Consider the following 144,179-nt stretch of genomic DNA (forward strand, 5'->3'; position numbering starts at 1 on the left):
GTCTGCCTAAGGGGGCATCTCTACACAGTGACTCATACACTGAGATCAAGGTTTATCTTATAGTCAGCCAGCCTGAAAAGTTAACCCCATCCCTGAAAAAGCCAACAGCATCCAAGACTCAGCTACAACAGGAAAGTGCACATAGCCTACAATAAACATTCCTGGAGCATGGAGCTCATGTAATTTAGAAGATTGTGCTGCTCAGTTCAACAAGACCCTTACATCATAAAGCCATCAAAACAAGTTTGGGAGTCATAGAAGATCTACCTAATACACAGAGACAAGATGGGGAGACAAAGAAATATGCCCAAAATAAAAGAACAAGAGAAATTACCAGAAAAAAAAATTAAATGAAATGGAAGCAACCAAAATATGAGGTGCAGAGTTTAAAACAATGTTTATAAAGATGTTCAAAGATCTGAGGAGAAAGATGGATGATTTCAGTGAGAACTTAAACATAGACATAGTAAGCAATAAAAAGAGATAGAATCCATAAAAAAGAACCAGTCAGAAATATAGACTATAATACCTGAAATGAAGAATACACTAAAAGGAATCAACAGCAGGATAGGTGAAGCAGATAATCAAATCAGTAATTTATAGGACAAGGTAAAAAGAAGCTCTCAAGAAGAGAATCAAAGAAAAAGAGAACTTCTAAAAACTCAGGAAAGTCTAAGGGACTTCTGTGACAACATCAAGCATAACAACATCGGCATTACAAGGGTACCAGAAGGAGAAAAGACTGAACAAGAGATAGAGAACTTGTTAAAAAAAATAATTGCTGAAAAATTCTTTAACTTGGAGAAGGAAATAGTATACAAGTTAAGAACACAGAGAAAGTCTCAAATAAGATGAACCCAAAGAAGCCCACAGTAAGACACATTATAATTAAAATGCTTATGTTTAAAGAAAAAGAGAATATATTAAAATCAGTAAGAGAAAAACAATTAGTTATCTACAAAGGAGTTCCCATAGGCTGTTGTCTGATTTCTCAACAGAAACACTTCAGGCCAGAAGAGATTGACATGAAATATTCAAAGTGATGAAAAGCAAGGAACCACAACCAAGACTAATTTACCCAGAACATTTGTCATTTAAAATTTAAGATGAAATAAAGAGCTTTCCAGACAAAAACAGTTAGAGAAGTTCATTACCTTCAAACCAATATTTCAAGAAATGTTAAAGAACCTGATTTATGAGAAAAAAATCAATAATAAATAAATAAAGAGAGAAACATAGATATAAAAAATAAAATTTTAATAAATTGTCTATCAATGATGACCTTAAATGTTAATGGATTAAATTCTTTAATCAAAAGACATAAGGTAGCTGTATAGGTAAGAAAATGTGACCCATATATGCTGTCTGCAAGAGGCACACCTCAGGACAAAAGATTCTCACAAACTAAAAGTGAAGGGTTGGAAAAAATACTCCATACAAATGCAAATGATAATAAAACTGGTTTAATGATACTTATATAAGACAAAATAGATTTCAAAACAAAGATCACAATAGGAAACAAAGAAGTTCACTACATGATACTAAAGGGATCCATCTAACAAGAGAATATAACCCTTGTAAACATATTTGCACCTAACATAGAAGCAATAAAAATGTAAAGATAATCTTGGTGAACCTTAAGGGAGAGATCAACAGAAATGCAGTTATAGTCGGGGATTTTAACATCCACTGACATGAATGAATAGATTATCCACAAAAAATCAACAAAGCAACAGGATCTTAAACAACACATTGGATCAGATAGATTTAATATATATTTACAGAACATTTTTTCCTAAAGTAGCAAAATATACACTCTTCTCAAGTATGCACGGAACATTTTCAAAGAGACCACACAGGTTAGGACACAAAATAAGTTTTAAAAAATTTCTGAAGATTGAAATTATATCAAGCAGCTTCTCTCATCACAATGGTATAAAGCTAGAAATGAACTACAATAAAAAGCTAAAAAACATTCACACATGAGGGCTTAATAGCATGTTATTAAACAAAGAATAGGTTAACAATGAGATCAAGAAAGAAATTAAAGTTACTCGGAAACAAATGAAAATTAACACACAACAACCCTAAATCTATGAGACATAGCTAAAGCAGTCCTAGAAGAAAGTTCATAGCATTTTGGGTCTACCCAAAGAAGAAAAAAAAAAAAATCTCAAATAAGTAATAACCATACATCTAAAAGAACAAGCAAAAGAACAACAAACAGGCCCTGGCCGGTTGGCTCAGTGGTAGAGCGTCGGCCTAGCGTGCGGAGGACCCGGGTTCGATTCCCGGCCAGGGCACACAGGAGAAGCGTCCATTTGCTTCTCCACCCCTCTGCCGCGCTTTCCTCTCTGTCTCTCTCTTCCCCTCCCGCAGCCAAGGCTCCATTGGAGCAAAATGGCCCGGGCGCTGGGGATGGCTCTGTGGCCTCTGCCTCAGGCACTAGAGTGGCTCTGGTCGCAACATGGCGACGCCCAGGATGGGCAGAGCATCGCCCCCTGGTGGGCGTGCCAGGTGGATCCCGGTCGGGCGCATGCGGGAGTCGTCTGACTGTCTCTCCCTGTTTCCAGCTTCAGAAAAAAAAAAAAAAAAAAAAAGAACAACAAACAATGCCCAAAGTAAGTAGAAGAAAGGCAATAATAAAGTCCAGAGTGGAAATAAATGACAGAGACTGAAAAAATAAAACAAAACCAAAAAAATAAAGAAAAAGCAATATAAAAGATCAATGAAACCTAGAGCTGGTTCTTTGAAATGGTAAATAAGATTGATAAACTTTAACCAAACTTTTTTTTTTAAAAGAAAGAATTCAAATACATGAAATCATAAATGAAAGAGAAGTAACAACTGACACTAGAGAAATACAAATAACTGTGAAAAATATAGAGAACTATATGCAAAAAATTGGACAACCTGGGCAAAGTGGATAAATTCCTAGAAACACAAACTATTCCAAAACTGAATCAGGAAGAATCAGAAAACCTGAATAGACCATTACAACTAATGAATTAAAGCAGTAATCAAAAAACTTTCAGCAAATAAAAAGTCTTATACTGAATGGCTTCACAGCCAAATTTGTCCTAACGTTTAAAGAAAATTAATACCTATCATTCTAACACTATTCCAAATAATTCAATAGAAGGAAAGACTTCTAAGCTCATTTTATGAGGCCAATGTTATCCTAATTCCAAAACTAGATAAAGATACTAAAAAAAAAAAAAAAAAAAAAAAAAAAAAAAAAAAAAAAAAAAAAAAAAAAAAGAAAAGAAAGAAAGAAAACAATAGGCCAATATCTCTGATGAACATAGATGCTAAAATCATCAACAAAATACTGGAAAATTGGATTCAACAATACAAAAAGATCAAACACTGTGATTAAGCAGATTTATTCTGGAATGCAAGGTTTGTACAATATTCACAAATCAATAAAAATGATACATCACATAAAAATAAAGGATAAAAATCACATGATTATAGCAATAGATGCAGAAATAAACATTTATATTATGCAGCACCCATTTATGATAAAAGCTCTCAGCAAAGTGGGAATACAGAAATCATACCTCAACATAATAAAGGCCATATACGACAAACTATAAGTCAACACCATATTCAATGGGTAAAAACTGTTTCCTTTCAGATCAGAAACAAGACAGGGATGTCCACTTTCATGACTCTTATTCAACATAGTATTGGATGTCCTAGCCACAGTAATTGGACAGGAAGAAAAAATAAAAGGCATCTATATTGGAAAGAGGGAAGTAAAACTGTCATTATTTGCTGATGACATGATACTGTATACAGAAAACCCTAAAGACCACCAACACACTACTAGATATAATAAATAAATTCAGAAAAAAGCAGGATACAAACTTAATATTTAGCAATTGATGGCATTTTTATATACCAATAATGAACTATCAAAAAGAGAAATTAAGTAAATAAACCCATTCATTATTGCAACAAAAACCAAAAAATAAGGTAACTAGTTTAATCAAGAATGTAAAAGACCTATACTTGGAAAATTATAGGATACTGAAGAAAGAAATTAAAGAAAATACAAATTAGTGGAAGTTTATACAGTGTTCATGGATTAGGAGAATTAACATCATTAAAATGTCCATACTACCCAAAGCAATCTATGGATTCAATGCAATTCCTATTTAAATACTGATGGCATATTTCACAGATCTAGAACAAATATTCCAAAACTTTATATGGAACCACAAAAGGCAATGTATTGTCTAAGCAATCTTGAGAAAGAAGAACAAAGTTCGAGGTATCACACTACCTGTTATCAGACTATACTACAAGACCATTGATATCAAAACAGCATAGAACTGGCAGTAAGAAGAGGCATATAGATCAACGAAACAGAACAGAGATATAACCCATACTTTTATGGTCAATTAATATTTGACAAAAGAGGCAAAAGTATACAATAGAGTAAAGTCAATGTCTTCAATAAATAGTGTTGGGAAAATTAGATGGGTACATGCAAAAGAGTGAAACTGGACCACCAACCTATGCCATACACAGAATAAACACAAAATGGGTTAAAGACTTCAATGTAAGTCACAAAACCATAAAATTTCTAGAACAAAATATAGGCAGTAAAATCTCACAAGTCTCTTGTAGCAGTATTTTTGCCAATATATCTCCTCAAGCAAGGGGAGCAAAGGAAAACAATAAATGAGACTACATCAAACTAAAGAGCTTTTCCACAGCAAAATAAACCATCAAAAAAATGAAAAGGGAAGCCAATAAATGAGAGAACTTATTTGCCACTGATACATTTGATTAGGTGTTAATCCCCCCAAAATATAAAGAATTTTTGTTTGTTTGTTTGTTTTGTATTTTTCTGAAGTGAGAAGTGGGGAGGCAGAGAGACAGACTCCTGCATGTGCCCTACTGGGATCCACCAGCATGCCTACCAGGGGGTGATGCTCTGCCCATCTGGGCTGTTGCTGCGTTGCAACCAGAGTCGTTCTAGTGCTTGAGGTAGAGGCCATGGAGCCATCTTCAGCACCCAGGGCAACTTTGCTCCAATGAGGCCTTTGCTGCAGGAAGGGAAAAGAGAGACAGAGAGAAAGTAGAGGGGGAAGGGTGGAGAAGCAAATGGGTACTTCTCCTGTGTGCCCTGCCTGGAAATTGAACCCGGGACTTCCACATGCTGGGCCAATGCTCTACTGCTGAGCTAGCCGGCCAAGGGCAAAATATAAAGAATTTAAACAACTCAAAACCAGAAAGATAAAAATCCTAATTTAAAAATGAGCAAAGGATCCAAATAGACTTTTTTATTTGCCATACAGATGGCAAATCGACATATGGAAAGATGCATAATTTCACTAATCATCAGAGAAATGCAAATTAAAATCACAGTGAGATAGCACCTCAAAACTCTCAGAATGGCTATCATCAATAAATCAACAGAGTGCTGGTGAGAATGTGGAGGAAAGGAACCTTCATGTATTATTGGTGGGAATGCAAACTGGTTAAGCTACTGTAGAAAACAGTATGGAGTTTTCTCAAAAATTAAAAATTGGGCCCTGGCCAGTTAGCTCAGTCAGTTAAAGAGTGCCATCCCAAAACGACAACGTTGCAGGTTTGATCTCCAGCCAGAGCACACACAGGAAGCAAACAATGAATGCATGATTAAGTGAAACAACAAATAAATGCTTTCCCTCTCCTTCTACTCTCTCCCTTCCTCTCTCTGTCTCTATCAATAAATAAAAAAATTAAGCCCTGGCCAGATAGCTTGGTTGGGTGGAGCATCATCCCGAAGCACAGGGTTTGCTGGTTCATTTCCCCGGTCAGGATACATACAGGAGCAGCTTGATGTTCCTGGAGTCTTTTTCTCCCTATCTCAAAAAAAAAAAAAAAAAAAAAAATTAAAAATGGAACTTTTGACCCAGCAATCCCACTTTTGGAATATATCCTAAGAATTCCAAAACATCAATTCAAAAGAATAAATTCACCCCTTATTCATAACAATGATATTTACAATAGCCAAATACCTAATCAGTAGATGAGTGGATAAAAAAGTTGTAGTACATGTACTGTAATGGAAAACTAAGTCACTTGTAAAAAAAGAATTTGTTTTTACCTTTTGCAACTGCATGGATGGATTCAGATATTATTATGCTAAGTCAAATAAGCCAGTCAGTAAAACCCAAAAAGCATACTGTCTCACTTATCTGTGGAATCTAGTGAACAAAATAAACTGACAAACAAAATGGAAACAGAGGTTTGGATATATGGAACAGACTGACAGCTGTTAAGAGGAGAGGAAGTTTGGGGGACTGGATGAAAGAAGGTGAAGGGATTAGGAAAAAAAAAAACCAACCCACACATGTAGACACAGACGACAGTATAGTAAAGTAATAACCAGAGGTGGGGGTAGGGGTTAAGGCAGGGGTCGGGAACCTATGGCTCGCGAGCCAGATGTGGCTCTTTTGATGGCTGCATCTGGCTCGCAGACAAATCTTTAATAAAAAAAATAATAATGTTAAAAATATAAAACATTCTCATGTATTACAATCAGTTCATTTTCTACCGCTCATGTTCATGGTTGTGGGTGCCTGGAGCTAATCACAGCTGTCCTCCAGGACAACACCAAATTTTTATTGGATAATGTGTAATGTACATGGGTCGTTGTATGGCTCTCATGAAATTACATTTTAAAATATGTGGCGTTCATGGCTCTCTCAGCCAAAAAGTTTCCTGACCTCTGAGTTAAGGGGAGGTGGGCATTAAGGGGAGGTGGCAAAGGACGGTAAAATTGGAACAGAAACAGACTTTGCTTGGAGTATGGGCACAAGATGCAGTGTTCAGATGATGTTTTATTGAGTTGTACCCTTGAAACTTATATGGTTTTGTAAACCAATGTCACCCTTATAAATAAATAAATAGATAAATAAATAATATAGTTTTAATATCTCTGATATCTTTATAAGGCAAAGAGGCTTTTGGCTTAGACAAGTATAAATTATACAGAAAAGAAGTACCAGAATCAATGAACACTGCCCTAAGATGTAATGTGCCAGACAGACAAAAGCATACAAAATATGTGAAGAATATTCAATATAAGTCTAGGATAATAAAGACTTTGAGGAAAGTTTCATAGCTTGAATAAGTAAATTAATACCACAATGAAAGAAAATTTAGGATAAACAAAAACTTGATGATACTGTACATCTGTATTAATTTCATATGATTTTAGTGCTGACCCTCTCACAGACTCCATATAGTATGCACCCTATATTTACAACCATATAAATTGATGTTAACACATGTTGTGTCTTATCCTAAACCTTCTAAAGTCATCATCCATTGAATAGCACTTACTGATGCCATCTTTTTCCAAAATTGAGATACTCTATTATCTTTTTGTCTTCGGAATTTAACATCTGACATTAAAAAAGTTTTTAAAAAAATAAAATTTAATGGAATATTGAAATTGTGGATGATTTTTGTATATGTTAAGGTAGTTATTTTGTTTTAAATTTCATCAATTTTTTAATGTGAGCAAAACAAAAATTTATTTATTTTTATTTAGCAACTGAATGTGATAGGGTGACATGGATCAATAATAGCACATAGGTTTTAGGCAAACATTTCTCTAGCATTTGAGTCATTGATTGTATTGTGTGCCCATCACCCAAAGTCAAATCATTTTCCATCATAGTATATTGGTCCCTCTTTACTTGCCTCCCCCCCGACCTCCCAAAACTTTATTTTTATGGCATTCCTTGGACAAACATTTTAGCTCACAGACATTATTCATTTGAGCATCTCCATCTTAAACTTGAACAGTGTTGTTGTCAGGGCATTGAAGGAGATACTTACCACATATCATTTCCTATTTCCTTTATAGTTGCCCAGGGTCACTTTCTGGCCACTAGTGGTGGGAGAGAAATCAACAAACAGTGCATCCATCATCTTTTTTTTCCTTCCTGGACTATTAACATTTCCAGCCCTGACAAGAAAGAAGTGTCATTATAAAAAGTATAATTCTCTGTTTCTGCAGAAAACACCACCAAGGTAAGGAAGTGAGCCCTACAGATTAGCTTCCCGTCTCATCTAACAGATACTTAGCGATTTTACATCTTTTATAATTTTTGTAAGAAAAATGTACTTTTCCAGTATAACTAATGTAACAATGATTATATCTCAGCTCAGTAAATAGTTGTGACAAAATAGGATCTCCTGTGTGACCCAATGTAAGAAAACTATATATATATTTTTTCTTTTGGAGAAAACATTAACCAAAAACTATCTTAAAACTCTAGTATTTTAAAAGAACTCACTATAAAGACAAACTAATACATATTGTTTTATTTTAAATTCCAATGTTAAAGAATTTACAGATTTCTAAACAATGTTTTAATTTTTATCAGTTCTTCTATTTCTTTTAATCTCTATTTGTAAAAATATAAATTATTTAATCATCCATATATTTGAAAGTAACCCTAACCTTTTTTCTTTAGGTTAAAACAACTCCAATTAGTTTAACCTATGTACAACTCCAATATTCAAATTACTTTATAATTTTCTTTTATAATCTTTTCTAGTTTTTACATATTATTTATAATACTTAAAGATTAATACTGAATTCATATTCTAGGTAGGGCCCAAAAAGTTTACAAAGAGCTATTTTATTTGGAGAAATATATTTAATTATGGTATCACAGAGGCAGAATTCAAGGGAAACAAAATTTCAATTCTTATAGTACATCAGGATCAAAAATAATTTAAAAATTGCATTATTTAGGCCTGACCTGTGGTGGTGCAGTGGATAAAGCATCAACCTGGAATGCTGAGGTCGCCAGTTTGAAACCCCTGGGCTTACAATAGTCAAGGCATATATGGGAATTAATGCTTCCTGCTCTTTCCCCCTTCTCCCTCTCTTTCTCTCTCTTCTTCTACCATCTGTAAAATGAATAAATCAAAAATATACTTTAGAACATTGCATTCTTTGTTTAACAAACTTTATTGAGCACTTACTATATGTCAAGCACCATTCTGGGCAGAAAGATTAATGAAACTGTTCTCACCCAGAAAAAGCTGAATTTTCTCATGTAAAAATAAGATAAAATCCCCCCCCCAACACACACAAAAATGTGACCCCTGGCTGGTTGGCTTAGTGGATAGAGTGTTGGTCTGGCATGCAGACATCCTGGTTCCATCCCTAGTCAGGACACACATAAGAAGTGATCATCTGTTTCTCTTCCTCTCACTCTCCCCCTTCTCCCTCTTTCCCCCCCTCACCCTCCATTGGTTCCAGTGTTGCCCCAGGCACTGAGGATAGCTAGGTTGATTCCAGCATTGGACCCAGATGGGGGTTGCTGAGTGGATCCTGGTCAGGGCACATGTGAGAGTCTGTCTCTCTATCTCCCCTCCTCTCTTTAATAAAAAAAAAGTGCTAAATAACTACTATTAACTATTATAAATATTCATGGTATAACACAGAATATTTTAGAAATATTTAATCCTTAACCTCATCTCTATTCACAGAGAGGCAATTTAAATTTTGTATCTGAAAAATTATAGCATTTATTTTATAATTTAATGCAGCAATGTGTAGATTATTTCTTTCTAGAGATTTAGGGGATCCCACCAAGCCTTTACCTTTCCTAGGCCAGGGTCTATGAAAACCAAGATTGGATTTGCAGAAAAGAGAAAATGAAATACATGATCCACTGCTAGCTCTCTTTATAAATGTATCGAACAATGTCCATACAACATGGCCCAGATCCCTCTTTGTTTCTTTTTTACAGTGTACCCAGATTAGTGGTCATGGCCTGAAACTAGGGGAATGAGGATTCATCAGGGCAAGAATGCCTAAACCCTGGCTGTCAGGTCTGCACCCTATCCTTAAACACTGATGATAACCACCCATTCCTGCCCAGAAGTTCCTCTCTTGACCTACATGGCAAATATTCATTGTATTATGTAAATGATAGTCACTGCAAAGTATTAAGGGCAACCAGATCACTGCCAATAAGAACAATATATTACAATGATGGAGATAAACAGCAAAAATGTTAACTCAAATATGTGAATAACTACTAGAGGCATGGTCAGGTACCTAGGAATACCTGTATCATGTGGACAGACAGGTGTACAATTAACAACAAGACATGCATAACTGCTAGGATGGAGAAGAGATGAGTACCTGAGAATACCCATGATAGGTGAAGAGCAAGCTAGACAGATACCTATAGGACATGCATAAGTGCGAAGCCAGGCTTGGGGACCATCACCTTTGCTCTCCTAGGTCCTACTCATGAATATAATGGCTTGAGCACTAGAGTTGGTGCTGGTGGATCACTGGAAGGCTGCACTGCACTGAACCAGAACAGCAGAGTTTTATGAAAAGAATCTAGGAAGTGCACTAGAGCTGCCTCTGTCAAATAAGGGAATGGGCCTTTATCTCATAAGTGTGGTGGTATAAAGCAGGTGATGCACCCATTGGAAACTTTGTGAGCGCTATGGATAAACAAGGCAGACCTTCCTGGAACAAGAGTTCTACTTTATTACAAAATTACAGTCAATTTTCTATTAAAGTAAAATACTGATATATGATATATTAGAAGTAAGAATTATTGAAACTTAAAACTCTGTGGGAGTTTCACTCTGGCTAACCCCCTTTGGTCAAGCAAGAGAAGTCCCACCCCACTTTCTCCTCACCTTCTCAGCTCGTATGTGGAAAGTATGGAATCTTGGCCAGTCCCAAAGGCAGTCAGTTCTACTTGAAAGAGAAGGGGCGGCCCTGGCCGGTTGGCTCAGTGGTAGAGCGTCGGCCTGGCGTGCGGAAGTCCCGGGTTCAATTCCCCGCCAGTGCACACAGGAGAGGCACCCATCTGCTTCTCCACCCCTCTCCTTCCTCTCTGTCTCTCTCTTCCCCTCCCGCAGCCCAGCCTCCACTGGAGCAAAAAGATGGCCCCGGGCGCTGGGGATGGCTCCTTGGCCTCTGCCCCAGGTACTAGAGTGGCTCTGGTCGCGACAGAGCGACGTCCCGAAAGGGCAGAGCATCGCCCCCTGGTGGGCGTGCCGGGTGGATCCCGGTCAGGCGCATGCGGGAGTCTGTCTGACTGTCTCCCCGTTTCCAGCTTCAGAAAAATACAAAAAAAAAAAAAAAAAAAAAAAAAGAGAAGGGGCTTTCTCCTTCAGCAGATATAATCACACTTAGACTAAATGATCACTCATAATTACCCACACATATGTAACTACTAAAACTTTACCCAGTAATAAAACTCCCTGATTTATTCCCAACTTGGCTATTTACCCTGAGAAAAAGGGGGTTTAAAATCATCCCTAAGTGGACCTTCCCTAATATTGATGGCCTGAAGTCCTGGGGCACTTCAAAATTAAAGCTGGCTAGAAAAAGAAACAAGTAGTGATTGAAGTAAAACAGTTTTAATCAGCTACTTCAATAAAAGAAAAAAACAATTCAGGTACTATTTGAAAGTCTTGTTAATATTTTGGCTCATAACAGGAACTATATATGTTCTATAGCTGCTCTACTGAGTAATGTGTGTGTGTGTTCTGTTTAAAATGTGGTAGAAAAATTATTATTGGCAGCAAAGAAGGAACTAATATAAATTTGCAAGGCTTAAAGATGAAATAATAGATTTCAAAAGTCCCTTTTATAGAAAAGTCATTAAGAATGGGAAACAAATGTCTCACCAATTATTAATTATAAAATAAATATAGTAATAATATATTTCCATTTGTGTCCTTCAAATCAATGCATTTTGTCCAGGTTTTGTACGCTATTTGTTCTCTTCAAGCCCCGGGTCTATAACACCCTGGAAGAAAACAATGTGAGAACTCTCAAGACCCAAAGCCCCGAGTGCAGTCTGGAAAGTGTTGTCATCTTTGTTTTTTTTGTTTTTTTTTCACTTGTTGTTCTCACTTGTAAGTAACAGTTAAAATGTTTTTATACATCTTGTTGCCTTGAGTCCTTGAACTGCTGATAAAAAGGGATGAAGAATAGAGAGAAGAAAATAAAGGAAGTATCCAAGACAGCAGAGGAGGCAGCAGTCAGAGGAGGGGGGCTCAGCAAGCCGCCTGAGACCTCCATGGATTTCTCACTTTGTCTCCAAAACAAAACAAAATATACAGTTATTCAGTGACTCATCGCTCAAGAAAGCATTGTGCATGTTTCACTACATTAATTTTCTTTTAAAATATTCTAATTTATATGATTATTACACCTCCTCAGAGGGAACTTTGACTTAAACTGTTGATGTTTTAAATTCAGTCTGGTTTATATGTCCCTTATTCATGCCAGCTATAGAAAGATAAATCTGAAATGAAAAAAGAACCTCCAAGTCTCACTCTGTATTTCTTAGGATCTAACATAAAGCCAACACATTTGAGAGTAAGCCTGAAAATCCAGACTGTGCCACTATACCTTAAGTAGTTTTACCTTCTTTTTTTATAGTGAGAGGAGGGGAGATAGAGAGACAGATGTCTTCCTGCATGTGCCCTGACCTGGATCTACCTGGGAACCCACATTGGAGTTGATGCTTGAATCAATTGAGCTATTTTTAGCACCTGAGGCTGCCGTGCTTGCACCTCAGTGCCCAGGCCAATGCTCGAATCAATCAAACCACTGGCTGTGGGAGGAGAAGAGGAAGAGAAGCAAATGATTGCTTCTCTTGTGTGCCCTATCCAGAAATCAAACCTGAGACATCCACATGCTGGGCCAACACTGTCTACTGAGCCAATCACAGGGCCTAGTCTTACTTTTTGCTCTTACTTTTTTTATACCATGGGCTCAATTAAGATTGAAGTCTCAGTTTTAACAGTGAATTTCTTTCTTATAGAGTTAAGTCAGCCTAACATACATCAGTGGAGCCTTGGTTTTGACAAAGTAAATAAACGGCTAAAGGCAATTACTAGTAATGTTCCCTTTGACAAAGATTGATTCTACCACTGTACAAATGATATGATATGATAATTCTGAGAGTGACGTTAGTTTAATGTAAAATATGATTTCATGACTGAGAATTAAAAAGAGATGATTTTTCTTAAATTTCATACTTGTTATTGACCTCTTTTGATGACCAATAAATTCATGGAAGGAATTCTCAGCTCCCCAACCAAGCATCTATCTAGGCTTGGCATTGCCTTCAACACATCATGGTCCTTTTTATTTTGATTGAATGCTCTCAGCTCTACAAACTTCTTGGTACATGCTTGGTTAAGCTTCTTGAGAATCTTTAGAATCTTTTTTTCTTCTTAACTATTCAGGATATCTCTAGTGATGACACAGTTCATGTCATTCTGAAAGTGAAGGAAAATATGTGTTTATTTGGAGATGCTGTAGGAATGCAACAAATGGCAATAATTTAATGATAAAAAAGCGGAAGTTGTTAGGACTAGATGATATTGCAACAGAAAGATTACATTGGCAAAGTCCTGATACACTGCACATAATTGCAGCAGTTCATGCATATTACTTGGAGATCAAGGCAAACACCATTCTACAGTATCACTGACCACTAGAGATCGATAAATGTGCTCTGTCAGATTTTTCTTCAGTGTAAGCCAATGCTCATCAAAGATAGAGCAGTTGCTGATTAAATTACCCACATGCTGCTATCGTTAAATAAAACAAAATTTTTGTCTCAAAAGTTGTCCTGTTAGCCTAAGATTATTTGTAGATTAATTCTCTAACTGTATTTTAATTATGTTCCCATAACCCTGTGCCAAATCTGCTAAACAGTTTTGTCTTGATAGTTCACTTTATGAATCAAAGATAAAGCACAGTGCTTTTCTTTGTCAGCCATAATCTCCTGGGACAGCAGCCTCACTGAGATTTCCTTACAAATTATTAATGCACCCTAAAGAAGCTAGCTGTGCAAAATGTTTAACTCTCAGATATTAGTATTTTTAATTTAATAGTATTTTTCAACCTTATTTGCATATCCAGTTTCATCTGGCTCTTAGTTATTGTGATCACAGGAGCCAATTATAATAACTGAGAAAGCGTGTTATTCAGACCAGACTACAAACCCAGTCAAGAATTCAATGAAATTATGAGAGCTCTTATCACTGGACATCCCCTTTCTTACCACCAAGAGACCTTACCCTGTCGGATGGATTCTAGACCTGCCCTTTTGCTCCCCTTGTAGATGCAAACAGGATCACAAGGGCAGAGACATAAGCAAGGCAGCATAGGAAGACCATGAGAAAACTGCAGGAGGTCAAGGATAAAAACTTTGTTCCCAGGCATATCCTGGGATGCCCAGTTGCAGCCTAAAATTTTTTCAGCAGATTTTTAAACCCCTGACAATATAAGTTTATAATGGAAATCTTGCCAGACTTTTAACTATAGTGACACCACTATAATATTTATAAGTAAATTAAACTTTTTCCAAACACATGTACTCATTACTTGTGTCTCTGCTTTTGCTTCACTTCTGGGGAACCTCACTGTATAAACACAATAGATTGGCTTGCTTATACTTTCAGACTCTAATTGCTATTCATCTCTATCTGTTAGAAAAAAAAGCCAGCCTCAGGGCCAAACCACAAAACCTCTCCCACTGTGCTTCACACAGTGCTCTACAAAATACAAACTGCTTTTCTCACTTTTTAGCTGTTGGAGTTAGTCGGTCTACACATTCTTCAGTTTTATTTTATTTTCATATAATTATTTTTTTAATGATGTACCTGAGGAAGAAGTAACTGGTATGTTGGAGACAACCTATGAATCCACTGGGCTTGACAGATTCTGACTTAGGCAGGTCCTAAGTAAATAAGGGCCTAGACGGTGCACATTGTTGAAAAGCCACTCAGAGTGCTGACAGCTTATCTCTTCCAATGTAAGTAAATTTCCAGGAAAATTGATTTCTTAATAGTGATGAGGAATGACAAGGATTTCCTAACTCTTCTATGCGAACCTCACAAAAATTGATGTCTGGTCACAAAGTGATGCTGAGCTTTTGATCTCTGTGACAGCATATATGGCCTGCAGGTGAGAAGACAGATAAAAGTAAATGCATCTTCCTTTTGGACAGGCATATCGTGGAATCCAGGTCCTTAACATGACTCAGATCACTGGTAAACCACATCTACAAGCTAGAATACAGAGTAGTGCTTCCATGACTCAAAGGCTACAATCAGCTTTGGGACTCAGCCCTCAAAATGTAGATGTGGTTTATTGGTAGTGGCTTCATGACCTAAGATGTTCAACAAGAAATAAATCAAGAATGTGAATTAAAAATGTGTAGACAAAAGCTGTCATTGCTAGATTTCAAGGTCACAAAAACAAGTGAAGACTGTACCATCAAGCTGCATCAGATCCCTCAGCACCCAACGAGCATGATTGGTGGGCAGTTAGGCATGACCACACTGACATTCTGCACCCAAATGTCATGTCTCAAAGTCATATAAAAACCCCCAAAGTTAAAGGCTAATCATGTGGAATGTATACAAATATAGATGAATTCATTCAACAAACATTCTTCTAAAGCAAGGTTTCCAAGAAGATATGTAGCTAACTCAAGTAAAATGGCTCAGTAAATATGCCATTGCTATATAACATGAAAAGCATCAGCAAGCACTGTAGCCTACTGAGCAGCTCACGTTAGTGATGGGAAGGAAGATAGCATCTGTGTGAAGAATCTGCTGCACACAAATTCTGGGTACATTTTGTCCTTAAAGTAAAGCATCAGAGCTTTGGGGATGAGTCTACAAGAAGCAGCCAAAGTCACCCAAAGCACATGAATTTCTCTTCCCACAGCCTATAATAATGCTTGCTGGTCAGTGATCAGTGATTTCAGTGTGCTGACACTGCTGGTGAGCAACATGACCCACAGCTCTGTGATCAAATGAAAGGAAACTTCCTGTAGTAATGAGCATACCACTAATATCACTATCTCATTAATATTTTCATTGTTGACTAAAGGACAGTTACCTGGCTGACATTTCAGTATCTGTCAATTAAGAGATTAATACACAACAAGTGTATATACTCATTATTGCTCACAGACCCATAGGCTCAAGTAATCACTTTATATTGCTGTTTAGTTTTACCTCAAATCTCTGGCATTGTCAGCACAAAAAATTAATTCTGTTATGATATTTGGAACAATTACTGAGACTGGTATATGAGGTTACTTCAAGAAAAAAGTGATACAGTAATGCAATTGGGTGGCTCCTATCCAAAATTGAGTATGAAAGGAAAGCTTATAAATACTTCTAGCCTAAACAAAGATTATGACAAAAGAAACAGATGAAAGGAACATCAATTTCTTTTCTCTTTCTTTGTACTAGGACAAGACAATAGTATAAAAGAAGTGGGAAATCATCCACCTTCCAGGAATAACCCAGACCTCACCAGGTGGAGGTGGCCTGCAGATTTTCAGAGCCATGCTGTAGTGACACAAAGTTGAAACAGAGCTGGATCTATGGCTGTGGGTGTGAATGTTTGTGTGAGCTGGGACTCTACTGTGGTCAGGGAAACTGCATTGCATGAATGAGCCACAACACCTTTCCTGGGACAGAAATGTTACTACAACCCCCATGCTTTCTAATTTAAGCACCATATTTTGCAATTAGTTTATATTTGAGCAGTTGACTTCAGATAACCCTTAAAAACAAAAAGCAAATGCTATAATTTTAAATAACTATTTGGGAATCAATCCCAAAGAATAAGAAACCTAAAATTTTTAAGTATAGGGGAAAAAATCTGAGGAATATTGTTCAAAGTGGTTTTTTTTTTTCTCCTGCAGTTTGTCAGCATTCACTGTGGAAGACATAAGGAGAAAAGTTAAGATTTAAAGTTGCCTACACAAGGAAATAATTGAAAAATTTCACAGTCCCTCTTCTTAAGAGAAAGATGACTTTATATCTGATTAGAACACATTTTCAATAAAATGCACCAGAAAGGATCACTTTGCAAAGGCAAAACTGAAGCTAATATAGTTTTTTCATGTTGAACAAGAAAAAAAAATAATGTAGAGAATGTTATTCCCTTTTCTCTGAAAATGTTTCCATAACCTGGCAGGTGACTAATGAACTGTAGAGGTGCTATTTACAGTGACTCCACCCTGCAAATGAAGGAGACCTCTAAATTAGACAGGAATACCTGTTCCCCAGGGCAGGCACTTACCACCCTGTAGGGGCCAGCTCCATTCAACAATGTCAACCAAAACAGAAGCTCTGAATGAGGTTAATGATAGCAGTGAACTGAAAAAAAAAAAATTCAAATTAAATTCTGTTTCAAATTTGGGTATATTGGATCCAAATATATTAGAAAAAGTCTGTTTGTATTAAAGCTAAGTAAATAATTTAAGCAGTGACCTGACCCCACTCAAGCTTGTGGAAATCTAGCTGAAACAACTGAACTTCTTCGCCTTTCAAGACCACAATAAAATGTGTGTTATCCTAGAACAAAGGTCCCTCAGCCAGAAAGAAATGCTGAGATACCATTTTTGGCCTTTCCTACTGTGCAGTCTTTCCAAATTTTAACTTGGGCCTTGGAAGTATGACTACACGGCTTATGTTAGAAAACAGGTGGCATTTGGTGAGTCACCCCTGGAGAAAGTCACTTTCTTCTTTTGTGGGAAAGAACAGCTTTGAGCTACTAACCTAAAATCTATTTCTGAAGAATAATATTAAGTTTTTTGTGGGAACTACATAATTCTGATCTGGGCAAAGAGGTGCCCACTGAGACACAAAACTTGAGTCTAAACCATAAGTGTGGCCCTGGCCTGTAAACTCAGTGACAGAGCATGGCCGGCATGTGGATGTCCTGGGTTTGATTCTCAGTCAAGGCACAAAGAAGAAGCAACCATCTGCTTCTCCACCCCTCTCCTTTCCCCTTCTCTCTCTCTCTATCTCTCTTCCCTTCCTGTGGCCATGGCTCAATTGGTTTGAGGGTATTGCTCCAGGTGCTGAGATTGGCTCTATGGAGCTTCCACCTCAGGTGTTAAATATAGCTCAGTTGCAAGCATGGCCCCAGATAGGCAGAGCATCAGCCCAAGACAGGGGTTGCTGTGTGGATCCCAGTCAGACTCATTCTGGAGTCTGTCTCTCTATCTCCCCTTCTCTCACTTGGAAAAGAAGAAAAAGTAAAAATAAAATATAAAAATAAACCATACATGTTGTAGGCCCTCCCTTTCCAAATATATCTTGTGATATAAGCATTCACTTCTAGCTTCATTGAGAACCCTCACTGATCCAATTACATGTTTTAATCAGATTTCAGCCTCTGAATGATCTGCTGAAATTGACATAAACGTCACAGAAGATGCATCTCCTTCCTTTAAAGGATGAAAGAAGTATTTTCTGAAAGATGAAAAGGAAATACTTAGAAAAGTGAACTTCTACCCTGCCTCTTTTTAATAATGAGCACTCTCTCAAGCAGGATTATTCCAGCCACAACGTAATAAGGCTTTTAAGTGAGCATGTGACCACATAAAGAAACAACCAGAAAACAATGCTCTTAAACAAATAAACAATTCAGTGCTTGAATTTTATGTTCCTAATCTCTGCCATCATTAATCACATTCAAAGTTTGTCTTTAAGAGCCTGAGTGAAGGAGTGGGAGGTAGAGTAAAAGGAAAAAAAATAAACTCCAAAGTCCAGTTAGATTTGTGAGAAGCATAGAAGAGAACCACCTTCTCTGACAAAAAAGGACTTCAGGAAGCTCTTATAAGTGGGCAATGTGGATGTTATTGAACAGTTACAATGGAAATCAAACTATGAGTTAGAAAACAACTCAGGAGCCTAACACTGAATATTGTTTTAGCATTCAAAAAATAAGCATCATCTAGATTTCAGTAGAAAATTCATAAAGAGGTCTGAAAGTCTTTATCCATACATTTGCCTTTGGCTTAAGAAAAGTAAACAAATAAAATAAAAATCTAGAATCATAAATATGGTTGACCAAGACCATATCATAGGGAGGTATCTGAATATAGTTTCCATGGACATAAGAATGAGAAAAATAAGAGGACACATAGCAAACAGAAGCCACATAATGTCCCCAGTTTCAGCTTCACTTTACTTCTCTTATCACATCAAAATCCAATAGGGAAGAAGCAACATTATAGGGCCATCTCCCACAGCTGGGAATGGAGCAAAAAGTCAACAAAAACCCTTTAGCTTCTTACCTGCTCTTTGTAATTATATCCTTTCTCTTTTCAAAACTTCAAATTCCCTTCAGATCATATATAACTCCATCATTATTTTCACATTTACAAATGAAATGTTCTGTTCCAAAGAAATTTATGTGTGAGGTCACTGGATTGCCCCTAGGGCTATGTTCCATAATGCAGTAATGAGAGACCATCCCTTAGGGAGCAAGGCTAAGCATCATTGTGTTGTGTTTTTTTTTATATCCTGCTATGACACAGGAATGCTCCTGATTTATAGCAATTAGTGAAACAATAGAATGTTCTCCTTTTGCTTTTGCTGTTGTTGTTAGAAAAACCACTGATTGCTTTCTGGCTGAAAACTGTCTTTCTGATTGTCAAGGAGCCCTATCCAAGTGATGAAAGCCAGCTGGGTCACTATATGTTTGATGAGGCAATAAGATCTGCACGCTCAGGGCTATCACAGGCCAAGGGTTCATCACCAACTCCTGGATATTGTAAGCTTAATCACATATATATAATATATATCTGCCAGCTCAAACCCTTCCCAGAATCTGACCCGTTGTTAGACAAGGGGGGAAAATGTAATTTAAGTAATGTCCTATTGCTTAAATATCTCATATAGGCTTCTCTTCTTATCCCTAACAGTCAAAACAACTTTAGAAATTGATTGTATGCTTTTCTAAGAGTACCTTCTTCAAGAAAAAAAAAAAAAGAGCAACTTAAAGTCATTATCCTGATATACCTCACTTCACATTTTATGGTTCAACACATTAGAAGTCTTAAGTGTATATTTTCCTGGGAATATTGGTACGTTGACACAGTAACAAAGAAATAAGCGAAAGTGAACTGAACAATGAGTAGATCAAGGTACATCATTACATAAAAAATCAGTTATGGAAACAGCACTTCTGCTTGGAATAAGAGCAACTCCAATGCATTTACCAGTTTTAATGAAAAAAAAAAGTTATTATATCCTAATGTAATTTTGAATTACTTTGTATAATGTTTCTATATCATTTTTCTTACAGAAAACCACAATGTCAACCTAAGATGTTTATAATGGCCAAGAGCATGAGGCCAGGGAGTTTCAGGACACATCACACATGCACTTATCAAAAGATAACTGTCTACTTCAGAGAACATCGTTATGTGTTTTGATGTTCCTTTGATGTAAATGAAATGTAAACCCAAAGGGCACCAGCTGGTGGGGTATTGTGCAGACACCCAAAGGGTCATCCAGCTTTATACAATCATCTTACTTTGAGTCTTTGGGATGTGAATAAAAGCACATTCTCTGATGTCTTTTCCATAGCAGTTAACAGCCACTAGTTTATAGATAAAGTTATGTGAATACAGATTTGGCAGTGAGATACACTTTCAATTTTGCACATTGAAAGAGTCACTTATAAAATATGGATAAAATTTTAAGATCAAAATTAAGCAAGAAACCAGAGAATGCAAAAGGAAAAGAAAATATAAGCTTACCAAGATATAGTAGGAAGAATAGGATTGAGGTATATTTTTACTGAATGAGTATGTTTTGCTTCTTGGATCATACCACACCCTTTTTCTAAGTGTTTATTGAAAATTTGGCTACAGGTATACATAATACATGATCATTTTGTAGCTTAAGAAGATCTCTCTGAAACTTGCTAAAACTTTCTGGACAATCATTCATATTTTAAATTTGGAATTAATTACAGTAAATATTATTAAAAAAATAAAGACACTAGATAATTGAGTATTTTGGTTACCTCAGTAGAGTTTAAGTTATCATCCATCCACTGAAGTATAGTAAATGTTATGGACTACATAAGGTAAAGTATAATAGTTTATGATATGCTTTTTAATCATACCATAAGTTATTCAGCTCCAAACATAGTTCTCTCCTGTAATTTAAAAAAAAAAAATGTCCTGGCCAGTTGGCTCAGTGGTAGAGCGTCGGCCTGGCATGCAGGAATCCCAGGTTCAATTCCCAGCCAGGGCACACAGGAGAAGTGCCCATCTGCTTCTCCACCCCTTCCCCTCTCCTTCCTCTCTGTCTCTCTCTTCCCCTCCTGCAGCCAAGGCTCCACTGGAGCAAAGTTGGCCCGGGTGCTGAGGATGGCTCTGTGGCCTCTGCCTCAGGTGCTAGAATGGCCCTGGTTGCAACAGAGCGATGCCCCAGATGGCAGAGCATTGCCCTCTGGTGGGCATGCCGGGTGGATCCCGGTCAGGCGCATGCGGGAGTCTGTCTGACTGCCTCCCTGTTTCCAACTTCAGAAAAATGCAAAAAAAACAAAACAAAACAAAACAAACAAACAAACAAAAAAAACACTGTTAGCCTGATTAGATAAAAATGCTCCTGCCACACATTAAATCATATCTTATGAAAATAGAGTTTGTGGAACCATGATATAGACAGATGATAGTGAACCCTGAATCTTCTGTGATTTTCGAGAAAACTATGCTTGTATTTTAAATGTGCATAAGTAAACTTTCTTTAGAGAAAATTTTCCTCTTTATACTATCCAATGATTACCTGCCCTTAAAATAATAAGAGCCCTTCAACCCTTTCTTTTCAGTATCACCATTTCAGTTTATATAAATATTTTTATTCTATTCATTTGTCACTGGTTAAGGGCTTCTTGCTCCCCACCTTCAGGATAGAAATCAAGAGAGAAGATAAACAGATTCAGAAGAGAAGAAGTTTACTAAAAGCAAGAGAAAGGAAAAGGGAGAGGGAGGGAGCTTGATTCATCAAGGGAGCACACACTGACAGAAGGTATGGCTCCACACACTACGGCAGGTGTCTGTTATATAGCACTGGGTTTCTTAGTGCAGGCACAGAGTGGGTTTCTGTATTTTCTATGTTCTTGCCATAGGTTGGTGCAAAGTTTGAAGAGTACCCAAAGGAAAACAATCTTATCTAAAAGAAACCCAAGAAGTAACTGAAAGATATTCTTATTCATTGGGGAGAGGCTTAGCCTGTCTCATATTTTTTTATCATTCACTAATATTTATTGGGTGACTAGGTAGGATCCAAGGATAGATAAGCCAGATGTATTCCTTGCTTTCAGGGTTATTTGGGCTAATTTGGAGATGCAATGCAAGTGACGAGAAGCACTGTGAAAGAAGTTCAAATTATTAAGCAAATAGGTGGGACTTACAGAAAGTCCAGGGTATCAGCGAAGGTGACTGAGCAATATTTGATATATTTCAATACATTACATTTATCCTTAATATTCACAAAGTATTCTATCTGTGGACTCTTTAGTTGGCTCCTGAGTCCTTTTGACACAATGTCAGAAGACTTTGAGAGTTTTCTTGATTTCCTGAATAATAGAATATTCTGGTCTTATATTTCTTCTGCAGACCTAGAATTAGCCAATTCTCTAAGCTCTGGTATCTTTTATTAGGAAATGATATTTAAAGATCACAGTCTGAATCTTAAGGGTTCAAAATTCTTTTTTTTTAAGTAAAGTTTTTTTTTTAGATTTTATTTATTCATTTTTAGAGAAAGAGGAGAGAGAGAGAGCAAGAGAAGGGAGGAGGGAGCAGGAAGCATCAACTCCCATATTTGCTTTGATCAGGCAAGCCCAGGGGTTTGAACCAGCGACCTCAGCATTCCAAGTCGATGCTTTCTACACTGTGCCACCACAGGTCAGGCTCAAAATTCAACATTTTAAAAAATTTACATCTTTCTTTCTTTCTTTCTTTCTTTTTCTTTTTCTTTTTCTTTCTTCTTTCTTCTTTCTTTCTTTCTCTCTTTCTCTCTTTCTCTCTTTCTCTCTTTCTCTCTTTCTCTCTTTCTCTCTTTCTCTCTTTCTCTCTTTCTTTCTTTCTTTCTTTCTTTCTTTCTTTCTTTCTTTCTTTTTCTTTCAAGTGAGAAGAGGGGAGATAGTGAGACAAATCCCCTCATGTGCCCCAGTGAGGATTCACCTGGCACTCTTCGTCCGGGGCCAGTACTCAAATCCACCAAGCTATCCTCAGTGCCCAGGGCCAATGCTAGAACCAATCGAGCCACTGGCTATGAAAGGGAAGAGAGAGAGAAAGAGGAGAGGGAGGGAAGAAAAGCAGATGGTCATTTCTCATGTGTGCACTGACCAGGGGGGTCAAACCTAAGATATCTGCACTCTGATCTGACGCTCTATCCACTGAGCCAACTGGCCAGGGCAAAAAATTATATTTTTATTATAATTGACATACATATTATATTAGTTTCAACATAGTGATTGGCCACTTATATACCTTATGAATTGATCTGGCACCATACATAATTGTTACCATATAATTGGCTATATTTCCTATGCTGTAGTTTATATCCACATGACTATTTATAACTGTTCTAAATCTCTTTCATGTTTTCACCCATCCTCTAACTCCCCTCCATCTGGGGACCATCAATTTGTTCTATGCATCTATGAGTTTGTTTGGTTTGTTTGGGTTTTTTTTTTATATTCCACATATAAGTGAAATTACACAGTATTTGTCTTTCTCTGTCTGACTTGTTTCACTTAGTATACCATCTAGGTTCATCCATGTTGTTGCAAATGATCAGATTTCATTCATATTTGTGACTAATAGTCTGTCCTATATATGTATCACTATGGAAGGATAACTCGGTTGCTTCTCTATCTGGGCTATTGCAAATAATGCTACAATAAACACAGGGGTGCATATATCTTTTCAAATTAGTGTTTTGGATTTCTTTGGATAAATACCTAAAAGTGGAATTGTTGTATGATATGGTAGTTCTGTTTTGTTTTCTGTTTTTTTTCTAAGAAACCTCAATACAGTTTTCCGTAGTCCCTGAACCCATTTACAATGCTACCTAGAGTGCACACAGGGTTTCCTTTTCTTCACGTCCTCACCAGTACTTGTGTGAGGAAAACAGCTGTGGTTAGGCTTGCTTACTGGTTTCCTGGCTGCAAGCACTTTGCACAATTAGTACATGAGCATGTGGCTGAAAGCCATGTGTGTGTCCCAATGAAATGCTATGGGTGCTTTCCCTCAGGGGTGATTCTCCCAAATTGCTCTCCTGCCACAGTGAAGTGGGGTTCCCTGATTCCCTCAGCAGCCACTGTGAGGGACAGTTTTCCTGATCCCTTGCCCTCCACTGCGAAAAGCTGTTTTCTTTTGTTTATTCACTCACCTGTCTCTGTGAGCCTCCAATAAACATAAATGGCCTGATGCATTCCACTCTATAGTTTCTCTACTGTCTGCCAGAATTCAGTGTGAATCTGCCTGGCCTCGGTCAACAAAATTACAACTTGTTTTTTTAATTTGTTGTTAATAGCCATTTTGAAAGGTGTTAAGTGATAACTCATTGGGTTTTAATTTGCATTTCCCTCTTGATTAGTGATATTTAGCATCTTTTCACATGTCTGTTGGCCATTTCTGTATCCTCTTTGGAGATTTGTCTATTCATAGACTCAGCCCAATTTTAATGGGATTGTTTGTTATTTTTATGTTGAGCTATACAGTGATCCTTTGTCTATCATGGTGGTTAAGTTACAGAATCCCCTGTGATAGGCAAAAATCTGCAAAGGAATAACCTTATATTTATTTTATTATTTATATATAATTTAAGGCTTTATAAACCTTCCTCACACTCTTATAAACCTTTCCCACACTGTTATTAATCTTTTCTACAGTTATTTTGCCACAAAAATAATTGAAATAATAAATATGTAAAAATACCTATATACTGCAAAATCCCACGATATAGCGAAAAATCCGCAGTACAAAATTAGATACATACAATTTTAAAATCTGAGATATGGTGAGACTGCGACAAGTGAACTGCTATATGGCGAGGGATGAATGTACAATTTTTTATATATTTTGGGTTTTAACCTATATTGAACATATAATTTGAAAATATTGGTCTTAAAGACTTGTGTTTTGGGGGGAGGGGTGGTGAACACACTGTATGGTGTACAGAGGTATGTTTTAGAGTTGGGCACCTGACACCTGTATAATTATGTTAACTAATGTTACCTGAATAAAATTAATTTTAAAAAGACTAAATACCTTGTCCCGTTCAGTACACTGCCTCCCTCTTTTGTTAATGCTTACTTTTGCAGTGCAAAAACTTTTTAGTTTGTAGTAGTCCCATTTCTCTCTTTTTTCTTTGTTGTCCTTGCTCTTGTATTTAAAAAATATTGCTAGAACCAAAGTCGGAGTTCATTCCCTATGTTTTCTTCAATGAGTTTTAGGATTTCAGGTTTTACATTTAAGTCCTTAATCCATTTTAAGTTTATTTTTGTATATAGTATAAGAAAGTGTTCTAATTTCAATTTCTTGCTTGTATCTTTGCAGATTTCCCAACACCATTTATTAAAAAGTCTATCTTTACCTCACTTTATATTCTTGCCTCTTTTGTCATAGAATAATTAATAATAGAGGCATAGGTTTATTTGTGAGCTCTCTATTCTTCTTCATGATTTGTGTCTGATTTTTGACAGTACAATGCTGCTTTGATCACTATAATCTTATAGTATAGACCCTGGCCGGTTTGCTCAGCGGTAGAGCGTCGGCCTGGCATGCGGGGGACCCGGGTTCGATTCCCGGCCAGGGCACATAGGAGAGGCGCCCATTTGCTCCTCCACCCTCCTCCCTCCTTCCTCTCTGTCTCTCTCTTCCCCTCCCACAGCCAAGGCTCTATTGGAGCAAAGATGGCCCGGGCGCTGGGGATGGCTCCTTGGCCTCTGCCCCAGGTGCTAGAGTGGCTCTGGTCGCGGCAGAGCGATGCTCCGGAGGGGCAGAGCATCGCCCCCTGGTGGGCAGAGCATCGCCCCTAGTGGGCGTGCCAGGTGGATCCCGGTCGGGCGCATGCGGGAGTCTGTCTGATTGTCTCTCCCCGTTTTCAGCTTCAGAAAAATACAAAAAATAAAAATAAAAAGATAAAGGAATAAAAATGTTTAAAAAAAAATCTTATAGTATAATTTCATATTGGGTAGAGTGATACTTCCACCTTTGTTCTTTCTCAAGATTGCTTTGACAAGTTAGGGTCTTTCATGGTTTCATACAAATTTGGGGGTTATTTATTCTAGTTTTGTGAAAAAATGTATGGTATTTTGGTAGAAATTGCATTGTATATAGACTGCTTGGAGCAGTATGGAGAATTGAACAATGGTAATTCTTCCAATCCATCCATTTATTGTATTTTCTTCAGTTCCTCTGAGTCTTTACCTCCTTGTTTAAATTTATTTCTAGGTATTTATTCTTTTTGATGCAATTTTAAATGAAATGTTTTTCTTAAATTTTTTTTCTGATAGCTCATTGTTGACGTATAAGAAAATGTAACTAATTTCTAAGTATTAATTTTGTATCAACCTAATTTACTGAATTGATTTATTAGTTCTAACAGTTTTTTGGTGAATTCTTTAGGATTCTCTCTATGTACTATTGTGTCATCTGTAAATAATGAAAGTTTTACTTTTTCCTTTCCTAATTGGATGCCTTTTATTTCTTTTTCTTATCTCATTGCTTAGGATTTTCACTATTATGTCAAATAAAAAGATATCATGACATCTTTTTCTTATTTCCAATCTTAGGGAAAGACTTTTTTTTTTCCTGTTGAGTATGATGTTAGAGATGAGATTATCATGTATGGCTTTATAATGTTTAGGTATGTTCCCTCTATTCCCATTTTGCAGAGAGTTTTTAATCATAAATGAATATTTGAGTCTGTCAAATGCTTTTTCTGAATGTATTGATATAATCACAAAATTTGGGGTTATTTTTTTAATTTTTTTTAGATTTTATTTATTGATTTTTACAGAAAGAGGTGAAAGAGATGGGGGAGCAGGAAGCATCAACTCCGATTTGTGCCTTAATGAAGCAAGCCCAGGATTTTGAACCAGTGACCTCAGTATTCCAGGGCAACACTTTATCCACTGCACCACCACAGGTCAGGTTATAATCACAAGATTTGTATTCTTCATTTTGTTTATGAGGTATATAACATTAATTTATTTGTGGTCATTAAAATGAAACTTGCATACCAGGCATTAATTCCACTTGATCATGGTGTGTGATCTTTTTAATGTATTGCTGAATTTAATTTGCTAATATTTTGTTGAAGACCCTTGCATCTATGTTCATTATGAATATTAGCATATTATCATTTTTTTTGTAGTTTCTTTGGTATTGGTAGCAGCATAATGCTGGTCTTATGGAATGAATTTGGGAGCTTTTACTCCTGCTCAATTTGGGGGGATAGTTTGAGAAGAATAGGTATTAATTTTTTTTTGAATGATTAATAGAATTTACCTGTGAAGTCATCTTGTCCAGGACTTTTGTTTGTTGGGAGTTTTTGATTACAGGTTAAATTTTGTTACTAGTTATTGGTCTATTCAGGTTTTTTGTTTCTTCCTGATTCAATCTTAGAATATTGTATGTTTCTAGAAATTTCTCCATTTCTTCCAGCTAGATCAATTTCTTGGTGTATAAGTGCTGTTAGTATTCTTTTATAATTCTTTGTATTTTGATGATGTCTGTCAGTTGCCAGTTCTGCTCTTTCTTTTCTAATGTTATTTGTGCCCTCTCTTTTCTTTTTCTTGATGAGTCTGTCTACAGGTTTATTAATTTAGTTTATCTTTCCAAAGAACCATCTGTTGGTTTCAGTGGTCTTTCTTATATTTTTAGATCTCTTTTATTTACTTCTGCTTTGATCTTTATTATTTTCTCTCTTCTAATAACTTTGGGCTTTATTTTTATGTGTATGAAACATATTTAATAAACCTTATTGTTGTATTAATACAACTCTGGACTTTGTTCTACTTCTTTCTAGTCCCTTTTGGTGTAAGGTTAGATTGTTTGCATTTTTTGTTTGTTTGTTTCTTGGGGTAGGCGTGTATTGGTGTGAGTTTTCCTTTAGAACTTCTTTGGTGTGTCTCATAAATTTGAGTAATTGTATTTTTTTAAATTTTTTTACAGGGACAGAGAGAAAGTCAGATAGAGGGATAGATAGGGACAGACAGACAGGAATGTAGAGAGATGAGAAGCATCAATCATCAATTTTTCTTTGCGACCCCGTAGTTGTTCATTGATTGCTTTCTCATATGTGCCATGACCACGGGCCTTCAGCAGACTGAGTAAACCCCTGCTCGAGCCAGTGACCTTGGGTCCATGCTAGTGAGCTTTTTGCTCAAGCCAGATGAGCCCACGCTCAAGCTGGCATCCCGGGGTCTCGAACCTGGGTCCTTCCGCATCCCAGTTCGATGCTCTATCCACTGTGCCACCGCCTGGTCAGGCGAGTAATTGTATTTTTATATTCACATTTTTCAAGCTACCTTTAAATTTCTTTCTTGATCTCATTGTTATTACATTCATTGTTCATGTTGTTTAGCCTCCACATGTTTGTGTTGTTTTGATTCTAGTTTCATACCATTGTGATCAGAGAATATACTAAATATAATTGTAATCTTTTTAAATTTATTGAGACTTTTTTCTGGCTTAACATGTGTTCTATCCTGAAAAATGTTTCATATTTACTTGAAAAGAATATGTATAATGATTTTTTTTGGTAAAATATTCCATTTATATCAAGTAAGTCTATCTGTTCTAATGTGTTGTTTATGGCCATTATTTCCTTGTTGATTTTCTGTTTAGATAATTTATTGCTATCAGTGAGGGGGGTTAAGCCCCCTACTGTTACTACTGTTGCTGTTGGTTTTTCTCTTTCTGTCTGTCAATGTTTGCTTTATATATTTAGAGGCTTTCATGTTGATGTGTAGATGCTCACAGGAGTAATATTCTTTTCTTGAATCAATCCATCATTATGTAACACCCTTGTCTCTTGTTACAGACTTCATTTTAAAGTTTATTTTGTATAAGTATTGCTACCCCAGCTTTATTTTTGTTCTCTTTGCATGAAATGTCTTTTTCTATCCCTTTATATTCAGTATCTGTTTGTCTTTGGATATGAAGTGAAACACAGATGTGTATAGGTTTTGTTTTTTGATCCTTTCAGCCATCCTGTGTCATTTGAATGGAATATTTAGTTCACTTACAATTAAAGTAACTATTCTTAAGTATGTAGTTTTTGTCATTGTATTGTTTTCAGGTTGTTTTTGTTGTTCTTCTCTGTTCCTTTTTTATTATTTTGCTCTTCTCTTGTATATTCATGATTGTAGGTTTGGATTCCTTTCTCTTTATTTCTTATATATTTATTATAAATTTTTAGTTTGTGGTTACCTTGTACTTCATATATACCAACCTGTGTTTATAAGACTATTTTATTTTATTTTTATTTAGAAAATTAGATTTAAAGGGTGATATTGATCAATAAGAGTACATAGGTTTCAGGTAAACATTTTTATAGCATTTGAACTGTTGATTGTGTCGAGTGCCCTTTACCCAAATTCAAATCATTATATATGATCACTTAAGTTTGAACACATTCTAAAATCACTACCATTTTTATGGACTTCCTCTTCAGTTTATGTTTTTACCACTATTTTTTACTTCTTTTGTTAGTAGTGTGTTTGTATGTTACCCTTAATTTATCATTGTATTTACACATGATCTTCCTTATTTTGTCTTTTAAGCTTTGTAATTGATTGATACACTGCTTTTACTAAGTGTTTGCCTCTGTCAATGAGATATTTTTCCTATATCCTTTTTATTTTTATTTGTTTGGTTTTTTTACTTGAAGAAGTAGATAACATTTCTGGGTAGATTAATCCTGTTTGTATATTTTTGCCTTTCAGTGCTTTGAATATTTTATGTCATTCTTTTCTGGCCTGCAAAGTTTCTGCTGAAAAATTAGCTTATAGTCTAATGGGCGATCTCTTCTATATGATGAGCTACTTTTCTTTTGCTTCTTTGAAGAGTCTTCCTTTGTTTTTATCTTTTGGCATTTTAATTATATTTTTTGGTGTGGGTATGTTCAGGTTCATCTTACCTGGGACACTTTGCACTTACTGGACTTATATATCTATTTACCAGGTTAGAAAAGTTTCAGTCATTATTTCCTCAAATAGGTTTTCAATTCTTTTTTTTCTCTCTTCTACTTCTGGGACTCCTATAATGTGAATGTTGGAGTGTTTTATGTTGTTCCTCAGATCTCTTAAATTGCCCTCATTTTAAAATTGTTTTTCTTTTTGCTGCTCTGATGGGGTGTTTTCTGCTACTTTTTCTTTCAGATTCCCTATTTGATTCCCTGCTTCATCTAATTTAATGTTGGTTCCCTCCAATGTAGTGTTCATTTCAGTTATTATTTATTTTATTATGTTTTCTTTTTGTTGATGTTCTCACTGAATTCATTTATTCTTCTTCCAAGTTTATTGAGCATCCTTATAACTAGTATTTTAACTCTGTTAGATTGCTTGCCTCTATTTTATGTAGTTCCTTTTCTGGAGAAATGTTTCTTTGTCTCTTCATTTTGATTGACTCTTTGTGTTTACTTCTATTTATTAGGTAGATCTACTACCTATCCTGGTCTTAAAAGATTGGACTTATATAAAAAGTGTCCTGTGAGACCCAGTGTCTCAGTCTCAGTAGTCACCTGAGCCAAGTGCTCCATCAGTGTCCACTGTGTTGGTTGTGTGTGTGCTCCTGTTGTATTTGAGTCTTGATTCTTGTGGCACATCAGTGGGTGGGAAATACTCTCAGCTTCACTGGCTGTGAAGTCTGGCCATGATGCCATTGGATGAGCTGTTGTGAGGGGCTGACTCCATTGACTAGGAGTTGCTTTACTAGGGCTCTGGTGTCAATTGAGGCTGCCCATTGGGAAGCTCTGATGGGTCTAAAGTTGGCTTCTGGGTATATTCAGACTGTCATGTTTGCTGGTCTTGAGATCCTTCAGTGTGCAACAGTCAAAGATGACACTGTTTCCTCTTGTTTTGAGCTTTTGACCACTTAGAGCTACATTGCAGGCCAGGACTGGCCACCACTTATTCCAAGTTTCATGCTACCTGCTAGAAGTTAAAACTTGAGTTCACTTGGTAGGAGACACAATGCATACTGAGACTAGATGATGCTTGAGTGACGTCTGTGGATCACTGAACCAATCTTCAGTGTGAAGTGAAGGTGGCTACCACTTGTATGAGGCTATGGACCTTAAAACACAGCATGAGGTCAGGTTAGCCACCACTTACATGATATTTGCAGATTTGGGGGGAGAATACACAGCACAAAGCAAGACAGGCTGTTAGTGTGGAGGAGCTGCTGGAGAGTTGGGTTGGGTAAGGTTTCAGAGAGGTACTTGGGTGGGGAGAATGGTTTTAATGTAGAATGACAGATATTGTGAATGCCTGCACTGGCCCAGCTACATGGGAGGAGAGCTCAACAAAGGAACAGTGGTGCCTGCCAGTGTGTCCTTCCCTTGAGAAAGTTCACCCAATCTCTGCCCCTTCAGTCCTCACCCTAATGGTAGTCAACTTAATCCTTTCCCTTCTATCACTAACTCTTTTTGAGATACTGCCACTGTACTTAGGCTTTGAACAAGTGAATTTGTGTACAAGCTCTTTAAAAGTAGCATCTAGATCTCCTGTAGCCTTTTGTCTCTCTTGGGCATAATCCATGCTGGTTTTTACAGCTAAATGTTATGGGGACTACTCTTCTCAGTACAAGTTCCCTAGGCTAGAGAATCTGGTGTGGAGTTGGAACCTGTTGCTATTAAGGGGGAACCTCTGCAGATGATCTATCACTCCCATTTATTAATTGCCACACTACAGATAAGAGTCCTGCCTAGTCTGCCTCTCCAATCCTCTTACCCATCTTAATGTGGCTTCTTCTTTATATAACTACTTATACTAATTCTGTTCAGCTAGTGTTCAAGTGGTTCTCAGTGATAGTTGTCTATAACACAGTTGAAGTTTAGATGTGATCATGGGAGGAGATGAGCTCAGAGATTACCTACCCCTCCATCTTGACTGTTCAAAATTCACTATTTTTAAAATGATAAAAAGAAACTCAAATTTTACATAGAAAATTTAGTTTCCAAAATTATAGTGTTAAATAAAAATGCAGGAGATAAAATGAAATAATAGGAAGAAAATAGATATATCTAAATCCAACCCAAAGTCCACCAGTTTCAAGTGACATAACCTCTCTTATGTTATCTTCTCATGTCTAAAATAGAGATATCATTGTTTCCTTTAGGACTTTGAATGTAAATGAGAAGATGTAGTTAAAGCAGCTAGCATTTCACATGTGACTGCACATACCATATTTCATTTAATTTAATAGGTCATAGATTGCAAGGTACCTGTTGGTTTCCATGGCTATGCATTGCCATTAGACCAAAGGCCAAACCAAAGCCTGTGCTGTCAAGCTTTGTATGACTAGCTCCATAAAACAGCTCCAAGACTTTTCACAGGCTGTTCTCTATGCTGGAAGCACTTTCCACGGTGTTCACTGTTTTGTTATTTAGATTTCATTTTAAATAATTCTAACTGGCAAAGAAAAGAATGATGTCTTTGTTTTGTTCTCTCAGTATATAATATAGGAGCTTTGTATTTTTTAACTGGATTATCAGATCATTTCTCTCTACATTTACCCAACTAGAAGTTCTGCCTAAACTTTCTGTTTGGAACTTGAAGATCAATGAGTCAAACATCATATAATTGCACATTAGGAAGGGCTAATGGTATCAGTATTCTACAGCCCTTTCATAAAACTACTATCAGCGCTGGCTGGTTGGCTCAGCGGTAGAGCATCAGCTCAGCATGTGGAAGTCCTGGCTTTGATTCCCAGTCAGGGCACACAGGAGAAGCGCCCTTCTGCTTCTCCACTCTTCTCCCTCTCCTTTCTCTCTATACCTTTCTTCCCCTCCCACATCAAGGCAACATTGAAGCAAAGTTGACCCAGGTGCTGAGGATGGCTCCATGGCCTCTGCCTCCATGGCCTCTGCCTCAGGTGCTAGAATGGTTCCAGCTGCAATAGAGCAACACCTAAGACAGGCAGAACATCGCCCCCTGATGGGCATGCCAGGTGGATCCTGATAGAGTGCATGCGAGAGTCTGCCTTTTCCCTGCTTCTAACTTTGGAAAGATGCAAAAAAAAATACTACTTATTAGGTGTGGGTTAAGGGGAAAACTACTTAAAATATCTGGTAATCAATTTTTTTCTGCTAAAACTAAGTAAATGTCAGCTCCTATCTCTAAACATAGGTAAATTTCAGCTCCTATCTCATTAAATTGTCCTAAGTATTAAATAGGACAATGTAAGTAAAACATTAGAATATTGCCTGTAGGACTTCTGCTTCCAACCAAGATATTTAGAATAGCAGGGGCCGATTTGCCCTCCTGTCTAAAACAACTGAACAAAAAACCCTACAAAATTTATGAAAGTTGTTCAAAATACTGATATCAGACAACAAAAAATAATAATTCCTAAAAGACAGGAAACAAACCAGAAGAGCCCTGAGATTGCCCAGCTGACTACTTTGGGATGTATTCTGGCCACAGCATAGGAAGGGAAATTCAGGCAGAAGCTGGCAGACACCTCAATTGAGAAGAGCTAGCCAAGATTCTACAGAAGCCAAGAAAGGTAATACTGGCTGCACTGGAAAGGAGACAAAACTCTGGAAGTCTGTAGATAGTCCCTTTCATGTATTCAATTTAGTACTGATCATTGCAGTATAGCCAGAGAAAATAGCAACTGAGAGAAATAGAGGTGAAAGTACCAAGCTTTCACACAATGCTGGTAAATGTGTCTGTTTTCACCAGCATGAGTGGAAATAATTATGACTCACTAGACATTGGATAGAGTACTCAGAATGATTTTAACTCCATAGTGGGAGTAAGCTTAGGTTTTTCAGATGGGGTTTTAACTCCATGGCCCGAGATAGAGTACTGCCTAATCCCATCTACAAAATCTTAAAAACCAGTACATATAAAGATAAAAATGTTTCCAAGCAACTTAACTGGAACAAAGTTCAAAAATATCTATAAGAACTTACAATATCCAATACGCAAAAAGATACACATCATCTGGCACACAGTTAAAAATTACCAGCCACATAAAGAAGTAGGAGAATACAAACGATAATAAGTATCAAATCAATAAACCAAATGCAGCAATTGACACCAATGTTAAAATTAGCAGAAGGCATTAAAGGGTTACTATAACTATATAATATGACTCTTACTGTAACATGTTCAAGAAGTTAAGTAGAGGTATGAAAGACATAAGATCCAAATTAAACTTCCATAATTGAAAAGTGCAATGTCTGAAATGAAAAAATATAGTGGATGGAATTAATGGTGTAATAAACATTGTTGAAAAACACTTAGTAAGATTAAAAATAATCAAAAATAAGCACAGAAATAAAAAAGAATCATAAATAATGAACAAACTATCACTGAGCTATGGGACAACTTCTGAATGTGTGTGCCAAGTGGAAGGGATGGGAATAGAAAAAGATATTTGAAAAGATAACTGAAAAATTTCTAAATTTTATGAAAACTATAAACTTATAGATTAAAGAAGCACAACAAAACTGGTGTTGGGTGAGGGAAGAAGAAGAATAGAGCAAACAAGGACAAAAAGAAAAAAACTTTTTGACATTGACAGCAGTGTGGTGATTGCGGGAGCAGGGGCAGGTGGAGGAAAGTATGGGGGGATAAATGGTGATGAACAAAACAGACTGGGGGGATAAACACACAAGACACTGTACAGAGATGCAGTGTAGAATTGGGCAACTGAAACCTGTATAATTATGTTAACCAATATCACCCTAATAAAATTACATTTAAATAAATAAATAATGAATAAATAATTAAATAAGTACTTAAGTAACTTTGCAAAATTTTACATAATTAGATAAAGCAGAAGACTATTATTTTATCTATCCAAATTATTTATTGAACATTTATTATGCATTTTGGCCCATTGAGGATAGAGTAGTGACAGATTGCTGACCTAAAGTAATGTATATAAAATACAAATGAACAAATAAACAGTGAATACATGGTATATCAGATGATTATAGATACTACAGAGAAAAATGGAACAAAGGCCTGACCAGGTGGTGGCTCAGTGGATAGAGTGTTGGACTGGGACACAGAGGAACCAGGTATGAAACCCCAAGGTCAGCAGCTTGAGCAAGGCTCACCAGTTTGAGCCCAAGGTTGCTGGCTTGAGCAAGGGGTCACTCGCTCTGCTGTAGCTCCCCCTCCCCCCGGTCAAGATACATATGAGAAAGCAATTAATGAACAACTAAGGAACTACAACAAAGAATTGATGCTTCTCATCTCTCTCCCTTCCAGTCTGTTTGTCCCTATCTGTCCCTCTCTCTGTCTCTGTCACAAAAATAAAATAAAAATTAAAAAAATAGAACAAGGCTAGAGGAATAGAGATTGGAGGTAGGCAGGATGGAACAGAGTATGTTATTTTATATTGAGGAAGTTAACGAGACTGTAAAGCCAGTAGCTTCAGCCACCAACATAGCCACCTGGTTGTGCAGGTTTGCATTTAACTTGGACAGATTTTAATGAAACAATGGAGTTATATGGCCAGGAGCACCATCATGGCCATTCACATGCAGGTTCTCGTTGAATGCAGGCAGATGTTAAAGAAATGGTGGAGTCAGAGGATGGTGGCCATTCTGCTTATTGGTGTCTCACCGAGACAGGCATGCCACAAGAGAAGCCAAGAAAAAAGCAGAAAACCTGCTTTTCCCATGCAGGGCAAGGGATCATGGTGGCCTCTGCAATACTAATAGCAGGAACAGAGAGAGTGAGCCCCGGTCTGTCCCCATTTTATAGTGTAGAAATCAAAACCTTTAATCCAATATACAAATACAGTAGTCTTTGATACAAAGTGACTTATCTGAAGCATAAATAGGATTCCTCATAAGAGTGCACCACCCCCTATCATGCAACATCAAGGTTGTGGGGAAAAGCTTAGTTTTAAAACTAAGTCTTAGGCTATAATGACTTTGCCAGCTTATAGCCTGTCTCCCACACCCAAAGCAAGCAAACATATATGTCATATTTAAAAATTTATTTGACCAACAGGAGCCAAGAACTGGTGGGCCATTAGCTTTAATCCTAGCTCGCACCTGGTGGGCGAGAAATACACACAGTGGGAAAACACTTCCCTTTCCATTCAGGGCTCCCAAAGCCACTGACTCATCCAAGTTTTCTAGAATCAAAGGTTTCTATTTCACCAGCCTTATTTCCTTCTATTCCCCATCTCCTTCTCTCTGCACAAACTGCACAAACTGGCTTTCCTTCAGCACTCCGCCATCTGGGCTGCTTCTCCTCTCCTCCAAGTGGCCTTTCTCTGCTCTCCTCCTGCATGGGCTCCTCTGCCCCATTTTATAATGTAGAAATCAAAATCTTTAATCCAATATACAAACAAAGAAGTCTCTGATACAAAGTCACTTATCTGAGGCATAATAGAATTCCTCATGAGAGTGCACCACCCCAAATCATGCAACAGTCAAGGGTGTGTGGAAAAGCTTAGTTTTGAAAAGATCTTAGTATTAAAAGGGTGGGACAGGCTTAGTCTTAAAACCAAGCCTTAGGCTATAATGACCCTGCCTGCTTACAGCCTGTCCTCCACACCCAATGCAAACTATAAGCAAGCAAACATATATATCATATTTACAAATTTATTTGACTAACAGAGACTAATAAGGTTATCACATCAAAGTTAGAGTAAATGTAGCTGGTGGACACTTGATCCTCTAATGCCTGAGCATATCATCTGTTTGTTACATATCTATTATTCCAAAGACAAAGGAACCTGTTGATGACAACATTACCTCAGTCATGGTATAGTCAATACAGAATTTAAAATAATGTAAGTTGTGAATAAGATCAGAAAGAAAATTCTCTTCTAAATATTTAAATTTCTAAATCATGCAATTATTCTACCTGCTTGAATTCAATTATACTACTAAAAATAATATTGTAAATAGAGACCATTCAATGAGAAAAAATATTAAAGACCCATGATATTAGTGGTAATTTAGAAATTTGGAATAGGTTATTAAAAGTCTGATTAGAAACAACTTACATTTGTTCTTTAATTAGACATTATGATGCCAAAAATGTTACTGACATTCTATTGTCCTTAAAAGTAAAATAAAATATAAATATAAACTAGAGCAAGGCATATTATCATTGAATTGCTCAAAACTTGTAATAGAGTCATAAATCAGCCAGAAAAGAAAAGAAAAGAAAAAGATATTATATACAGGACCAAAGATCAGTATGATAGCAGATTTAATAGCCAAAAAAATACCAGTAAGAAACAGTTAAGTAACATGCTTAAAGTGCTGAAATGAAACCCTATCAACATTCTATTCAGAGGAAGGAAGAAGCAGCATTCAAAAATGAAGGCTAAATAGTGACTTTTTAGATACATAATAGCTGAAACAATTCCTCACCAACCAATTTGTACTGAGAAATGATGAAGGAAGTTTTTCAGGCAGTCGATGCTTCAAGAGAGTATCATCATCCTAAATAATTATAAACCTAGTTAAAGAGTTTAATAGAACTGCAAGATGATTCATAAAAGCAAATTTGATATATTAGACTTAATTTTTCTCACTGTTAAGAGAATAAGAAGTCAAAATACAGACTAGGAGAAAATATTTGCAAACACATATCTAATAAAAAATAATGGTATCCAAAATATAGAAATGTTGGGCAGATAAAATATATTATGCTCACTTTGTTAAAGATGGCACTGCCCACGTGGAAGCCATTGCCTAGGTGATATTAATGTGTGTTGGGGGCAGGCTGTGGGCAGGCAGGATCCTTGTAGCCTGGGGCTTGGTTTTAGGATGAAGCCTTTCCCACCCTTTTTGATATGGGGTGGTGCAATCCCATCATGCCTCAGATAAGTGACTTTGTATTAGAGATTTTCCTATTTTGTATATTGGATTAAAGGTTTTGGTTTCTACACTATAAAGTAGGGCAGATAAGGAGCTTGCTCTTGAGATTAGTATTAGAGAGCAGAGTAAGGTCACGTGGAGGAGAGGAGAGGCAGACAAGATGGTGGAGTGCTGAAAGAGAAACCAGTTAATGCAGAGTTTGTATAGAGAGAAGGGGATGGGGAACAAAGGAGAATGTTGGGCGGATAAAATGTATTATGCTCACTTTGTTAAAGATGCCGTTGCCCAGGTGATATTAATGTGTGTTGGGGATTGTTGTAACCTGGGGCTTGGTTTTGGGATTAAGCCTTTCCCACCCTTTTTGATGTGGGGCGGTACAATCCAATCATGCCTCAGAGAAGTGACTTTGTATTAGAGACTTCCCTGTTTTGTATATTGGATTAAGAGTTTGGATTTCTACACTATAAAATGGGGACAAAGTGGGAGCTTGGGCGCTTGGTTCCTGAGGTTAGCATGAGAGAGCAGAGAAAGGAGAGCCAGCAGCAGAAGGAGGCCACGTGGAGTAGGCCAGGAGAAGCAGCCAAGATGGCGGAGTGCTGAGTGAGATGCCAGTTTGTGTAGAGTTTGTATATGGGATAAGGAAGGAGATGGGGAACAGAGGTGAGTAAGTCTGGTGAGCTAGAAACCTTTGATTCTAGGAAACTCGGATAAGTCAGTGGCTTTGTGAGCACTGAATGTGACTGGGTTTTGGAGCCCAGTGTGTATTTTTACTTGCCCGCCGGGTGCGAGCTAGAATTAAAGACTATGGCCCACCAGTTTTTGGCTCCGCTGTTTCTTTACCGACTGTCCGAATCCAGTGCGAACCTGCATAGGCCAGAAGGCTGCTGTGATAGTGGCCCTGGCCTTGACTGCTGGCTTTACAGAGAATAAGTCTGGTGAGCTAGAAACTTTTGATTCTAGGAAACTCGGATAAGTCAGCAGCTTTGTGAGCACCGAATGAGTGGGTTTTGGAGCCCAGTGTGTGTTTTTACTTGCCCGCTAGAATTAAAGATGATAAGTGTTGGGCAGATAAAATGTATTATGCTCACTTTGTTAAAGAGGCCGTTGCCCAGGTGATATTAATGTGTGTTGGGGTGGGCTAAAGGCAGGCAGAATCCTTGTAGCCTGGGGCTTGGTTTTGGGATTAAGCCTTTCCTACCCTTTTTGGTGTAAGGTGGTACAATCCTATCATGCCTCAGAGAAGTGACTTTGTATTAAGAGACTTCCCTATTATGTATATTGGATTAAGGGTTTGGATTTCTATACTATAAAATGGGAACGGAGCGGGAGTTTGGCTCTTGGTTCCTGAGGTTAGCATGAGAGAGCGGAGAGAGTAGAGCCAGCAGCTAAAGGAGGCCACGTGGAGGAGGCCAGGAGAAGCAGCCAAGATGGCGGAGTGCTGAGTGAGATGCCAGTTTGTGTAGAGTTTGTATCTGGGATAAGGAAGGAGATGGGGAACTGAGGAGAATAAGTCTGGTGAGCTAGAAACCTTTGATTCTAGGAAACTCGGATAAGTCAGTGGCTTTGTGAGCACTGAGTGTGACTGGGTTTTGGAGCCCAGTGTATGTTTTTTACTTGCCCGCCGGGTGCAAGGTAGGATTAAAGACTATGGCCCACCAGTTTTTGGCTCCGCTGTTTCTTTACCGACTGTCCGAATCCAATGCGAACCTGCATGGGCCGGGCGGCTGTGATGGTGGCCCTGGCCATGCCTTCTGGCTTTACATTTGGCGTAGTCTGTGGCAGGATTCGATACAGATCGGCAAGGAGCCTTTGAGTGGTGGAGTAGAGGACTGGCTAGTTTTAGGGTTCCCCATGGCTGTCCTTTTGGGGATTGTAGGCTGGCTGACTTTTACAGCCATGCGTGAGGAAACCGAGAGCTCTGTGAAAGAGGCTGCCTGGGACCTGCAAACCGAGCAGCAGAAGGAGTTGGAGCAAACGCAGGAGAAACCGATGCTGACCCTGGAGCTGGAGGAAATGCTGGAGGAGGAGGCCGACCAGGTGTTCGAGATTCGCCTGGAAATGGAGCAAACACTGGAGGAGGATTCAGAGGTTCGTGAGTTGCAGATTGCCCTGGATGTTGTGGAGAGCCAGCAGTGGCAGGAGGCCGGGGCCCGGGCTGAGGCTGAAGCTGAGGCCGGGTCCGGAGCTGCTAGTTCTGCGGGGCAGAAGGCGGCGGCAGCCCGGGGCTTGAGCCTGGCAGCGGGAGCTGGCGTTTTCAGTTCCTCTTTGGAGGATGAGGAGAATCGGGCTGGAGTTGTGATCTGCAGTCTCCAGAAGATGGAAGCCCAGCTGGAAGGAGCGCCTACTACGGCCCTGGTAGGTCTGCGATTTTGGGACATAGGGCTGGACATGCTATCCGGAGCAGAGATGGAAATGCTGACTGCCATTGCCATGTGCCCCTCTTTGGGACAGTGTAAGACCTGCAAGGACGACAGGAATGAGGGGGGTGGCTGACGCCCCATGTGCGTGGATTGATTTCCCGAACTACGACCAGAGTGGGCATTGGCTCCTTTGTTGGATGGACTTATGGATTACTGTAAAGCCAGGAGCCGCCATCATGGCCATTCACATGCAGGTTCACATTAGATTCAGACAGTCGGCAAAGAAACAGCGGAGCCAAAAACTGGTGGGCCATAGCCTTTAATCCTACCTTGCACCCGGCGGGCAAGTAAAAATACACACTGGGCTCCAAAACCCAGTCACACTCAGTGCTCACAAAGCCACTGACTTATCCGAGTTTCCTAGAATCAAAGGTTTCTAGCTCACCAGACTTATTCTCCTCAGTTCCCCATCTCCTTCCTTATCCCAGATACAAACTCTACACAAACTGGCATCTCACTCAGCACTCCGCCATCTTGGCTGCTTCTCCTGGCCTCCTCCACGTGGCCTCCTTTAGCTGCTGGCTCTACTCTCTCCACTCTCTCATGCTAACCTCAGGAACCAAGAGCCAAACTCCCGCTCCGTTCCCATTTTATAGTGTAGAAATCCAAACCCTTAATCCAATATACATAATAGGGAAGTCTCTTAATACAAAGTCACTTCTCTGAGGCATGATAGGATTGTACCACCTTACACCAAAAAGGGTAGGAAAGGCTTAATCCCAAAACCAAGCCCCAGGCTACAAGGATTCTGCCTGCCTTTAGCCCACCCCAACACACATTAATATCACCTGGGCAACGGCCTCTTTAACAAAGTGAGCATAATACATTTTATCTGCCCAACAATTACGATTTTGGACAATGTGAAATACCCTGATGGGGGTGGGGGATGGCTTTGTTGGAAGCACTACCCTGCCCTGGGAAGCTTTTCCCATGGCTAGAAAGAAGGCCGAGGACATTTTGCGCTTAGGGCTAAGTGCTCAGAGACTGGTGAAATGTACCTTTGTAATTGTTGAAACTATGATTTTTGCTGTTGTAATCTGTGTAATGTTCTAAATTCCTTGCACAGGAATGCTGGTGATGTAAATTGTGGGTAGTAAAGTGAGCATAGGGGTGGATTGTTGGGCAGATAAAATGTATTATGCTCACTTTGTTAAAGAGGCCGTTGCCCAGGTGATATTAATGTGTGTTGGGGTGGGCTAAAGGCAGGCAGAATCCTTGTAGCCTGGGGCTTGGTTTTGGGATTAAGCCTTTCCTACCCTTTTTGGTGTAAGGTGGTACAATCCTATCATGCCTCAGAGAAGTGACTTTGTATTAAGAGACTTCCCTATTATGTATATTGGATTAAGGGTTTGGATTTCTATACTATAAAATGGGAACGGAGCGGGAGTTTGGCTCTTGGTTCCTGAGGTTAGCATGAGAGAGCGGAGAGAGTAGAGCCAGCAGCTAAAGGAGGCCACGTGGAGGAGGCCAGGAGAAGCAGCCAAGATGGCGGAGTGCTGAGTGAGATGCCAGTTTGTGTAGAGTTTGTATCTGGGATAAGGAAGGAGATGGGGAACTGAGGAGAATAAGTCTGGTGAGCTAGAAACCTTTGATTCTAGGAAACTCGGATAAGTCAGTGGCTTTGTGAGCACTGAGTGTGACTGGGTTTTGGAGCCCAGTGTATGTTTTTTACTTGCCCGCCGGGTGCAAGGTAGGATTAAAGACTATGGCCCACCAGTTTTTGGCTCCGCTGTTTCTTTACCGACTGTCCGAATCCAATGCGAACCTGCATGGGCCGGGCGGCTGTGATGGTGGCCCTGGCCATGCCTTCTGGCTTTACAATAAGCCCACCAGTTTTTAGCTCCATTGTTTCTTTACCAACTGTCCAAATCCAGTGTGAATCTGCATGGGCCAGGTGGCTGTAATGGTGGCCTTGGCCACTGGCCTTACAACAAAGAACTCTTAAAACTTAACAGTAAGCCCTGGCTGTTTGGCTCAGTGATAGAGTGTCAGCCTGGCAAGTGGATGTCCTGGTATGATTCCTAGTAAGGGCACACAGGAGAAGTGACTATCTGCTTTTTCACCCCTTCCCCTCCCTCTCTTCTCTCTCTCTTTCTCTTCCCTTCCCATAGCCATGGCCCAATTGGTTTGAGGGCATCAGCCCAGGCACTGAGGATGGTTCCATGAAGCCTCCACCTCAGACTCTAAAAATAGCTTGGTTGCAAGCATGGCCCCAGATGGGCAGAGCATCAACCCCAGACAGGGGTTGCCAGATGGATCTGGTCAGGGCACATGTGGGAGTCTGTCTCTCTATCTCCCCTCTTCTCACTTGGAAAAAGAAGAGATAAAGAAAACTTAGTAACAAATAAATAACCCAGTGTAATGCTGGTGGTTGAGGCCAGGCAGGTTCACATTGGATTCAGGTAGATCACAGAACTGCAGAGCCAAAAGTTGTTGCTGGCCCATTCTCATTTATTTAATTCTCACAGAGTTGGGCAAGCAAACCTGCAGGGGAAACCCACTTCTTGCAGTAGCAGGCAAGCAATCAGGAAAACTACCCTTCATGGTGGTGAGTGAGTAATAAGAAAATCACCCCTTGTAGTGGCAAGCAAGTGATGAACACCAAGGGAAAGTACCCATATAGGCCATACACATATGTGTCTTTCTACCATGTGCTCATACATGCAAAATGCTTTCAACCAGGAAAAATAAAGCAAGCCTATCCACAGCTGTTTTCTCAACACTCCACCCCTTTAGAGTTGCTTATTTCACAACCTACATGACAGGTACCTTCTTCAATGGTCCCTGTGCAAGGAGTGAGGTACATTCCATTCATATTTCACAGAAACAGTAGAGACTACAGCAACAGACTACTAAGGCATAAGCTATACCAAAAATGACAATAATTACAAAGGTTCCCTTCACAATGATGTCTCCCTGAGCACTCAAGGGATAATACACTTCTACCTTAGGCAGTCAAGTGCCAGTTGCCCAGGGAGTTAACTGGAGGCCCACCTCTAGCCTCTTACCTCGTGGTGCCAACATGGCCACCCATCATAAGGTGGGGGGCCTATACAGTCCCGGGTCATTCTCACTGAAGCTTTTGTCCTTTAAGGAGGGCTGTTGGGGAAGGCAGGAGCATGTTGCCCTGTCACCCAAAGCCTGGTTTGAGTCAAGTGTCTTTCGTGCGTATCTGCAAGTGGATGGGAGCAGCTGCCTGGTGCAAGAGGGCTTCCACAGGTGCCAGCACCCTCCCCCATCACAATCTCTCATAGAACTATCTACAAACAATGTGTCCATCCAGCAAGAGAGCCACTGCTTTCCTCTTGTTGCAGTCCCTGCTTCAAGAGTCCATTATACTGCTCAATGATCAATACATGATAGACAGCCCAGCTGTCTCTACAAATCACCAAAGGTGAGCATTCAGTTATAGGAAACAAGCCATACAACTTTTTGATAACAGACTTCAGCATCTTTCCATAAGTATTCTGCCTGTTGCCACAAACCCTTTCCAAACCCCTCAGAGGTCACATGAATATCAAGTTCACAGGTCCTGGCAGGGTCAAGCACATTCAAGGCCTTTGCCATCTTGTCAGTTCATTTAACTACTAAAAAAGCATCTATTGTCTACTCAAACCAATGCCTGCTGCACACTAGAAGGGGACCAGTGGATTGCCATTTCTACATGCAGCCTCCACCACTGCCTGTCCCTGTTAGACAGGTCCCTTAGATTTCCCCCCTATTCAAACTAAAACAACAGGTCTTGGGGATCTGCCTCTTCCTCAGCTGCCTCCTACATGTAATCTTGTAGCCAGGCAACACAGGCATCAACCCTTTTCTTGTCAGCTGCCTAGAATGTGTAATCTTGCCACCGTGCAGCACAAACATTGAACATTTTCTTGGTAGCTGCTTGCACCACTCATTTCCTATGCTTTTTTAGTGGCTGGAACTTCTGTACAGCCTAAGCTACTGCCAAATCTCTAAAAAGACTTTATTATATTTGTTATCTAATTTCTATGTATCTGCACCAGCCACAATCAAATCTACACTCATTTGTGTTCGGGTAAACTTTACAGACCCATTTCTCTTATTAGTCAGGGTGCACGGCAACACAGTAGCCCTCACACCCTTATGGTGCTGCACTGTTTCTACCTCCCCTAAATCTTCCACCATCTGTATAACAGCCTTGATGGGTTGTTATAAGGGGGCATCAGGATAGCCACAAGTTACCCAAAAAAGGCAAGTAAGTTGCTCTGAAGAAGATGTTCCCTCATTCCTGTTGTCAGTACTTCTTTATCTGGCCCACAGGACCACAAGTTGAAAGTGGTATTCCTTATACTCAGTTCTGGGAGAACCTGCTGCAACTCAGTATATGACTTCCATTGACCCACTTCCATTGGTAAGTCTCTGGCATTCTGCCTGACTGTACAAAGAGCAGACATAAAGAAATCTGAAGATGGCTGCAGAATAGGCAGATGCACAGACTCCCAGCTCACATCACAAATTAACTTAGGAACAATCAGCATGAAAAATCAACTCTGGACTACAAGAACAGCTCTCAAAAACTAAGGAGCAAAGAAGAAGCCACACAGAGCCTGGTAGGGAGTGCCAAGGAGCAGTGAGTCTCCCCTGCTTACAGGAATGAAGGAGGTGTGAGGCTGAGAGCCTAGAAGGGCTCTCATTCCAAGGAAAAGAATAGAAAATATCACTCACAGCCACTTGCCTGAGGACATGGAAACAAGGTGTGTTGAAAGGGCTGGCTTATCTTCTAAAAGGAAAAGGTGGAGAGAGACAGATGGTGACGGGCAGAGGAATACATGGGAGGACCTGAGAAGCTGACTCATCCAGAGTTGGAGGCTGCCATAGCTGAGGGAGGGGTTCCACATAACCTTCCACATAACACAAGACTAAAGTGGTTCCAGGTCACCCATCTCAAGATATCTCTCCACCACTTACAGTATACACAAAAATAAACTCAAAATGGATAAAGAACTTAAATGTAAATCGTGAAACCATAAGCATCTTAGAAGAAAAAATAGGCAGTAAGCTCACCGATATCTATTGCAGCTATATATTTGCTGATTTATCTCCATAGGCAAATGAAATAAAAGACAGGATAAACAAATGGGACTATATCAAACTAAAAAGTTTTGTACAGCTAAAGACAATATGAACAGAATAAAAGGACAAACCACACAATGGGAGAACATATTTGACAATATATCTGATAAGGGATTAACAACCAAAATTTATAAAGAACTTGTAAAACTCAACACCAGGAAGACAAACAATCCAATAAAAAACTGGGCACAAGAAATGATTTGACACTTCTCCAAAGAGGACATATAGATGGCCAATAGACAGATGAAAAAATGTTCAATATCACTAATTATTAGAGAAATGCAAATTAAAACCACAATGAGATACCACCTCACACCAGTCAGATGATGCTTATTAACAAAACAAAATGCATAGGTGCTAGAGAGGATGTGGAGAAAGGGGGACCCTCCTGCACTGCTGGTGAGAATGCAGGCTGGTGCAGCTACTGTGGAAAACAGTATGTAGATTCCTCAAAAAATTAGAAATGGAACTGCCCTTTGACCCAGCCATCCACTTACAGCAATATATCCCAAGGACACCATAACACCGACTGAAAAAAAGAAATGCGCCCCCATGTTTATGGCAGCATTGTTCACAATAGTGAAGATCTGGAAACAGCCCAAGTGTCCATCAGTGGATGAGTGGATTAAACAGCTGTGTTACAATGGAATACTATGGGTCTATGAAAAAGAAGGAAATATTACCTTTTGCAACAATATGGAGGGACCTGGAAACTACTATGTTGAGTAAAATAAGCCAGGCAGAGAAAGAAAAATATCATATGACCTCACTCATTTGAGGAATCCAAGGAATAGTGAGAACTGAGTAACAGAATTGAGACAGAAGAGGGATCTAAAGGACCAGAGGAAAAGAGGACAGAGGGAAAGGGAATGATAGGATGGGATAAACCTGAAGGGAAGGGTTGAGGGTGCTGTAGGGAGGGGGGAAAGGGAGATGTTGAGCGGAATATGGGAGAGGGGGAATGCATTCGGAGTGACCTTAGAAGCTATGTAAACACAATTAATTAAATAAAAAATATATTTTATATATATATATATATAAAAGAATGGCAGCCATCATCCATTCTAATAGGTTATGATCTCTTGGGTTGTCATAGTAGTTCTGAAGATGCTGCCTCAAGGAGTAGTGTGTGGTGATGGTGGCTAATTTCTCCATCTCTGCTCTGGAGATTACAATTCAATTCACCCCCTATGTCCCACAACCACAGCAACCAAGCTGCCAGGGACTCATTTGGGTTTCTGCCTGAATATCTCCCCTAACTCCATCAACTCTGTATGGGTGTAGGGATAATACAGAGCACTCAACTACTTGCATAGGGGGCTGTGCCTGTCCCTGAGGTACTTTTTACTGCTTGGTTTTTACCTTCTGAGTGACCACCAGCTGGGCTTGGAGTCTGCCAAAGGCAGTTTCAGCCCAAACTTTCTCGTCCGAGGAAGAGGAAGGAGTTGGAAATGACTACTGCTACTGATTCTGAGCCACTCTACCAGCACAAATGCAGCTCTTCCTCCAGTGCCTGCCACTGTCAGTTCTCAGCCTCCAGCTCTCACTGGAGCTCTCAGCATCCAGCAGCTGTCTTCTCCAGCAACTGCTTGTTGTCCTCCAGCTCCTGCCACTGCCACCACTCAGCCTCCAGCTCAAACTGGAGCTCTTGAACTTGAGCAGCCTCTTGCAGAGAACTTTCAGTTTCTGCTCACAGGGATACAAAAAACACCAACCCTATCAGCCCAAAGATGGTAGGCAGAGGAACCACATTCTTAAGAACAGCCAGTCCTCTATCCCAGTGGTCTCCAACCTTTTTTGGGCCACGGACCGGTTTAATGTCAGAAAATATTTTCACAGACCAGCCTTTAGGGTGGGATGGATAAATGTATCATGTGACCAAGACAAGCGTCAAGAGTGAGTCTTAGATGGTTGTAACAGAGGGAATCTGGTCATTTTTAAAAAATAAAACATCATTCAGACTTAAATATAAATAAAATGAAAATAATGTAAGTTATTTATTCTTTCTCTGTGGACCAGTACCAGTCTGCGGCCCGGGGGTTGGGGACCACTGCCTATCCTACTCTTCAAGGGTACTGGTGGCTCCATACCAGTCTGAATCAAATCCTGCTTACAGCACCAGGTGTAATGCTAGTGGTTGAGGCCAAGAAGGTTCACATCAGATTCAAGAAGACCAGAGAAGAACTTCAGAGCCAAAGGGCATTTGGTCATTCCCATTTATTGGATTCTCACAGAGATGGGGTTAGTGAACAGGCAGGGGAAAACTGCTTCTCACAGTAGCAGCCAAGCAGTCAGTAAAACCACCCCTCTCAGTGGCAGGAAAGTGACCTGCCCTGAGGGAAAGTACCTCTAGCCGATACAGGCTGTACACACATGTGGATTTCTGCCATGTGCTTACACGTTAATCATGCAAAGTGCTTACAGCTGGAAAACAAGCAAGCAAGCCTAACTGCAGCTGTTTTCTCTACACCCATTTTAAAAATGGGCAAAACAATTGAACCCTTTCCCAAAGAAGACAAGTTGATGGCACATAAGCATTGAAAAGATGTTTTTCATTTTTCTTTAGAAAACTGAAAATTAAAATAAAAATAAAATACCACTACAAGCATATTAAAATGATTTAAATCAATTAAAAAACTAAAAATATTAATTTTTGGTGACACTATGAAGTAACAAAAAATCCAATATGTAAATGATGGAAATATAAATGATGCAGTTACTTCGGAAGATAGTTTGGCAGTTTTTTTATAAGATTAAATATTTTTACCATATACTCCAAGAATTATAGTACTATCAATTGAAAATTTATGCTCCCCCCAAAAACTGCACACCAATGTTTTGTTTATAGAGGTTTTTCATAATCATCTATCTAATATAGAAGCAACCAAGATGTTCTTCAACTGGTGAAAGGACAAATAAACTGTAATACTATCACACAATGAAATATTATTCAGTCATAAAAGTGAATGAAATATAAATCCAAACAACACCATAAATGAAACTTAACTGCATACTGCTAAGTGAAAAAAAGTCAGCTTAAACTTGCTAATATGCTTTGATTCATTTTACATGACATTCTGAAAAAAGGCAATCGTGTAGACTTAGAGAACAGATCAGTGGTTGTTAGCAGTTTGGGGAAGAGGGAGAATTGAAAAGTGAAGTACAGAAATATAAAGTGGAGGATATATTCTATATGGTACTATATGGATGGATATATGATTATCCATTTATCAAAATCCATAGAATTTTACAGCACCAAGAAAAACATTCATGTATGTAAAATTTTTAAATATATTTAGGAGATTAGGGAATCACAGGATGATATACAGAATTGACAAAAGAATCTGTTTTACAAATGTATAAAACAACCCTAAGGAAGGCAGTAGAGGATAAATATTCACATAAATAATTTAGAAATGAGTGGAGACTATAAGACAAAGGTAAAAGAAACAGCTTAGTTATATAACTGTACTCAAGTTGATAAAGTTATTTCCATAGAGATTTGAGCTAACAATTCTGAAATCATTCAACATGTATACTGGAATTGAACAATTAAGTAAATTAGTAAAAGATGATGAAAGCCAGGTTTCTCAATGCTGAACTGGGAGATGATATAGAAAAGTAGAATGCTCTATCAGGTAATGGATGAAAGTATGAGATATAAATATGAGCTCATATTTATCTTAATAAAATATAGATGGTTAGAAATATTTATAGATATCTATGTGAACGTGGATTAGTATACACTAATATTTCCTTACTCTGTCAGCTGAGGGGCTTAGAAGCAATAACATTGCAGTAGCACCATGCATACTTAGCACACAGACTTTGGAATTAAATATTATTCTCCAACAGAAGGAACTAGAGTTCATTAGAAATGGCTGATTCTAGGCCTTCAGCAGAAAATATTTAATATTAGTTTGAAGCACCTTGTAGTACCAGAAAGTAAGGATGTACTAAATAATCACCACACCACCACTGCATAACAAAAAGTCATAAGGACAGGATATGAATAAAGAGACATAGAAGCCAACTGAATAAGTTCCCACTGGTCAGTGTCAAAACAATTTGAACAACAGAATAACCCAAAGTATAAAGCAAATATCCATGAGTCCATAATGGTATAAATTATTTAATATACAAATCAATTAAGGAGAATAGATAAATCTCTAACAGAGAAGAATTCCAAACATTTATGAAAGCTTGTTCCCTCAATGATGTGGGACATATTTATCCACTTTCTAAGTGTGGGCTTCACATAGTGACTTCCTTCCAAAGAATATAGTATTGAAAGAGAGGGATAGTGGTGGGACACATAACTTTACAGTAAGTAGTTCACCAGACAAACTCCCAGGTAATCAAGTCAACATCAGAAGTGATATCATTTTGAAAGTATGGACCCATAATGGACCCTTGATATGATGTGATTAAAGTGGCCCTTTACCTCTGTAATCTTTCTCTACACAATTAATTACACCAGTCTTATCATGAAAAATAAAAAACAAAACAGGAGACAAATTTAAAAAGAGGGACATTCTATGAAAATATCTGACCAGTACTTTTTAAAGCTGTTGATGTACTCAAAAACAATGAAAGTCTGAAAAACTGTCCTAGACAAAGGAGCATAAAGAGATATGATATCTACCTTGGTCAGAGACACAGTGCATAGAATACCACCCTGGAGGGGTTGGGTCACTGGCTAGAGCCCAAGGTTGCTGGCTCAACCTCAAGGTTGCAGGGTGAGACCTGGTCAGGGCACATATGAGAATCAATCAATGGCACAACTAAGTGGAAGAATGAGTTGATGCTTCTCCTTCTCTTTCTCTCTCTATTGTCTAAATGTGACATGGTATTCTAAATGTGAGAACAAACACTAGGTAAAAACTAAGGAAATATAAAGTATCGACTTTATTAAATAACACTGAGAAACAATTTCTTTTTCATTTTCAGTTGCATGAGGTTTTAGAACTGTTTCTATATATTTCTGCATCACTGATTCCAAATCTGAAATCTATTTTTGGATGCATGCTCTAGATTTTATGCAATTTTAATTTCTTTCTGTTACAGTTAATGGCATGCATTGTTTTTTTAAATTGGAGTTAAAGGGCAACGGCTCTTGGATTGAACATAACCACAAGGCAGTTAATGTTTTACAAACATCACTTTTACATAATTGTAGTTGTTTGTAAATGTAAAAAATTATTATCTGATAAAAACACCCTCTTGTTTTGTTTTAAGATTGAATCATGGCTTCTTCAAGTAGGTGTAAATGTAAGAATAATCCTGACACCTTCTGTTATATATGTGGCTGTTACACACTTCAACGTCAAAGGCACAATATTTCATCATTTGTAACATGTGCATATATTGCTCATTTTCAAGTTCCCCTTGGCAATCAAGACAAGAATTTGGCTCCTCATATTGTGTGTCATAATTGTGAGGAAATGCTTCATGACTGGACAAAAGGAAAATGCAAAGGAATGCTTTTGGTATTTCCATGGTTTGGAGTGAACCTAAGGACCACAGCAGTGACTGTTATGGATCTGTCTGGTCCATACAAAGAGCACTGGCAAGAAAAAATGGCATATGATCACATATCCTAATATTCCTTCAGCAATACAACCTACCCCACACTCTGAGACACTCCCAGTTCCAGTTTTCTATGGTTTTATTTCTTCTAAAGACGAAGACAGTGAACATGGTGATCAAGTGTATTTTGATAAGACTAGAAAGCCCGGCGGTCATACGAAATGACCGCTGTTCTAGATATTATAAATTGTAATTAAAATGATTTGTGCAAAGGTGTCTGCTAATTCAAACTGAATTACCCAGGGCAGGCGGCGAGGACGCCCCTTTGCTTAGTGCCCCACGGGGTTTCCCCCTTTTACTTGCTTAGTTGCTTAAAGTAGAGTGCAATGAAGGAACCCACTGGTGGTACATTTCTTAAGAGCCACCGCTAGCTCAATAAATAAAGGTGATTTAAATAATAAAATGTTAATTCACATGTCAAAGATCTCGTTGTACACAACATTTCTTGTGTAGATCTTTCCATCATTTTTAAGCTCGCCTTGCAGAGGACCATCAATTATTTTTAATTTTATGTCCATTCTTTCATGAACTCTTGAACAGGCAACATAAAGTTGACCATGTCCAAATGCAGGCTCACGTAAAAAAATGCCAACACGCTTAAGCGTTTGGCCCTGAGACTTATTGATGGTCATAGCAAAGGCAAGTTTTACAGGAAATTGTCCATGTGGATAATTCTCAATTAGTGGAACTACAATGTTTCTGTACTTGCAACATTGAGAAAATCCTTTCTTGCCACGGTCAAATCGATTAGTTTCTAACTTGAAGTTTAAGGACTGACAGTGTTCACATTTAATATTCATGTCACCAGAGGAATGCTCAAAAATTAAAGTCTCTCCGTTTGAAACTGTTTTAATCCTTTTTGCGTTTCAGTCAGCATTACTCTGTTGTTTTTTTGCATTTCTCTCCTGCCTTTGTTCAAGGGACTCATTTTGTCGAGACAGGCTTTTTTGTCTTGCATCTGAGGCAAGCCTTGTTTCTCTATGCTCATCAGTCTCATTTTGCCGAGAAAGATGCATTTGCTCTGCGACTGAAGCAAGCCTTGTCTTTCTCTGCTCAGTGGTTTCTTTTTGTCAAAAAAGTTGTTTTTGTGCAGCTTTAGCTCCTTTTCTCTCCTCTTCAGTGCTGTATTTTCTAGGAGGCATTCTTAAAAGAAATTATGTTAAGACGTAGTTTTTATGTAAAACAGATGATTTCCAATGCAAACAAATGTTCACCTTCTCCCTGACCTGCTCAATTTGCGTTCAGTTGTGGCAACTTCACCCCATTGGCTAGTACAGTTACACAAGCAACCAATAAGTTATCGGCAACAAACAGACACTTAAGCCGCATATAATAAAGATGCATAAAAAAATGGTTGTAGAATCTGAAGGGTCTTCGTCTGATGCCAAGCAGTCATTAAGCCTTGAGCAGTTTAGCCAACCCGAATTGAATGACTTGGTAAGAGATTTGGGCCTATCAAAGAAAGCAGCTGAGTTATTAGCCTCCAAGTTTCAAGAAAAGAATGTACTTCACCGGTCAGCTAAAGAATCCCATTTCAAGAAGCATGAACAAATTCTTGTGGCCTTTTTTCTGAAGACAAACATTTTGCTTACAGTCATGATATCAGTAGTCTTCTCAGCCAGCTAGGTGTTACCACTTACAGTCCAGCAGAATGGTGGCTATTTCTTGACAGCTGTAAATGGAGTCTGAAATGTGTTCTCTTACACAACGGTAACGTTTATGCAGCGGTTCCAATTGGTTAGTCAACTCATCTAGAGAAGATTATAATAACATAAAAATTGTGCTCGACTTTCTGAAGTATGAAGAGCATAACTGGATCATTTGTGTGGATCTTAAAATGGTAAATTTTCTGCTAGGACAAGAGAGAGGTCTCATGAAGTATTCTTTCTTTCTGTGTTTGTGGGACATCCAAGCTTGGGAGAAACACTGAACACAGAAGGAGTGACCAAAACATGAAGCTCTGGAAGTAGGGATGCAAAATATTGTGAATGAACCGGTAGTTAATTGAGACAGGATCATTTCCCCCCCACTTCACATCAAATTTGGCTTAATGAAGCAGTTTGTTCAGGCTTTGAATAGAGAAAGTGAATGCTTTCAACATATTATTTCTGCTTTTCCTGCCTTGTCTTGCAAGAAGATAAAAGCAGGTGTATTCAATCGGCTTCAAATTCAAACCCTCATATGTAATGAAGAATTTGCCAGGAAGATGAATAAGGAGGAAAAAGCAGCATCGCAGTCTTTTGTGGCAGTTACAAAAAACTTCCTTGGAAACAAAAAAGCAGAAAACTATAAACTTCTGGTTCAAAGGATGCTGTTGGCTTCCTGTGACATTGGATGTCACCTGAGCATTAAGATTCACTTCCTGAACAGTCACCTTGATAAGTTTCCCGAAAATCTTGGAGCTGTTAGTGATGAGTAGACTACTGCTGGAGCATCAAACGAGATTGTTCTCAACAAGCACACAAATGCAAGAGCTACAAATGCAAATTTTTGCCTGAATAGAATTTAAATAAGTTTTGCTCAAATTTTATGATTAAATTGTTTTAATATGTTCTACTTCAAAATTGTAGACAAATTTTGATGCAATCATATCTTTTAGTGTATTAGTGTATTTACTGCATTATATAAATTATTATATTTTCACAAAGGTGAAGCCCAAGAAGACATTCTACTTCATTATGTTAAACTAAATGTTGAAATTTTACAATAAGATGAAAACCTAAAATCTTGAATTGCAAAAAAAAAAACAACTGTAGCTTACAGAGAAAAACTAATGTCATATTTGAGATCAGCACACTCGAATTAGGTAAGAACAAGTGTTTTTGTGAATGCAACAAAAATTTTGTTCCCCAGTATAATTTAACAATATTGGTTTATTAAATGTGAACACTATTAACAATAAAAGGAACTGGATGCTGGGTATATTGGAATCATCTGTACTATGTTTGCAACTTTTCTGTAAATTTAAAACTATTTCAGAATAATAAGTTTATGAGCCCTGGCTGTGTGGGTCAATGGATAAAATGTCCAACTGGCATGCCAGAGGTCACAGGCAGGGCACATATGAGAAGCAATCAATAAGTACACAACTAAGTAAAACAACAGTTGATTCTTCCTCTTTCTTTCACAAAACAATGGAAAATTTTTCAAAAGTAATTTATAAAAAAGAAGAATTGATTATTTTTTTAAAAGTGCTCGGCATGTTCTTTATTATAAATAATTAATTTTATTTATTTGTATTTGTTATCAATATTATTAATTAATAACTATTAAGCATCTAATTTTTTAAGCATTTATTTGTTATACTGTCAGTGAGAATCTCATTCTAAAGGCTTGAATCTCTTAAGATAATGTAGTACACTAATAGTTAAGCCAGGGCAGATATAGATTTCAGGGATCCATAACATGTCATTCTTGAGATTCTCATTTTGAAAGTAAGAACACAATGGTATGCATACAAAATTAGGCTCAGGACATATGAAGGTCTCACTTGAAACCCTGACTTTCTTTTTTATTGACTTCACAGTGTTCATCTCTGAATCATTTTATACAAATATCTCTTACCCCAATTTAGTAGTAAATTCACAAGGTTAAGATATTTGCCAACTATTTCTAGAATTGAGTATAAATTGCAGAAATTTATTCATAGCAATATAATAGGCTTTTAAAAATAGAAATAAAATGGCAGAAAATACAGTAGGTTAAAACATCAGGTAAGGACTATAAAAAAGGCAACATATTAATCAAAGTCAGTCATTACACAAAAATTATCCAGTTAGGTAATCTGAGGACCACCAGCCAAAATGATATCCTGTAATTGGTTTGTATCAGAATTCTAAGACCTTACAATTGCTAAAAGTATAAAAATATTTCTCATAACTTTCTTGGCTCAGTGTCATACATACTTTTATATCCTCATTAAGTATCTCTGGTTGTCAAGTATAGCCTTGATAGGTAGGGAGAAATGAAGAAGTGCACAACTCCATCAAAGGCCTGTCCTTGAACTACTCACAGGTCTAAACTTGAGTTCAGTGTCTTCCTGTAATAACTCTGCTTGCCTGCAATACCAGCTGCAGGTCTCCTCACCAATCAAAATTCACAAGTAATTAGCTGCTGCTTAAGCTGAAGAGTCCGAACATGTTTGAGCAGGTTAGCATCAAGGGTTTAAGATGCACCTGTTTACAATTAGCTACAATGGATCTACATTCACCACACCTCATTTCTTGGAGGGAAGGAAAAACTTGTTTGAGCAATGATTGCCACCATTTCTCCCTGCCAGTTTTGTTGGTTATTGACAGAGCCATTTCAAACTTGTTCGCCTGGTCTGCTTTGTACTTTCTTTCTCTCCAAGCCCGCTGCAAATTCATTTAATTAAACTGCATCATTAAACTCACCAAATACTTCTTTCTCCCCTATTTATGCTATCATAAGGAGACTTGACTTTCCAGAATATGTTGATGCCAAAACATCACACTTGCCCTGGACTGTAGACCTCAAGAGCTTTGCTGATTCACTTCTTATCATGGCTGAAGCCAACCATAATATTAAGAGGTGAGACTCTAATTCTCTCTGTGAGCTTTTCATGGAGTCCCTTGTGTATTGTTCCTATCCAAGAAGGGCACTCACAGGGTGACAAAAGGAGAGCATGGAACAATCTATACCAATCCATGAGCGTAATGTAAACAAATTCCCATCTCCTTTCTCTCACTGATGGAAACAAGAGCCAAAGAGAAGTACTGTAAGTGAATGTTTCATCATTACCTTAGGTAGTTAGATAGAACAAATCATAATTCCAAATTACCATTGAATAATAATAGCAAATTGATTTTTTTTTCCTTTCAAATGTACCTGATGCCTATTTCTGCAGTTTGTCTTCAAAAGAAAAACTTATAGGTCCTTTTACTGTGAAATGGGTAATACGAATACCACCCTCACTCCTACAACACACTGGCTTGAGAGCCAGAGATGTGGCATGAGGGTTGTAGAGCTGCCACACTGTTTTACAGACCACCCATTTGACCACACGGGCCACTGAGAGGTTGTCTATTCACATGAAAGAGTGAGAACTAAGACGGAGGAAGCAAAGCTAGAGAAAGGGTGTGTCCAGCCTCAAGAATTTCTTTAGCTAAAGGAACACCCCCAATACCCACAGCCCAACCAACCTTGGAGAGTTTCAATTAAGAAGAAAAAGTGTTGTCCAACAAACCACCCTAAATATATACACAAATGATCTTCCTCCAGCCCACAGAGTTCTCAAGCACACTAAGGACAGTGACATGGGTGGCTGTCAGTGCTAGTAAAGATTTTTCCATGTATTGTGCTTTTAAGTTTTAAAATTATTTAATATGCACATAAACTTGGATACAGAAATCAAATTTAAATGATAAACTTCTTTTCCACAATAATTTTAGGTGGCGTTTAACTTCTTTCCTAGATAGATCCCAAGGGCAGCACTAGAAAGGCAATACAGTATACACCCTGGTCTGTCTCTATCCTCTCCCTCTGCCATCTGTCACTAACCACAAGACAGCCTATCCTTAGATCCCCTGCTCCTCACTGATTATATTTCAATAAAATTGGTAGAAAATTTAAGCTGTTGGTGTGTATGTTGGGAGGGGAGAGAATTTAGGCAGATAAAAGACAAAATTATGGTACATAAAGCCTTTAAGATCTTTGAAATTAGTCAACTGATGCAAGAATAGCAGTGAGTACAAAAATTTAATAGTGCATCAGAATCATCTGGAAAACTGTAACAGAAGGTCCCATGCCCAGAGTTGCTGATTGATTTGGGTAGGAATTGCACTATGTGCTTTTTTGATTCTATGTACACCAAAATTTGAAAATTGATAATTTATAGGTAAGGTGATTCTATAAACCTGACTCTATCAGGTTCTCCAGTATACCAAACACTATGGTATTGAGACTTTACTTTGAATTTTTAAGTTTACTTATTTCAGTTAAATCCCACTAGGGTCCACCAAACAGTTTATTTAGTCAAGAAATATTTATTGAATGCTTGCTGAATAGAAATATCAGGGGAATATCTATATCTGTGCCTAATCTATGTATTTATATGTTCACTTATAAATAAAGATATAAATATATGTATATTATATATACTGTATTTTTTGCTCCATAAGATGCACCTGATTATAAGATACAACTAGGGTTTTAAGGAGGAAAATAAGAAAACATATTCTGAACCAAATGGTGTGTTAAAATATTTAATAAAATACAATATTTTTTGCTCCATAAAATGCATGGGCATTTTCCCTTTCACTTTTGGGGGAAAAAAGCACACCTTATAAAGCAAAAAATACAGTATACACACACACACACACACAATAAGTTTCCTACAATTTTTAAAAAAACATGGTATTTAAACATTGAATTTTATTTTCATGTTATATAAACTGATACAAGGACAAAGCCTTTTCCAGAAACTAAAATACCTCCATATGCAACTAGTTTTGTTCATGTGGAGGAAATTATAAGCCATTCTAGATAAAGGTTTTTTACCTCCATCCCCAAAATAAAACATATATATATATATATATACATATATATATATATATATATATCAAAACCAGGTTTATTAAAAATTCTAGCAGTATAGAATACAAAATGATATACAACCAAGCAATATTCATTGAATCTTAGATTTAAGATATTTCACTTTTTTTCACCAAGAATGTTTTCTTTACTTCTCTTTTCCATTCCTTGGGTGTGTTGTAAAGAATTCCGTTTTTCTTTTACATGGACTAGAGAAGAGATCTTAATTAACTGTGTAATAAAGAATTTTTTGAATACAGGTACTCTTTTTTAATTATCTCTCTTAAGATCATGTCTATGATCCTACACTCAAGCTAGAGACCCCTCGCTCAAGCTGGTGAGCTTCCACTCAAGCCAGATGAGCCCATGCTCAAGCCAGTGACATTGGGATTTCAAACCTGGGTCTTCTGTGACTCAATCCAACTCTATCCACTGCACCACTGCCTGGTCAGACCACTTCAGTTTTATATATGACCATGTGTCTCAGTTTTATATCCCACCTATGTGTGAAATCCTATGTTTCTTAGCTTTCTTTGACTTACTTATTTTACGCAGGAGAATGTTCTCAAGGTCCATCATGTTGTTGTAAATGGGAATATGTCAGCATTTCTTATGGCTGAGTAGTTTTCCATTATATATATTGATATGTAGTGCCTCTTCTTTATACAATCCTCTATCAAAGAACACTTTGGCTGTTTCCATGTCTTGGCCACTGTGAATAATGTTGTGATGAACATGGAGTGCATGTGTCTTTATGTACCAATGTTTGTGAGTTTTGGGGGTAGATACCATTACAGGGATTGCTGGGTCATATAGTAGTTCTATTCTTAATTTTTTGAGGAATCACCCTACTTTCTTCCATAATGGTTATACTAATTTGCATTCCCACCAGCAGTAAATGAGGGTTCCTTTTTCTCCACAGCCTCTCCAACACTTGTTATTACCTGTCTTGTTGATAATAGCTAATCTAACAGGTGTGAGGTGATATTTCTTTTTTTTTTTTATTTTTTATTTATTTTTTTTATTTATTTATTTATTTATTTATTTTAAATAAATTTTTATTAATGGTAATGGGATGACATTAATAAATCAGGGTACATATATTCAAAGAAAACATGTCTAGGTTATTTTGTCATTAAATTATGTTGCATACCCCTCGCCCAAAGTCAGATTGTCCTTCGCCACCCTCTATCTAGTTCTCTGTGCCCCTCCCCCTCCCCCTAACTCTCCCCCTGTCCTCCCTCCCCCCACCCCTGGTAACCACCACACTCTTGTCCATGTCTCCATGGACACTATTTTGCTGTAAATGATCTGATGTCATCATTTCTTATGGCTGAGTAGTATTCCATAGTGTATATGTGCCACATCTTCTTTATCCAGTCTTCTATTGAAGGGCTTTTTGGTTGTTTCCATGTCTTGGCCACTGTGAACAGTGCTGCAATGAACATGGGGCTACATGTGTCTTCACGTATCAATGTTTCTGAGGTTTTGGGGTATATACCCAGTAGAGGGATTGCTGGGTCGTAAGGTAGTTCTATTTGCAGTTTTTTGAGGAACCACCATACTTTCCTCCATAATGGTTGTACTACTTTACAGTCCCACCAACAGTGAATGAGGGTTCCTTTTTTCTCCACAGCCTCTCCAACATTTGCTATTACCTGTCTTGTTGATAATAGCTAATCTAACAGGGGTGAGGTGGTATCTCATTGTAGTTTTGATTTGCATTTCCCTAATAACTAATGAAGCTGAGCATCTTTTCATATATCTGTTGGCCATTTGTATCTCTTCCTGGGAGAAGTGTCTATTCATGTCCTCTTCCCATTTTTTTATTGGATTTTTTGTTTGTTGTTGAGTTTTTTCATTGTAGTTTTGACTTCCATTTCTTAAATAGCTAGTGAAGATGAGCATCTTTTCATATGTCTGTTGACTATTTGTATGTCCTTTTGGGAGCAGGGTCTGTTGAGGTCTTCTCCTCATTTTTTAATTGGATTGTTTGCTTGTTTGTTGATGAGCTTTGTGAATTTTTTATATATTTTGGATATTAATCCCTTATCAGAGCTGTTGTTGCAAATATCATCTCTCATTAAGTTGGCTGTCTATCTGGTTTATTTGTTTTTTGTTTGTTTGTTTGTTTGTTTTTGTATTTTTCTGAAGTTGGAAACGGGGAGGCAGTCAGACAGACTCCCACATGACCCCGACTGGGATCCACCCAGCATGCCCACCAGCAGGCGATGCTTTGCCCATCTGGGGCATTGCTCTGTTGCAACCAGAGCCATTCTAGCACCTGAAGTAGAGGCCATAGAGCCATCTTCAGTGCTGGGGCCAACTTGCTCCAATGGAGCCCCAGCTGTGGGAGGGGAATAGAGAGACAGAGAGGAAGGAGAGGGGGAGGGGTGGAGAAGCAGATGGGCACTTCTCCTGGGTGCCCTGGCCAGGAATTGAACCCAGGACTCCTGCATGCCAGGCTGATGCTCCACCACTGAGCCAACTGGCCAGGGCCTGTTTTTTTGTGTGTGTTTTTTTGTCTGTTTTGTTGTCAGTTTTATTTGATGTGCAGAAGCTTTTTAGTAATTTTTCTATTTCTTTAAAAAATTACTGGATTTTGATGGAGATTGCATTAACTTTGTATATTGCTTTGGGTAATATGGCCATTTTCACTATGTTTATTCCTCCAATCCATGAACATGGAATATGTTTCCATTTCATTGTGTCTTTAAATTTCTTTTAATAATGCTTTGTTGTTTTCAGTATATAGGTCCTTCACATCATTGGTTGTTTATTTTACATATTTTATTTTTTTTTTGTTGTTACACTTCTAAAAGGAATTGTACATTTTAGTTCTTTTTTTGAAGTTTCACTGTTGCCATATAGTAAAACAATAGACTTTTGTATATTGATTTTGTATCCTGCAATGATACCATATTGGTTTATTGTTTCTAATAGTTTTTCAGTGGAGTCATTGGAGTTTTATATGTACAGGATCCTGTCATCTGCAAAAAAAAAAAAAAAAAAAATGATACCTTTACTTCTTCTTTCCCAATATAAATGTCTTTTATTTCTTTCTCTTACCTGATTGCTCTGGGTAAAACTTCCAGAACTATCTTGAATGAGAGTGGAGAATGTGGCCGTGATGGTTGGCTCAGTGTTAGAGCATTGGCCTGGCATGTGGAAGTACTGAGTTTGATTCCTAGCCATGGTACACAGGAGAAGTGCCCATCCGTCTGCTTCGCCACTCTTCCCCCTCTCCTTTCTTCTTCTGTATTTGGAAGAGTTTGAGAAGGATAGATACCAAATCTTCTTGGAATGTTTGGTAGAATTCACTAGTGTAGCCATCTGGTCCTAGACTTTTATTTTGCAAGAGGTGTTTGATAGTTGTTTCTATTTCATCCCTGTTTATGGATCTATTCAAGTTTTCCACTTCTTCATGACTCAGTCTAGAAAGATTGTATAGTTCTAGGAATTTATCCATTTCTTCTAGATGTTGATTTTGATGGCATATAAGCTTTCATGGTATTCAAATATGATCCTTTGTATATCTATGATATCTGTGGCAATTTCTCCTCTTTATTTCAGGTTTTTTTATATAAGTCATTTTTCTTTTATTCTTAATGAATCAGAAATTAAAACATATATGCAGAAAAATAAAAATGACAACACAGCATATCAAAATTTTTGGGATGCAGTAAAAGCATTAATATAAGGGAAGTTTATATCATTATAGGCTTATATCAAGAAACAAAAGAGGTCCCAAGTAAATAACCTAACATCACATTTTAAAGAACTAGTAAAAGAAGAACAAAGGCAATCTAAAGTCAGCAGAAGAAAGAAAATAGTAATAATGAGATCAGAATTAAATGAAATAGAGAACAATAAAACTATAGCAAAATATTAATACAACTAAGAGCCAGTTATCTGAAAAGATAAATAAAATTAACAAACCTCTGCCTATATTTCAAGGGTTGCACCAGCTGCAGACTCGCAAGCACTTTTTGACAGCCAGTATCGATACCTGGTTATTTATCATCTTGTCCACCCCAGTTTTCTCCCTAAGATATTCAAAGTAAACGTTTTTCTAACCTGCTTTCTGAAACTGTTTGAAAGGTGGTAAGTGGGTAGGCAAACAGCACCCTCAGCCCTTCCCCACCCACCTCCAGATACAGACACTGCAGTTGCAAACTCCAAGGCATACAGGCATGGACTCTAGCTCCCATTTCTTTGCCAAGACTCAGATCTGAGCAAACAAGAAAAGTTGATCCAAAACAAATCAAGTGATTCCACAGACACATTCTGTGGTGCAGAACTAGTATTGTGATAGAAATAAACCTTCTTGACTTTGAAAGTTTTTTTTTTAAAGAAATATTATAGTTCCGTTATTTGTACAAGAAAGAGAAAGCCTGCTGTCCTTGACACAAGAAGTAGATATCATTTGTCAGTAGAATTTAAGCTGGTTGTGGTGCTTTGGGGATTTAAGCCTGCAACTGGTTATGATCTTTCCCACCCCTGGATCACACCTTCAGGGCTAGAGAGGGTTTAAGACTGGAAAAAATCCTTTATATTCAACATTAAACACCCAGATATATAAACTATCACAGGGTGTGTAATTTCTCCCAAAGTATGTAAAAAGGTTATATTTCCCATTTTCAGAATATCACAGCTTGGAATTTTATAAGTTTAAACAATCAACACAGAATCTTCATTTTCGATAATGAGAAAAAAATTAGGCCCTGACTACTTGGCTCAGTGTATAGAGCATTTGTCCATTGTGTAGATGTCCTGGGTTCCATCCCCGGTCAGGGTACACACAATAACCAACCATCTGCTTCCCTTTACTTCATCTTTCTCTATTCCGTTCTTGCAGTCAGTGGCTTGATTGGTTCAATTGTAGGCCCAGGAGCTAAGGATAGCTTGATTGGTCTGAGCATGGCAGCCTCAGGCACTAAGAATGGCTTAGTTGTGAGCATCAACCCCAGATGGGGTTGCTGGGTGGATCCTGGTCTGAGAACATGCAAGAGTCTATTTACCTTCCTCTCACTTACAAAACAAAAACAAATAATAATAATACACAATCCTTAGTACAATGTGTCTGTTCTTCAGAACACAAAACAGTCCAGAAACTTTACCCACAGACTCATGTATTAAAGATTAAATAAAATGCTGAAAGTATCACTTTCCACTGGATTTATCTACTTTGCTATGAGGCTACTTTATGCTATTCTTTAAAAAAAAGAACATTTCTGATTCAACAAATATTAACACAACAGACTTTTACCATAACCATTCATTTAAAATATTATTTTAAAATTTTTAATGAATTCTAAAGTCTGAATGAGTCAAACAGGGTTGTCACTAGAATTGTATGTCTTGTAATTTTTTTTTTTTTTTGCCCTGAAAAACCTGAGATTAATTGGGTGTTTCAATTCCAATTTTGGAATTGAGACAAATAGCAAGTAGCAAATCTGCTACTGATACCTGAAACTAGTAAGAAAGTTGAAAATGAAGGAAAATGAGTTTAGGATCAAGATTATATAGGCTATCTCATTGGGGACAGGAAAGAAAAAGGACAGACAGTAATTAGTTGTAGTGCTTCCTCATGGCCACAACTCATTTGTTCCTTTCTCATTACATGTATACCAAGAACTACCTACCTCTTATTATTAATATATAAAATAAAACTGTTTCACTATACTTGCAGCTATTGCAAAAGGATATTGTGAAATTACATTCTAAATATAAATATAGATGAGTAACAACACATGCCTGAAATACAAGAAAAGCAATTCAACTGCAAAACAAGAAGTCTTCTCTTCCCAAGCCTTTGTGTGAATTATTTGTGTAAATATGTGCCGCATGTCAGAGTGTTTACAGAGAAAAAGATTTTGCTTCCTGAATCACACATGTGATATACATGCTAACTCTGATGGAAAAAAAAATTTTAAAAATAGCTCACCCAGTAATGTTTATGTTCATGAGTAGGGGCCACAGGCCACTGAGTGCCACCATGCCAAGCCAGATGTGGCTCAGGAAATGTAAAGAAAATACTTGACTTGCAGCTTTAGTGTGTCACAATCCCTCTGAGGCAGAGATATACCTGTGCCAAAGCATGAATGAACATCCTAGAACCTGGAAGGAAAGTGAAGAATAATACAGGATATAAGTGAAAACAGTTCACATGCACACACAAATGCACATCATCCTCACACCTAGATGTTGTTCTCAGAATAGCAAAGGGTATTTACGATGCCAAAATGCCCATCAAAATTCTTTCTTTTTATTTTATCACAAAGGGTTTGTGGAGCAAGGTGATTAATGGTGGTGCAAAGGGATAGCAGAAGGGAAACTTTGGATGAATTAACATCTGTCCCATTGTTCTCTGCTTCTCACATCTTCGCACTTGCAAAGACTAATTACTATGCCTGTGTCAAGCATGTTTCTCCCCCCACACCAGGGAGCTTTTTTCATCAACCACATTCTTTCTAGGTTAATCTTCAAACTCTCATTCATCATCAAATTCTCCTCTCCACATAGAAATGTTAACTACTAATTATAATCTTGATAATAATGATTCATAATTTAACATTTATTATTTGCCATATTATCAACTCTGCACCATGCATGCATTTTTTTCACTGAATCTCTTCAAGTCAATTCTATTTTAATGCCCTTTTAAAAAATGAGGAAACTGAGGCTTAAGGTTATATAACCTGCACAAAATCAAACACTGCTCATTTGTCTTGCACAAGACCCAAGCATCCTGATTCTTCAGTTCCATGCTTGGGGTCACCAATAAGCATCTGCTATTTCAAACCCCAAACCAGACTTCCCTGACTGGACATGCTCTTTCATTATTTCATCATTCCTACTTTTTTTCATAGAGAAGTAGTTACTCTCAGCAGATTATCTGGTCTAGCACCCAGGTCTTTGGCCTGACTTCTCTCCCCTGCTCTCCTCATCCCTTGGAGGTCCTTTTGTGTTTCCTTGGCTTCTCCCTCAGACTATCTCTTACTGTTCCCTCAGTCTGGGCTCACCCCCATGGTATCACCTACCTTCTCTACCTTAGGCTCATGTCTTCCCCCTGAAATTCAAACCCATATATCTAGGGAACACTGAAATCCCGCAAGCACCTCAAATGGATCCATCAATGTACAATTTTTCTTGACCCTTCTCCTCAAATATGCTATTCTTGAACTTCCCACCCCTATGAATAACCAGGTACTCACCTCTTCTTCCATGCCTAAACCCTGAGTTACCTGTATCTCATCACACCTCTGTAAACACAGTCACTAAGTTCCTCTCTCCTTCCCAGTTACAACCCCTTCTATATGTACCTGGTCTGTGCCTTTGCTCCAGCACCCATCATCCTATGTGCTTGCTACAATAGTCTCTGCTTTAGTCTCCTTGTCTCACACCACCTAAGAGTCATCATAACATATACATCATATTTGCAAACTTATTTGACCCACATCCTTCTAGTCCCACTTTGCTGAGAGTTTTTAGCATAAATGGGTGCTAAATTTTATCAAATACTTTTTCTGCACCTATTGATATGATCATGTGATTTTTATCCTTCATTTTGTTTTTGTGATATATCACATTTATTAATTTGGTGATGTTGTATCAACATTTCATTCCAAGATAAATCCCACTTGATCATGGATATGATCTTTTTAATGTATTGCTGGATCCAGTTTGCTAATATTTTGTTGAGGATTTTATTGTCTATGTTCATTGGGGATATTGGCCTACATTTTTTTCTTCATAGTGTCTTTATCTGGTTTTTGAATTAGAATAATGCTGGTCTTGTAATATAATCTTGGAAGTCTTCCATCATCTTAAGTTTTCTGGAAAATTCTGAGAAGGATAGATGTCAATTCTTTTTTGAATATTTGGTGAAATTAGCCAGTAAAGCCATCTGGTCCCAGACTTTTGTTTGTTGGGAATTATTTTAATTATTGCTTTAATTTCACTAGCTGTAATCTGTTTATTTAGATTCTCTGATACTTCCTGATTTAGTTTGTAAAGATTGTATAATGTAGTAAGTACTCCAGCCTGCTGGAACTACAATTGTGATGTGGAAGAAACCTACCCAAGACAAAAACTTATGTCAAGAGGGAGGGGGGAAGAGTTGCCAAGGGAGGCAAAGGAGACCTCCTAAATTTCCATCTCCCTTAGCTTTTATTGATCAGAAGCAGAACAGAGGTAATAGGATTATAAGGGAGAGAGGCCAAGTGATAAGAAGAAATGGCCATTTTGCTGACATGGAGAAAGTGCTAATTTGGGTCAGGACATTCTTCTTCTATTGTTAATTAACAAGCACAAAGAAGGGTCAATCTAGAACCTCTAAGCTAATTTTCTAAAGCTCATTCACATGCATTTCTTTGTGTCAGCACAAAGATCACTCACACAGTTTCTTGATGTTTGCATCCAAGAGACATTCACTCAGGGCTTTTAACTAAAGTTCCTCAATTCAAGTCTTAGAGGATTCAAGGTTAGATGGGTGATTTCCTACAGTATGATTCTAAAATTTTACCTTTTATCTAGATCATCCAATATTTTGACAGACAGTTGATCATAGTATTTTCTTACAACATTTTTTATTCCTCAGTGTATTTTGTTACTTCTCCCCTGTCACCTCCGATTTTATTTATTTGGGTCTTCTCTCTTTTTTTTTTTTTTTTTTTTGATGAGTTTGGTTAAAGCTTTGCCAATCTTGTTCAACTTTTCAAGGACCCAGCACTTGGTTTTATTGATCTTTTCTATTATTTTTTAGACTCCATTTCATTTATTCCTATCCATGTTCTGGTCTTTATTATTTTCTTCCTTCTACTCACATTGGGCTTTGTTTGTTGTTCTTTTTCAAGTCCCTTTAAGTGTAACATTAAGTTGTTTTTAAAGCCAGTAGGTGTAGCCACCATCACAGCTGCCTGGCCCACGCTGGTTTGCATTTGATTTGGATAGTCGGTAATGAAACAACAGAGCCAAGAACAGGTGGGCCATTACCTTTAATCCTAGTTTGCACCCGGTGGGCAAGTAAAAACACACACTGGGCTCCAAAACCCACTCATTTAGTGCTCACAAAGCTACTGACTTATCCGAGTTTCCTAGAATCAAAGGTTTCTAAACTCAACAGTCTCATTCACTTCTGTTCCTCATCTCCTTCTCCCTGCACAAACTCTGCACAAACTGCCTTCTTCTTCAACACTTAACCATCTTGGCTGCTTCTCCTGGCATCTTTCTCCTTGCTCTCCTCTCTGCTCTCTCCCCTAATGCTAATCTCAGGAACTGAGAGAAAGCAAGCTCCTGGTCTGCCCCACTTTATAGTGTAGGTTCAAAACCTTTAATCCAATATACAAACAAGGAAGTCTCTGATACAAAATCACTTATCTGAGGCATAATGGGAGTCCTCATGAGAGTGCACCACCCTACATCAAAAAGGGTGGGAAAGGCTTAGTCCCAAAACCAAGCCCCAGGCTACAAGGATCCTGCCTGCCTACAGCCCGCCTCTAACACACATTAATATATTCATGCTCATCCCAAGCAAGAAGGACAACCAATACCATCACCAGGGCAACGGGCATCCATGTGGGCAGTGCCATCTTTAACAAAGTGAGCATAATATATTTTATCTGCCCAACAATCCACCCCTATGTTCACTTTACTACCCACAATCTACACCACCGGCATCCCTGTGCAAGGAAAATAGGCACATTATACAAATTACAACAACATGACAAATCATACAATTTCAACAATTACAAAGGTACATTTCACCAGTTTCTGAGCACTTAGCCCAAAGTGCAAAATGTCCTCAGCCTTCTTTCTAGCCATAGAAAAGCTTTCCGGGACAGGGGAGTGCTTTCAACAAAGCCGCCCCTCACCCCCATTGGGTATTTCACATTGTCCAAAATCCATAAGTCCATCCAAGAAAGGAGCCAGTGCCCACTCCAGTTGTAGTCCAGGAAATCAGTCCACTCACATGAGGCCTTAGCCACCCCCCTCATCCCTGCCATCCTGGCAGGTCTTACACTGTCCCAAAGAGGAGCATGTGGCAGTGGCAGTCAGCATTTTCATCTCTGCTCTGAAGAGCATGATGGCATGCACCCCTATCCCAAAATTGTAGACCTACCAGGGACATAGTAAGTACTTCTTGCTGCTAAGTTCTCATCTTCTGGAAACTGCAGATTGAAATCCAGCCCAATTCTCCTCATCCTCCAAAGAGGAACTGAAAACATCAGCTCCTGCTGCGGTGCTTGAGCCCTGGAGTGCCGCCACCTTCTGCTCCGCAGGCTTTGCAGCCCTGGCTCCGGGCTCAGCCCTAGCCTCCTGCCGCTGCTGGCTCTCCACAAGTCCAGGGCAAGCTGCAACTTACAAACATATGATTCCTTCTCCAGCATCTGCTCCATTTCCAGGCGAATCTCGCAAACCTGGTTGGCCTCCTCCTCCAGCGCTTCCTCCAGCTCCAGGGCCGGCATCTCTTTCTCCCACATTTGCTCCAGCTCCTTCCACTGCTTGGTATGCAGGTCCCGGGCAGTGTCTTCCACAGAGCTCTCAGTTTCCTCATGCATGTCTGTAAAAGTCAGCCAGCCTACGGTCCCCAAAAGGATAGCCATGGGGAACCATAACAGCAGCCAGTCCTCTACTCCACAGCTCAAAGGTGGTGGAGGCTCCATGCTGATCTGTATTGAATCTGCCACAGACTATACCAAATGTATAGCCAGTAGGCATGGCCACCATCACAGCCGCCTGGCCCGTGCAGGTTCACATTGGATTCAAACATTCAGTAAAGAAACAAAGGAGCCAAAAACTAGTAGGCCATTAGTTTTAATCCTAGCTTGCATCCAGTGGGCAAGTAAAACACACACTGGGCTCCAAAACTCACTCATTCAGTGTTCACAAAGACTTATTCGAGTTTCCTAGAATCAAAGTTTTTTAGCTCACCAGCCTTATTCACCTCTGTTCCCCATCTCCTTCCTTCTCCCTGCACAAACTCTGCACAAACTGGCTTTTCTTTCAGCACTTTGACATCTTGGCTGCTTCTCCTGGCCTCCTCCACATGGCTTTTTCTGCTCTCCATCTAATGCTAAACTCAGAAACCAAGAGAGCAAGCTCCCGGCCTGCCCCCATTTTGTAGTGTAGAAATCAAAACCTTTAATCCAATATACAAAATGGGGAAGTCTCTAATACAAAGTCATTTATCTGAGGTATAATGGGATTCCTCATGAGAGTGCACCATCCCACATCAAAAAGGGTGGGAAAGGCTTAGTTCCAAAACCAAGCCTCAGGCTACAAGGATTCAGCTTGCCCACAGCCCACCCCCAACACACATTAATATCACCTGGGCAATGGGCTTATACGTGAGCAGCGCCATCTTTAACAAAGTGAGCATAATATATTTTATCTGCCCAACACAAAGCTACTAACTTATCTGAGTTTCCTAGAATCAAAGGTTTCTAGTTCACCATCCTTATTCACCTCTGTTCCTCATTTCCTTCTCTCTGCACAAACTCTGCACAAACTGGCTTCTCCTTCAACATTCCACCATCTTGGCTGCTTCTCTTGACCTCCTCCACATGGCCTCTCTCTGCTCTCCTCTCTGCTCTCTCCCCTAAAGCTAATCTCAGGAACTGAGAGAAAGCAAGCTCCAGGTCTGCCCCACTTTATAGTGTAGAAACCAAAAACCTTTAATCCAATATACAAACAAGGAAGTCTCTGATACAAAGTCATTTATCTGAGGCATAATGGGATTCCTCATGAGAGTGAACCACCCTACATCAAAAAGGGAGGGAAAGGCTTAGTCTCAAAACCATGTCCCAGGCTACAAGGATCCTGCCTGCCCACAGCCTGCCCCCAACACACATTAATATAATCATGCTCACCCCAAACAAGAAGGGTAACCAATACCATCACCTGGGTGACGGGCTTCCACGTGGACAGTGCCATCTTTAACAAAGTCAGCATAATATATTTTATCTGCCCAACATTGTTCATTTGAGATTTTTCTTGTTTTTTGAGGTAGGCCTGTAGTGCTATAAATTTGCCTCTTAGGACTCTTTTTTGCTATGTCCAATAATTTGGGGCTGTTATGTGTTCATTTTCATTGGTTTCAAGATACCTTTTGATTTCTTCCTTGATCTCATTGTTAACTCGTTCATTGTTCGGTAACATGTTAATTAGCTTCCATGTCTTTGTGTTTACTTTTTTTTTCTTATTGATTTCTAGTTTCATGCCATTGTTATAAGAGAAGATGCTTGATATGATTTCACTCTTCATGAATTTGTTGAGATGTGTTTTGTATTCTACTATGTGATATATCCTAAAACAAATGTTCCATGTGCACTTGTAAAAAAAAAAAAAGGTATATTCTGCTGCTTTGGGGTGAAGTGCTCTATAGATATCAGTTAAACCCAGCTGATCTAATGTGTGATTTAAGCCCTCCATTTTCTTGTTGATTTTTCTGTTCAGAAGATCTATCCATTGATGTCAATGGGGTGTTAAAATCCCCTATTTTGATTGTATTGTTAATGATCTCTCCATTTATGTCCATCAAGATTTGCTGAATTTTTTATTTATTTATTTATTTATTTATTTATTTATTTATTTTTATAATTTTATTTTTTTAATGGGGTGACATCAATAAATCAGGATACATATATTCAAAGATAACAAGTCCAGGTTATCTTGTCGTTCAATTATGTTGCATACCCACCACCCAAAGTCAGATTGTCCTCTGTCACCTTCTATCTTGTTTTCTTTGTGCCCCTCCCCACCCCCTTTCCCTCTCCCATTCCCCCCTCCCCCCTGTAACCACCACACTCTTATCAATGTCTCTTAGTTTCACTATTATGTCCCACCTACGTATGGAATAATACAGTTCCTGGTTTTTTCTGATTTACTTATTTCGCTTCGTATCATGTTATCAAGATCCCACCATTTTGCTGTAAATGTTCTGATGTCATCATTTCTTATGGCTGAGTAGTATTCCATAGTGTACATGTGCCACATCTTCTTTATCCAGTCATCTATTGATGGGCTTTTTGGTTGTTTCCATGTCCTGGCCACTGTGAACAATGCTGCAATAAACATGGGGCTGCATGTGTCTTTACGTATCAATGTTTCTGAGTTTTTGGGATATATACCCAGTAGAGGAATTGCTGGGTCATAAGGTAGTTCTATTTTCAGTTTTTTGAGGAACCACCATACTTTCTTCCATAATGGTTGTACTACTTTACATTCCCACCAACAGTGTATGAGTGTTCCTTTTTCTCCACAGCCTCTCCAACATTACCTGTCTTGCTAATAAAAGCTAATCGAACAGGTATGAGGTGGTATCTCATTGCCGTTTTGATTTGCATTTCTCTAATAGCTAAAGAAGATGAGCATCTTTTCATATATCTGTTGGCCATTTGTATTTCTTCCTGGGAGAAGTGTCTATTCATATCCTCTTCCCATTTTTTTATTGGATTGTTTGTTTGTTTGTTGTTGAGTTTTATGAGTTCTTTGTATATTTTGGATATTAGGCCCTTATCTGAGCTGTTGTTTGAAAATATCATTTCCCATTTAGTTGGCTTTCTGTTTATTTTGCTATCAGTTTCTCTTGCTGAGCAAAAACTTCTTATTCCGATATGGATGCCTTTTATTTCTTTGTCTTGTCTGATTGCTCTGGCTAGAACCTCTAGTACCACATTAAATAAGAGTGGAGAGAGTGGACAATCCTGTCTTGTTCCTGATTTAAGGGGGAAAGCCTTCAGTTTAGTGCCATTTAATATGATGTTAGCTGATGGTTTATCATATATGGCCTTTATCATGTTGAGATATTTTCCTTCTATACCCATTTTGTTGAGAGTCTTAAACATAAAATTGTGTTGTATTTTATCGAAAGCCTTTTCTGCGTCTATTGATAAGATCGTGTGGTTTTTGTTCTTTGTTTTGTTGATATGGTGTATTACGTTAACCGTTTTACGTATGTTGAACCATCCTGGAGATTCTGGGATGAATCCCACTTGATCATGATGTATTATTTTTTTAATATGTTGTTGTATTCGATTTGCTAGTATTTTGTTTAGTATTTTAGCATCTGTATTCATTAGAGATATTGGTCTGTAGTTTTCTTTCTTTGTGCCATCCTTGCCTGGTTTTGGTATGAGGGTTATGTTGGCCTCATAAAATGTGTTTGGAAGTATTGCTTCTTCTTCAATTTTTTGGAAGACTTTGAGTAAAATAGGAACCAAGTCTTCTTTGAATGTTTGATAAAATTCGCTTGTATAGCCGTCAGGGCCTGGACTTTTATTTTTGGAGAGGTTTTTAATGGTTTTTTCTATTTCTTCTCTACTGATAGGTCTGTTTAGGCTTTCTGCTTCTTCTTGACTCAGTCTAGGAAGGTTGTATTGTTCTAGGAATTTATCCATTCTTGTTGAATTTAGTGGCATAAAGTTTTTCATAGTATTCTACAATAATTCTTTGTATATCTACGGTGTCCGTGGTGATTTCTCCTCTTTCATTTTGGATTTTGTTTATATGAGTTCTTTCTCTTTTTTCCTTGGTAAGTTTTGCCAAGGGTTTGTCAATTTTGTTGATCTTTTCAAAGAACCAGCTCCTTGTTCTATTAATTTTTTCTATAGTTTTTCTGTTCTCTAATTCATTTATTTCTGCTCTGATTTTTATTATCTCCTTTCTTCGGCTGGTTTTGGGTTGTCTTTGTTCTTCTTTTTCTAGTTCCTTAAGGTGGGAAGTTAAGTGGTTCACTTGGGCTCTCTCTTGTTTGTTCATATATGCCTGAAGTGATATGAACTTACCTCTTATCACTGCTTTTGCTGCATCCCATAGATTCTGATATGTCGTATTGTCATTTTCATTAGTCTGTATACATCTTTTGATCTCTGAACTTATTTCTTCTTTGACCCATTCATTTTTTAAAAGTATGTTGTTTAGTTTCCACATTTTTGTGGGATTTTTTTCCTCTTTTTTGCAGTTGAATTCTAGTTTCAAGGCTTTATGATCAGAAAATATGCTTGGTACAACTTCAATTTTTCTGAATTTGCTGATGTTGTTTTTGTGGCCCAACATATGGTCAATTCTTGAGAATGATCCATGTACACTGGAGAAAAATGTATACTCAGTCACTTTGGGATGAAATGTCCTGTAGATGTCTATCATATCCAGGTGCTCTAGAGTTTTGTTTAAGGCCACTATGTCTTTGTTGATTCTCTGTTTGGATGACCGATCTAGAACCGTCAGCGGTGTATTGAGGTCTCCAAGTATGATTGTGTTTTTGTCAGTTTTTGTTTTAAGATCAATAAGTAGCTGTCTTATATATTTTGGTGCTCCTTGGTTTGGTGCATATATATTAAGAATTGTTATGTCTTCTTGATTCAGTGTCCCCTTAGCCATTATGAAATGTCCATTTTTGTCTCTGAGTACTTTTCCTGTCTTGTAGTCAGCATTACCTGATATGAGTATTGCTACACCTGCTTTTTTTTTTATGTTATTTGCTTGGAGTATTGTTTTCCAGCCTTTCACTTTGAATTTGTTTTTATCCTTGTTACTTAGATGAGTTTCCTGTAGGCAGCATACAGTTGGATTTTCTTTTTTAATCCATTCTGCTACTCTGTGCCTTTTTATTGGTGAGTTTAATCCGTTTACATTTAGTGTAATTATTGACACTTGTGAGTTCCCTATTGCCATTTTATAGATTGCTTTCTGTTAGTTTTGTGTCTTGTTTGATCCTTCTCTTTCGTTTTTCTATCTTTTGTTTTTATTTGGTTGTATTCCATACATCTTTCCTCTGTTGCTATCTTTTTTATCTCATGTGCTTCTGTGGTGGTTTTTTCAATGGTGGTTACCTTTGAGTAATGAAAAGGGTCCCTACCCTGTTCATTGTAGCGAACTATTTTGTGAGTACTTTTGCACTCCATCGTCCTTTGCTACTGTTAATCTTCATCTTCTCCCCCTCTTTCTTTTTGTTGTTGTCACAGTTTAAATTTGGTTTTATTGTGTTCTTCTTGGAGCTTTTACTTGTGGCTCTGTTTTTTTTTTTTTTTGTTCTTTGTATCTGATTGGAGAACCCCCTTTAGTAGTTCCTGGAGTGGGGGTTTTCTGATGATAAATTCCCTCATCTTTTCTGTATCTGTGAATGTTTTTATTTCTCCTTCATATTTGAAGGATAGCTTTGATGGGTATAGTATTCATGGCTGAAAGTTCCTCTCTTTCAGGACTTTAAATATTGGGGTCCACTCTCTTCTAGCTTGTAGAGTTTCTGCTGAGAAATCTGATGATAATCTAATGGGCCTTCCTTTATATGTTGTATTCTTCTTTTCCCTGGCTGCCTTGAGAATTTTTTCTTTGCTGTTGGCTTGTGTCAATTTCATTATGATATGCCTTGGAGTAGGTTTGTTGGGGTTAAGAAAACTCGGAGTTCTGTTTGCTTCTTGTACTTGAGGCTTTAGTTCTTTCCACAGGCTTGGGAAGTTCTCATCTATTATTTGTTTGAGTATGTTCTCCATTCCATTTTCTCTCTCTTCTCCCTCTGATATACCTATTATTCTTATGTTATTCTTTTTGATGGAGTCAGATAATTCTTGTAGGGCTATCTCATTTTTTTTAATTTTTGAGTCTCTTTCTTCTTCTCTCTGTTGTGCCTCAGGTTGCTTGTCTTCTATTTCACTAATCCTCTCTTCTCTCTGACCTGTTTTATTAGCTAAGCTTGTTACTTCGTTTTTCAGCTCGTGAATTGAGTTTTTCATCTCTGTTTGATTTGTTTTTATAGTTTCAATTTCCTTGGACATATATTCTTTGTGTTCATTGAGTTGTTTTCTGAGCTCCCTAAATTGCCTTTCTGTGTTTTCTTGTATATCTCGGAGGATTTTTAGGATTTCTATCTTGAATTCTCTGTCATTTAGCTCCAAAGTTTCCAATATATTAAATTTTTTCTCCATAGATTTTTCCTCATCTAGCTGTGTTACCTCTCTTTCTTTTGTATCCATGATATTTGATTTTCTCTTCCTTAATGGCATCTGAGGGTGGTTTTGTTGATAGTATTAATGAGATTTAATAAAGAATAAAAAGTTAAAAAAATAATAAAAAAATTAAAAATCGAAAAGAGTTGTTTTTTTAAAAAAAAATTAATAATGAAATAAAGAAAAATAAAATAAAATAAAAATTTTTAAAAAAGGAAATTATTCCCCCCCCTCCTTTTTTCCTCTCCTCTCCTCTCCCCTCTTTCTGAGAAAATCTTGTGGTGAACTGTGAATTATAACAAACAATGCCTGTGATGGAGGGCCTGAATTGGGGAAAGGTAATAAAGGGGCAAAAAAAAAGAAAAAAAAAGAAAAAAAAATAGCGTATGGACCCACAAAAAGCAAATAAGGAAAAAATTTGGGTCAAGAATAAAATGATTTGCTTTTAGGTGTTGGTTGTCTAAGAGTTATGATGAGAGGAATAAGAGGAAAACGGAAAAATGGGGGGACAAATTAAAAAATTACTATTGTATTTAGTGGAACAAGAACTAGATAAAATGGAGAGACAGGGATGGGAGCACTGCTAGTGAGTTAAAAAGGTGAAGTAAAAACCCCCCAAAATGCCACAAACATAAGTTTGAGTCCCAGATAAGATAATTTGTTTGTTATTGAGGTTTGAATGAGAGGAGATGTAAAGGAGAAAGGAAGAAACTAATATAGAGGGAGTAAAGAAATAGAGAGAGAGAAAAAAAGAGGGAACCACTAAAAGAAGAAAAAAGAAAGGAGAGAGAGAGAGAGAGAGAGAGAGTTAAGGGTTTCGGAGTGCAACCCTCATAGAGAGAAAGGAAGAGAAGAGAAAAGATAATGGGAGATGTAACACTTATGGTTAGTGTAGTTCAAGGAGAGGAGAGAGTAAGACCGGCAGAGAGTTAATCGGCCAAATTGGAGGAGGGAAAAAAGTATCAAGAATGAAGAGAAACAAACGAACAAATATAATAAAATGGGATAGGTTATAAAGTCTGCAGATTATTCTTGATTTTGAGAGGTTATCTTCTTGCTTTTTCTTTTCTCTCCCTCTTCCTGGTCGGTGACTCTGTACCCCGGGTTCTGCCCCTTTGGCACGCTCAGGTAGAGGTTTGCAGTTGATAAGTCTCTATGGCAATGTCATGTATTGTGCTTTAGTCTCGTTGGCAGTCAAGGCTCATTAGCATTTATAGGCTCCGACAGTGAGAGAGTCCGTGTTCCTGGAGCCTTTCTCCTAGTCTTTCCTTCCTCAATTAGTAGCCTGATAATCCAGCTATGGGGTTGCTGCTGCCTCTGCCTGGATAGTAAGAGGCTCAAAGAGCTGGCAACTCCCCACTCTATTTCCACTCAGCACAGGGCTCTGGGTAAGGCTCAGTCAGTCAGAGCTGCTAGCATAATCAGGCGGGCTTTCCGCCCACTCAAAGACCTCTGGTTCTGTCTGCCACTCTGTCTGGTAACACAGGCGGGCGCCCACTTCCGGGGCGCTTGGAGGAAACTCTCACTCACTGGCTGCACGCGCAGACCCGGATATCCTGCCAGCAGTCTCACGCTCTGAGTGAAACCCCCAACCGCAGGGAAAAATTGCAGCGTTGGAATTGAGTCTCGCTCTATCCCCGTGCGCGGCTTTTGCAAGGCGCTGGGGCGGCCCGAGATTCTGCTTTGGCCCACACAAAGGACCCTGACTCTGCCCCTCTGTGCGATAACACGGGCGCGCACTGCCAAGGCACTCGGAGGAATCTCTCATTCACTGCCTGCACGCGCAAACCAGGATATGAGGCCGGCCGCGTTTCCCTCTGAATGAAACCCCCTCCAGCACGGAAAATCTCCACCGTTGGAATTAGTTCTCACTCCCTCCCGTAAGTGGCTTTCCCAGGGCACTGGGGCTGCCCAGAGACTCTACCCTCGGCCCACAGAAAGGCCTCTGACCCTGCCCCTCCGTGGGGCAACACGGGCACCCACTCCCGGGACCTAGGAAGAAATCTCTCGCCCACTAACTGCGCGCACGCCGACCAGGAGACCGGGTAAAATGGCCGCCCCGCTTGTCTTTCTTTGTTTGGGTTTGGCGCGAGTGTTAGCTTGTATTGCCCGGGTTGCCACAGGATCAGTTTTTCCTCGGCTTGGATCTCCGTGCCACAGCCTGGTTCGGCCATTTGTGCCGCGGCCTGGATCTATTCACCCCCTTTGCCCGCCTCAGTTTCTATATTCACAGTTACCAGAGAAAGCCACCCTGTTTAGGTTAGTGAGGAAGGCAGAGCATTTCTTACTCCCTATTTCCTTCGGGGTTTGGTTATATATGTAGCCAATTTTTCACTCGACCATACCTTTGGGTGTATTGCGAAGCATCTGGAGGCTCCAAGTATAGGTTTTTCTGTTTCTGGTTGAAGATCTTGTTGAGTTTTGGGGGAGATTTATCGGTATTGCTTCCTACCCCGCCATTACTCTGACGTCATCTCAAGATTTGCTGAATTTTTAACTTTGTTCCTTGAGCATCTGTATAACCATTACTTCGAACTCTGTATCTTATGAATTGCTTATCTCCATTTCACTCAGCTTTTTTTCTGGATAACTCTCCTGTTCTATCTTTGGGGACCTGTTTCTTTTTCACCCCATTTTGGCTGCCTTTTTGTGATTGTTTCTATGTATTAGATATATCTGCTAACCTTTGTGGGGTCGCTTTATGTAGTAGTTGTTCTGTTAGTTCCAGATCCGTGATCACCTGAACTGGGTACTTCAGAAATGTTCCTTGTGCAAATTATGTGGGCCATCCTGTTGTATTTGAATCTTGATTGCTATTGACCCATTCATGCATGGGATCAATGCTCCAGATTGCCTGACTATGTGGCTCTTCCTCAACCAAGGTGTGCAAGCTGCTGGGCAGATACTGACCAACCACAGGAAACAGAGATCACCTCAACTGGGTTTGGTAGCTGATGAGATATTTCTTTCAATATGTTGTTTTTGAAGCTACTTTGGTCCTGCTTTGATGTTGTCTGAAGCTGGTCACTAAGTATATTTGTTCCCAGACTCTTTGGATGGAACCTGTGCAGGCCAATGTAAGACACTATTTGTGACCTTCAAAAACCTGTTTGGAGCTACAAGTGATCCACATTTTGAGGATCTGCTGGACTTAGATACACATGAGAGGGACCAAGCTGCACACCAAGGCCAGCTTTTATCAGCACTGGGCCCAGGTGCAGGTCAGCAAAGGTCTCAAGGCACCTTGAGATTTTCCTTTGGCTGCTTCTACCTGCTGACTCTCTGATAGGCTCTTTCACTACAAAACCTGTGGTGGAATGAGGAGGATGGGACTAGTGGATTTTCTCTGAGGGGTAGGTGCCAGTCAAGCTTCAGGTAAGGTGGTAGGTGTGGCCCCACCATAGAGCCACAGGTCTGTCCCATGTTTTGCTAGACCTCAACAAAGTAGAGCCATTAAGATTCTGGCAGGTGCGATGCTGGAACTCAGAGAATGTTTTTTCCAGCAGCAAGGAGGTGGTTTACTGAATCTCCCATAAGGGGGAAGCACCAGTTAAATTCACAGGAAAGTGAGGGGAATGGCCCCGATTCAAAGCCAGATGAGTAAGTCATTATCACCCCATGAGACTATCTAGATCTTCATTATCTGGCCAAGGCCACTGAATCCTAAGCAGAACCTAATCTTTGGAGGGTGGGGCAAGAGGGAGTCCACAGTGCGGGGCAAATGTCTTCCCCCAGACTTATGCCATATGGAAAGGAGTACTCCACCTGAGAAAGATGGTGGCCGCACTATTGGAGACTGACTCAGCAGAGGGGTCCTGATGGCTGTCTCACCATGTCTCTCCCAAGAGCTGCAAGCCTGAGACTCCTCATGCAACTTTTGTGTGCTCATCCTTCCCTTTGTCAGAGTCCAGGGTAATTGGCTGTGAACAAGATTTTGTGCATTGACCTTTTAAGAGGGTGCACACATCTCTGCGGACTCCTATCACTTTCTGGCAGACAGAAACCTCATTGCTTTTCACAGCCAAATGCTATGTGGGCACCTCCTCCTAGCTCTGGTACTCTATGATTGAGAGCCAGTTTGGGGTTTTGGCCCCCATATATCTCAGGGGGAACCCCTCCCACAGCTGAAATATATCTCTGGAAACTCAGTCACTGTTCATTGGTGCAGGGCCAGCCTTTTTTGCTTCTGTGACCTTCCTACCAGTCTTGATGTGGCTTCTGTGAATCCTTGGTTATAAGACTCCTCTTCTTTTAGTCTTGAGTTGGTTATTCAGGGTAATTTCTCTTAAATTTAGTTGTAATTCTAGTTTGGTCCTGGGAGGAGGCAGATATAACATCTACCTACTCCAATGCTACCTTGGATCCCTCAAGTCTTATGTTTTTAAATATTTTAAATTTCTCTGGAATTAATGATAATAAGAGCACACCTGATTAGAGTTGCCAACACTATTGTTAAGAGTGATTTGGATGGTTCTTGAGCTGCATCTAAAGGAGTATGGTCTCCCTCCACTTCCTATAAGTCTTTCTTGGTTTCAGAAAGGTCAGATGACCATTATTCTCCATAGTGCGGGGATTTCACTGGTTTTATGCAAGTGGATTTAAGACTCAGAACCTCACATGGCCTGATTTTAATCTCTTTAAGTGTTACTAAAGGAAAGCAGCTTGTGCAAATTGCAACCAGCCACAGAATTAATTGTCATGGGAATGACAGACAGGGATGCCTGGTTCAGCAGGCACAGGTCCCTCACCCCTTGTCTGTCCAGTAGGAAAAGAGAGATCCCAAGCAATGCCCAAACAAGCAGACATGCTATCCTGAGAGAAATATCAATGATCAATACAAGGACTCTAAAAACTGTTTCTGTTTTTTTGTGACTATACTTCTGGGATTTCATGCTTAAAAATAATTTTTAAAAAAAAAAGGAAAGGAAAAGAAAAAAAAAATAAGACTTCTTGTGACAGAGAGGAGGTGAGGAGTGTGCCTTCTCTTATTTTTGTTTTCCTCTAACTGCCTCCTCTAATATTAGATGTAATTGAGCCTTTTGAAACCAGAATACCCCCCAAAATGTGATCATTAATCTTTAAATGTGTCCCTATCAGGCTTTCTCATCTGTAAGGAAATAAGCAGATGACTTTCCATCCTGACACAAGTTTGAAAATTATTTCCACATAAACATGTAAAGTAGTTTTCATTGTTATTTCCACTCCCATGCCCCAGCCCCAGCCTCAGAGACCAAGACACAGATCATGCATATCCAAGAAGCCCTTGAGAAAGACAGCAGCAAGTATCCCTGGCCCTCTCCCCAGTCCCGTGGGTTATGCACATGGGGACACTAATAAAGTCCTACCCTAGTGAATGAATGGTGGAAAGTAGACCACTTGTGGGGTGTGGACCAGTGAGCTGGGTTCTTGTTCTTGCTAAACCCAGCACATGCCTGTAAAACTTCAAAGAAGAAAAAGGGCTTATAAGTTCACTGTCCTTTACAGACTAACAGTTGGACCTTCAATATTAAAACCAACCTCTCATGTTCAAAAAACCTTGTGCTTTAGTTGCATGTGAAGATCCATTTCACATGTAATTCATAGCAATAAACTACAAGGATATGACATTGTATGATCTCAGCAATTGGGAGTGTTCTCTGTGCCTTAATTTTCTTATCTAGGAATGAGGAGGTTACAGAAGATTCTTTCAGCTTTATCACAGTTCAAAATATCTGTGACTATCCAGAGTAACATAAAATGCTTTCACAGCTCCTTGGAGCCAAATTTTCTGCCTCCACAGCCCTTCTGGTGTTGGGATTAATAACAGAACCACTTTAGGTTGTAGTGCTGGACATTCTACCTGGTACCCAGTTGGACATTGAAGGATCCCAGAGCCATAAGAAATCCAGCTGACATTTCCCAGGGAGATAAGTGAGAGGGGAAGCTTCTTAGAGCCTTCCAAGTACAGGACACACAGACACATTTTCACCACACTGTAGAGTGTCCCAAATCACTTTAAAAGATAAAAACATGGAAATCTTGAGAAGTCTGAATCCTTGCTTAACTTTATCAAGATGAATAACTTCAATACAAAGAGGTAGTTGAGCCACTTTGGAAAGCATGTTGCTGTCTCTTAAATCCAAGTGGTTTCTAAGTTTTTCTTTTGGGTTGATGTCTGCAGCGACAGTGTAACAATTCTCTATCTTCAAAAGGAACATTTGATAGCAGTTAGCCCACAAACAGTCCCCTCATCACAGAGACTGGGTTTTCATTAGAATGAAAAGCACTGTGTTTAGGCAATAGTTGTCTAATTATTGAAGTTTTTAAATAAAAACTGTTCTTTATTTCTCTGCAATCTGCAAACTTTCACCACTACTAAAAGCTTATAATCAAAGAATGTTAACTACTTTTTAAACATCTACAGCCAGGAAGAACTAGCTCTTTAGGGTAGTTCACTGTAAAAGAAAACCTGGATATCATAACCCAGTGATCTATATTGTAATATATATATATATATATATATATATATATATATATATATATATATATATATATGAAGTAAACCCTTCATTATAGAGGCTGAAACCATTTGTGAGACAGTAATATAATATCTTTAAAAAGAATTCCATATGACAGAAGTATTTCTCTGGGCTTGAACTTTGCAGAGAGAATCATTGTAGGAGGTTTTAAAATGGTATTCTTAACAGCCTGGCTGTTGACCCATAATACAGGTGACCTTCCAGGCCTACATGCAGAGGGATCATCCGCTAGCAAGGCATGGCATAGAAAGAAGACTTTGGGACAAAATCCTACAATAGAAATGTCTGATTCTTAAAATTTTTCATCTCAAACAACAAAATGTGTAAGACTTTATAGACCCTAAAACTGCCAGAATGTGTTATTAAAATATCATCATCCTCTTTACAGCTAGCATTTATTGAACACTTATGAACCAAATCCTATGTTATTTTATATGTATTGGCTCATTTAATTCCTACAAAAATCTTGTGAGGCAGGTTATTTGATTATTCTTTGTTTTAGTATAAGGAAACTAAGTCCCAGAGTTGAGGAAACTGCCCAAATTTACAAACCCAAGTTTTTAACTGCTCTGCTTTACCTGTATCTGTAGTATTATGTCAACTCCAGCCAGCACAGGTCCCAGGGGCTCAGAGAACATGCTTTATACTTGAAGGCCACATGCCCTCTTTGAATGCAATGACAGAACCAAACTTAAGCCAGCATAAACAACAAAGATGACCTAGTGGCTCCCAACAGGAAGTGTCAATGATCGTTTCACACTGCTATAATCTTTATAGTTAGAAATGCCAGTGAAAAGACCGCTTTTCTAATAGTTGGAGCACATGCCTGGAGCAGGTATGTATTGTCCATATTTAGGTCTTATGCCCATCTCTGAACTAAATATTGTCACAAGGTTAATGATGGACTGTGGTGATGAATGAGTTCTAAGATTGAGATCTCCCCAAATCATGGGTGTCTCCAAAGGAAGTGAGGTGGGGAAATGTTGGCTCCCCATAGGAAAATTGAAAGGTGCTTATTGGAAGGTAGGATGGAAACAGTGGGCAGGTAAAAAGCAAATATTCAATACAGTAGCCTCAGTGTTAGTAAGACCAATTTTTAGAAGATTTCAGAGAATACCTAGGAGTCTAGAACTTTTATCATTTTTGTTTCATTTTTAACTATTTTTTTTTTACGTTTTTGGATCTTTCCTTTATTAACAATTCCAATTTTGCCCTGGCCAGACAGCTCAGTTAGTTCGAGCATTGTCTCCAGATGCAAAGTTTGCCTATTCAATCCCCAGTCAGGGCACATACAGAAACAGATCATGTTTCTCTCTCTCTCTCTCTCTCTCTCTCTCTCTCTCTCTCTCTCTTTCTCCCTCCCTCCCTCCCTCCCTCCCTCAAAAAAAAATCAATAAAATAAATATTTTTAAAAAGCAAACCAACTCCTAGTTGGTTTTAAAATAAAGAATTCCAAATTTTATTATATAGTTATTAAACAGTGGTATCCAAGTTTCATATACTAATGAAAATAAGATAATCTTAAAGAATGATTAGCCCATGTAATTGACTGCTGCTCTAATTGGAAGTATTATAGAATCAGTAAAATATACCAGTAATGCTCTGTGTACAGTGTAGATGCTCAATAAATGCTAGTATCTAATATGTATGTTGAATTTACAAGATCTACACATCTCTCCATTCACTAGATCATATATTCTTGCTAAATTCATGAGTTAGTGAGTATATATTTACACATTAGAAACAACATGATTGTAAAGTCTAATTACATTGGTATTTAATTTTATGGCCTTCAAAATGATAACATGCTGTCCCATTCCCACATAAGACTGGAAACTCTGTTCTACAATTCTGTTCTGCATGCCTATTGTGTGTATGTGGCAGGTGTAAGAAATAAAAATAAATGAATAAATAAATGCAAACCATGTTTCTGTTAGCAGGAATGACAAATATATCAACATATCTTTTGTTATAAGTGCTATGATAAAGGTAAGCAAATATATTATAGAAAATCAAATGGGGATTACTTAACCCAGTCTTGAAAGATGAATGATTCAGGCAAAAAAAATAAAGAATGAGAGTGTGTTTTGAGAAGAGAGACTATCTAGAACAAAACAGTGGAAGAATGAGACAGCATAAACGAGGTCAGAGAGATAAAAGCAGTTCAGTCTACAGCTGTACTATCCAACAGAAAACTAATGTGAGCCATCAATATAACCCACAGATGTAATTTTATATTTTAGTAGCTGCCCCCCAAAAAAGGTAAAATCAACTTTAAATTCTATTTAATTCCATAGATCTCAAGTATTACTGTTTTAATATATGACCAGTAGAGAAATTAATAATAAGGAATTTTATGTGTATTTTTAAATACAGGGGGTCCTCAGGTTACAACACTATTCTGTTTCTACAACAGTGATATAATGTGAATGTTGGTGTAAGTCAAAACACACCCTAGCCTAAGTCATTTATCTATTTTAACACAGTTGTAAAATCATAATCTAGAACATAAAAACATAACTAAGCCACAGAAAAGGAATACTGAGTATTCTCCCAGTACACGCAACCAAACTAATTTGCCCACATAGTCCATAAGTACGATGCTAACAGTGTAAGCTTAAACACTCATGTCTCAATTTTTTTAAGCTATTATGGCAGTGAGGTAATAAACTTGATACATCATATGTCGAGAGTATGTAACCCAAGAACCCCCTGTAACAAATTTTCAAATATTCATTTTACACTTATAGTACATCTCAATTTCCACTGACTGCATTTCAAATGCTCAGTAGCCACATGACTACAGTACTGTACATCACAGCTCTAGAGTAACAAGCTCATAATGGGGAATGTCAAAACCTGGCTAGAGAAGTAAACAAAGGCAATGATATAAAATCTGTGAAGGCTCTGGCCAGTTGGCTCAGTGGTAGAGTGCTGGCCCTGTATGTGGAAGTCCTGGGTTCGATTCCTGGTCAAGGGACACAGGAGAAGCGTCCATCTGCTTCTCCATCCTTCCCACCTCGCCTTCCTCACTATCTCTCTCTCTTCCCCTCCTGCAGCCAAGGCTCCATTGAAGCAAAGTTGGCCCAGGCACTGAGGATGGCTCCATGGCCTCCACCTCAAGTGCTAGAATGGCTCTGGCCACAATGGAGCAATGCCCCAGAAGGGGAGAGCATCGCCCCATGGTGGGCATGCCAGGCAGATTCCTGTCTGGCGCATGCAGAAGTCTGTCTGACTGCTTCTCCGCTTCTAACTTCAGAAAATAGGACAGAAAAGAATAGAGAGAAAGCTGGGATGACACCAAAATAGTGAGGACAAAATATCTGTGGGAGTTGGTGAATTCAAAAAGAAAAAGAAAATATGAAAGAGGGTGAGTCAAGACTGCCTTCCCAGAGGTTAACTTGGATAATTAGAGCATCATAGAAATTGAAAGATGCAGGTACAGAATGAAGACTGGCATATATCATATATATTATTCTTTACTATATCATAAAGCATCTTATTTGTGTGTATTTGCTCTAGTGTGGGTCTCGACTGTAACCCAGAGCTTATCAAGAGGGCCAGACATAAGTGAGCATCTCATGGTTATTTGCATAATATCCCTAAGGATACTACACAAATAACCTTTGTGGGCATCTGGAGGACAAGAATCTTATACAAATATAAAATTCAGAATTAAGCACAAATGGTGAAAACAAGACAAGGGTTGTAGGTACACATTTCCTACTCCATAATAGAAAGAACCAGAATCATACTAATGCAACAAAGTACCTAACATTAAAATGATTATACAACCAAGCCCCTGTCCAAAAAAAATGGCATACATTATGATGCTAAGAGAACTTTCTAATTGGTCATATGTTTTTGAAGAGGATGCATTAGCAATCCAGTTCCAGGTCTGTGATGGGAGAGAACACCTGCCTACCAGGAGTACCAAAGGAAGTCATCCTCCCATAACCTGGAGCCATGGGACTTCCTATCATCATCACAAGGTATGTGTGGTGGAATAACAAAAGGTTTAGGGGTCACATCAGCAAAGCCCTGGCAAGTCATAACAGTGCCCACAGGAACTACATTGAACTATGTACAGGTAGGGCAATTTTAACTTTAAAGGGAAAATTCCCAAGCTGGAGGTGAAAGTAGCCCATATTAAGATTTGAACTGTCACTAAAGAACAATTCTCTAATTGGTGACTTGAAAAAACAGAAATTTTCTATAAGGGAGAACTTGGAAAAGTCTCAGTATGGATAGGATAACATTTTTTCATCTTCTTCCTTCTTCCTTCTCCTTCTCCTTCTTCTTCTTCCTCTTCTTCTTCTCTTATTAAATGAGAGGCAGGGAGACCTGGAGAGACTTTCCCATACACCCAGACTGGGATGCACCTAACAAGCTTCCTACCAGGTGATACTGTGCCTGTCTGGGCCATTGCTCAGCAACCAAGCTATTTTAGCACATGGAGCCATTCTCAGCACTTGGGGCCAACTTTGCTCAAACCATTTGAGCCATGGCTATGGGAGGGGAAAGGGAGAGAGAGAGAGATACAGAGAGACAGAGAGAGAGAGAGAGAATTGGAGGGGTGGAGAAGTAGATGGTCACTTCTCCTGTGTGCTCTGACCAGAAATTGAACCCAGCATTTTCACACGCCAGGCTGATGCTCTACTACTGAGCCAATAGTCCAGGGCCGGCATTCTTCTTTATTCTTTTACCCAAAAACCCAAATTTTCAAAGAGAAAATAAACATTTGGTGTTGGGAACACAGTGAATATCAGTGTGGGTTTGAAGTCAATGCTAGACTAGAGGTCTCAGGATGAGAACTGAGGCTAGTGCTGTGGAAAGTGATCTTCTCTTCCTACTTTTAGATGCTTACAAAATATAAAAGATAATAAATAGAAAACCTATTGGAAAGAATATCATTGTGCCTAATCTGGGGACAACCACCATCTCATGGGGATGCGAGCACTGCAGATAAGGTTTTATACATGGGCAGATGCATATCAGCATCAAGGAATACTTGGCTATTCCAGGAGAGTTAAAAATAGCTCACTACCATAGATTTTATTTTTAAAAGTTGACTTAATTAATTGAAATGAAGGAAATAGAAATGTTGAAAGAATTATTTGTAACAAGTTTTTTCAACTTAAGAAACATAATATTCTAGTTTAGGAAGAATCTCAACATGTCACTTTCATTATGCAGGACACTAGAGGAGTAAAATACATTTATTCTATTCTGAATCAAGACTCATTGTGCCTGACCAAGTGCTGGTGCAATGGCTAGAACATTGGCCTGGGATGCTGAAGACCCAGGTTTGAAACCTAAAGGTCTCTGGCTTAACCATGGGTTCCTCTGGTGTGAGTATGGGTTTACCAGCCTGAGCACAGGGTTGCCAGCTTGAGCATGGGCTCATATATATGACCCCCCATGGTAGCTGGTTTGAGCCCAGAGGTCACTGGCTTAAGCAAGGGGTCACTGGCTGGGCCATAACCCCCCATTAGGGCACATATAAGAATGCAATCAATGAACAACTAAGGTTACAACATGAGTTGATGCTTCTCATCTCTCTCCCTTTCTGTCTTTCTGTCTGTCTCTCTCTCTCTCTAAAAAAAATAATAATAAGACTCATCATTTTTCCTTTATACAAATATTCAGTGTCACCAGGGACACCAGGTGTGTCTGCAGGTATAAATGTAAACCACAGAACAAAATCCAACCTAAGTTTTTTTTTTCTTTCTATTTCTTTCCAGAGACATTTACCTACTACTCACCTTATAAAAGATAAAAGTAGACTTGTTCCTTTATTTTTCTTAAACCCTATGTAGTGAAATCCATGAGCAGAAATAAATAGCAGTTAATGTCAAGTTCTCAAATGCTGAGATATATCAGGATTATTTAAATAACAATGAACAAATCTCAAATTTTATTCCAAGGTTTAGTTCCTTATTTATCTATATCCAAATATTTTGATCTGAAACTTAGATTAAATCAGATTATCTAGAAGCAATTTTAATACTACAGGAAAGATATTAAAGGGAAAAAAAATATCCCACCTAAGTAACTTTAGAAATGAGTGAAGTCTGTAGGACTAAAAGCAAAAGAAATTATACATATTCACTCTAGTCTAGTTTGTAAACTTGTTTCCCATGAGGGTTAAGATTAGTAATTCTAATACTGCTATAGATGTATACTGGAATTGAATAACAAACTCAGTAGTAAATGGTGGAAACCCAATTTCTCACTTGTGGAGCAGGAGGTTACAGTTAAGCAAAGGGAAAAGGTTAGAATGCTCCACGTGATAATAAATGAGAGTTGGAGATGTCAGTATAAACTTCTGATTTGCTTAATATAGATACAGCTGGTTACATATAGAAATATTTATACACAAGTATATATACTTGGTTTACTATATGTATACATATATCCACTTGATCCTTAGGCTGGGAGAACTTGGAAGCAGATGTCCCAGTAGTAACAAGCACATGCTGCACCCAGATTTTGATTTTTAGTACCATTCTCCAGTGAAAGAAACCAGGCCTCAATGGAGAAATGGCTGATTCTACCACTGGGACAGGGAATATACAAGATGATTCTGGCTGTTTCCATATGTTGGACAAAGCTGGAGTAATGTTCAGCAACAAAATAATGTAATATTAAATCATAATTCAAAGCATAAAATAAATATTTATAAACTCATGTTAACAGAAAATAAGTGATTGAATAAATGGGAAAGGAGAAACAAATCTGTGCAAAAGAATTTCAAATAATGTAAGTTGATACTCCATCCTGTAGGAGGCAGAACATAATTTTACATTCCTTAAGTATAGGCATCACAAAGGAACTTCTTTCCAAAGAGGACAGTAAAGAGAGGTAAGTAAGTTGAGAAAACTGACAAACACTACCCAGACAGGTGATAAAGTCAAGGTCAACATCAACAATGTACACTTACAGTATGTATAAATTTGATATGATTTGATAAAAATAGCAATTTATCTCTTTGTCAAAACCTTATAATACCAATCATAAAAAAAATCTAAAATATTCCAACTAAGAGGCAATATATAAAATAACCAACCAGTACTCCTCAAAATTGTTAAGGTCATCAAAAACAAGCAAAGTTTGAAAAACTGTCACAACCAAGGAGAGCATATGATGATGTGACTATATGTGATGTTCTTTCCAAAATTCCATAACCACAGTTTAATCATGAGAAAAAAAAATCAGAGAAATTCAAACTGAGGGACATTCTACAAAATACCTGAATAGTACTCCTTAAAACAGTCAAGATCATGAAAAAACGGAGTGTGATAAAGTGTCACAAGTCAGAGCAGACTACCGATAACAACTAAATTCAATGTGGCATCTTCAATGAGATCTTGGGACAGAAAAAGAACATGAGTGGAAAAACAAGTAAAATTTGAATACAGTCTAGAGCAGGGTAGTCAACCTTTTTATACCTACCACCCACTTTTGTATCTCTGTTAGTAGTAAAATTTTCTAACTGCCCACTGGTTCCACAGTAATGGTGATTTATAAAGTACGGAAGTAACTTTACTTTATAAAATTTATAAAGCAGAGTTACAACAAGTTAAAGCATATAATAATACTTACTTACCAAGTACTTTATGTCGGATTTTTGCTAAGTTTGGCAGAATAAATCTTTATAAAACAACTTACTATAGTTAAATCTATCTTTTTATTTATACTTTGGTTGCTCTAATACTGCCCACTATGAAAGCTGAAACGCCCACTAGTGGTCTAGAGTTTAGTTAATAGAATTTACCAATGTTAATTTCCAGGTTTTGACAACTGTACCATAGTTATTCAAGATATTAGTATAAAAGAAAAGGAGATAAAAAGTCAAAAACTTTTTGTATTATCTTTGCAACTTTTCTGTAAAACTTGTTATTCAAATTGAAAACTTTATTAAAAATAAAAATGTAAAAATTTTTTATGTAATTTATTGGTATGCTATTGATTAACAAGATTATATAAGTTTCGAGTGTACCACAGCTGTATATATCACACTGTGTACTCAGCACCCAAAGTTTAGCCACTTTCTATAACCATATATTTGAACCCCTTTGCCCTCTTCAATCTTCCCCTATCTCAGAGGTCCCCTCTGGTAACCTCTAAGCTGTTGCCTACATAAATGGGTTGGTTTTTTTGTTGTTGTTTTGTTTACTCACTTGTTGCTTTTTGTTTTTATCCCACATATGAGTGAAATCATATGGTTCTTGTTCTTTTCTGTCTGACTTATTACACTCAGCATGATACTCTCCCATCCAAGTACTAACCAGGCCCAACTCTGCTTAGCTTCTGAAATCAGACAAGATCAGGTGCATTCAGGGAGGTATCACCGTAGACATGATACTCTCAAGATTCATCCATGTTGTTGCAAATGGTAGTATTTTATCTTTTTGTGGGTGAGTAGTATTACATTGTATGTACATACCACATCTTTTTTATACAATTATCCATCAAAGGACATAGGTTATTTCCATGTCTTGACTACTATGAATAACGCTGTGATAAACATAGAGGTATAGATATCTTTATAAGTAAAAGTTTTCACACTTTCCAGGTAGATACGTAGAATAGGGATGGCTAGGTCATATGTTAACTCTATGCTTAATTTTTTAAAGGACCTTCATACAGTTTCCATAGTGGTTGTACCAACTGACAGTGTATAAAAGTTTCTTTTTTTCCACAACTCCTCCAATGCTTGTTATTTCTTATTGATAATAGCCATTCTAACAAGTGGGGGGTGGTACCTCAATGTGGTTTTAGTTTGCATTTCCCTAATAGCTACTAAAGTTGAGCATCTTTTCATATATTTGTTGGCCATTTATATGTTATCTTTGGAGACATGTCTGTTCAGGTCCACTGACCATTTTTTTAAATTGGGTTGTTTGGTATGTTTTGTTGTTGAGATGTATGGCAACTAATTTTTAACAAGCCAAAAATATAACAATGGATATGTTAATCCTAATCCAGAGGGACCCGAAACATTGAAGACATGAACAAGGTCCATCGATTACATACTTTGGTGTAATCGCACACACTTATTGTCTAGCTTGGCCAAGCGGCAGCAGCAACTCAGACAAAAATCTGAGGGAGAGAGTGCTGGCCCTTTGCTTTACCTAGTTTTTATAGTTTTGTAAGTGGGAAGTACAGAAGCAAAAATTGTAATTAGGAGCCCTTTACCACTATTGGTTATAGTCATATGTCCTTTAACATGATAGGACCATGTTCAATTTGCAAGCCATACATCATTTTGGAGAAAACAAAATTTACAAATCAACACAATGGTAGAAAGATGTCTCTTTACATATTAGAAGGCATTCCTATATTTTCTAGTGTTCATCTGCCATCTCTCTGTCCAGAGTCACACGTATTAACCACATGCATTTACATAGGAGAGGTAGTTTCCATGGGGACAAATGACCACAAATGGCTCATTGCTATAAGAAAAGGTTTATTTTGGCTTTTCTCTCCCTGTACCTGGCTAGCCACTCACCCCTTTCCCCAAAGGCGTGGTGGAATGTTTGGGAATCCATGTTTTCTTCCCCTTTGCATTTACAATATAATGCCAAGGGCCATTCTGGTCATGCCAATCACACAGTACAGGGACTATTCTCACAATTTCTCTGCACACCTTAACCCAAATTAATAAAATGTTATTCAAGCCTCCCAAAATATTAATATTAATTCTGTAGCTTTTGGTACTTTATAACACCTGCGGGTGAAGTGGCGCATTGGCTCCTCAGATAAAAGACTGCTTCCTCAATAAATGATGTTGGAAAAATTGTAAAATAACATGCAAAAGAATGATACAAGGCCACTATTAGACACCATACACAAAAATTGACTCAAAATAAATTAAAGGCTCAAAATTAAGACCTAAAACAATAAAATACATAAAATAAAGCATATGTACTAAGTTAATAGATCCTGGTTTTTGTGAACTTAGCTTTTGTGAAATTAAACCCAAAAGGCAAGGGAAGTAAAAGCAAAACTGAAGAGAAAGACTATACCATAACATTATTCACAGTGGCCAAGACATGGAAACAACCAATGTGTCCTTTGATAAAGAATTAGATAAAGAATATGTGGTACATATATACAATGTAATATTATTCAGCCATAAGAAATGATAACATATTTTAAGCCAGGGGTCAGGTACCTATGGCTCACGAGCCAGATGTGGCTCTTTTGATGGCTGCATCTGGCTCGCAGACAAATCTTTAATAAAAAAAAAAAATAACGTTAAAAATATAAAACATTCCCATGTATTACAATCCATTCATTTCCTATTGCTCATGTTCATGGTTGTGGGTGGCTAGAGCCAATCACAGCTGTCCTCTGGGACAACACCAGAATTTTATTAAATAATGCATAATATACACAGGTATGGCTATCACGAAATTACATTTTAAAATATGTGGCGTTCATGGCTCTCTCAGCCAAAAAGTTTCCTGACTCCTGATTTAAGCCCTGGCCTGATAGCTCAGGTGATTGGAGTGTTGTCCTAGAGGTCGCCAGTTTGATTTGATTTCCCAGTCAGAGCACACAAAGGAGAAGTTTCGCATTCCTGTCTTTCTCTCCCTGCTTATCTCAAAATAAATAAATAAATAAATAAATAAGTAAATAAATAAATAAGAAGAAAGAAGAAATGATGACATATTGCCATTTATGACAACATGGATGGACCTTGAGAACATTATACTAAGTGAGATAAGTAAATCTTAAAAAGCTAAGAACTCTATGATTTCACACTTAGGCAGGATATAAAAATGAGACTCATGAACATAGACAAAAGTGAAGTGGTTACCAGGGCAAGGGGATTGGGTGGAGGGGAAGCAGAAGGAGGGGAGTAAAGAGAGACAAATATATGGTGATGGAAAATAAGTTGACTTTGGGTGATGGGCACACAAAGCAATCAACAGTTCAAATATTATAGAAACATTCACCTGAAACCTATGTACTATCACTGATCAATGTCACCCTGTTAAATATAATTTTCCAAGTTAAAAAAAAAAAAAAGACTGTGAACAACCTATAGGTAATTGGAAATACAAACCCATATTTTGGAGAAAAAGCCAAGGCCATAACTATATTTTGGTGAGTTGGAATAGTCATTTCATGCAGTAGGGAAAATGGTTTAAATAGCTGCTGTGTTTCACCTTCACTTATATTTCTTCATTTGATTCAGATATGTGGAAGGTGTAGTGTAGTTGGTTTGGCTTGGTTCTTCAGGTGTCCAATTACCCAGATGGTGTCAGGAGCTAAAAAAGCCAGTGGGTGAATTCACAACCAGCCACACAGAAATGAACAGCTCTCTTGGAAATGACTTCTTTGCTCGCATCTCATGATCTTGCTCTCTCCTGGGTTGTTACCTCTCTCTCTGTCCTCTGTCTTAGCTCATTTTTGGCTCTCCTCCCTCTGTAGACCTGGATTGGTCTGAACCCTATGGATCCTTGACCTGAAACTTACATTGGATGGTCATATCCAGGACCTGGTTTTAAATTTTATTCATAAGCTAACTATTCTCACATACTAATATTCATCTTGGCCTATCCCCAGAGCCCCCCAGCTCACACATCCACTTATCTTTTTGCCATGTTTACTATAATATCTAATAAGAATTACAAAGTCAACATAGGTGCAACCTGGCCCAGGCCGGTTGCCTCAGTGGTAGAGCATTGGCCCCACATGTGGATGTCCTAGGTTCAATTTCTAGTCAGGGCACACAGGATAAGTGACCATCTGCTTCTCTATACCTCCCCCTCTTTCTCTCTCCCTGTCTCTCTCTCTTCCCCTCTCACAGCCATGGCTCAATTAGTTCAAGCACGTCAGCCCCAGGTGCTGAGGATGGCCCCATGGAGCCTCTGCTTCAGGAGCTAAAAATAGCTCAGTTGCAAGCATGGCCCCAGATGGGGGTTGCTGGGTAGATCCTGGTTGTGGCCATGTGGGAGTGTGTCTCTCTATCTCCCTTCTTTTCACTTGGGGAAAAAAAACAAAAACATAGGTCTTGAGTGCCACAAGTCTTCCTCTCCTTCAAAATTACCATTTTAGGAAAGGAGACTACCACCTACTCACTTCACTTGACTGAAAACAATAAGAGTTTTTGTGGTGATTCCTTCCATTTCCCACTCCCACACAGCAATACACTGACAAGAGCCATTTCCTTTCCCTTCAATTACACTCAGAGCATCTTTCACACCCATACTCACTGTTTTTAGCCTGGCTCATCCTGTCTGGCCTGGAATAACAACAGGCCCTCATGCACTTTTTCCATTTTCATCAGGTCTTCTACAATAGAGTCTTCACAAAGTGCCAGAGTGATTTTTTAAAACCTTGATCAAATCACAGCCTTATGCTGGACAGTAGACCAACATTTCTTGATAATGATTGATGTTGGTTTGCCTTATCCTGGTTTCCAAGCTCTGGTCTGCCCCAGTCTTCCTGCCTGGTCACAGACCTGTTTTCTTTTTCTGAGAGCACAGTCTGCTCCCTGACAGGATGGCCATTCATTTGCCTGGAAAACTTCAACACTTACTTCTCTATGACTAGATCCTTCATGTCATCTGGAGCCACTTCCTGGGAGAGGCCTTTTTGAGCAAATAACCTAAGGGAACCATCCTGTATGGCAACTCTGCTTTCATGCTCTCTCTGGGTTATTGGTGATTCTTTGCTTTGTTGTTTTTTCCTTTTTCAAATAGAGTCTTTTCATATGAACAGAGAGATAGATGTCAGTTGTATAACCAGCTTTTGGATAGTACTTGTTATATAGAAAGTGATCAGTAAATATTTGTTTTAAAAAAGGCCCATTCATTCCATGTATTTGTCAAAGACTGGGAAGGGGATGCCACCACAAAAGGTGTTTTTCTCAGAGGATGGCACAACTCAGAGCCCAAGGCCCTAAAAGAACCAGCTCAGGGAGATCCTAGGAACCAGACCCATTTCCCTTAGCAGACAAGCCTCCTAGAGCAACAGGATGGGTGATACTTCTGTATTTTTACAGGTGTCTCCCTCACTGGGTGGGATATCTGGTGTGGGCTTCAGATTTCAGACAAATTACAAATGGGTCTAGGTGAGGACAGAAAAGCCAGGTGGTGTCTGCTTCTAAACTCCAGTCTAGTGTCTCCAATTCCTCTCCTCAGTCTGGATGACATTGATTCAGAGGGCCCCTAGAAAATCCCACATGTCTCTAACAAACTTTCATGACTTGAGTTTTATAGAGCTTTATTAGTCAATGGGGCAAAGTGGTTTAATGTGATTTAGGCTAATCCTGGGGTTCAATTACTGAGTGAATGGGGTACCTCCCTTTCACAACACACACACACACACACACACACACAAAACAAGGATGTGAGGAATTTGAGGAAGAATAGATCTTGATGAGTGGTTTATGGTGGACCTTTGGTAGATAGAGTGCATTGGTCATCTGTGAGTTAGGACCTGGGAAGATACCATAAGGGGAGCAGAGAAGAAAAAGAGAAGAAAAAGATCCAGTTCAAAGTAGCTGTACCTAATGCCTCTAGTTTACATCCTCCTAATTCGCATTTTTATAATCCAAAAGCAAACTCGCACTTTTTTTTTCTACTCGTCCTGGATAATCACTATAATATGTGCTATAGTCTCTCCCCTCCTTTTTCCATATAGTCCATCTTATTAACATATTACTGTAATTAATTTATGGTGATTAATTGACTCTAAAATGTTATCTAAAATGATACATTCTAATTTTGGAAATATTAAAAAGTGATATTTTTAAAAAATTACAATTTAGAACCAGTGAAATGGGATTCAGAATAGTGACTCTTTCTGTATTGCTTGAGTTGCAACTGCTTGTTCTTAGCTGCTTTATGAAGCTGAAAGCATGCCCTGATGTGGGCCCACCAGCTAGAGTACCATGATGCTGTAGGCCACTGAACTGGTTTCCAAGGTTGTGACAGCAATAAGCAGGGATGAAGTGGAGGGACCCAGAGTCACACTGGTGAGGTGGCTTTCTGCCCCTGGTAGATTCTTTAGAATGTCTGCTGAGTAGAAAAAGTTTCCAGGGAGCTTCCAGACCATTCTAAGCAAGATATAATATGTATTTTACCCTCTGGAATCTTTGAAAAGCCACTTACAATCCACAAGGATTTCCAAAAACAATTTGGCCACCACAAGGTGACACCTGCAATACAGTTCAGAGTTCAAACTTGGCTGGAAGTGGGCTCTGTGCATGTAGCTCTCAGCAACATTAGGCTGGACTGTATCTGGACTTCTGTCTCCCCACAGGCCCAGAACGTTTTATAACTTTGAGGTTAATTTACTTCCAAACATCTTCAAATGGACAGAAGTATTCTTTTAAATCCTCATGTATACTTAGGATATGTATTACAATTATTATTAAAAATATTTATCCCATAAAAATAATGAAAAGCTGAGGCTTTGTTGTTTTGGCAAGTTAAACTGTGACAAAGTGAGAGAACATGAATTTAAAAACTATAATTTTATTTATTTTTCAGAAATTTTGTTGTTATCATATAGAAATCCAAGAGAATTTTGTACATTGATTTTGTATCCTGCAACTTTACTGTATTTGCTTATTGTTTCTAATAGCTTTTTGGTGGAGTCTTTAGGGTTTTATAATAAAGAATAATGTCATCTGCAAAATGTGACAATTTTACTTTTTCATTTTCAATTTGGATGACTTTTATTTCTTGTTGTTGCCTGATTACTCTTGCTAGGCCTTCCACTACTATGTTGAATAATAGTAGTTAGAAGGAACATTCTTGTCTTGTTCCTGATCTTAGAGAAAAATTTTTAGTGTTTCACAGTTTAGTATAATTTTATCTAAGAGTTTGTCATATATGGTCTATATTATGTTGAGAAACCTTTCTTCTATACCCATTCTATTGAATGTTTTAATCATAAATAGACATTGTGTGTTCTCAAATGCTATTTATGCATCTATTGATAAGATAATATGATTTTTAGTCTTTATTTTGTTAATATGGTGTATCGCAATGCTTACTTTGTATATGTTGAGCCACCCTTTTGCTCCTAAAATAAATTTCACTTAATTGTAGTGTATTATCTATTTAGTGCATTGTTGTATTTGATTTGCTTGTATTTTGTTTTGTTTATATTTTTGAATTTGTGTCCATCAGTAATATTGTTGGGTAATATTCTTTTTTGTGTGTGTTGTCCTTGCCATGGTTTAAAAAGAACTTATACAACTAAACAACAAAAAAACCCAAACAATCCAATTTAAAAATGGGCAAAGAACCTGTAAAGGCACTTTTAAAAAGCCATATGAATGGCCAACAGATATTTGAAAAGATATTCAACCACACTAGTTATAAGGATAATTCAAATCAAAGGTACAATGAGACATCACTTCACACCTGTTAGAATAACTATTATCAATAAGATGAGAATAAAAATGTGTAGGAGTGGATATGGAGAAAAAGGAACCCTCTTACACTGCTAATGGTAATGTAAACTGGTATAGCCACTATGGAAAACAGTATAGAGGTTCCTAAAAAATTAATAATACAGTTAACATATACCTAGTAACCCCCTCTTCTGGGTATTTTGAAATTTTTAAAAACATTTATTTGTAAATATATATGTACCCCTATATTCATTGCAATTTTATTCATGGTAGCCAAGACTTTGAAACAATCTAAGTGTGTTTTGATAGATGATTGGAAAAAAATATGATATATACTCATAATGGAATACCACTCAGCCATAGGAAGGATAAGATCCTCTCACTTGCAATAAAATGAATGTATCTTGAGAGTATCTTGATAATTAAAATAAGTCAGAAGTAAACAACAAGAATCATATGATTTTATTTACATGTGGTGTATAAAACAGAATTCAACAAAAAACAAACAAATCAAAAATAAATAATCTCATATATACAGATAATAGTATGGTGGCTACCAGAGGAGAAGGGGTTAGAAAGATGATGAAGAGGGTTAGGAGGATAAAATATATGGTGACATAGCAAGACTAGACTTTGGGGAATAAAACATACAATGCAATATATGGATAATGTATTATAGAATTGTACACTTAAAACTTACATAATGTTACTTAGCCAGTATCAACACAATAAAAAAATTTTTTTAAAGGTAACAAAACCTAGTATATGTTCATCTAGAAGATGTGAAGAATTATTTCCAGAACAAAATGTTTAGAATGAAAACTTTCATGGCTTGTACACAAACTATAATTTATAAACTGAAAAACAATATATTTTTTGTTTCTATTTTATTTAAGTGAGAGGAGGATAGATAGACAAACAGACTCCCAAATGTGCCCTGACTGGGATTTCCCTGGCAACATCCATCTGGATCTGAAGCTTGAATCAACCGGGCAATCCTTAGCACCTGAGGTAGATGCTCAATCCAATCAAGCCAAGTGGGGAAGAAAGAGAGAAGGGGGAGAGGGAGGGGAAGAAAAGCATATGGTCACGTCTCATGTGTGCCCTGAGCAGGGATGGAACCTGGGACATCCGTACAGTGGGCTGATGCTCTACCCAGTGAGCAAACTGGCCAGGGCTTGAGAAAAATTTTTAATGCTATTTTTCTTAGATTTAAAAGCTTAGAGGCTTAAAAATATTTTTTTAGGGAAAAAAAGGAACTAGACAGACAATGGGCATGTCTTACACAGGATCAACAGAACAATGAACAGAGAAAAGACTGGCCTATGTAGAGACATTGACTAACACCCTATCTGAACCAAAGGAGTTTTGCTCAAATGATGTCTGATTGAGAGATAATTGTGGGAAAAATGGCAATTCCACATTTCATATCTGTGCCCTTTACTGACTGTTGTTAAAAATGCGTGGAGATGGGACATGAAAAGAAAAGCATGACAGGGAGGGTTGTGAAGAAAAGTAGTCTTGGAGCAGAGCTAGATAATGTGGAAATAATTGAGATTTACCAGGATAATTTCCATAATCACTTCTGGTTGCACAATAGCTAGAGTGTGCCACAGATTCTCATTCATTCCTGTTATGGGTTAACATAGAAAGTGGTTAATCTAATACCTTTGCAGCAATTCCTAGAGCCTTTCTCAAAAAGCGATGTGGTAGAGACAAACTAATCTAAACACATCAGCAGGATACGCTGTGCAAGATGTGTCCTCATACCTGCACTTCCATGTGTTCTTGGTCAACTGTATATCTCATCGGTGATCACAGTAAGGAATCGCTTTAATAAAGGTCCATTATTTTCTAAGAAGGTAGTTATTAACCAGTGCGAAAATTGATAAGACATTAAAAGTTTTCAAATCTCAATATAAGCAGTGAAATCTTCTATTGTATAAGAACTGATCAACTTGGGCCTATTTCACCCTTCTGTAGAATACAGAATGTAGTTAAATAGATAGATGGTGTGCATTATCAGGAAGCCTTTCACCTGAGCCCAATAAATGAAAATTCACCCCAGAGCAGGCTCTACCAGGCATCCCCAAACTACAGCCCCGCGGGCCGCATGCGGCCCCCTGAGGCCATTTATCCGGCCACCCGCCACACTTCCAGAAGGGGCACCTCTTTCATTGGTGGTCAGTGAGAGGAGCACTGTATGTGGCAGCCCTCCAATGCTCTGAGGGACAGTGAACTGGCCCCCTGTGTAAAAAGTTTGGGGACCCCTGCTAGACTATACCATGTTGATGGCCTGATCAGGGTCCTAGAGATAATCTGAGTTTCTTTTACAAGAGCTTCTCCCATTTGATTACATAAGACTAGTGCTACACATCTGTGTGAAGGAGATTGCTGCATAGGGATCACTGAGCTGCACCTTGTAGACTAATGCTAACTTCTCCTATTAGAGAAGAGATGTGTCTAAAACATTGTTTACAGTGGTGTTTGATGATTTCCAGAGAGAACATAAAATGGAATCTCAGACAAATGTATCTCACACTGGACCCTGAGCAGATGCTGCCTGACCTACTGTGAATATATCTTTCCATGGAGAATAAACTCAGCCTCAAAGTCTTCCTCTATATGACACTCTGGGCAGCCCAGCTAATTATTATAGAGTTGAATTCAAAACAAAATCTATTCACTTTTTCTGTTCATTCAAAAGGAAAAAAAAAATGATGAAAAAGCCATGTTCTATCTAGTATTGCTCCAGCACTTTCTAATGTCATAACTTTGGGTAAGCATGTAACTTATCTGAATACCAGTCTGGTCTATAGAGTGATGATGTTAATATATGTTGAGTGCACAGGACAGTGGGAAGGGACAATGCAATTACAGACGTGAAAGGGACCTGTTGACTGTAAAACCACATAACAATGCAAACTAGTTTTATCAATGTGATGATTACCATTCTAATTTATTGTTAGTCTCCCTGTGGCCAATATGCTGTCTGTTTTTGGACTAATAAGACACATACGTTTGTTTTGGTTGCTCACCACATGACTAAGGACTACTAATTTGGTTCAATACAGTGCAATAATTATAAGCATGGAGCCATACCACCAGGATCTGAAACTCTAATTTACTACATACTAGCTATGTTATTTATCCTATCAGTTTATTAATCTGTAAATAGGGATAATATCATATCACATATTGTTGGGAAATAAATTGGTTAATATTGATAAAGTACTTAGAAAGCAAACACTCAGTGTTAGCTATTACTGTTACTGTTGTTGCTGTTACTAATGGGTACACTCAACAGCCGGGGGAGAAGCCTGGGAGTAGAAGCAGCAAAACCAGGTAAAGGCTCCAAAGGGAAAAAGTCAAGAACTAACAAAAGCTAAACTATGACAGGAATAGTGAGCATGACGGGAGAGGTTCTCCATAGCTGGTCATGAAATAAAATTCACTGAGCCTCAGAGAATGCCTGGCAAGAGGCTAAAAGCAAAGGAAGGAGGAGAACAATGGATCATGAGTTTTAAAAGCTTATAAAAAGGATTAGAATGAAAAGAGAGAACTAGGGATGCCTGAGAAGCATGTCCAAAAAGAATACAGTGCTCTTGGTTCTTCATAGATCCAATTCTTTTTATCAAAATAGCTCCACCTGGCCTGACCTCTGGTGGCGCACTGGATAAAGCATTGACCTGGAAACACTGAGGTTGTTGGTTCAAAACCGTAGGCTTGCCTGGTCAAGGCACATATGGGAGTTGATGCTTCCTGCTCCTCCTTCCTTCTCTCTCTCTCTCTCTCTCTCTCTCTCTCTCTCTCTCTCTCTCAAAATGAATAAAATCTAAAAATAAATTAAAAAATCAAAATAGCTCCACTTAAATTTTTGCTTCTTCCTGCCTCTCAGCCTTTATCATTGCTTCCCCATCTGACTACCCTGAGTTTTATCTTTGAGTGATTTATCAAGCCTATCCTATTAATCAAAAATTTTATTGTAAAAAATATCCCCATAGGACAAACACTAACACATAAGTAAGATTTCTTGAACTCAAAGGAGTTGATGTTGATTGTATGCCATTATGGCACATTTCCAAGAAACCTCTTTTTTTTTAATTTATTGATTTTTAATTTTATTTATTTATTTTTTTGTGACAGAGACAGAGTCAGAAACAGGGACAGACAGGAAGGAAGAGAGATGAGAAGCATCAATTCTTCGTTGGGGCACCTTAGTTGTTCATTGATTGCTTTCTCATATGTGCCTTGATGCGGGGGGGGGGGGGGGACTACAGCAGACTGAGTGACCCCTTGCTCGAGCCAGCAATCTTGGGTTCAAGCTGGTGAGCTTTTCTCAAACCAGATGAGCCACGCTCAAGATGGTGACCTCAGGGTCTTGAACCTGGGTCCTCCGCATCCCAGTCCGATGCTCTATCCACTGCGCCACCACCTGGTCACTTTCCCAGAAATCTCTTAAGATATACCTTTGCATCTCCTGTCATGGGTCCCCCATATTACACTGGAGGAGTTACTGGACAGAAACTGTACTCAGGTATCCTTACAAAGACAGTAGTTTTACTTACTGGTTTTCTCAACATACTAGGAAACAAAGAAAATGGAGTGAAAAAGATATCGTATGGCAAAAGACAAAGTGCAATTGGATATACACACACACTTATCTCATGGAAGCATAACTCTAATCAGGTGAATCATTCCTTAAGCAGTGGTAAGGAGGGACTATAATAGATCTCAAACTTAGATAGACTTTGTTCAACCTGGCAGTGGAATCTGAAATCTGAAGTCATCCAATTTTTAAACCTAAATTACTTCTGGCTCTACAGTAGCATCTGACCATAAAATAAGCTTCTACCAAAAGTTTAAATTCTCCAGAAGCAATTATCTGAAATAGCCTCAAAACTACATTTCTGCTATTTGAAACTCTTTTCCACAATTGCCAGTCATCTTGCCTGTTAGCATGCCTGTGGAAAGGCTAGGCTGGCAGTTACAATGTTGATTTCCTAATTGAAGTCATTGTCCTTGAATACTTCATGACCATTAGACATAACACCCAGTGAAAATGAAGTCAATTGATTTAGAATTACAGTGGTACCTTGAGATACAAGCAGACCAACATACAATTTTTTAAGATATGAGCTGAGACTCAGTCTGTATTTTTGTTTGAGATCCCAGCAAAATTCCGAGATACGAGTAATGATTCGGGAAGCTGCCACTAGTTGGCACATTGACACATGGGTCCAGTACGGCAGCACAACACCAGCATCTTGTTCTTTCTCACGTGTTACCCACAGAATCTCATGTGCTGTACTCGTTCTTGAATCATTTTTGCATTTTTTACTAACTTTTTTGTGTGCTATCATGGGGCCGAAGAATGTGAGTGTAAAGGACAGTGGTGAGAAGAATAAGAGAATGATGTCAATAGAAGTAAAGCAAGAAATAATAGAAAAACATGAGCATGGTGTATGAGTGATTGAACTGGCAAGGCTGTATGACCCCAATACACCTACAATTTGTACCATCCTTAAACAAAAGGATGCCATCAAAAACACAAATCCAATGAAAGGAACTACAATTTCTGTCTCAATTAAGGACAAATATCCATGAAAAAAATGGAGAGGCTTCTGCTGGTGTGGGTGAAAGAGAAAGAGCAGGCAGGGGATACAGAGACAGAGACTGTAATATGAGAAAAGGCACATATTATTTATGGCGACTTGAAGAAGAAAGAACCATCAACCTCAAAAGAGGCCGCAGAAGATACGTTTAAGGCAAATCACAGATGGTTTGAAAATTTCAAGAAGAGATCTGGCATCCACTCGGTGGTGAGGCATGGTGAAGCTGCGAGTGCTGACGTTAAGGCAGCTGAGAGTATATCGCACGTTTTGCTGCACTTATCACAAAGAAAGGCTACATCCCCCAACAAGTGTTCAACTGTGATGAAACAGGATTATTTTGGAAAAAAATACCCAGGAGAAGTTTCATCACCGCAGAGGAGTAGAAGCTGCCAGGCCATAAACCCATGAAGGACCGACCGTCTGACCCTTGCATTGTGTGCAAATGCTAGCAGTGACTGTAAAGTAAAGCCACTGCTAGTGTATCATTCCAAAAATCATCTAGCCTTTTAGACTCACAAGATTCTTAAAGAAAAAATGCAGGTTATGTGGCACGCCAATGCTAGGGCATAGGTTACGCAGCAGATTTTTATTAAATGGGTAAATCTGGTCTTTGGTCCTGCAGTGAAGAAATATCTTCAAGAAAATAAACTCCCAATGAAAGCATTACTAATTCTTGAAAATGCTCCAGCCCACCAACCTGATCTTGAAGATGACATTCTCGATGAGTTCAAATTCGTGAAAGTCCTCTACTTCCCACCCAACATGGCTTCAATTTTGCAACCTATGGACCAGCAGGTTATTTCCAACTTTAAAAAGCTTTATACACTGCCCTGGCCAGTTGGCTCATTGGTAGAGCGTTGGCCTGGCGTGCGGAAGTCCCGGGTTCGATTCCCGGCCAGGGCACACAGGAGAAGCACCCATCTACTTCTCCACCCCTCCCCCTCTCCTTCCTCTCTGTCTCTCTCTTCCCCTCCTGCAGCCAAGGCTCCATTGGAGCAAAAGATGGCCCAGGCGCTGGGTATGGCTCCTTGGCCTCTGCCCCAGGTGCTAGAGTGGCTCTGGTTGCGACAGAGCAACGCCCCGGATGGGCAGAGCATCGCCCCCTGGTGGGCGTGCCAGGTGGATCCCGGTCAGGAGCATGCTGGAGTCTGTCTGACTGCCTCCCCGTTTCCAGCTTCGGAAAAATTAAAAAAAAAAAGCTTTATACAAAGCACTTGTTCTGCCGCTGTTTTGAGGTGACTGAGAATGCAAACCCAACCTTTCGAGAGTTTTGGAAAGATCACTACAACATAGTGATAAGTTTATGCATTATTGACTTAGTATGGCAAGAAGTTACAAGAAGAACCTTGAACTCGGCATGGAAAAAGTTATGGCCTGATGTTGTTGCTGACAGATACTTCGAAGGATTCAAACCAGAGATCGAGACCAAGGTAGAAGCGTCAAAGAAGATAGACTGTGTCCCTTGGAAAGTCGATGGGTCTGGAGGTAGATGAGGGTGACGTAAATGAGCTTGTCTAGGAACATGAGGAGAAACTCTCAACTGAGGAGTTGAAGGAGCTACAGATGATGCAACATATGGTGCTTCTGCAAGAGATTAGTAGTGAGGAGGAGGTAGAGTAGGAGGAAGTGGTTTCTACAAGTGAAATTAAAGACATGCGGGCAATGTGGGAGAAGCTTTCAAGTTTCATTGAAAAGAAAGACCCAGAAAAAGTTTTAACTGGTTGTGCTTCAGCACTTTGTAATGACACTTGTTTGTCTCATTTTCATAACATTTTGAAAAGTAGGCAAAAGCAAACCTCTTTGGATAGATTTTTATTCAAAAGTCCTGCAAGTGAAAGTGCTGAAAGTGCAGCCAAAAAGGCAAAAACAGGTGATGATTAAATGAAAAATACATAATGTTAAGCTTACATTAAGTTTAAAGTTAAGAAAATGCATTTTTTTACAATTAAGTTTTTGTGGTTTCATGGTAAATAAAGAAAGTGCAGTTTTAGTTTTGTTTAAAGTAAAGAAAATGCAGTTTTAGTTTACATTTAGTGTTAAGAAAGTGCAGTTTTAGTTTACGTGTCTACAGTGCCTGCATCTCTTCCTCCCTCCCTCCTCCTCCATCATTCACCTCTGTTAGCTGCACTTGTCTGTCTCCAAGGTAAGGATACAGTACTAAATAACACTTTTTAAAATTTCATATATTTTGTTATGCATTGGTAAAGTATACATGTTTGTTTCTTAATTAAAAACATGTCTTTTTTCATAATTTAGGATGGTTTGGGGATGTTTCACAGGGCTGGAACGGATTAAATCTATTTCAGTTATTTTAATGGGAGAAATTTGTTTGATATACAAGTTGACTGACTTACGAGCTCAGTTACAGAACAAATTAAAGTCGTATCTGAAGGTACCGCTGTATTTAAAATGTGTCACAGAAGAAAATTCAGCCTAACCTTCAGGGACGCAGGTCTTGTTGCTTGTCCCAACTGAACTCTCATTTGCAAACTCTCAGATGGGAAACTGATGGTCTTTTCCACATAGCATTTAATGAAGAAGTAAAAATGAGTTTTGACTCAGGAAGTTGTTTTTACAAAGTAAAAATGAAATCCACTTGTTAATCACAATCAAATATTCAGAGAGACACTAAGCATATAAATTACAACAGCAATCAGGTTCTCTCAGAAAACATAAATCAACTGCCCCAGAACTAAGTAGCTCACCCCAGGAAACTTTCCTCCAAGCAAGCATTTCCTAAGTAGTAAACCTGGGTCCTATTAGCCATGTTTTCTATGGTGCCAAGAGTTATTATAAGTCTTTTCTATAGGGATTATAAATAATCTGTTAACAATAAAATAAGGATTTATAGTTCACAACCTAATATTCGAAGTATAGCTACAAAACACTGCAAAGGTCCCAAGCATAACATTGACATCCTTTACTCTTATAATTCTTCATGTTGGTTATTCATCAATTACATGTGGCATAGGCTCCATCAACCCCTAGATAGTGTTTGCTCACTGGATTAAAGCATGCCCTCGGGCAGTATGATATACTCCTAAATCCTAGTTTACTGAAACTAAAATATATAAACAAGAAAATGCATAAAAGAGATCTACCAAGTCTATGAACAATATTTCAGCTTTTTCATGCCACAAAAAAATTTTTTTTCTAGGACTGTTATTTTCTCCAGAGAGATTCCTATGTGAGGGCAAAAGCAATGTAAATTTTCTCAGACACCTTCATCGAATGGTTTAAAGAAAAGCTTTCCATTAGTGACAGCCATCAAACATCCTGAGCCAGACTTGGCCAGCTGGTTGGTAGTTAGTTTCGCATTTGCTCATTCTAAACTATTCACTGTACAAAGTTGTGTTAATTTTCTTTTAACTGAAAAGCAAAGGTTTGTCCATAGTGGATACAAACTTTGCTCTTATCCTAATAAATATATTGAGTAATACCTTGGATAGTTCTGTGAAAAATTCAGAAGGCTATGAATATCTGAAACAGCTGCTGAGTACATGCTAGGAAAGTGAAGCTTTATTGTGAAACTGGAGCTTATTAAGTTTACTAGGTGGCCTAAAGACCCCATCTAGGCCTCTCTGGTGCTGAACATAGAAAACATTTCAGTTCTCTATCACCTGAAACAGTGGAAGAGAGATCCAGCATCTTTGAGTTCACCATGGAGAAGGTTTAAGATCAAGGTAACTTGAACACCGATAAATTCTTGGGGCCAAGAGAATATCAACCTAGTCTTGTTTCAGGTAGACTATGGCAGTGGTAACAACAGTGTGAAAATATTTCAAGTTCAAAAACAGAACAGGCAGACCAGTAAAAAATCTTATTTTCTTTTAAGATGTATTATCCAAAAGGTTATATTTGTTCATGTAAAGCCAGTAGCCGCAGCCACCTGGCCAATGCAAGTTCTCATTAGATTCGGATAGACGGTAATGAAACAAGGAGCCAGGAGACTGGTGGGCCATTAACTTTAATCCTAGCTTGCACAGGGTGGGCAAGTTAAAAACACACACTGGGCTCCAAAACCCATTCATTCAGTGCTCACAAAGCTACTGACTTATCGGAGTTTCCTAGAATCAAAGGTTTCTACCTCACCAGCCTTAGTCACCTCTGTTCCCCATCTCCTTCTCTCTGCACAAACTCTGCACAAACTGGCTTCTCCTTCAGCACTCTGCCATCTTGGCTGCTTCACCTCTCCACATGGCCTTTCTCTGCTTTCTCTCTGCTCTCTCCTCTAATGCTAATATCAGGAACAGAGAGAAAGAAAGCTTCCAGTCTGTCCCACTTTATAGTGTAGGTTCAAAACCTTTAATCCAATATACAAACAAGGAAGTCTCTGATACTTGGTCGTTATCTGAGGCATAATGGGATTCCTCATGAGAGTGTACCACCCCACATCAAAAAGGGTGAGAAAGGCTTAGTCTTAAAACCAAGCCCCAGGTTATAAGGATCCTGCCTGCCCACAGCCTGCCCCCAACACACATTAATATAATCACACCCACCCCAAGCAAGAAGGGCAACCAATACCATCACTTGGGCAACAGGCTTCCACATGGGCAGCTCCATCTTTAACAAAGTGAGCATAATATATTTTATCTGCCCAACAATCCATCCCTATGCTCACTTTACTACCCACAATCTACACCAGCAGCATTCCTGTGCAAGGAAATTAGGCACATTACACAAATTACAACAACATGACAAATCATACAATTTCAACAATTACAAAGGTACATTTCCTAGTCTCTGAGCACTTTGCCAAAAGTGAAAAATGTCTGCTGTCTTCTTTCTAGCCATGGGAAAAGCTTCCCGGGGTAGGGGATGGCCTCCATCAAAGCCTCCCCCCTCCCCCATCAGGGTATTTCAAATTGTCCAAATCCGTAAGTCCAACTAACAAAGAATCCATTGCCCACTCTGGTTGTAGTCCAGGAATCAGTCCAAGCACATGGGGCGTCAGCCATCTCCCTCATCCCTGCCATCCTGGTAGGTCTTACATTGTCCCAAGGAGGAGCACATGGAATGGCAGTCAGCATTTCCATCTCTGCTTCGGAGAACATGATGGCGCCCACCCCTATATCCCAAAATTGCAGTCCTACCAGGAACATAGCAGGTACTCCTTCCAGCTGGGCTCTCATCTTCTGGAGACTTCAGATTGTAACTCTAGCCCAATTCTCCTCATCCTCCAAAGAAGAACTGAACACATCAGCTCCTGCTGCTGGACATGAGCTCTGGACCGCTGCCGCCATCTGCCTCATGGGCCTTGCAGCCCCAACCTCGTCCTCATCCCTGGCCTCACCCCCGGCTTCCTGCCACTGCTGGCTCTCCACAGTGTCCAGGGCAATCTCCAACTCATAAACCTGTGATTCCTTCTCTAGTGGCTGCTCCATTTCCAGGTGAATCTCGCAAACCTGGTCGGCCTCCTCCTCCAGCGCTTCCTCCAGCTCCAGGGTCAGCATTGGTTTCTCCTGCGTTTACTCCAGCTCCTTCTGCTGCTCGGTTTGCAGGTCTCAGGCAGCCTCTGCCACAGAGCTCTCAGGTTCCTCACGCATGGCTGTAAAAGTCAACCAGCCTACTGTCCCCAAAAGGACAGCAATGGGGAACCACAACAGCAGCCAGTCCTCTACTCCACTGCTCAAAGGTGGTGGTGGCCAAAAACTGGTGGGCCATTACCTTTAATCCTAGCTTGCACCTGGCAGGCTAGTAAAAACACACACTGGGCTCCAAAACCCACTCATTCAGTGCTCACAAAGCAACTGACTTATCTGAGTTTCCTAGAATCAAAGGTTTCTAGTCACCAGCCTCATTCACCTCTGTTCCCCATCTCCTTCTTTCTGCACAAACTTGCTTCTCCTTCAACACTCCACCATCTTGGCTGCTTCTCTAGCCTCCTCCATGTGGCCTCTCTCTGCTCTTCTCTCTGCTCTCTCCCCTAATGTTAATATCAGGAACTGAGAGAGAGCAAGCTCCTTATCTGCCCCACTTTATAGTGTAGAAACCAAAAATCTTTAATCCAATATACTAACAAGGAAGTCTCTGATAAAAAGTCATTTATCTGAGGCATAATGGGATTCCTCATGAGAGTGCACCACCCCACATCAAAAAGGGTGGGAAAGGCTTAGTCCCAAAACCAAGCCCCAGGCTACAAGGATCCTGCCTTCCCACAGCCCACCCCCAACACACATTAATATAATCATGCCCATCCCTAGCAAGAAGGGCAACTAATATCATCACCTGGGTGACGGGCTTTCACGTGGGCAGCACCATCTTTAACAAAGTGAGCATAATATATTTTATCTGTTCAACAGTTAAGATATCTCCTGAAAAGTTTAATTACCCTACTTTTAACAGTGAAAATTTTGATGGCCATAGTTTTTACCATTGTGAACTTCCCAACAAGGTTAATCTTAAAAATAAAAACTCCATCCTCTATCCTTCTAAATTCTCTTTTCTTTCCAACTAATTCAAAACATGGTTAAGCTCCATTCCTGTTCTCAGCAGAGCATAGTGATCTCTGCCAGATTTGCTGCAGCTGCCTTCCCTGAGTGAATCTGCTGTAGTTTCCCTACTTGAAAGGTTTTTCTGAAAGTCCTTCCTCACATAATTCCCAGAGAGATCCCAGACTCCCATGAGACAACACATAACAGCTGCTCCAGAGATTGTTTTCCAAACTTTTAAGGCCATACCAACAAACTGTAAGAATAAAATTGAGAAGGCAGAATGAATTGCCTGAGCTGTTCTGGACAGACAGGGTAAGGAAAAAGGTGAATGGAGGTGGCTGAGTTTGCAATGGGTCACTTATTCTATCCTGCATATTTGCCCATTTCTAGTGCTGGGCATCCGTGATATCATAATCATTTCCACATTAGTAACTACTGCCATATCACAAACACAAAATTATGACTTCATGGGAGTCTAGGCCAAATGAGAAGCAGAACTGTGAGGCAAAGAAGGCTTATTAAAACAAAAATATTTTTAATAATTAAAAGAGGAAACTGAGAAAGTAATTTAGGCTAAGAAGTTTTTGTTCTTTTTTTTTTTTTAATTTAAATGTTCTCAACATCAGATCTGTGTCTAATCCAACACTGCTGACACAAGCATGATGTAATGCTGGCAACCAAGGCCAGGCAGGTTCACATTGAATCTGGGCAGATGGTAGAGGAACTGCAGAGCCAGGAAGTGTCAGGCCATTACCCATTTATTGGAGGCTCACAAAGACAAGTGGGCAAATAAACAAAGGAAACCCTACTTTTCACAGTGAAGGGCAAGGGATCAGGAAAACCGCACCTCGCAGTGGCGGGGGAGCAATCTGGGAGAATTGCCCGTGAGAGAAAGCACCAAGTGCTATGTAGGCTTACATAGACTATAGGCATGTGTTGCTGCCACATGCTCCCGCACTAGTCAGGCAACGTGCTTGCAGCTGGGAAACCAGCATGGAAGCCTAACGCAGCTGTTTTCCCCACATTCCACCCCTTTAGGGTTGCCCGCCTCACAACCTATGCAACAGGTATTTTCCACGATGATCCCTGTGTGTAGTGCTTCATCCCACTGGAAACTACTAGTGTCATGTGGAAAACCTTGCTCAAGACACAAACTGTTGTCAAGAGGAGAGGGAGAGGCAGTCAAGAGAGACAATACTTATTGAGTCACCGGCTCCCAGAGCTTTTATTGATCAGAAGCAGAACAATGGTAACAGGATTACAGGGGAGGGAGATCAGGTGATAAGGGGCTTAACAAGCACAAAGGAAGGGACAATCTATAAACCTCTAAACTAATTTCCTAAAGCCTGTTCACATGTGTGGAAACACAAAGTTCACTCACTCACACAGCTTCTTGGTGTTTGCATCCAAGAAACCTATTTATCAACACTCACATTCAGGGCTTTTTAACTAAAGTTCCTTAATCTAAATTATAGAGGGTCCAAGATTAGATGGGAGATTCCCTACACCTGTGTTTGTAGTGAGGCACATTACATAAACTGAAACAGTACATACTACATCAACAGAATTACAAAGTACAAGTTATGGGTGAAACGGGAGAGTGGTCAGCAGCACCATGAGAGGAGAATCTTTCCCTTCTGGCAGAAGACAGGCCAGAGTTTTGTCCGCAGACAGCACAGTAGCTGGTACAAGAGGATATCCTGGGTGGGCATACCAAACCGTATTGGCCTGTACACAAGGATCTGCTAATACTATCTATAATAAAATAGGAGAACTCATTGTTGGCCATAAAGAAATTACAAAGGTGTCTTCATAATTCTGCCTCCCTGAGCACTCAACAGATAATACACTTCTATCTTAGGTGGCCAGATGCTGGTTGCCCAGTGAGTTAACTGGAGGTCCACCTCTAGCTCCTTATCCTACAGTGCCAACAAGGCCACCCATCATAGGTAGGGGTCTGTACAGTCCAGGGCCATGTCCACTGAAGATGATGGCCCTAAAGGAGGGCTGTTGCCCTGCTGTCCAAAGCTCAGCTTGAATAATATGTCCTTGTTACATATCTGCAACTGGATGGGAGCAACTGCCCGGTGCAGGAGGGCCTCCAGCAGAGCGGCCTGCCCTCACCCCAGTGGAGGTCTCTCACTCAAAATGCAGAGTACCTTCCACAAGTGGCGTGTCCATCCAGTAAGGGAGCTGGTGCTCCCCTCCTGTCACAGTCACCACATCAAAAGTCCATTAAACCTGTCAATGATACCAGTGGCCTGTCAGTGGTAAGGAATGTGGTACTTCTAGTCCACTTCATGTCTTGAGCCCATTGCTTCACCATAAAACCAGTGAAATGGATACCACGATCACTTTCAAGGACCAGCAGCCACCTATACACAGCACTCAGGCAGTCCAGACCCTGTATGACTGCTCTCAGGGCTAGATTAGTAGTAAGCAGACCAGTGGCAGTACTACACAGGTGACTGTATACTGGTACCTGTCCGACTTTGGTGAGGGTCCAATGATGTCTATCTGCCACCATGTCAATGGAACATGACCTCTCTGGATCTGTCCAGGTGATGCCAGTTGTCTCCAAGGGTGCTCCTTGGAACACACTGCACATCAATTGCAAGGTGCAATTACCTCTGCATAGGACACAGGCAAGTCCTATGCCTTAACTATATACCACATAGTTTCCTGCCCCGCATGAAGCAGATGCTGATGGAGCCACTGCAACACATCACCTGTGGGCGCAGTATCCAACCATCATACCTTTACCAAGGAGTCTACCTCATCATTCCCAGGATGGGCTAGAGCAGGGGACGGGAACCTTTTTGGCTGAGAGAGCCATGAACACCCACGTATTTTAAAATGTAATTCCATGAGAACCATACGATATGTTTAACAGTAAATACAAGTAAATGTGTGCATTTTATGTAAGACCAACACTTTTAAAGTACAATAAGTCTCTGAATTCTTTTTAATAACATTGTTATGCTGTTGCTAACCAATGATGAATAAAGTACTTCTTACCATTAATGCAACTTCTGGTGCTGCATGGTTTTGCTGATGGCTTTGTAGTCTGGTTGATACATGGTGAGGTTAAGCTTCATGCAGGCATTGAGACTTCCATCCATTAAATATGATCATAGGTTGGTCTTAACGTTCTTTAGATGTGAGAAAGACTGCTCACATGCATACATAGAGCCAAACATTGTCAGTACAGCAATACTCACACTCTGCAGTGTGTGGTATGTGGCGGGAAGCGCATTCCAAGTTTTGACAATTAGCTGGTCCACAGGTTGAAGTTTTTTTTTTTCATTTCTCCCCACTTGTGTTTGCTCTCCAACTCTGCTTGCTGTCATGCAAGTCTTTCCAAATCTTCATTCAGTGACTTGAACTTATACACCCACATGTCTGAGGCCTTCAGGACAGCAGCTTATAGCTCAAAATCTCTGATGGAGATACCGGGGATGTAACTCAGGTCGGCACTGTCCACTGCACAGTTGTGTGGATGGGCGATAAACTTAAAAAGACGAGTGCACTCATGAAATTCTCCAAAGCGTGCTTTGAATGACTGCAGGAGATTAGATGTGAAGCCCGTTAGCTGCTGGAGATCAGGTTCACTTGCTGTGCACAGTTCATCTTTAAACTCTCCCAGTTTTTCGAAGTGTAGTAAATGACCTGTTTCAATGTCAGCGGTGAAGAGTTCCAGCTTGTTTTCAAATGCAAACACTGCTTGTTGAAGGGATAAGACTGTATTTCCAATGCCTTGCATTTTCATATTGAGCTGGTTCAGATGTTCAGTCATGTCCATGAGATAGTAGAACTTCAGGAGCCACTCAGTATTAGCTAACTAACAGGATGCTCAATGTTTTTTATTTCAAGAAAAGTCCAGATTTTGCTCAGACAAGCACGAAATGGCTGAGCACCTTCCCTCTTGACAACCTATACACATTGCTGTGCAGAAGCAGACCAGGATAATTATTCCCAACTTCATCCAGCAGTGTTTTAAACTGGTGATCATTTAAAGCTCGGGCAACAATAAAGTTAACCACCTGAATGACCAGCGGCATCATCTCACCAAGCTGCTCACCACACATCCGATCACAAAGCGCCTTCTGACGTAGGATGCAGTGAAAACTTAGGATTGGTCTCTTTTCATGTTCACGAAGAAGCACTACGAATCCTCTGTTTTCCCCCACCATGCACAGAGCACCATCAGTACACACCGAAATAAGTTTATCCATTGGTAGATTTTTTTCTTTAGCAAACTCAGTGAAAGACTTGAATAAATCCTCCCCTCTTGTTGTCTCTTTCATAGGCAAAACAGCAAGACTTTCCTTACATAGTGTGTCACTGACAGCATACCTTGCAATCACGCTGAACTGGGATAAATGTTACATCTGTTGATTCATCCAAAGCGAGGGAAAAGAATAGTGCTGCATTTATGTGCTTCACTTGTGTTGTCTCAATTTGATTAGCTATCATGATGGTATGATCATGAACAGTTCTTGCCAACAGAGGCATGTCTTTTATTCATTTGGTTATCTTGTCTTTATCCGAAAAGTCGTCAAAAAGTTCATTGACAACATCAAGCATGAATGTTTGGGCATACTCCCCATCTGTGAATGGCTTTCCGTTTCTCACAATTGCAAAAGTACCAGCAAAGCTAGCTTAATTCTAGTCACCTTGTTGGGTCCAAACACAGAGTTGCTGCTGACTAGCTTGCACTCTGCACATTAGCTCTTGACATGCTTTCTTCCTGCTGTCCCGTTAGATATTTCAATGCAAATATAATATGAAATGTGTTGAAGTGCCGCTTTATATTTGACCATTTCATCAATGCAATTTTATCATTGCGTATTAAACACACTGCAAAACCTGTTCTCTCCACAAAGGCGAATTCCTTTGTCCATTCCTGCTGAAAAGTACAATACTCCTCATTTTTTCTTCTTTTAGCTTCTTCTTTGTCAAAAGGGTTTCTGCAATTAGCTAGCTGACTACTTGATTAAAAAGAGGGAAGTTTACTTCCTGAGCTCACAATGACCCGTGTACATTGTGCATTATCCAATAAAAATTTGGTGTTGTCCCGGAGGACAGCTGTGATTGGCTCCAGCCACCCACAAACATGAACATGAGCGATAGGAAATGAATGAATTGTAATACATGAGAATGTTTTATATTTTTAACGTTACTATTTTTTTATTAAAGATTTGTCTATGAGCCAGATGCAGCCATCAAAAGAGCCACATCTGGCTCACAAGCCATAGGTTCCCGATTCCTGGACTAGAAGGCCATTCCCTGTGACATGAAATACTGTCACCTGCTTCTGGTGTCCTATTTCCCACAAGTCCTGCCATATGGCCTGACCCCATAGTGGACAGTGCATAAACACCCACTGGTTAATGTGTCAAGTAGCAATCCAAAAGGTCAGTGCATGATAGCTCAGAAAATCACCAGAGGTAAAGGTTCATTAAGGCAACTAGCCTTATAGCTCTTAATTCCACCCACTGGCTGCTTTGGACTGTACCTGTGTCCATCCAAATAGTCTCAGTGGCCAGATGGAAAGCTATGGCCATCCATTTGGTAGGTTGGCCCCTGCTAGAACTATCAGTATACCAGGCATTCTCAGGGATGGGCATCTGTACCTCCTGCTAGGGACTGAATTCAGGTTCTGCCTCCTGAGCCCCAGCTTTCCCTGACACTAAGGTCACATAGGTGACTGGACCCAAGACATCCTGCAGTTCTCCCCTCAATGGGTTGGTGCTAAGAGCACAGTGTTGTTGCAAGTATGCACTTCACTTGACCAGCGTGGGGGTTTGGGCCATACCATATGTGATTTTGTTGCCCAATGTCTCACCCACTCTGCAATAAGGTATGTTGCTTTGACCATAACTGGAGTTCTGGTCATAATACTTTCAGTGGCTGTGAGGGCAGATACCCAGCTGCAAACTGTTTCTCCACTAATGAGTAACAGACTTCAGTGCCTTTCTGCAATTGGGACCAAAACTCAATAGGTTTCCATAAGTGCTCTGTTCATTGCCACAAGCCCCATCCAAACCCCTCAAGGGTTACATGGACATCAAGCTCACAGGGCCTGGCACAATCAAAGACATTCAAAGCCTATGCTGCCTGGAAAGCTCTCTTAGCTGCTGCAAGTGCACCTTGTGCTTGCTCAGTCCAATTCCAGTGAACCCCCTTCTGAATAAGGTGATATAAGGGACACAGTAACTGAGCTAAATGGGATATGAATGCTCACCAATACCCCGGTAGACGTAGGAATTTCTGTAACTGCTTTACCATAGTGGGCACTGGGAACACTTGGATCTTATCTATAACTCTGTCAGGGATAACCTTTGTCTTACCCGACCAGACAACTCCCAAGAACTTAACTGATAACCCAGATCCCTGTAATTTGCCCTCATTGACCACCCAGACATACACTTTCAAATGGGATAGCAGGTAGGGACTGCTTGCTCCAATTCTGAAAGAGAGTCACTAGTTAGCATAATATCATCTATATAATGGTACATATGAACTGCTTCTAGATGTTTTCATTTAGTCAGGTCAGCAGCCACCAGCCCATAATACCAGGTGGGGCTATGCAAATCACCCTGTGGTAATACTATAAAGGTTTATTACTGCCCTTCCCAAGTGAAGGCAAATTGGTCTTGACTCTCTACAGCTATATCAATAGAGAAAAAGACATTTGCCAAGTCTGCCACCGAGTGGTAAGTCCTCAACTCATGGCTTAGCTGATCCATCAGGTTAGCTATCAAGGGAACAGCAGCATGCAAAGGGGGAACAACTTTATTAAATTCTCTGTAATCTACTGTCATACACCAGATTCCATCTGGTTTGCGCACAGGCCATGCAAGGGAGTTGTAAGGGCTGTGTGCCAGCTAAATGATCCCCACCTTTTCTAGTTCAAGGGTCATCCCTATGATTTCTTCATAACCATGTGGCAAGCGGTACTGCTTTTTACTCGTCATACACCAAGGAATGGGTAATTGCAAGGGGGAATGTGCTGCCTGTCCCCACAACACTGTCTTTACAACCTGTACACACAGGTGGAACTCCTCAGCTGTAGTTTCCAACCACAGTCCTTGTAGGACATCTACCCCTAAAATATATTCAGGAATAGGAGATACATATACCTTATATGGCTTAGGAGGCAGTCTTCCTATCCCCAATGGAATAGTTATTAGCTTCACTTTAACAGTTTGGCCCCATAACTGTCAATGGCCACTGGGTCTCAGGAAACCACTCTGAGTTCCCATAGAGGAGGGAACATTCTGCACCTGTATCCACCAAGGCCAACACCTGTTGTACATTAGAAGGAAATCAGTGAATTCCAGTTACACATGAGACTTCCAAGCCCTTTCCATCCCTGTTAGACAGGTCCCTCATATTCAAACTGGAACAGTGGGTCTTACGGATACTCTTCTCCCTCAATTGTCTTCATAATATAAATAAAATCTTGTAATCGTGCCACCTGCATACCAATCATTTTATTGGTAGTTGCTGGGGTCATTCATTGCAGCAGCTGAAACCTCTGTTCTGGCTTAATATGCCACCAAAGTTCCAAAAAGACTTTATTAGGCTTGCCACCTAATTTCTCCCTATTCTCCCCAGCCACAATCAAATCTACCCACATCTATGTTCAGGTAACCTTTACAGGCCCATTTTCCTTGTTAGTTGGCAGGAGCAGTATGGGCAGCAACCCTCATAGCTTTATGATTTTGTGCTGCTTCCATCTCCCCCAAATCTGCTACCATCTGTATAACCACATTGATGAACTGCCTCACACAGGGGCTCAAGATAGCCACTAGTAACCCAGAAAGGGCTGATGGGGTGCTACAGTGAATAAGGTTCTTCAGCCCTGCCATAAACACTTCCTCATCTGGCCCACAGGACCTCAGGTTGAAAGCAGCATTCTTCATACCTGGTTCCTGAAGGACCTAGAGTAGTTCACTGTAGGACTGCCACCAACTCACTGCCTCTGGCAAGTCTCCAGCATTCTGCCAGACTGTGTGAATATCAGCCATCACCCATTCTAATACGGTATGGTTTCCTGGTTTGTCATGGCAATTTTGAAGGTACTGCCTCAGGGAGAAGTGCATGTTAATGGTGGTCAATTTCTCCATCTCTGTTCCAGAGAGTATGATGCCATCCACCCTATGTCCAAAACTGCAGCAACCAGGCTGCCAGGGGATTGGTGGGTTTCTGCCTGAATTTAGCCCCTCACTCCTTCAGCTCTGCCTGGGACTAAGGCTGGACCACAGATTGACCCACTACCTGTGGAGGGGTTTGTGTTTGCCCCTGAGGTACTCTTGACTGCTGGGTTTTTACCTTCTGGGTGACCACCGGCCAGGCTCTGAGTCTGCAGGTAACAGTTTCAGCCTGAACCTCCTCCTCAGAAAAAGAAGAGTTGGAAACACTTGCTCCCATCACTTAGTGCCATTTCACCGGCACGGATTACAGCTCCTTCTTCAGCACCCATTTTGGCTCCTGTGGCTGCTAGCTCTTGGCCTGAAGATGAGACTCAAGCTCTTGAACCTGCAGTTGTTTCGCTAACAACTGTCACTGCCAACATTCAGCTTCCAGGGAAAATTACAGCTCACAAATCCATTTCTTCTCCAGAGATTGATCCAGTTCCAGGTGCTACTGGTGCTCAGCCTGCATCTCACACTGCAGCTATCAAGCCTGTTTGGCTTCCTTCTTCAGTGCTCATTCCAGTTCACGCCATTGTTGGCACTAGGTCTCTTCTTGCAGGGCTGTAAAAAACACCCATCCCGTGGCAGACAGTAGAGAAACTGCAGAGTCAGAAAGCATCGGGCCATTACCCATTTATTGGAGGCTCACAAAGACAGATGAGCAAATAAGTAAAGAAAAATCTGCTTTTTGCCGTGAAGGGCAAGGGATCAGGAAAACCGCACCTTGCAGTGGCAGGAGAGCAATCTGGAAAAATTACCCACAAAGGAAAGCACCCATAGCTTTTCATATACTATTAGCATGTGTTGCTGCCACATGTTCACACACTAGCCAGGTAAAGTGCTTGCAGCCAGTAAACTAGAATGCAAGCCTAACACAGCTGTTTTCCCCACACATGACAATCTGAAATAAGTGATTCTCCAAGAAACTGTCTGAAGAGCAACATGGTAAGCCATCCACCACCCATGGTCCTCTAATTGAGTGCCTTAAATACCTGAAGCCCACTACCTTCCTTCCACATAGATGGGACCCATTCTCTAAAATAAAATAATATCTATTTTTCTGAGGTCATGTCTCATAGTAGAAAGTAGCTCATATCTACTGACAGATACTGATAGATCATTTAATCCATCTCTGGGCAAAATTAGGGGTGAGAATATCCAAAGTAAAGTAGCCAATGGAAGGAACACATGGAAAGGCCACATGGCATTTGCTCAACTGTCACCAAACTCTCTGGACTAGCAATGTGAAGTTCAGGAAAGTCTTCTAGTGCTTCCAATTATGATTTGGGTATAGGAAGGACCATCCAAGCATTGTTCTATTACCCAAGTTCTTGTAGCCTTCACAAGCTGTGCCATTGCTAACATGGGTTCATATAAATGTACTTACCTCAAGCAGTTGAAGAAAAAATAAAAAGTGCATATAGTAATGAGGCCATTCAGCAACCAAAGAACAAAATGCATTTCCACTTCATGATCCTCTCATCATAAATAGAATGATGGTGAAGGCAATAAATTTTAGTCTTATGTATGACATTAGACATTGATTCTAATATATTTGATATCACATGTCACTCATGCCTTTGAAACACAGGGTTGTCTACACAATTAAATGAATCTTAATGAGTTTTCAAGAAGGACAAAAAGTTCAACAAACATCTCTATTTATTTTATTTACTAAAGCCAACTCACCCCATTTGTACGGAAAACATCTTTTTAAAACATGATTGAATCATTTATGTGAAAAGAATGACACTTTAGGAGACCTGGGACTCTCACTCAGGAAGAAGGATGGGACAGGAAGTAGTGCAGGTGGTCTCATGGGAGATGCTGCAAAAGCGAGATGTCGTTGCACAGGAAACAATTCCTATAAATAAGAAGAAAATTATGCACTCAGCAACCAGGGGATGGTAAATGAGAGGGAGAGAGAAAATAACTCACAAATCTGAATTGTATCTGAAAACATAATATATTCCATATTGATCAACCAAATAGCTGGCAGAAAAAAAATTTGACTTTTATTTCCTTTCTCTGGCAAAGAACTTCTGTGTATCAGTATAGTCTATTTAAATAGGGTGCTTTGAGGTCAGCTGCTGAGAAATTACCCTATTCTTAAAGTAGGAAGAGAGCTAATGCTAATACTGGATAATCACAAAGCCACCTATAGGAGTCTACAAACCAAATCCTACAATAGGATCTATCTTAAATACAGAATCTGAACTTCCATTATATCATATTCAATAGATTATTAAAAGAAGTGGGAGGCTTTTCTAGAATCTCCAGAACACTGCCTATGTTCAACTCACCTCTACCTCTTACTAGCTCATTTACTTTTGCCAAGTAACTTAAGTACTCCATGTCTCAGTCTTCTTATCTATAAAATGAGAAAAATAATTATACTTATCTCATGGTGTTATTGAAAAGATCAAAGAGTAAATAATTGTAAAGCCCTAAACAGTGCCTGGAACATAATGAACTCTAAATGTTGGCTATCGTTGTTATGTGAAGGTTAGACCTATAGTGCTGTTTGGCGCACAGTAGGGATTCCTTCAAAAAATGATTATTGTACCTGTTATGATTGTTACAAGAAAACCCCCATTCTACCAACAATGAGCCTCTATTACATTCACAGCACACTTTTCAGAATAATGGTGTAATTGCATTCTTCAATATGCAAACCTTCACTTCTATTATTTGTTCTTTTAAATGCCATTTCAACACCTCAGTTTCTACTGCTATTTTTTAAAAATTTATCTTATTAACACTTTCCCTATTTACCCAAAAACTTCTTTTTACATTTTTCTTGATTTGTCAAAAGAAGGTGCAATAAGTGAGAAAGAAATTAAAAAGATAGTTATAAAATTTTTATATTCCTCCCACTGCAACATGGAAGTAAAAGAACATGGTGAAATCTTTACTTGAAGGAAAGAAAGAAATGATCCTGTGAAAGTGGGATTTAGATTGAAATTGAACAATACCACTTCTGTGAATCTAATACTTGTCCTCCTTTATTAATATATTTCTCAATAAAATATACTTGGAAATTCTCAGGATAAATTGACCAAATCACTTTGTCCAAATTCCTTTCAATGCTCAGGGTCATTTCCCTAATACATTTATATGTTTTCTTTAAATAAAGTTTTTATTTTGAAATACATGTAGATTTATATGCAGTTGCAGAAATAATATGGAGAGACCCCTGTCACATCTTTCCAGATTCTCCCAATGCAATATCTTGCAAAAATATATATATATATATATATATATATATATATATATACACACACACACACACACACACACACACACAATATACACAGCCAGTATTTTGTATTGACATTGATACTATCAAGGTATAGCTATTTAGAACACTTTCATTATCACATGCTATCTCATATTGACATTTTATAGCCAGTTACTTGCTTCCTATACCTACTACTTCCTTAATCCCCATCAACCACTAACCTGTTCTCTATTTCTATAATTTTATTACTTCAAGATGTGAAACAGTATGTAATCTTTTCAAATTGGCTATTTCCATTCAATATAATTCCATGGGGATTCATCCAAATTGATGTATGTATCAATAGTTAGTTCCTTTTTTTTATTACTGAGTAGTATTCTATGGTATGAATGTGCCACAATTTATTTAACCATTCACTTATGGAAAGATATCCGGACTGTTTCAAGTTTGTGGCTCTTGCAAACAAGACTTCTATGAACATCCTTTTATAGGATTTTTGTGTGAATATGTCTTTATTTCTCTAACACAAATGCCCAGAAATGCAAGTTATAGATTGCCTAGATAGAACTTTCAACAAACACTATGTTGAATAAAATTGTTGAAAGTGAACATCTTGTCTTGTTCCCTATCTTAAGTATAAAGCATTCAGTATTTCACCATTGAGTGTAATGTTAGCTTCAGATTTTTTTTTAATTAAGTGAGAGTGAGGGAGGCAGAGAGACAGACTCCCATATGCACCAGGAAGGGGATCTACCCCACAAAGGGGGCATTACTTGGTTACTGGATTACTGAGCTATTTTTAGCTTCTAAGGTGGAGGCCAGAAGCCATACTCAACTAGGGGGGGGCAACTCACTAGAGTCAATGGAGCCATGACTGAGGGAGGGGTGAGAAGGAGAGAGAGAGAGAGAGGGAAAGGTAGAGAAGAAGATGATCACTTCTCTTGTGTGCCCCGATAGGGAATTGAACACAAGACAGCCACACGCTGGGTGGGTGCTCTACCACTGAGACAACAAGGCAGGGCCAGTTTCAGGTTCTTTGCATATGCTCTTTATCAAGTTGAGGAAATTTCCCTCTATTTCTATTTTTTCTGGAAGTTTTTATCATGAGTGAGTGTAAAATTTTGTAAAAAATAATTTTATGATCATGTTAAAATATATTGTGATCTTTCTATTAAAAAGAGTAAAATACACTGATTGATTTTTTTAAATACTAAGCAATCTTTGCATCCCTGAAATAAAATCCACTTGGTGACACTATGCAATTTTTTTTAATACATTGCCAAATTCAATTTCCTAATATTTTGTTAAAGAGTTTTACATCAGTATTCATAAAAAAATAATGGTCAACAGTTTATTGGGGTTATTTTTTGGTACTTTTCTAGTTTTAGTATTATGGTAACACTAGTTCATAAAATGAATTGGGATGTGTTCCTTCCTCTACTATATTCTAAAAGGATTCTGGCCTGACCAGGCGATGGCGCAGTGGATAGAGCATCGGACTAGGATGCGGAGGACTCAGGTTCAAGACCCCGAGGTCGCCAGCTTGAGCATGGGCTCATCTGGTTTGAGCAAATCTCACCAACTTGGACCCAAGGTCGCTAGCTTGAGAAAGGGGTTACTCAGTCTGCTGTAGCCTCATGGTCAATGCACATATGAGAAAGCAATCAATGAACAACTAAGGTGTTGCAACAAAAAACTATTGATTGGTGCTTCTCATCTCTCTCCATTTCTGTCTGTCGGTCCCTATTTATCCCTCTCTCTGACTCTCTGTCTCTGTAGAAAATAAATAAATAAATAAATAAATAAATAAATAAATAAATAAATAAATTCTGTAAAATTAATATTAAATCTTATTTAAACATTTGATTGAATTATCTAGTTAAATAACTGTGCCTGAGGTTTTTACTTCAGATATTAAATTATGAATGCAATTTTCTTGATAGTTACAGGTTATTCAAATGATCTATTTCATATTGAGTGTGTTAGGATGGGTTATTTGTTTTAAGGAGTTGGTCCATTTTACATACATTACAAAATGTGTGTAGAGCTATTTTAACAGTCTCTTATCCTTTTGATGTTGGTATGGCTTCTAGTGATAGCCAGTGTCATTTCAGATATTGATATATTGTCTATTTTTTCTTTCTTCCTTTGTCAGTCTTACTTTGTTTTTTAATTTCATTGACACATAATTTATTATTTTGTCTTGCTCTGGCACCCTTCTACTCTCTACCTTATGACTTTTTCCCCCATCCAACACACTTACCTTCTTTTTCTCTCTGCTCTTCTTTATTTACTCTGAGACTGCAGCAAACTTCACCTTGCAGTTGGCCCTCAACTCTACATTCTTCCCTTAACCTCTTCTCCAAACTCTAGGGACCTTCTGCCCTTTTTTGAATTACATGTCCTACAGATGGCTCAGATCTAGCACGTTCACAGTAACTCTTAAACTTCCCTTCCTTAATAGTAATAATCTTCCACCCTTCATCCCCAAAGCATTTAATCTTTTTTCAATGTTTATATTTTGGTAATAAAAACACATTCTTCTCATCATTCAGAAAAGCTTTAACAGAGGAAATGGAATCTGAATGGACTTTGAAAGATAGACAGAATTTTGACAGGCACAGGTGGGAGAAATAATATGAATAAAGACATGGAGGTATGCAATTATGATATACGTTCAAGGTGCTGTGTATGTCTGACTAAAAGCAAGGCATGTTTATTTACTTATTAATCCAATAAGTATGTGTTTATTTCTGTTCAGCATTATCTATAGAGTGGTGAAGAAAAATTGATGTGGATCCCTAACCTAATAAAACAAAGTCTAATGAGAGAAACAGACATTAGTCAATTCAACATACTAATAAATATGTAACAGAGATTATATTAAATAACTACTCTAAATAAAAGTAAGAGATTGTGATAATAGAGAAAATTAGAGTGGGTAAAGGAAGATAAAGTTGGGTGTCTGGAGGGCATCTCTAAGGAAGTCACGTTAAGAATTAGTAGAATTATAAACCAACAAAGTGGAAAATCTAGAAGAAACTGATGAATTCTAAAACATATTTAAAATCTGAATAAAACCAATTACAAGTAATGATGAATCAGTAATTTAAAACCTCCCCCCCAAAAAAGTTCAAGATCAGACAGCTTCACATATACATTCTACCAAACATTATATAAAAAATTCATATCTATCTTTCTCAAATTATTTCAAAAAATTGAAGAGTTGGGAACAGTTCCACACTAATTTCATGAGGCCATCCTTACTCTGATACCAAAACCAGACAAAGACACCACAAAAAAATAAAAAGAAAACCATAAGCCAATATCCCAAATAAGCACTGATGTAAAAAGCTTCAAGAAAAGACTAGCCAATTCAACAATACATTAAAAGGATCAGACACTATAATCAAGTGGGATTTATTCCAGGGATGCAAGGATGGCTAACATTCATAAATCAATCAATATAACACACTACATTAACAAAATGAAGGCTATAAATCATATGATCATCTATCTCAATAGATGCAGAAAAAACATTAGACAAAATTTCAACATCTGTTTTTGATAAAAAAACAAAGAAAGAAAGACAGAAAGAAACCCTCAACAAAGTGGGTATAGAAGAAATATACCTCAACATAATAAGGCCATACATGACAAACCAATAGTTAACATCATACTCAATGGTAAAAAGCTGAAAGCTTTTCCTCTAAGATCAGGAACAAGACAAGAATGCCAACATTTGCCACTTTTATTCAACATGATATTGGAAGTCCCAGCCACAGAAATGAGGCAAGAAAAAAATAATTAAATAAAAGGCATTCAAGTTGGTAAAGAAGAATTAAATCTGTCACTATTTTCAGATGACATAATACTATATATAAAAAACCCTAAAGACTATATAAAAAATATTAGAACCAATAAATGAATTCAGTAAAGTCAAAGGATACAAAATAATACACAGAAATCAGTTGAATTGTTATACACAAATAATGAGCTAACAGAAAGATAAATAGAGAAAACAATCCCACTTACAATTGCATAAAAAAGAATAAAATACTTAAGAATAAATTTAACTAAAGAGATGAAAGACAGGTATTCTGAAAATAAGATATTGATGAAAGAATTAAAGACACAAAGTAATGAAAAATATACTATATTTATGAATTGAAAGCAATAATATTGTTAAAAGGTTTATACTACCCAAAGCAATCTAAAAGATTCAATGCAATTTTCATCAAAATACCAATGGTATTTTTCACAGAAATAGAACAAAGAATACTAAAAGTTGTATGGTACCAGAAAAGACCCCAGATAGCCAAAACAATCTTTCTTTCTTTCTTTTTTCTTTTTTCTTTTTTTCACATAAGTGGAGGAGAGATAGAGAAAAAGACTCTGGCATGTGCTGTGACCAGGATCCACCCAGCAGTCCCATCTGGGGCTATGCTCACAACTGAGTTATTTTCTTTTAGCACCTGAAGCAGGTGCTAAAGGGCTCAGTGCCTAGGGCTGATGAGCACAAACCAATTGATCCATGGCTGTGGGAGGGGGAGAGAGAGAGAAAAGGGAGGGGGGAAGGTAAAGAAACAAATGGTCACTTAGCCTGCGTGCCTTGACTGGGAATCAAACCCAGGACATCCACATGCTGAGCCAACACTCTAGCACTGAGCCAACCAGCTAGGGCCAAAACAATCTTGAAAAAGAACAAAATTAAAAGTATGTGCCCTGTTTTTAAGCTGTACTACAAAGCTAATGTGATCAAAACAGTATGGTACTGGCCCAAAAACAAACAAGCAGATTAGTAGGATACAATAGAGAACGCAAAAATAAACCCGTGTGTATATGGTCAATTAATCTATGACAATGGAAGCAAAATTACACAATGGGGAAAGAAAAGACAGTGTTTTCAATAAATGGTGTAGGGAAGAGTGGACAGCATCGTGCAACACAATGAAACTGGACCAATATTTAGCACCATATACAAAAATTCAAATGGATTTAAGACTTGAATGTAAGACCTGAAAACATAAAACTCCTTGAAAAATTATAAAGTAAGCCCTTAGAGACAATGATTTTAGTAATATATTTTTGGATAAGTCTCCTCAGGCAAGGCCAAGAAATGTAAAATTAAACAAATGGGACTACATCAAACTAAAAAGCTTCTGCACGGTGAAAAAAACTATTAAAATGAAAAGGCACCCAATAAATGAGAAAAGATATTTATTTGCAAATTATACATCTGATAAGGGGTTAATATCCAAAATTTGTAAGGAACTAATTTACATTCCCACCAGCAGCATATGAGGGTTCCTATTTCTCCACAACCCCTCCACAGTCTCTCCAATACTTGTTCTTGTTTTTACTTGTTTTGTTAATAATAGCTATTCGAACAAGTGTGAGGTAATATCTCATTGTGATTTTGAGGTAGTATCTCATTTTTCTAAGAGCTAGTAAAGTTGAGCATCTTTTCATACATCTGTTGGCCATGGATATGTCTTCTTGGGAGAAACATCTGCTCAGGCCTTCTGCCCATTTTTGATTGGATTGTTAGATTTTTTTGTTGTTTAGTTATACAAGTATATATTGTATATTAAACTCTTACGGGAGGTATCATTTGGTTGGCTGCATTTGTTATGTTTATGGGTTGGGTTTTTTTATTTGTTTTGTTGTTTTGGCTATGCAAAAGTTTTTTAGTATGCTATAGTCTCATTCATTTATTTTTGCTTTAGCTTCCCTTACCTTTGGGGTCAAATTCATAAAATCCTCTTTAAGATCAACATCCTTAAGGTTAGTACTATGTTTTTTACTATGAATTTTATTGTTTCAGGTCTTATATTTAGGTCTTTGATCCATTTTTTAGTTGATTTTTGTGTGGAAAATCATATAGAGTTTTCCCAAAAAATTAATAACAGTTACCATATGACTGAGCAGTTTCTCTTCTCAGTATCTACCCCAAATTTTTAAAAACATTTATTTGTAAAGATATATGTATACCTATCTTCCTTTCAGCATTATTCATGGTGGTCAAGACATGGAAACAATCAAAGTGTCCTTTGATATATGAATGAATAGAGAAGATATAAAATATATACATATAAATATTATTCAGCCATAAAAATAATAAATCTTGCCATTAGCAATAACATGAATGAACTTCAAGTACATTATGTTAAGTGAAATAAGTCAGAAGGAAAAAGACAAATATATGATTTCAATTATATGTGGAATCTAACAAAGAAACAAATGAACATATATAACAAAAAAAAAAACAAATTTAGAGATACATAGAAAAAAGGGGTTGGAGGGGGCAAAATAAGGGAAGAGGATTGAGAAATACAAGCTTCCAGCTACAAAATAAGTAAGTCATGGGGATATAATGTACAGCATAGGGAATATTGTCAATAACATTGTATGTCACTTTGTATGGTGACAGATCATAATAAGACTTACCATGAGAATTATTTTGTAGTGTATATAAATATCAAATAACTATATTATACATTTGAAACTAATACAATATTGCATGCCAATTATATGATGATGAAAATAAAAGCATCAGTAGGAGCTAGGCAAATTAAGAGTGGAGCTCTGTATGGAGATAAAGCCTTGTCCACTCACATAACCTGATGGGAGCCAGGTCAGTGGTGAAACAGGGAGAATGGGAGACTGGCTCAAGATAAGGTGAGAGGCAGGCAGGCCAGATGACACTAAGTATAGAGGGTTGAGGTAAATTTAACGCTAAGTGTGATGGTAAACTGCTGAAAATTTTAATGAGAAAAGTAACATAATCTGATTTCATTGTATAAGAAACTGGTAGATAATAAATGAAAAAATGTAGTTTAGGCCTGACCTGTGGTGGTGCAGTGGATAAAGCATTGACCTAGAATGCTGAGGTCACCGGTTCGAAACCCTGGCTTCCCTGGTCAAGGCATATATGGGAGTTGATGCTTCCTGCTTCTCTCCCCTTCTCTCTCTCTCACTCTTTCTTTCTCTCTCTCTTCTCTAAAATGAATAAATAAAATCTTTTTTTTAAATGTAGTTTAGAGACAGACAGAAAGCCTTCAGTGACAGTCCTGGGAGCTTTCACTTAATTCACAGGCAGTAGAAAGTTATCAGGATTTTATTTTTTTTAAATGAACACTACTCCTAAATTTATTATGCAATAAATAGATAGTTTAAAACAATCAGAATATTTTAATAGGCAATAAAAAGAATATAAGCACAACACATAATCACATAATTCAGACACGGGGATCCTCGGGTTATGACAGTTCTGATCCTATGACAGTGACATAACCTGAATTTTGGTGCAAGTCGAAACACACCCTAGCCTAAGTCACTTACCTATCCTAACACAATTGTAAAATAAAGAAATTGATGAAATAATGGAATTTACATATAAAAATATGCTAATTTTTCTAATATATATATATAATGCTGTTACAAATCAACAAAAAACAGGCCAAAAATAAAGTAAGAATATGTGAGAGTATACAAATAATCTTCAAATATAAACAAGGCTTGACCTCCCCTTTAATAAGATAAATATGAAAGTTATATTATGTTTCACCTCAGTGATAAGTAGAGATAAAAAAGAAATTAGATTGCATGGTACATAGGTGGGCATGTGAGGAAATCAGTCACTGCGTTCTCCTGTATTGCTGGAGAGGGTGGAAATTGATAAAAACCCAATGAAGCAATTTGGTAATATATTTATATAAGTAAATTTCTAATACGTCTACTTTTTGATCTGGCTGTTTTATTTCTAGGGATGTACTATTAAAAAATACTCTCATTCATGTGAGATAACATATACATAATGTTTTTCTTATAATGTTTATAAGACCAAAATTTAAAACAAGCAGAAATATCCATTCAAAAATTATTAATAAATGATACAGCAGTCCATATAATAGAATAGGATTTAACTAAGTTTTCTGTGCAAATAAAGAATGCACTCCAAAACATATTACTAAATGAAAGAGATAAGGGATAGAACAGTGTGTGTAGTACTTACATATATATTTATATTAAAAAAAAAGAATGTGAATATGTATAGATTTGCTTTACAGAGGCAGAAACTATTTCTGAAAAGATGTTTCAAAATTAAAAACTGAAGAAAGGAATTATATTTTATTGTTATTGAGAGAGAATTATATTTTATTGTTATTGAGAGAGAATTATATTTTATTGTTAAACTTTTAAATTTGAAACTGTATAAATATATTACCTATTTTAAAATTATAAATAAATATATTTTATATTTTTTATAAAATACCCTTAGGAATAATACCAGTATTTAATCAATGCTATTAAAGATTTGACAATGAGGCCCTGGCCGGTTGGCTCAGTGGTAGAGCATTGGCCTGGCATGCAGGGGTCCCGGGTTCAATTCCCGGCCAGGGCACACAGGAGAAGCGCCCATCTGCTTCTCCACCCCTCCCCCTCTCCTTCCTCTCTCTCTCTCTTCCCCTCCCACAGCGAGGCTCCATTGGAGCAAAGATGGCCCGGGCGCTGGGGATGGCTCCTTGGCCTCTACCCCAGGCGCTGGAGTGGCTCTGGTCGTAGCACAGCGACGCCCCCTGGTGGGCGTGCCGGGTGGAACCCGGTCGGGCGCATGCAGGAGTCTGTCTGACTGTCTCTCCCCGTTTCCGGCTTCAGAAACATACTGAAAAAAAAAAGAAAAAAAAAAAGATTTGACAATGATAGACTTAATTGGTGAAATAACATAAAAATTGTTGAAATGTAATAGCATTAGGTGGGCCTCATTTAAAACAATCATTGGATATGAAACTTTGCTGAGAAATTTAACATACTTATGATATCATTAAATATGGGGCTTTCACTTTTTACTCATCCATAATACAGACATTAAGGTTTCTATATCAGCTAAAACAGAGTACTACTTGGTCCCTTCAGAAGGAGCCTAGAGGCTAAGTCTATAAATGAATGCAATCAAGCCAGTCCAGAGCACATTGTGATTAGTGGTGTTTACCCATCCCAGTGCCACAGGTCACCTGCCAGATGTGAGCTGGCAAGCTTACCTTCCTGCCTCACCTCTGCAAGGTCCCTTTCCTTCTAGCCACTGTTCCAGAAGAACCATCAACAGGAAGTGAGTGTTTCTGGACCACAACCTGAGTTTCTGAGAGCTGGTAGAACACATTTTCTTCCAGTAGTTCTCATCATTTAATTTAACTAGTGATACCAAGTTACTGTACATAATAATTCCTTTATTTTAAACACACAAATACTGAAGATAGAGATGAAGAAACCTTCCCATGTTTTATGCATAGGAAGAAGTAGCACCCCTAGAAACAGGGCTCAGAAATGGAGGAAAGAAGAGATTTGACAGAAGTTAAAAAACCAACCAATCGAAAGCTTCTTTTGATTCTTCATACAAAACACCAAGTACCTTGATTCCAGGACTTAGTGAGAGCATGAAAGTCATGAAGAGCAAACTCTAGAATTCACAGGATAAGATTTCCAATTTTCTACAAATTATGGGAGACCTGGTGTGTAAAAATTTAATCAGCCCATATTCTGCTTCAGTTGACAAATGTATTATTTTTATCAGTGGATCAATGAACATTAAAATAAGCCACTCCGTTTGCAGGAGACCATGGCAAAAGTATGACAGAGCAGTTTGGTTGGCAGACAGTTCAGAGCAACCCAAATTCCTGCAAATAAATGTTCAATAACATCATTTCCTTCCCTTCCTCTAGCTGATCTCTCCTTCTAATTTTATTTTTAATAGTTCTGTGTATTTTTACTGAAAACCACCTCAAATATGTTTCTAATATATTTTAGAACATTAACCAAAGGCTGAAAAGAAATCAAACCAAATGCCGGTGAAAAGAACTGAAACAAAGGTGTACACAGAATGCCTGCGATATGCCAAAATGTACTGGCAGGAGGCAGGAGATTTGGTGTATGAGGGGAGAAAGCAACATAGTATGCTTTGTAAATGCTGTATCAAGCATGCATATTGAAGGGACACTCTAACCAGTTTACAATGTGCTACACATTTTTTTAGGTGTTGAGGATATAAAAGACATAGTTCCAAGTACCTTCCGGTGCCCTTCAGACAAACACAGGACTGGAATTTGCATACAAGGATGTTATTATGCAGCAGTAGGGTTTATGCAGATATTCCAGAAGTGCTGAAGAGGAATGTCAACCCAACTGGGGAGGGAGCAGGAGGGACATTTCTTCTGGTACCTGCCTGGCTATTTCTTAACTGGGTGAGAGTCTCCCCTCAATAAGCTCAAACCCAAAACTTCACTCACTCTTGATTTCTCTTTTTCTTATATTGCATGTACATTCCATCAGCAAATTCTATTGACTAGATCTTCAGTAATTCCACCACAAAGAGTATCCAATTTAGGATCATTCAATTTACTATTTTTCAACTTTGCAATGGTGTAAAAGCAATATACATTTGAGTAGAAACAATACTTTGAATTTTGAATTTTGTTTTTTTTCCCAGGCTAGTGATACTATCATGATGCTGGGCAGTGGCAGTGAGCCAGAACTCTCAGTCATCTCCATGATCAAGGTGGCAAACAACTGATACTTTACAATGTGCTGTGTTGCTAGCATTTTTTGACTATTGTATTTTGTGCTTTTACATCTCATCATGCCTGCAAAATATCCATCTGTGTCTCCTGCTTCTGGAGAGAAGAAGAAGGCAGTTATTCTTGAGATAAAACTCAAGATAATTGCCTAACTGTAGACTAATGTAAGTGTTCTGAGTATGTTTAAGATAGACTAAGCTAAGCTATGATGCTCAGTAGGTTAGGTATATTAAATGCATTTTTAACTTAGGATGTTTTCAACTTATGATGAGTTCATCAGATCATAACCCCTTCATAAGTTTAGCAGCATCTGTACTTTTCACCATCTTTAATCAGCCCCTGGTGTATAACATGCTCCCCTCTGACCATTGATTACAATACCTCTTTGTGACTGAGTAACTTCCCAATGTGTCCAGGACTCCCTACATCTGCATTCTTTCATAGTGCTCTCCCACATGAACTCCAAAATGCGGCCAATTTGAAAAGCAAGCTGGGACTTGTAAAGTATTATTCCTTGAGATTCATCCTGTTAGCACATGGACACTCCTGATCTGCCTTGTGAATAACTAGTTTGTCCTAGTGAGTGATGAGAGACTCTCAGGTCAGTCATGCCATCTCTCCAGCAAACATTCAGCCATTCTCCAAGATCAGTGCTGCCTGACTGGCCAGGGCTCCCTGAAGGTTATTTATTGAAGCCAAGATGCACAAGGGATCCCTTCCCAGAGCACCAGTCCCACCATGCTCAGGCCAATTCACATTACATACCACAAAATCATGAAATAAACGGTGCTGCTGTAAATCCCTAAGGTATGGAGGAATTTGTTATACAGCCCCTTAATGGTCTTCACCTTAAATACTTGCTCCCCACAGTCTACTCTCAACACAGCTGACTTGGTAATACCATGGGGAATGGGGGGTGGTGGCAGCGGGGTCAGAGAGGGGCCAGGGCAAAAGTATAGAAGGGCCAGTATAAACCTTGCTTTTACTCTCAGTGATATCAAGGGTCACAGCAAGTGTGCATCAGAGAAATGACATGGTTCACTAGAGTCTTCAAATAGTGGCTTTCTCTGCTATGTTAAGTAGACTAGCACCCTGGTCTCTTTAGCCACTGCCCAACACAGGTCATTTACATGGGATATTTACTCTTTCCATAAAATTCTACCCTCAGAGATATGCACCCAGCCTTCTACAATGTCACTCCCACGGAGCAGCCCACCTTGGTCATCCTACTTTAAGTTGTAGCCCTCCCGGCAACTACTTTATCCCTGTAGCCTGCTTTATGCTTTATTTCACAAGCTATGTAAGTTTTACCATAATATGAAAATTACTTATTGATTATGCTCTAGATATCCTCACCATACACAAGAATATGAGCTCCATGCAGGCAGAGATCAGCTGCTTGATATAACAATCTCAAACTTTGCCTGACCAAGCAGTGGCGCAATGGATAGAGCATCAGACTGGGACACAGAAGACCCAGGTTTGAAACCCCAAGGTTGCCAGCTTGAGCATGGGCTCATCTGGTTTGAGCAAGGCTAACCAGCTTGAGCCCAAGGTCACTGTCTTGAGCAAGGGGTCACTTGGTCTGCTGTAACCCCCTGGCCAAGGTACATATGAGAAGGCAATCAATGAACAGCTAAGGTGCCACAATGAAGAACTGATGCTTCTTCTCTCTCTCCCTTCCTGTCTGACTGTCCTTATCTGCCCTCTCTCTGTCTCTCTCTGTCTCTGTCACACACACAAAAAAAATTCTTAAACTTTAACTAGATGACAGCAACAGTGAAGAATCCCTGAGAGAGCACAAAAGCTCTTTGGGTATAAAAAAAATATCAGTCATCAAGCAAAGGTTTTTAAGTCTTGAATCTCACTGGTTCACCCTGGGCTTCTATAAGTTGTAATGATGTTGGTTATGCAATCTTGGTTCTCCTGTGAGTCACAGCTTTTTTCAGGCCCACTTCTCTTGGCTTTGCCCCCTGCATACTCACCATGTCAAAAAATGTAGTGCAGATAAAGTACATGAAACAACCTCAGGAATTTCAAATCAGACACAGGCCATGGAGGGTTGGGGAGGGTAGGAGCAAGCCACAGGCTGCTAACTGCCCAGAGCCTGTAGGGAGCTCTGAGGGCCAGGCAGTGCTTCCTCTCCACTCTGCAAAACAGCAGCTCAGGGGCCCTTCCAAACATTAGACACAAATTGAAAGCCCATGGTTTCTGCCTCATCTTCACTGCTAAAAAATAGAAGGAAAATTCTGCAAAATCTATGCTGACTCTAAACAGTATGCATAGGGTGACTATTGTACAGTGGTGTGTGGAAAGATGGAATCATGAAAGAGTCATACATTCATTATAACAAGATGGGTGTCATTTGAGAGACGTCTCTTCCTGCTTACATACCTCTTCTATTATCCTTTGCTGTCTGTGTCCAACACATTTTAACACAAAGATATAAGGTGAAGAATTTAGGTGTATAAGAAAATCTATTAAATACAAACAAATGTTTGTGGTTATGAAGATGTTTTTGTTTACTCCAAATGTGATCATTTTACCATCCATCCTTGCATATTCAAATTTATATGCCTTCACTTCAGGATATAAGAAATAGTTCTTCTAAACAAAAATAATCAAGGAGTGGGAGAGAAGGCCCAGGCAAAGATTAAAGAGCATTATTCTGTTTATAGGATCCCTGAAGACCTATGGGAAGGATCTCTGGCCAAAGGCCCTTTTTGGGAATTTATACCTTTTCCGATGGGTAGATCCTACCCAGTGACAAGTATGCTGAAAGAAGTGGGAGGAAGTGTACTGTACAGTCTTTGAGCCCTCATAACTCAGTTCTTTTTTGTTGTTGTTTTGCCTGAGAGCTGAGAGTAACCATAGTACTTCCCTGGTGATGCCAATGAAGAATTAAATGAGGCCATTCAGGAGAAGAGTTGGAAACATGAAGCTTTCAATCAATCTTAGTTTCTCTCATTATCATAAGTCATGGCAAGAAAATAGCAGGACATCCTGGACCCTTTCTTTGGTTCCTGTACACTCCTCATGAGTCAGAAATCAGCACAGGCAGAGCAACACAAGACAAGTTCACAGAACACAAGCTTGGCAATGGAGCAAGTGCTAGGACAATATTCATTCTGTGAGTTCAATAGCGAACACATGCCAGCAGTGTCACTAAAGAACACTGCTCCATATGTAGTCACATAAGTATGTGTCATCAGCTTCACCAGGCTTATCACTATGAGTTGACAGAGGTTCTTTGTCATTCATTTCCATGACCAGGAGCACAGGAAATCAGTATGGGCTCCTAGGGTAAGACAACTACACTCACTTTCAGGTGTCATATCAAACCCAAGTTGTTGTGTGACCCTGGGCAGCGCACTAACCCTTCCAGTGCTTGAGTTATTCTTATGGTTAAAAAGCAGCACCATAATGAAAAACAGATGCAAAAATGGGTCTACGCCATGCTTAAGAAGGAATTCAGACACCCATGCTTTGCTCTTTGTTCCCTCTACTTCAATAGCATTGTTTTGGGAACCTCTCAGTTGGCCACAAGTTTATATAACCTCTCATCTCCCAATTATAAAGAGAAAAATGCTTGAGGTTTTACAGAGAAGTTATGTTCAAATAAAAACAACATCAAATTCTGCATTGTAATATATGAAAAGAATTCACTTTTCATCACTAATGATAATAGAAGGAAACACTATTTGAAAGAATACTGTTCTATACCTATAATTGTAAACACTCTAGTAATTGTCAGAGGAACCAAGTACAGGTAATCTTTAAAGAAGGTTAAGCAACATTATTTTTTCTGGTTGACTACATAATTACCAGTTATTGAACTTTGAGTTCAATTTCTAGATTTTATGTACTCTTGGTCCCCCAATCCTATAAAATTCATTAATTTATGCACTTGCTAAATGGTTTTTCACATGACCAAGTGACAAGCACTCATATATGCCTTTGTGGTGCAACAGTGAACACAATAGGTTGAAACATCTTAAACCTTAGAGTCAGCTGGTGAAAAGAGATCAAGTACAATTACAAGAGTCCTATGACTGAAGAAAACACAAAACTATCTTAGAGCCTATATGTGGCTCTTCCCCCAACTTCAGGGCTTAGAGTTCTTAGAATGGGTAATATATTACATCTGAAGTGGTAGCAAAAGTTAGTAGGGCAAAAAGTGGAAAGAGTATTTCAAGCAGAGGGAGTGAAGAGTGTAAAACCTGAGAGTAAAGGATAGCATGATGTATTTATGTAAATATTGTACATAGTGTTTGAACACCGTAGTGGTAAGAGAGAAGGGTGGAAAGCTAAACAAAGGCTTTAGTAAAGGCATGCTAAGAACTTTATCTTTTTGAAAGTAATAGAGAGCCATTGATAAATGGAGGCAAAAACTATAGAGTATGGGATCAAGGAAACCCAGGGAAGAGGTTGTCATAAAGGAGGGAGGAGGTCAGCACTGCCCAAGGCCAAGAGAGGTCAAGTAAGAGAACAGGAGTAGTGGTGAGGCTAAACAACTCCAGCTGCTGTAATGAATCCCAAAATCTTAGTAACTTGACTCAACAAAAGTTAGTTTCTTACTCACATAAATCCACCGTACATGTTCCTGATGAGTAGCAATCTTGCATCTGGTCATTCAGGAACCCATGCGTCTTCCATACTATGGTTCCACCCTCCTCAGTTTCTCTCCATTCACTCAGATGAGGGGAAAAGTATTGCAGGAGGAGGTGTCTATGAGCCAGGCTTGGAAGTGAAGCCCATCACTTTTACACACATTCCATTAGCCAGAACTCAGTTACGTGACCACATGGAGTTGAGAAAATATAGTCTAGCTGTATGCTTGTGATGAAAAGGGACACAGATTTTGGGTAACCTTTATAAGTAAGTCTCTGTTATAAGAACTGAAAAAATAATGCTTCATATTCAGCAAGAAAAGATAGTTTATTGACTGTACCAGTTAGTTATTGCTGCTTAACAAACCACCCCAAAAGTTTGTGATTTAAAAAAGCAATGACTTATTTTTTCTCTTGGGTCTATGAATTGGCTAGAAAATTCTTCTGGTGTGGGCAGGGGTAGGGTTCAGCTGATTTAATTTGAGCAGGGTTATGATTTTGTTATTGGCATAGGTAAGCTGAGCATCAACTCAGCCAGAATGGCTCATCTTAGGTCCACAAAGCCTCTCATTCTCCCATGGGTAAGCCTGAACTTTTCTTGTACTAGTGGCAGAGTTCCAAGATAGAAGGAGCATGCTTGCAAGACCCCTCCTTGAGGGCTAGACTTGGAACTGTCACATTTAACCATATTCTATTGCCCAAAGCAAATCACTACAAAGCCCATACTCAAACACTAGTGAAAGAGATCAGCCTCTTAATGGGAAAACTAAAACAATTGTGTTGCAAATGGTGTAGATAACTTTGCAGAGAGGGGTGGAAAGTTGGGATCATTTTTTAATAATCTCCCAGAGTGACTATGGCAAAAGAACTTCATGTGAGATGAAATGAGGACTCTGTGTAGAAACTGTAGACCAAGATGTGAACCTGATCATTACTTGGGGTGACTTTGTAGGAAATAGAGAGGTGAAAATAAAAGACAGGATTTGGAAGAGAAGAGTGAGAGCAGTAGAAGATGATGTACACGAAAAATGTGTATAGTTTTGTAAAGCCAGTAGCCGTGGCCACTATCAGAGCTGTCTGGCCCATGCAGATTTGCATTTGATTTGGACACACAGTAATGAAACAATGGAGCCAAGAACTGGTGGGCCATCACCTTTAATCTTAGCTCACACCCGGCGGGCAAGAAATACACACAGTGGAAAAACACTTCCCTTTCCATTCAGGGCTCCCAAAGCCACTGACTCATCCGAGTATTCCTAGAATCAATGGTTTCTACTTCACCAGCCTTATTCATCTCTGTTCCCCATCTCCTTCTCTCTGCACAAACTCTGATTAAACTGGCCTCTCCTCTGCAATGCTGATGGCAGGATCTGAGTGAGAGAGCCCCTGTAAGGCCAGGAGCCGCCATCGTGGCCATTCACATGCAGGTTCCCATTGGATTCAGGCAGACGATAAAGAAATGGCGGAGTCAGAGGACGGGGGGCCATCCTATTTATTGGTGTCTCACCAAGACAGGCAAACCACAAAAGAAGACAAGGGAAAAGCAGAAAACCAGCTCTTCCCATGAAGGGCCAGGGATCAGGGAAGCCCCTGCAATTGTGATAGCAGGAACTGTGTGTCCAAGCTCCTGGTCTGTCCCACTTTATAGTGTAGAAAACCAAAATCCCTTAATCCAATATACAAACAAGGAAGTCTCCGATACAAAGTCACCCATCCAAGGCATAATTGGATTCCTCATGAGAGTGCACCACCCAGCTAATACAATCATTCAAGGGTGTGGGGAAAAGCTTAGTCCCAAAACCAAACCCCAGGCTACAACGACCTGGCCTGCCTATAGCCTGTCCCCCACACCCAATATAAGTCACAAGCGAGCAAACATATATATTACATTTACAAACTTATTTGACTAACAGCCCCCATCTCCCTTATTTTATACTGTAGAAATTAAAGCTTTTAAAGCCAATATACAAAAAAGGAAGTCTCTGATACACAGCTGTCAGTGGAGTGCAGAGCGCATTCCTAGCAGTTGTGGCTGATGCAATACTGTGGGAATACTCCAGCTCCCAGAACCCTCCTGGGCATACCCAGGAAGGGAGCTTGCCCACTATAAGGAAGTGACTTAGCATCAACCACTTAGCTCCCTGACCTTTTCAGCCATTGGCTTTGAGGAACACGCTATAACACCCTATAGGCTGAACCCATGTATATAAGCTAGTTTACTTCCTGTATAAAGTGGATCTGCGTCACTGAACCTGGTTCCCGGAGTCGAGTCTTTACGTCTCTGTCGTCCTCACCCCCAGCAGGACTTGTCCGCACAGAGCCACTTATCTGAGGCATAAATGGGATTCCTCATAAGAGTGCACCACCCAACATCATGCAATAGTCAAGGGTGTGGGGAAAAGCTTAGTTTTGAAAAGATCTTAGTATTAAAAGGGTGGTAAAGGCTTAGTCTTAAAACTAAGCCTTAGGCTACAAGGACCTTGCCAGTTTATAGCCTATCTCCCACGCCCATTGCAAACTATAAGTGAGCATACATAAACATCATATTTGCAAACTTACTTGACCTACAAGTTTAAGCTGAAAATTAAAAACAAAAAAAACACATGTGCCACAGTGACCATCCCATCTATCTCTAGAAGTTTACAAATACTTTACTCTATTATTGGCCTGATAAAAGACCTGTAAAAAGAAGTGAACAAAAATATGTATGTAGGCATATACCCAGTAAGTAAGCATGCTTTGAGCCTGCTGTACAATTCAATATTTCTGTGAACTCCTGAGTAGGTAATCAGATAAGAGAATTTGGACTAGACAGGGCCATTCTTATTTTAATAAGGATGTATAGAGTGCTTCTGTATTCATAGAAGTGACCAGTGTTAGTTGAGCATTTCCAACAGTCTAGTAGCTGTGCTAAGTACTGGAGCATACCTTCCCACCCTGCTAAATCCACAGCCTCACCTCACTCCTCTTCACTGAAGCAGAAGCGAGCAACAAAATAGTGAATAAGGAAAGGTATGGGCAGAGTAATTATAATAATCAGAGTTTCCTCAGCCAGTTGACTTGTAAAGATCTTATTTATTGATTTTACAGAGAGAGGAATAAGAGGGGAGAGGGAGATATAAGTATTAACTTACAGTTGCTTCACTTTAGTTATTCATCGATTGCTTGCCGGATGTGCCTTAACCAGGCAAACCCAGGGCTCCAAACCCTCAACCTCAACATTTCAGCTCTGTGCTTTATCCACTGCACCACCACAGGCCAGTCAACCAGTTGATTTAAATCTCCATCAGGGCTGTTTAAAAGTTGACTCTTGAAAAACCCAGGAGTAGGGGAGTATATGGTCAGTATGGCTCATGCAGGTTCACATTTGATTCAGACAGTAATAAAACAATGGAGCCAAGAACTGGTGGGCCATCACCTTTAATTCTAGCTTGCACTCGGTGGGCGAGAAATACACACAGTGGGAAAACACTTCCCTTTCCATTCAGGGCTCCCGAAGCCACTGACTCATCTGAGTATTCCTAGAATCAAAGGCCCCACCAGCTTTATTAACCTCTGTTCCCCATCTCCTTCTCTCTGCACAAACTCTGCACAAACTGGCTTCTCCTTCAGCACTCTGCCATCTTGGCTACCTCTCCTTTCCAATGCTGATTGCAGGATTTGAGTGAGAGTGTCCCTGGTCTGCCTCATTTTATAATGTAGAAGTTAAAGCCATTAAAGCCTTTAAGCCAATATACAAATAAGGAAGTTTCTGATACAAAGCCACTCATCTGAGGCATAAATGGGATTCCTCATAAGAGTGCACCACCCCACATCATGCAACAGTCAAGGGTGTGGGGAAAAGCTCAGTTTTGAGAAGATCTTAGTATTAAAAGGGTAGGAAAGGCTTAGTCTTAAAACAAAGCCTTAGGCTATAATGACTTTGCCAGCTTACAGCCTGTCTCCCACACCCAATACAAACTATAAGTGAACAAACATATATATCATATTTACAAACTTATTTGACCTACAGGTAGCCAACTACCTGTGTATAATTTAAATCAGACCTCCACATATTTTAATTTAAAATACTGTTTTCAATTGCAGTTGATTAAATCTCCTGATACAAAAGGCTCAGTTTTTCTAATTTTGCCCTGTCCTCTCTTCCTCAACTTTTCAACAAGGCATAGCCAAAGGTGCCGGTAGCACCCATGTCCTCATGGATGCTGAAGTGGCTGAGTGGCTTCTTCTAGAAGCCACAGCCCTCCTATAAGAGGCGTGTCTGTGAGGGGTATGTTTACCCTTATGCCCTCCGGAATTCCCACATGAATCTGAATGCTTCTAAAGCAACTAATTTGAGGGAGGCATTAAGCTCTTAGAAAGAGCAGTCATCACATATGACCCTCTAATGCAGCGGTTCTCAAAGTGTGCACCAGGGTGCACTGGTGCACCCTAGAAGATTTCCAGGTGTGCCCTATGGTATTCCAGAGAAATATGTGCCTGTTGGGGACCAAGAAAACCAACAGGGTTTTTGGAGTTTAGATTTTTGGGGGACAGAGGTGTGGGGAATTGGCTGTAAACTGACAGACTGCCCAACCCCCTACCTCATTTGCCTGATTAGGTTGCAAAATGCTGTTAAGCTGTGGTGCTGGATTGTTTACACTACCCCCCATGTTCCTGGAAAGACTGGAGGCAAGTTTCTTCTATCCTTTGTTTGGTGTAAAGTTAAGATGATATGTATGGTGGGGGTTTTCTGCACTCAACACAATTAAGAGTAAAAAGAGAGAAAGTCTTTGATGTATTGACAAGGAAATAAGAGTTTGCCTTTCAAATATATGCCCAAACATTGAAGAAATCTCTAGGACACATCAGGCTCATGTTTCTCATAAATACAAGAATGAAAAAACTTAACACATTCACACCAGGACCTGCTGAATTTACTAAATCTTACTAAGAATGTATCTATATATATAAAAAGATAACTTTTTGGTTGTTTTTTTATTTTTTTAACCTCTTTTATACAAATTCTAAAAAGCATAGCTCAAAAATGTAACATAAAAATGTTTTATAGCCCTGGCCGGTTGGCTCAGTGGTAGAGCATCGGCCTAGCGTGCGGAGGACCCGGGTTCGATTCCCGGCCAGGGCACACAGGAGAAGCGCCCATTTGCTTCTCCACCCCTCCGCCGCGCTTTCCTCTCTGTCTCTCTCTTCCCCTCCCGCAGCCAAGGCTCCATTGGAGCAAAGATGGCCCGGGCGCTGGGGATGGCTCTGTGGCCTCTGCCCCAGGTGCTAGAGTGGCTCTGGTCGCAATATGGCGACGCCCAGGATGGGCAGAGCATCGCTCCCTGGTGGGCAGAGCGTCGCCCCTGGTGGGCGTGCCGGGTGGATCCCGGTCGGGCGCATGCGGGAGTCTGTCTGACTGTCTCTCCCTGTTTCCAGCTTCAGAAAAATGAAAAAAAAAAAAAAAAATGTTTTATAATGTCAGAATAAATTTAATTTTGTCGTATTTATTTTGTTTAATTACCATAAAAGCACGCTTGAACTTTATATTTTTTCCTTAATATTTGACTTAATTATTATAATGTATTTCTCAGAAATTTGTACATAGCACGCCTACAATTATTTGTAGAATTTTAAATGCACCCCCACTTCAAAAAGTTTGAGAACCACTGCTCTAATGTCTCTCCATTCTTCCCATATTCCCTCAATGCAAATAAAAGGTAGGGCTTTAGGATTTATTATATCTTGATTACATCCCTCTTTCTATTATAATTTTATTTTTTTTTAAATTTTAATTTATTGTGTTGACATGGCTTCAAGTGTCCCACTCAATATAACACCCTCAACCCCCTGCATCCTGCCCCTCATGCCCCATGATTACATTCCTCTTTTTCCTCAGAGCACAAACACCATGACCTTTCTCCTATAGTCAGTACTCTATGCTCCGTCCATAATTGATAAGCTAAGGAATTTAGAAATTATGTTATTACTTTCCCCTTGCCCCATCTGTCCTTTCTCACTTCCCCTCCTTCCTCTTCTCCTTCTCCTTCTACCTCCTCTTGCCTTTCCCTCCAGGCCCTTCTTTCTTGCTCTATGCAAAGCATTGTTTCAAGCATATTAAGTTGCCCAATAAAAATTGAATTTGACTGTTAAAAATGAAAAATGTCTTTGTTGCAGCAGGTGTCTGCTCTTTTCCTGTAGAATAAAAATATCAGTGACTTTTATGGTTGTAAAGTTATAGGAAAAAAGGATGAGTATAATATGACATAATATGACAGTACATCTGAAAAATTTGTCCTCATTACAAAACCCCTACTCCTATTACCACTACTAATAGTAATACTGATGCTGATTCTAAGAACAGGAACAATAATAAAGCTGTCTCAGCTGTCCTTGTTAATAAAGAGGGGAAGGAGATGGAAAAATATTATTTGAATATACTATTCCTCTAAGAAGAGTCTTGAGCTGTGTCTTACTTTTACACAAAATATTCCCCAATGGAAAAAATGTGTCTTACATTCATTCATTTATTGAGTATAGATTGACTAAATGCAACATACTAGGGATAGTATATATAGTAGCAAATAAGCAGACATAAAATATATAAATATTATCTAGAAGGGCGAAGAGATACACAAATAATTCTGTCAGCACTTTCTGCACAGCTCCATTATTGGCATCCATGTTTCTTGAGCATTTCCTGTAATAAATAATAGTGCCCAGTGCCCTGTCATGCTCTGGTAATGTGACCTGAAACTTGATGTCAATCAAGCTGTAACCATCCTCACGCAAATAAATACCTCTGAATGTTTCCATTACTATAACATACAGGTTTTAAGTAGGCTAGTTGACTAACACTGGAAATAGGCAGTCCATTAGGTCAGAGTCTGATCACTGCCTTTACATCACAGGCAAGAAAGAAAAAACTCTATATCCTGCAGTTGTCCAGGAGCAGCAAGTCATCCCTCTGAAATACAGAGTTAACAACACTTGACATTACACATTCCCCTTGAAATACATTCTCCATTAAATTATCTCATACTTAAACATCCAATAGAGTTTGCACACAGAATACACTACGAAGTTGGAAATATCATTGACCATTCTGCCCCATAAAGTTTCCAGAAAAACAAGATTGGGGTAAGAATGTTGTCCTCTATTAAAATGGAAGTTTGGTCACATATTTTAGAATTTTAATCCATACTGTTTACCTAAGCATTCTTATAAAGAGAGAACACTTCAGAGTTACTTCTCTCTGGTGGTCCATAGTTCAGAAGTAAAAGAGGAAAACAAAGCCATTACTCTTCCATTTATCTAATATTTGAATACTAACTGACCTCAGATGAGAAAGTTACAAAGACTCTCTCATCTTTAAAGCTTCCTTGGATTTAAAATTTAAGAAACTTGTTATTGTGACATTATATTATAAAGTTTCAAGAAATAATTGTATAGAAAAATATTTTCTAGAATACATTCAAGTTTGATTTTAGTTTTTAGGGGTTTTTTTTGTTTGTTTGTTTGTTTGTTTGCTTGTTTTTCTTCTGGTGAGAACAAAGATTGCTATTACAAATCAAATAAGCACAAGGCCAAATGGTGGCAAAAAGATATGAAGAGAAGAGGAAGTGGTGGGCAGATAAGAGTATGTCTGTCCAGAGAGAAAATTAAAGAGCTAACTGAGACAGCAGATAGGTAAGGAGAATGCCAAGCTTTGAAAATGAAGATAAATGTTTTAATTAGGAGGTTGTGGTTTTCTTAATAACAAGCAGGAAAATGGTTTTTAAAGCACCAGTTGAATAGACATTATTTAGAGAAGATTCAAGAGAAGTGTTACATAAGACAAGGGTTTCAAGGTCTGGACAGTTTTAAATGATATTTTTTTCTAAATGTTCCAAATGTAACCTAGTATTTTATAGATGCAGCTGTAAACAGGATGAGCTGACAAGAACTTAACCAGATGAAAGTAGCTAACTGTAAAGAAAAATCAACAGGCAGAGCTATAGATATGAATCCCCTGTCTCCTTTATTTGCTGCAAGTAAATAAAAGTACCATGGGACTTATTTTTTATTAGAGCACCCCAAGTGGTGAGCCCCTCAAGATTGTTAACAGAAGAAGAAAGCCATAACTAAAAGGGTTTCAGACCTGAGCAAGATAATCAAAGTCAAATCAAAGGTGGGAACCTGGAAACACAGAGTATCTGGATGCTTATTGCATCTATGTCCCTCAAAAAGGGCAAAACACTTGACAGAAATGTCATTAATTTTCAAAAACTACCCTGGGAGGGGCCAAGGAAGCAGAAGAAAGTGTTAATGATCACTGGGTACCAAGACTTTGCTGTGTAAGGGCACCAGCCGGGCAGCTAATCTTCATGCTTTTCTAAGAATACATATAAACCCCAGGACATGTCCAAGAATGTTTTAAGGAATTTACAGGGCCTTGTATGAAGTAAATTAGATTTGACTTTGTGTGTGTGCGTGGGGGGAGGGGTGCTTTTCATTTGTCTTATTTAATAGGGTTGAATGTAGGCATTTCTATTATCTTGGGAATAATTGTAGCCAAGTCAATTTACATCTCTACTATCTCCAGGACAGGAAATTGGAAAGATATAAGATGATTTCTGGAAGACAAAACTGGCAAAATGAAATTTCAATTTATGTCTTTTAATCTAAAGATTATAATTATGTTGCATGTTGCTGGTTTGTGTGTGTGGGGTGTGTGTGTATGTATGTATGTTTTAATCTAGGAAAATCTTGAAAAATTGACTTAGATTTAAGTGGCCTGGCTGTAATTAAATTTATGAATACAGAGAAAATCATGGGCCCTGGCCAGTTGGATCAATGGTAGAGCATTGACCCAGCATGTGGATGTCCCGGGTTCAATTCCCACTCAAGGCACACAGGAGAAGTGACCATCTGTTTCTCCATCCTTTCCCTCCCCTCTTTTTCTCCCCTTTTTCAGAGTCATGGCTCAATTGATTTAAGTGGCCTCTGCCTCAGGCGCTAAAAAATAGCTCAGTTGCCAAGCAATGGAACAATGCCCCAGATGGGCAGAGCATTGCCCCATAGGGGGATTTCTGGGTGGATCCTGGTTGGGGCACATGTGGAAA

The sequence above is a fragment of the Saccopteryx leptura genome, chromosome 3 (genome assembly GCF_036850995.1).
Source record: "Saccopteryx leptura isolate mSacLep1 chromosome 3, mSacLep1_pri_phased_curated, whole genome shotgun sequence".
Taxonomy (NCBI): domain Eukaryota; kingdom Metazoa; phylum Chordata; class Mammalia; order Chiroptera; family Emballonuridae; genus Saccopteryx; species Saccopteryx leptura.